The 140,721-nt window shown below is 49.3% G+C and overlaps 3 protein-coding genes and 1 long non-coding RNA gene across 7 annotated transcripts; 1 reads left to right on the top strand and 3 right to left on the bottom strand.

The window, feature by feature from the left end:
• Positions 1 to 21,719: 21,719 nt before the first annotated feature.
• Positions 21,720 to 27,355, bottom strand: LOC148051635 (uncharacterized). Its single transcript, XM_087737881.1, has 6 exons — positions 27,174 to 27,355; positions 25,631 to 25,781; positions 24,632 to 25,163; positions 24,126 to 24,479; positions 23,267 to 23,556; positions 21,720 to 22,372 (listed from the first exon to the last, which is right to left on the bottom strand). Exons 1-5 carry the CDS (start codon positions 27,353 to 27,355, stop codon positions 23,324 to 23,326), a joined length of 1,452 nt encoding a protein of 483 aa, XP_087594007.1. The 3' UTR covers positions 21,720 to 22,372; positions 23,267 to 23,323.
• An 899-nt stretch (positions 27,356 to 28,254) lies between these two features.
• On the bottom strand, positions 28,255 to 59,484 carry G3BP2 (G3BP stress granule assembly factor 2). Of its 2 annotated transcripts, XM_087736694.1 has the most exons (12): positions 59,274 to 59,483; positions 50,076 to 50,194; positions 45,060 to 45,141; positions 43,865 to 44,038; positions 42,889 to 42,979; positions 41,823 to 41,925; positions 40,131 to 40,311; positions 39,049 to 39,147; positions 34,469 to 34,571; positions 32,288 to 32,416; positions 31,980 to 32,098; positions 28,255 to 31,214 (listed from the first exon to the last, which is right to left on the bottom strand). In XM_087736694.1, exons 2-12 carry the CDS (start codon positions 50,168 to 50,170, stop codon positions 30,942 to 30,944), a joined length of 1,449 nt encoding a protein of 482 aa, XP_087592820.1. In that variant the 5' UTR covers positions 50,171 to 50,194; positions 59,274 to 59,483; the 3' UTR covers positions 28,255 to 30,941. The 2 variants fall into 2 exon arrangements, with proteins under 2 accessions (XP_087592820.1, XP_087592822.1); XM_087736696.1 differs by lacking the exon at positions 39,049 to 39,147 and having other exon boundaries at positions 59,274 to 59,484.
• A 3,194-nt stretch (positions 59,485 to 62,678) lies between these two features.
• Positions 62,679 to 98,662, top strand: USO1 (USO1 vesicle transport factor). 3 transcript variants are annotated; one of them, XM_087736666.1, is made up of 25 exons: positions 62,679 to 62,833; positions 63,220 to 63,306; positions 63,407 to 63,471; positions 69,716 to 69,795; positions 75,655 to 75,755; positions 76,397 to 76,499; positions 76,660 to 76,715; positions 77,382 to 77,502; positions 79,268 to 79,446; positions 80,232 to 80,372; positions 81,211 to 81,299; positions 82,015 to 82,169; positions 82,428 to 82,633; positions 83,476 to 83,496; positions 87,590 to 87,700; positions 88,252 to 88,370; positions 88,763 to 88,944; positions 89,928 to 90,049; positions 91,057 to 91,195; positions 92,490 to 92,653; positions 93,164 to 93,253; positions 94,025 to 94,111; positions 95,674 to 95,772; positions 96,248 to 96,463; positions 97,661 to 98,662. In XM_087736666.1, exons 1-25 carry the CDS (start codon positions 62,768 to 62,770, stop codon positions 97,736 to 97,738), a joined length of 2,877 nt encoding a protein of 958 aa, XP_087592792.1. In that variant the 5' UTR covers positions 62,679 to 62,767; the 3' UTR covers positions 97,739 to 98,662. The 3 variants fall into 3 exon arrangements, with proteins under 3 accessions (XP_087592792.1, XP_087592791.1, XP_087592793.1); XM_087736665.1 differs by having other exon boundaries at positions 82,422 to 82,633; XM_087736667.1 differs by lacking the exon at positions 83,476 to 83,496 and having other exon boundaries at positions 82,422 to 82,633.
• A 2,018-nt stretch (positions 98,663 to 100,680) lies between these two features.
• LOC148051634 (uncharacterized) lies at positions 100,681 to 113,334 on the bottom strand. Its single transcript, XR_015699587.1, has 4 exons — positions 113,230 to 113,334; positions 101,775 to 101,857; positions 100,877 to 100,907; positions 100,681 to 100,750 (listed from the first exon to the last, which is right to left on the bottom strand). It is a non-coding gene; the product is annotated as an uncharacterized LOC148051634 (long non-coding RNA).
• Between the last annotated feature and the right edge of the window lie 27,387 nt (positions 113,335 to 140,721).

The raw sequence follows: 140,721 nt of genomic DNA, 5'->3' as shown, positions 1-140,721 counted from the left end.
ACACCCTCTGAATATCTAAAGCAAGAAGATAAAAGAGAAGCTCCATAAACGGCTTTGCTCTGTTTTTGTGACGGAGTCTGCGCGCCAGAAGAGGAGGTTCGTGAACGAGATCTGACTTTTATGGAAACGCATTACGCTGGCGGACTTTAAACAGAAATCCATGGTCGCTGCGCTCTGACACTCGTAGCTTTTGCTAGTCTTTACGTAGTCCTTTTTTCATACTCACACAAGGTTGTGCTTCCTCTCCCACCCCAGGGGACTGCCTGTGAGTTTTGAATAGAGTCACTTCACAAACTGAGAAAGCCTTACCATTTTTATAGCCGAGAGTTGCCTATGCATGAACAAAGCTTTAAAGACACAATTTCCAAGGTGGCTGGAGATTTGACTACTCAATTAAACCAAGCGAAATTGAATGTCCCAGTCCTCTGCGGTGCTGTGGAAAAATCTCTCGCTAAATGTAGCAGCTTAATGAAGATCTAAAGATACATAAAGACATTTACATCTTTTTTTCTGATAAATCGAGGGTTACTTCCACACAGCGGAAACTTGACAGGCAGTAAAGAATTTCCCTAATTCCCACAGAGGCGAATCTTACTCCATTCTTCTGGACTACAATCCAGTTAGTAGCCCTGTTGCTTCTTCCCTGAGGTGTGGCTAAATTATACTGCTAGGGCAGCATATCTGCTGCGTTTTGGGGCTGCCTTTCTGCAGGCAACACAGAGAATGGCACATCAGCAGTCTGCAACATACTGTTTGGATCACGGTGACTGCGGGTACAGGGGCTATTCACACAGGTCGGGCGGCTTGGTTCAAGCTCACACCTCCGTATTTCCATTCCTATACACAAGTATAAGACGAATTTGCACCAGACAGCTGACATGAAAGCTATCAGAGCGCTGTGGCCACCAGCTGGCCCTAGTTGCCCTGACCAACTACACCTGCTGCTTCCACCACACATCCTCCGCCCATTGGCCCAGCAGCCTTATTTAAGCTCAGGCTCAGGCAGTTGTTTCTTTTTTGGTGCTATGCTGTTTCTTTTTTTTTTTTTTTAGTCTATGTCTTTTTGTCCTGCTGCTTTGAATGTATTTGAGGGCTGTCTTATTGCTGCGGGGTGGTCTCTTAAAGTTTGGGTTGTGGCTTCTTGTGGGTGCCTTCGTTAGACCTGTTGTGCCTGCTTTGTTTCGGTCGTGTGGGACTGTGCCCCGTGTTGCTGAGGGCACAGCCCTGCCTGCTGACAGTTAGCCACAGATCCTGGCTTGCCTTCTTCCAAGTAGCCTGCTTTTGCTGCTCCTTCGTATAGGCATGCAAAGCTTCAAGCTATCACGCATCGCTACCAGTGGGTAACAACAAAAGGGCCTCAATAAAACATCTGAGAACCAGATTCCTGCTTGCTACAAAGTGTAAGGTACCACTGTACTTCTACAGATACTCGAAGCTTAAGTGTGGCTGTAAGTGAGGATTTGATTGCTCTGTAAATTGTCATCACATTTTGTTGGCTGGTATATCCAACAGGAGTCTGTAATCACTTTTGAGAGCTTTGCTATCCCATTACTGTTTATATACTGAAAGCTTTTTAATTTACAGTTTTGTTTGGTGCAATAAATTTTTTTCAGTCAGTCTCTTGGTTTATTTCATTTTAGAGCTGTATATGTGAGCTTGGTGAGTCATATGGTTGAGAAACATGGTGAGAATCAGTGAAATGAGAGATGTGCTGGTGGGTTGTTCTGTTTATTGATAGGCTATGTTCTCCTTAGCAGAAGGTAAAAACCACAGATGACTCACTGAAAAAGAATTTGTGAAAGAGGGCTGATATTATCTATGTAAAGGTTGTCTATGATATTCAGAAAAAATGACTTGGACAAATTCTGGAGCTCAAGCGATAGCTGAGAATTGCACACACATCAGCCTGGTAACTCCTTGGTGTTTTTCTAGGCAGAACCTGTGAAGGGCTTTGGCTGAAGTGATAACTCAATCCAGGTGTTGGCCTACAAAGAGCAAAAGTATTCCCTAGGCACAATAATTCCCTGGTTTTCTTGGTGACAAATTCACCAGACCCCCATCTTGTGAGAAAGGAACGCACTGCTCCAAACAGCAGCAACTTTGCAGGAAGCTCTACATCTTCTCAAATGGCTCGCTTAGACAAGTTGCTGACACCCACCCAATGATGACATCAAGCTTCGTTTTTTGCCAAGTATTCATGGTGTGGGAAAGGGGGAATTGGGACTCATTTTACCTTCTAGACTAAGGTTTCCTACCATCTGGTGTGTTAGGTAAGCAGGATGCAGGTTAGGGTGATTTACTAGGAAAGGTCACGCAGCCTGTCAGTGGTTAAGTGCTTAAGGGTAGGGGAGCAGCTTTGGGATTTGTTTACTTGGAGAGTATCAAATCTAATTGTTAAGGAAAACTCCTTTTCCCCAGAGGTTTGCTGGCTAGCATGATTTTGTACTTGTAAGCTCCCTGCAGAAATTGGCTTTTGTTCTAGGTCATTCCCTGGGTGCACTCTGGTGATGTTTGCACAGTCGTCAAATGCTATAACACTAAGTCAAATCAGGAATGAAACTGGGAGCTCTGTGCTGTTGCCCTGATAACTCAGGCAACCGCTTCCTTGACATTGCTTTGCAAGTGGTTGAAAGTGGAGTTTGCTGTAGAAAACATGCGAGTATAGCTACCTGTGTTGTTGGAGCAACACTTCTAAACTTGTTCGTGACCATGTGGGGGGATATGAGGTAAAGTAGCAGGAGTGGAAGATTTTTCAAGTGGTCTGAAACTTCTATAGAGTCTTGAAGTGACCTCTTGTTTTCTGTGCAGCTTAGTGCAAAGCTCCCCTTCCCAGCTCTTTGCTGAGCTTAATTATCTTGTCTTCTGTTCTGCAAGTTGGCGTTAATTGACAGTACTGATAGCCAAAGCTATTGCCCCCACAGGGAGTGCACCCAGAGAGAAATACAAATCATGCTCAACTCAAGTCATAGGGAGGCTATTACTGTCGAAATGTAACCTTAAGTTGCAGCAGGAAAATGCAGGCAGAGCCTTAACCCATCTTCCCCACCTGCTGTCTAGAGACTTCAGCCCATTTCTAGTCAGTTGTTTCTTTTCATCTGTTCCCTGCAGGGAAGGATTTTAGTCAAGGTGGAAGCCAGACCCGTGACGAGAAACCTGTCGGTGATTTTTCAAATGGTTCATTTTGTTTGATTAAATCTTGTGCTGAGTTAAATACAGCAGCCCTTGCTACAAGGGAAGTTAATTGTTTTACAAAGCTGGTCTATAGGGAACTTAGTGGAGATGGCTTTTATTAAAAAGCACCTGCAACCATTCCATGATGGAACTGAAAGGCCACCGCACTGCGCAAGGCTCACGCTAAACCAGGAGGGCGTGGATTAAGCCCTGCACTTCAAGCATGGCCAGGAACACGTCTTCTCTCTAATGCAATTTTCTGGCACCAAAGCAGTGAAGTATTTCATAATGGGTACCTGCACTAGCAAGTCTCGCCGTGCTCCTGCTGAGAATATGGTCTTGAATGCTGTGAGGGGCTTCCAGGCAGCATGCCTGCAGGCAGGCCTGCCCCGGTGAGCGTTGCCTGCTGCCCCGATGTGTCCAAAACCAGACGAGACATACGGCTGGGCAGTGCCTTGCTGTACTCTCCTGCCATGTTCAAGAGGTGCTCGCAGGAGCTGACAGCAGTACCCTGTGGACATGTCAGGGGTGTGCTTTGCAGCAGGCTGCGTGCAATGCCGCACTGAGTAACCCGGCTCTGCTGCCAAACGGTGGGAACCGGGGCAAACTCTGCTGCTGAAGTGGAGCTGTGGAGATGCCTGGCTGCCCTCAGGGGACCAGGCAGGCTTCCCGAGGGCTCTGCCGCTGGTGGAGCTACTGAGCGGGCGTACAGAAAAGCCCAGAGTGCCTTACTGCATCCTGGCAACTCAGCGGCAGAGCTGGTGCTAGCAAAGCAAGTTACTAGGTACAAACTTGCGCAGAGCAAGGCGATGCCTTCTGCAGGTCGCCGTGGACTAGCTGGGGAGGTAGCAAATCACTCCCTGGCTTCCTGACAAAGTTTCTTGGGGCAACAAGCTATCCTTCCACATAAGGGTTAAGGAATTAGCAAAGGGAGAGGTGAGCCGGACTGCTGTGGATTTGATTCTGTTACAGAAATAAGTTTAATAGTTGAACTAGTTCTCATTTTGAAATTAAGTGTTACTGGAGATGACAGAAGTTCCTTAAGCAGTCTTTTGTTGAGATCGTGGCAAGATAAGCTGCTCCTGCCCTGGTTTCTAAGTAATTGCTTCGGTTTTAGGGCGGTTTAGGAGTCACAACAGTGCTGATCCCTGTGCTTCCCTGAAGAGTGACAGGCATGAGCTCTGTAACTGGCTTGCTATGATCAAGGAAGGGCACATGTTCTTGGGAGCAGCTCTCTTCGGAGAGAAACTGGAGCCTGGATCTAGGAGTATTGTGGAGGTTGCCAGACGGCTGTTTCTCCCCATTGGATGCGTTGCCTTATGTTGCGTTTCCAGCGTGTTTCTTCTAGTGAGGTGATACCACCTGCTGCCGGCCTGCAAAGCTGCCGCTGTCTCTCCCTGGCCGCTGCAGCCGCCTGCCAAGAGTCCGTGCTGACAGGGGGCTGAAGCTCAGGCGGGGAAATTCAGACAAGGACTTAGTTTTCTCTTAAATGTATTCCCGCATCTTGGTGGCAGGGTTGCATACAGGGTGTAGATTTAAATAGATGTGCTGAATGCCTTCATGAAATCCTGACTGGATTTGGCAATGGGAAGATGAAAAAGCAAGCACTCATCTTGTCTGCTCCTGCTCTAGTATTTTGTAGAAGGTCATAAGATTACCAGTAAATAGGAGATACGTCTCTGTCTCCGAAGCCTCCTGCAGAGATACAAAATAATGCCAACCCAGGGAGAAACTGTGAAGCTGTGGAAGCCCTCGTGACTTTTTATTACAGCTGTGATAGTCAAAAAAAAAAAAAAAAAAAAAAGGAACAGCATGACTTTTCTGACCACATTAACAGGTATTTCCCTTCTGTGATAGCCTGTTAGATTTAGGGGGTTTCTAAAACAGATGACTGAAAACAGCTCCTTTACAGCCTACCTCCTCAACTGCCCAAGATAATGATCAGATTAGCAGCAACCAAAATAACAGAGCGGCATAAGATCAGAAACAGACGCTCATGCAATAAAAACAGACAACAAAGAAGCTCCCAGAAAGGATTATTATTTTAGGAGAATTTCTCTGGGCAGAAGTACCCAAGCTGAAGTGGAAGTGGCCATGCAAAAACTGTAGTCACGAGAAGGCTGGTCTTGCAACTTGGCCCGTGTGCGAGAAACAAAAAACCACCTGCGCCATCAGCTAACTGCTGAGAAGCTGCTCTGGGTTGCAGGGGCAGAATTGCAGTCCGGTTTTACTCAATCTCCATATTCTTTGATTTGTGCTGGCCAGAGTAATACATTGCCATGTGCTTGCCAGTTTGTTGTCGCTTCTACCTTCGGTTTCAAAATTGCAGCCCAAATGTCTTTGTAAGGATCGCCATCTCTTTTTGCTGTCATCAGAGACATGGGGACAATCCTGAAACTTGTCTTTACACCTTCTAACTGCTTCCTTCGGGACTGGTGAAATCTGTGACTGGCACTTAGCAGCGTGAAGGCGGTATCAAACGCAGAACGTCCTACTCACGTTTTAGTGGATTTATTGGAAAAGACTCCAGGGTTTAGGGGGTTGGCTGACAAAACATAGCTAGAAAATTGGGACTGGAGGAAGTTTCGCTGTTTCCACTGCTCCAAAGTTACATCACGCTTTCTTAATGCTGTACAGCTGCTGAAGGGCTGTTGGTACTTTCAAACATGCCTTTACCTTGCAGGCAGCCACACTCTTTGTTTTTGGCAGAAGCGGCCTCCGATCATTTTTAAGCACAGTTTACCCAGACCGCAGCATGTGGCAAGATAACTATCAGCAAGTGCCTGAAGAAATGTGTTAAAATAAGCATCTGTTTATTCTGATGCTTAATGAGAAAGCAGTTAATGTGCCGTAATTTTACACTTACTCAAACGTTTTAAGAGCTTTGCGAAGTAAATGACAGTAAACAGGAGAAATGTAATAGTATTGTGTTCATTTAGAGTTTGTCTTCAGTTACCTCCTCTACAGACTGTCAGCAGTAGGGCCGTGTAGACCTCAGAAATGTGACGCTGCCCGACAGAAAAAACAAGCTGAACCACAAGATAGCAACACTTGTGGGGAATTTCTGTCTGGAAGTGGAAAAACAGCTGTTTTTCTAAAAATCAGTCTCTGCCATTGTTAGCCTGTGTTCACCTGCTTCTTGGATTTTTGTCCTAAATGCTGAGGTATGGAGGTATAGATATTTGATTTGCCTTTAAAAATCAACCGCTACGTTCTTGGCTGGGGGGGGCAGGGGTTGGGAAGAAAAGGATTGCAATTATTTCGATGGCATTCACAACTGAACAATGAAAAACGGTGCTCTAAAGAAATAAAACTGGTCAGACTCACCTATTGGAAATTTTGTTCTTTCCTGATTTACTAAAGGACTACATTTTTTAGAAAGCTTACTAGAGTTAATTGCCTGTTAGAAATGGAAGGTTGGTGGCCTCTGTTACGATTCGACTGGCAGTGGTTTAAACAGATCCTATCAAAACAAAGCGGTACTTTAATTGTGGCTGGTGCTTTTATGTTTAAATGAAGGCTTTGTTTCCTAAGTTCATTAAGATCGCCAACTGCAATTTCTTTTCTAAGGAATTCAGGTCCAGGGATATTTTAGATTACCTTGAAAAGATTCTCAATTAAACTACAGAAATGAAAACAAGTATGTGCAGAAGGGTTTGCCCTAGGTCACCTGAATTTAGCGTCGTTATTTTAGCAGAGCCAACTTGCTTAAGAAAATGTGACGTTATGATGGAGAGTTGCATTGGAGAATATAGGTAAGTAACATAAAAGCTGTGTGTAGGTATAGACACAGATATATGTAGAATTTCCAAAAAAATCCTGGTGTGACGGTACAGCAGATGGATTAAATGCAATGATGGCAAACTGTTGAAGGGGGAAGGGGACTTGAAAGATCCCAAAGGGGACTTCATCGGTCTCTGAAGTGCTTCTGCAGCATCTGTGCATACTTGATGTTCCCCAAGAACTGAGTCTCTCTGTCACCGATTACACCAGTCGCTGAGCCAAGACTAGAAGCCTGCACCGTCCTGCACGGTTAACATCTAACGTGAACACGAAAAGGAGTGAGGCGTAGGACGCACCGAAGAATTGCCATGGGACGCCTGTCAAAAGTTGTTTTGGAGTGTCTGACCACGAGAGCTCCCCGATCTTGCTGTTTCTTGGACACTTCAGGTTAGCACCCCTTGTAAGAACGCAGGTAGTGAGTTATCTGTAACCGTGACAGGCAGCGACAGAAGCTGAGTCCTTCTGAAGGAAAGAGTTTTATCCAGTGAAGGCTTTGTGAGGACAGGCATCATTTGGACAGAGAGCACGCTTTCAGCTCGGTGCGTTCCGTGAGCCGTGGTGGTGCCCAGCACAAATGCAGTCATCTAGCCAGCGGTTTGCTCGGTATCTGGTCTGTATGCTGTTATATACGTTGATACGATTGCGTTAGAACTGTGTGATGATCCAGGCTGTCTTTGAGAGAACAGGGAAAACAACGTTTGCCGCAGGATTTAAGACCAGGCATCCTGTCTTTTCTCAGCGAAGGTGGAGAAGAGACTTATTCAGTTCTGTGGGGGCATATCAATTCTGAATTCAGGAGTACGTAGCTAGGGCAAGCCGTGCTCTGGAGCAATTGTTTCAGTTTGCGGTCCGATTAAAGGCTTCCTTAAATTGATGAGGTGTGGTCCATTTCACAAGTCATGTGAGGACCTAATGGTAACGGTTTTTGAAATCTTCAAAAGCTAACTGAGACAGCGATGACAGAACAGTGTTACTGCCTTTATCGGCTCATCTCTGAATTCAACGTGCCGCAAGGTGGTCTGCAGAAAAAATCATCTCAGCGAAAACCTCACAAACCAGTCTCGGTCAAATTGCGCACTTCATTTTGGTTGAGGTTTGCTCCTAAGGCACGGAACTGTGGTGAGCGTACTCTCATCTGTAACCCACTTCTCGTCAGCGCTGTAGAGAATCTTTCAAAGGGAAAAGAAGGCACAAGAACATTGTCACCACATCGTACCCTCTGTTCCCCCGCTCCAAAGCTAGAGCCGGGCTGCCGCAAAGCAGCCTCCCAATTCCCTCTCTTCTGAAGGCTAGCAGAAGAATCCCCTGTGCGAGGATTTCTATAGCTGTGCATTGTTACTGCTTCTATAGTAGCTGAATTTCAAGCTTTGCATTTTTTTTTTTTCATCCTGGTATGAGTCATTAAAAAGTGCAGAATTCATCTTCGTTTGGGGGTTCAATGAGACCTAAACTATTGTGAAGAACAAGATTAACAGATTTATATTGTTTTGTATCATGAGGAGAATTCTTCTCTTCCGTGACTATGAATGTAGTGTAAATATTGGTATTATAAAAGATAGTGTTACACGTGAGGCAAATATTTGAATTCATTCCAGTAGAACAAGTCGAAACTGTGGGTTTGGTGCTAATACATCACTTGTTTAGGAAAGGGAATGGCTACCAATGCCCCACCCCACCCATTTCTGTGGGAAAGCCTGCAGGGTCCCTCCTCCCTCTCCAGATACGGACTCCAGGAGAGTCCTCCTGCCGGGAGAGCTGAGGGAAGCGGATTGCCGCCCCTTGTAGGAACTGGCAATGCCATTGAAGAAGCGGCCTCGCAGTGAGATGTTGAGAAGGTCCCAAGGTGCGTCACGCTGATGATCCGTGTTAGCTCCAAGTCCCCAAATCCAAACTTGAATGTTCGTATGTGAATAGCATCACTGCATTGTTTTGCTAAGGGAAGGTGCAGTGTGACGACAGCTTTTCTCTCAGGCGTTTAAAAATGTTAATTTGAGCTTCTCAGTTTTTAGACTTGCAAAAGTATGTGAGTCTTAACAGGTAGTGGAACCCGTGCAGTAAAAGTACTGCCAGATTTATTTTGAGAAAGCAATAATGTGAGCTTACAGTTTCTTTTTTCTAGCATTTATTTGACTATCTTCCAGCAATAAGAAAAAAAAAAATCTCCTCTGGTTCTATACTCTTGCTATATTTTGAAGCTGCTCAAATGTAAAATTTTATCACGCGGCCTGTTTCCAAAGATAAGTCTTTGTGTCTCACAGCAAACATTCTGCTCAGGCGCCGTTTCGTTTACCTGTACTTGTGCATCTTCCTTTGTGAGGTGTTCGTACGCTCGTAGACTTTCACCTGTTCTGCCATGCAGGGTGGCTAACAGAAGTGCTTACAATGCCTAAAATAGCCACTAAAAAAAACAGGTGTTTTTTTTACAGGTACAAGCAGTCCCTTTAGCCAGCATCGCACACACAGGCACACACACACACACAAACACAAAGAAGATTAATCAGCATGGAAGGCTGGGTATGAGCATATAAGGCTGCACGTCCCCAGTTCCCCTGGCTTCCAATTTCTGCCTGGCTATAGGAAAGGCTTTTTTATTTTTGTCGAAACTGAGGCAAAAATGAATTACCAAAACAAGCTCAATTAACACAGCAGAGTTAATCATTTCCCAAACCGCTTTACCCACCCTTGGGCCTTTTTGATTGAAGTATGATGACATAGGGGTTCTTATAATGCGCTTTCGTAAGAAAATATTTGTATTATCACATGCATCAGCAGGGGTGGTAGCAAACTATCCCCCTTGGGGCCAGGAGGGATTGGGTTTTTACAGGCTTCGGAGTCTTTTTAAATCCTCATCCTGTTCTAAATATGGGAAAATGGCATTCACTGCTCTTTTTTAAAGTTTGTCTTGGAGTACTATTTTCTGGTTTAGACTGAAGGAAAACTATAACCAGCAGTGGTTAGTGAACACAGTTTGGGGCCATGTGCCTCTAACGCTGAATATCAAGGTGGTAAGAAACGAGTTTCTACACTGTTGAGTCAAGTTCAAACACTTCTTCTATAGAGAGGGAAGCAGAGTGAGTCACCTTGCTAGACAAAAATCATACGGGTTATTATCAGCGGAAAGATTTGTGGTAAAAAGGATGTGAGGCGATACGGGTAGCACCAGGATCAGCTACAGAAACAAGCGTGACATCTGCTTTTGGCTGTATCCGACTTTTGGGCAGCCTGCAGAGGTTGTCGCAGGCTGGATGTTTTAAAGTCCTACCGAGCAGCTATAGGTCCAGACAGCCCCAGTGGGAACCGCAGGTGCTCTCTGCTCTCCGAGCACCCGATCCTGGCAGTATCCATTTGTGCTCGACTGGGACCCCAGGGAGAAGGGCTGGCAGAGGGGTGGCACGAGCAGAAAGGTGCATCGGCGTGCCCTGCCCACGGCACGCGTGCCCCTGCAGCACCCCGGTCCCCGGCAGGGCCGTGGGGATGCTGGTGCCACAGGTCTGTTGGAGTGCAGGGCACCGAGCTGGTAGCTCTTTCCAGAAAGTCTGTCCTTCTGGCTGTTTTTCTGTATCATCAAATGCCGCTGTTACTGCTGGGTATAGGCGCAGATTTAAAGACAAGAGAAGTCAGCGTTAATTTGGAGTCAGAGACGAAGGTGCCCGAAAGCTAAAGCCGCAAGTTTCCGTGCCTGTATTTGGCACCTGACAAGCACGGCTTGGCAGAGTCCTGCCGTAGTATTACGGCACGAGCACTGCTTCCGCTCGCCCTCCCCAGCGTGTTGAACAGAAGCTAACACGCTCCTTTCAGGAGCGTGCTGATACGTGTAAGTTACTGCCTGAGGTCAAAAATACTGTCCACAGTAATTACCTCAACAAAAGGTATCGGTGAGAAATACATACTTAGAAATAACAATTGCGATGCCAAGATTTCATTATGCTAATATCCTCTGTCTTTCCCTCCCGAGTTCTCCTAGGTATGTCGGCCAACCAAGGCGCTGCAATGATGGTGTTTAATAGTAACATAAGGATAACTGGAAGTCACTGTTCCCTCCCACGCTATTCAGTATAGCAACATAGCGAAACTGAGCTTGTAACATATATATTTATATCGGATTAACAAGCTTTGGCACTAATGCTGGTTCTTCATTAGAAGAAACCTGACAAGTAGGCTGATTTAATATGCATTTAGCACTGAAAGGTTTCTAGCACAGGCAGTGAGACTTTTATTACTGTTTGACAGCTTTGGATGTCTGAATGCTCCGCTTAGTCACAGGGGAGGTGCAGACAGCAGCACGGCTCTTCCCTCCTTTGTCTAAACTGCGGTCCTGATGCAGAGAGCATTTCTGTGTGTAAAGGCGCAGACATTTAACCTTCACGCCGGTTTTATGTGAGGTCTCTCTCCGCAGACATTGCAGAGGAGCGGGGTGGACGGGAGCACAGAAATGGGACAACGGGTATTTGCTGGGTTGTAAAACCGAGCAACTCGGTCAACGTTCCTGACGGACATCGCAAAGGTTGCGAGGAATTTGGGGGGGGCGTGGGGGTGTTGTTGCTATCCAGTAAGTGACAACCCGACCTTAATCAACAACACTTAGCATCGCGAAGATGAAAACTTGTTTTAATAACAGGAAAACCCAACCAGGCAAGGGCGAATTTGCACAGTTGGGGCGGGGAAGAGACAGGAGCGCCCCGAAACTATTCCTTGTGGCGCAGAGGGCCTCTTTTCCCGGTCCGGGCTTTCAGCCGAGGCCGAGCCTTGAACACAGGAGCAGGGCGGTTTTCCCGGCGCGGTGCTTGCTTGTGGGATTCCCGTAGGATTTCAGGAAGGAGCGGTCTCCGGTGCGGCTCGGAAGTGGAAGGCAGTTCGGGCGGGTGGACGCTAGAGGGGGTACCGAGCCTGTCTGTCTGTCTGTCTGTCGGTCTGGGAGCTGCAGCCCGATCAAACAAGCGGTCCCTCTGTCTCTCCGGCCCGGGGCCGCCCGTTTCTTCTGTTCCCGCAACAGCCCCTTGCCCGCACAGCCCAGGCGTTTGCACAGCCCACCCGAGAGTAACCCGGCGTGTGCAGGCAGAAGGAAGGCAGCGAGAGACAAGCGCTGGCAAGGTGACGGACCTGTGGCCTTCCGCAGCAAAGCGCGGCCTGTGGAAACGGCACCGCGCTCTTGTCCACGCGCTCGCCCGTTCGGCTGGGGAGATGGGGGTGCTTGGGAGGGGGACTCCCTAGCTGCGGTGCGCGCAGTGCTTCGCACGACTGAGGCACGCTGCCAGCCGGCAGCTACGTCCCGCTGTACTACACATAATGAAGTAAAGACCTGGAACCTGTCAGTCAAGTAGCTCTCAGTTACAGGCACCGTATTTTCAAAGCTTGGAGGAGCTGACGCAGATCTGGCTGACAAGTTACATCGTGCCCCGACAGACGATGCTTTTCAGCTCTTCAGCACGCCGGGAGGGGGGAAGACACCGTTAGGGATTAATGAGCGAGAATGAGGATAGCGAACACAATTTTGATGCTCATAAAAATAGCAGATATTTACCTGACGAGTCTGTCCAATGAACCTGTGACAAGAAGGAGGAGGTGGGTGTGGTACCAGAGTTACTTTGCATTCACTCGCGATTAATCATCGGCCTGCAAGAACGAAGGGGTTTCCTTCCTCCTCCTCTCACCCATCTCTCTGTCCCATACACTGGGAAGGGACTGCAGTTCTCCTCACCAGGGCTTTGCTGTAAAGCAATGTTGGTGAGCTATCGGGAGGAAAACCAGACACTTACTGACATCTACACTTGGGGGAAAAAAGAGAGGGAAATCCGTATGTATCATCTTAACTCCTTTTCTCCTGCTAGCATTCAGACGATTGAAACAGAAAACCAGAGAGATGCCCAGGGGTGGGGAAGCAAATCCCAGACAGGGCATGAGCTCGGTCTGTCAGGAGTGTTGACTGAGTTGCTCAGTTTAACAGCTCAGCAAATATGCCTTCTCCCATTTCTGCGCTCCTGTCCACTCTGCTCCTCTGCATGGGTTTGATTCGGGGGAACTGGAAGAAGCAATGGAAGACATTCCTGGAAAGCACATTCCCAGGACTTTTTCTCACTGCCACTACCCGGCTGGGGCACCATACAGCCATCGGCAGAGCACCTGCCTGTTTCCAGCTTTGGTGCACAGCCACTTCATTCAAACACCCCGTGGCTGCTCCCGCAGAAGTGCAGCAGGGGCACGTAGAAAGCAGAGCAAACAGCGAGAACTTGAACTTGGCGCAAGCATAACTTTGGCCCCAAGGGGACCTTGGCCTGTGGGCGAAATAAGATCAGCATTGCTTCTTTTTCCTGCCCCCTCTGCTCTGCAGGGCAACGACATGTGTGATGCAGAAGTACTTGAGGTCATTCCTGCTTCAGCTCCAAATGGTTCCCAGGGCTGTGAAGCTGAGATAGCAAGTTTTCAGAAGTACTCGAATGGCAAAGAGCAGTCTCAAGGAGATCAAAGCACATCTACCACAAATCCAATTAGCCCGGGTCCACTAGTGCTAAACATGCAGCGTTTGAGTTCCCTGAGCCAGCCAGGCACACCTTCCCCAGCCCTCTGTTCCTCATCTTGCCCCAGCACCGGCGTTGGTGCAGCCGTGTGGTGACGCCCCTGGGGAAACAGCTTCTGCACAGGGCTAGATTGGCAAAGGGGAGCGAGACGGGTCCTTCGTAAGACAAGTCAGCTCCCTGATGCCGTTCTCTGAGAGGACACAGGAATGCTTTTGTTGCTTGTGCTGGGGAGGAAGGAGCGAGCAGGCAGGGAGAAAGAGAAAGCAGGCTTGGCTGTCTCGGCGAGTGCTGGCTCACGGCCTTTGCTGCACAGCAGCTGAAGTTTTCTCGCTCGCGCACCGGTACCAGTGCGTTCCCAACCTCACGGTGGAGATAGAGACGCTCAGTGAGGCTGTGGGGAAAAGGCAGGGAGGGAAAGGCAGCCCAGCTTGTGGTGCGGTGCCCTCCCTTTCTTCAGCTGCTTTCCGGCTTGAAAGCTTGGCCACGGGTACCTCAGAGACACCCACAGCTGATCAGCTGCACCATTTACAGAAGTACTTGGCAGCGAGGGGGTGAGGGGGCAGCTCGTCAAGTCCAGGAGCCCAATAAGTGAGCTGCCCTGGCATCCGTACCGGCCCCAGCTGCCGGGTGTCTTTGGGCTGCTCGCGAGTTACACAACAGCGAGTTTCTGCTCCCGCCAGCCAAGCTCTTGCACCAGGCTGCACGTAAGGGGAAAGTGTTATATCAGGACAGCCAGTCACTGGAACGGGTTGCCTGGGGAGGTTGTGGCATCCCCATCCTTGGAGGTTTTCAAAACCCGACGGGATACATTCCTGAGCAGCCCAGTCCGATCCCATAGCTGACCCTGGTCTGAGCAGGAGAATTATCTTACAATCCTGTGGCAATTCCGGCTTCTTACAGCACCGGAGACCTGTTTGTTACATGGTCTGCAGAAAATCTCCTTTGGACAGCAGGCGGCCCCTGAATGACCATGCGAAGGCATCAGAGACACCCAAAGCTGCCATGTGCCCCCAATGTCCCTGATCCCCAGTGCTGGCCTTGGCACTGAACCACTGCCAGGGCCTGTCCGTGCTCTGCGGCTCCACGGGGCTGCGAGAGACGGCTGTCAGACTCCGTGCAGAGCCACCGGGCCCTGGCAGCTCCCTCCCAGCCTGTGGTTTCTGATGCTCAGGGTGCTTTCCTCAGCTTCTGAGACCGTGCCAACTTTCTGCTAGCATTTTTGGCTTTCCCTGGTGGCTTCCTACAGACCCTTGTTTTGTGAACTTCCCGCAGTGGAAGCTCATCCACTGAGATCCATGAGAGAGAGGGGAAATTGAGCAAACAGTTTAGAGCTGTTTCTCTGCTTTGGGCCATCACACAACATCGCAGATGAGTTAGATGGTGGCTTCTGGTAAATGGGTGACAAGGAAAGGTTCAAGCTTGGCAGTAGCAGGGTCAGAGATTTTAGGGACCTCCTGTCTCAAAGGATGGTCAGAGAAACAGAGGTTTCCTGTGACTGGGTGCAACACATCACCTCGGCAAGACAATAAAATCACCCTGGTTTCAGGTCACCGTGTCCAATTTCATATCCATGTTTTTTCACATCAACAGCAGCTTCTTGTCAGCAAGCTCATAATAGCCCTAAGCACCACATCCGTCAGCCCAAGCTTCTCCACAGCTGCAGCTGTCAGCAAAAGGGCAGATTTCAGCGTCGTATTGCCGAGTGGCGAGGAGGCTGATGCGTCAGCCCGCGCCAAGGCGCAGCGCTCGCTGCCCTGACTGGGCCTGTGGCTGGGATGTGGCAGGTCCTCGCTACCATGGCCCTGCTTCCAGCTGGGGTCTGAGGCCGAGCGGGGACACACATCCAGATCTCCCAGCTACACAGAATACCGAAAGCCCTATGTGCACTGCTGGACATGACAGCAGTTGCACCCTCCAGGACTAACTGGCTGCCCCACTAATCGCACGCCTGAGTTTCCTCTCTTTTTTGAAGAGCCAGAGCCAGAACTGTGATATAGTCTCTCCTGTTTCTGATTTCTCTCCAGACTGCGGAGATGCAAATACCTCTCCCCAGTACAGGCCAGGCTGACTTCACTGCCGGTGAGCTAGCTGGGATGCTGTCCATCAGACCCATGTGTGCCTAGGCAGCCGGTGAGAGGCTGCTGACCTTCCTGAAGACGTGCAGGGGGGACAATTATTCACAGAGGTCAAATAGACACTTCTTCCCTTTGGCTCTGAGCTTCCCATCTCAGCTGTTGCAGTGCTCCGCGGGCAGTTGGCGTGGGCTAAAGAAGCGCACGTGGTGTGGACAGCCAAGGGCTTTGTCTGATCCGCACGCAGGCAGCCGCATCCTGGACTTCTCCTCAGTCTGATGACACTAAAGCTCCCAGGCTAAACCCAGCCCGGTCCCATGACCGAGGCCGTTACAGCTGAGGCGCCCAAACTTCCCAGCTGCTCCCCATGTCCCGGGTGGGTGCTCAGCCCTCCCTGCCCCTGGGCCCTAAGGGCGACAGCCCCATCTTCTGCAACGAGAAGGCGGGGCGGCTGCAGTGAGTTGTTGGCAGCCCGAGTCCTTCCCAAGGAGGAATACGATGTTGGCGCTGGGGGTTTCGTCCTCCTCACTCGTGGCACTGCTGAGATTTTTTAGACATTTTCTAACACAATCCCCTTATTTGTTTTTTCTGTGTTGGTCCCCAGTTCCACAAACTTCCCGAGTTTTACTCTGTATTTGGTGCATGTTACAACACTGTATACCTGCTCTTGTTTCTCCTTGTCTTCCCTGGGCCTGGCCGTTCCCAGGGATCCTGTGTCCCCTGGGCTGCATGGCCATCACCCACAGTGAAGAGAGAGACCAACCGGTGCCTGTGTCACTGTCTGGGGGCCAGCCCCATCAGGAGAAGCTGAGCGCTCCCATGGGACAGTGACCCCATCGTTTGGCTGTCCCGATCCCAGACACAGTTTCGAGCTTCGAAGGCTCAGGGGCAGGTCCTCTCCTGTGGGGAAGGGGGTGGGCATGGGGGAAGGAGGAGGCTGGAGGAAAGAAAGGTGTCCGCAGAGAGCTGGGATCGTCTGGAAGGGAGGGCACCTCGCACAGGGGATCAGACTGACGCAGCTGAGTCGGTGGGAAAGGCGGGCACGCTCTCTGTGTGCACAAGGGATTCACTGCAAACTGCTGGGGTGACATTTAGGGCTGCATCTTGAGAAACTGGCAGGAGTTTGTCCCCCTCCTCTGTAGGAGGACGGGGAAAGGACGAACAGAACAGCTCTTCGTGTCTTGTTCACTCAGGTGCCAGAAATCCTCAGGATTATTTACATCCAGATGCTGATATGCAGCACGACACCCTCTGACAATTCCTCGGCGAGACGGTGTCTGTGCTTGTCCTCTCTCACGCTGTGGCCATCACCAATAGCCTCCTGCAGACGCGGCTGCCCCTGGATAGGTACGTGTCCTGCCCCAGCCCCTGCGGGCAGGCGGGGACCGGCCACCCGATGGCTGAGGAGGAACTGCAAAGATGCTGGCCCTGCTCCTCTGGGGAGACAAAGTCTGAGCGTGGCTGGATCCAGCGCCAGAGCCCGGCCCCCGACACCCTCCTTGGGGCAGGGAGAGCGCTTGGCTGTGCCGAGAGCATCGCAGGTACCAGAGCCCACAGGCTGGCAGGTGAACTTCTGCTCCCTTGCAGTGCCATGGTGGAGCTGTGGAGGATCCGAGGGAGGAAACACTTCATCCTAAAGGTTTTAATGGAAAACTTAAAGAACTCAGGCAAGGACAGACCTGGGACCAACTCTGCTGATCTGGAGGCCACTCTGTAGCTGCTGGGTGCGTTTCTGGCATATACATTTCTGCAGCTCCTTGTCTGCCTTTCTGACCACCTCTTCATCCTGAGGGAGTCCTGGGCACGTTGCAAATGCCCGTGAAGCCCCCGGGGTGCTGTGTCAGCCCTGCGCAGTGCTGGCAGTGGGGAAGCCGAGGCAGTTTGCGGCTCCCAGCCTGCGGGGCTGCCGCAGAAGGCCGAAGAGCAGACGGCGAAAGCCCCGCGGGCAGGTGTGGGCTGGTGGGAAAAGGGCTTGGTTTCACTGACCGTTTCTATTGAATGTTTCTGCAGCTCTCCCATGCCACCTCGCAGGGGGTGTCCATGCCGCGGAGCCTGGAGGCTGTCACTCTTTGAGTGGCTCCCTGTCCTCCTGCAGCCCGGCAGCGCCACCCTGGGAAGGGGGATACCTTTTTCCCCACTCAGCCCCAGGGAAGGCTGTTCCTCGGGGACACGCCAGTGACGGGCATCCCTGCAGGTGGAGCAAACAGGACCGGCACCTGGACGAGGCTTCACTGCCCAGGACCAGGTCATGTTTGCACATGGCACTGAGGCACCGCTTCAGCCTCCTCATCTCCTGGAGGGACAGACTGCTCCAGTTCGTCTTACTTCCATTTTTTTTCTTGGAGCTGTGATCCTCTGGGAGGAAGGTGCTGCCCAGCTCATAACTGTTCCCTGCGGGGGCCTGGCCTCCCATGTCGCCTCGCTGCCCAGTGCCCTGCCTTGCCCTCCCTCCGGGTACCCGCTGCAGAAGGCCCCTTGCAGGTGGCCCTGCCACGCTGCCCTCAACACAGAGGCAGCTGGGGGCTGCCGTGAGGCTGGGCAACTGGTGCAGCCCGGGGCACTGGGAAGGGGGCACTTCCGTGGGGCCAAAAACTGACTTGTGTGTTTGGTCTGTGCCTGCCCGGGGAGATTTGTTTTTTCCTCTAGCCTTTGTTTATTTTGGTTTCGGTTTGGCTGTTTGGTTGTATTTCTTGTTTTGTTAGCATTAGTTTGATGATTGCTTTGGTTTCTGTTGCAGTTTCTGCAGCGCAGGTCTCCAGGAGATCCCCATTTCAGGACGTGAGGGGCTGAGGACCATCCCCATGTCTCCAGACGCGCTGTGGACAAACTCTCTCACCCCGGGCTGCGATGCGGGGACTTGGCCCAGGTAATTCATGGCCTCACAAGGTGTGAGCGGGCCAGTGTGGGACACGTGCCGTGGTGGTCAGCTCAGGGGGACACCTCCTTGTGTGGCTTTCTCCAAGGCTTGTTCCCTGCTGATGCTCCATTCCCCAGGGAAAAGACCAATGAGCTGGGGCAGGGGCTGGAGCCCAAGGCCGCGGAGGAGCGGCTGGGGGAGCTGGGGGGGCTCAGCCTGGAGAAGAGGAGGCTGAGGGGAGCCCTCATCGCTCTCTGCAACTGCCTGAAAGGAGGCTGGAGCCGGGGGGGTCGGTCTCTTCTCCCCAGGAACAAGCGATGGGACGAGAGGGAACGGCCTCAAGCTGCGCCAGGGCAGGGTTAGGTTGGATATTGGGAAAAATGTCTTCCCCGAAAGGGCTGCCAGGCCCTGGCCCAGGCTGCCCAGGGCAGGGGCTGAGTCCCCATCCCTGGAGGGATTTAAAAGCCGGGGAGATGTGGTGCTGAGGGACACGGGTTAGTGGTGGGCTTGGCAGTGCTGGGTTAGCGGTTGGACTTGATGATGATAAAGGTCTTTTCCAACCTAAGTGATTCTGTGATTTTCTGATTCTGCGATTCTGTGCCTGTCACTGCTGGGAAGAGCCTGTAGCTCTGCAGCCTTTGAGCTTCTGGCGCTGAGGCTGGGTTCGCTGGTGTGGCCAGCGAGCATGGGGCTTGAAAGCGGGTGGGAAGGGCCATTTTCTCCTAGCTCTGCAGATGTCCAGGCTGGGATGTGTCATTTCAGAGGGACCTGGCTTCTCCCTGGGTGAAATTAAGCACGAATGAGCGAGCACCCCCCCAGCGGCTCAGCTTTCTCAGCTCTACGCAGATGCATCTTCCTCTGAATACTTAATTAAAGGCTTTTTGTGCTTTGGTTTTTATCCCCCCCCCCAGGGTTTCCACAGAGACGCTGGCAGTGGTGCTGTGCACATCCGTCGGTGCTGCTGAGGACGCAGGAGCGGGGGCTGCCCGCAAGGCTGGGTGTCCCCCGGCCAGGTAGGAGCCCGAGGCGGCGTCCCCTGCCCCGGGGGTGGCTGTGCCCCCGGGAGGGCGCGTGGGGCCCCCCTTTGGGCGGGGGCTGCCTTGGCGCAGGTGGATTGCTGGGGCTCGGGGCTCTCCGCTTCCCGCAGGGCCCGGGCAGCCGCCGGCGGGGACGGCCCGCCCGCATTTGGGGTCCCCGGGGAGGCGGGGGGCGGGAGCGCAGCCCCCTCGTGTGTCCCGGGGCAGTGCCCGGCGGCGGGCAGCGGCCTGCGGGGCCGGGAGCGGCTTCCCCGCACAGCCCCAGGCGGTGAAGCCGCGGGGCTCGCAGCGGGGCGGGGGGGGGGGGGGGGGGGGTGCCCGGGGCTGGGGCCGGGCCGGGGCCCGGAGCGGGGCGGGGCGGGAACGGGCTCCGGTACCGGAGAGGGGCGGGGCCAGAGCTGGGCGGGGCCGGGGTCCGGGGCCGGGGCGGGGCGGGAACCGGGTCCGGTAGCGGGGCCGGGGTCCGGGGCCGGGGCGGGGCGGGAACCGGGTCCGGTAGCGGGGCGGGGCGGGGCGGGGGCGCCTGCGCGGGGCCAGAAGAGCAGCGGCGGCGGCGGCGGCCGCACGTTTACGCTGTGCTCCGCTCTGCTCCGTTCCGCTCGGCGCTGGGCCGGGCCGGGCCGGGCCGGGAGGCACCGGCGGCGGGAGCCGCGCCGCAGCAGGTGAGGGGCCGCGGGGCCGGGCGCGCTGCCGGGCCGGAGCCCTGGGAGCCCTCCTCCGGGCCGAGCCTCCGCGCTGCCCGGGCCGAGCGCTGCCCCGGGGCAGGCGGGGAGTTCGGGGCCGGGGGGAGCAGGGGCAGCCCCGTCCCACCCCCGGCTGCTCGCCGCTGGGGCCGGGCAGCCTCTGCTGCTCCCGGCGCGGGTCGGGCAGCGGCGGCACCGGGGGGCTTCTGCGGTGCCGGCCGGGTCCCGGTGCCCGCACGCCCGGGGTGGGGGGGGGCGCGGCTGATGCCGTCGGGGTTTCCCCCGGGGGGGGGTTGGGGTGGGGGTTTCTCCGGGGAGTGGGGTTCCCCCTGGAGGAGGTTTTGGGGGGGTCTCCCTGGAGGCGGTGTGGGGGGATGTGCTCTTGGACGGGGTTTGTAGCCTGCCTTGCCCGGCCGGGCTGTGCTGCCGGGGTGCTCGGGCACGGCTCCCCGGGGGGGCCGGGGGTGCTGTGCCCCAGGGCGGGTTTGGGGTGCGGGGCCGGTGGTGCAGGTGGAATAAAGCTGAATAAAGTGATTCCCTACATGTGCTGGTGCTACCCCACAGAGACACGGGGCTGGACCCTCCCTGTGAGGAGGGTGCCTCCCCCCAGTTCCCAAGCACTCCCCAAAATTGCGTCTGGGGCCCTGGACTGTGGGTGGGCTACACCCCCCCATCACATCACATGTGGGGTCAGAAAACCGTTTCAGTGCTGGGTTTCAACCTCCACAGTGGAGAGCAAGTGTTGTGTTTTGGGGGCGTGGGAAGGTGCTGAGGGCGGTGGGTTTGGTGCTCAAACAGGGATTAAGTCCTCCATTTTCAGCAGATGAAAATGGGGACCAAGTCCTGTGGTTTTAGGACTAAAAATGTAGACTAAGTGTTGCATTTTTGGGACTCGAAAACAAGCTCTGAGGAGGGGGTTTGGGTGCCAGTAGTAGAGGCAAAGACCTATGTTTCTGAAGCTCAGAAAATGACTAAGTCCTGCATTTTCAGCACCTGAAAGTGTAGACCAAGTCCTGCGTTTTTCAGAAACACCCACACTAAGTCCTTCATTTTTCAATTTTGAAAATGGAGACTAAGTGCTGCGTTTTTGGGGCTCCAAAGGAGAGGGTGAGCACTGCTTTTCTGAAGCTCAGAAAAAGACTAAGTCATGCGTTTTCAGCCCTTGAAAATGCAGGTTAAGTCCTGTGTTTCTGGGACTCAGAAAAAAAACCCAAACACCCAAGTGCTGCGTTTTTGGGACTTGAAAACGGAGGCTCTGTCGGCCGTTTTCAGCCCCCAAAACAGAGGCTCAGGGGGAGAACTTTGGGTGGGTGGGAGACAGAGGGGGTGGGGGAAGGGTATGGGAGTCTGGGTGGGGAGGGGGGGGGCGGGCAGGGTGCGTGGGCCCCCACCGGAGGTGGGGGTCCGGTCGCGGTGCGTGGGCCCCTGCCGGAGGCAGGGGTCCGGTCGCGGTGGTCCCCACAGCGCGGGAGGCTGGCATGCACCAGGCCGAATTAAACGTCTGAGATAGTCTCTGGGGCGAAAAGCGCTTTTCACACCCCCTCTGCCCACGTCGAGGCGTGTACCGGCGCGGGGACTAACCAACAACCAGACACTGGGCGTACAGTTATGACATTTATTATTCATATGCAAGTGCTGACAGTGATTGATTTACGACCTGGCCAAAAGCCAAGATTGCTGTAATTAACTGAAGCTTTAATTAGCTTTTAACAAGAAGAAGCATTTATTAAGCCAGAGCTGGATGAACCAGGAGCATCTTGTAGCCAGGCTGAACCGAACTGAAGCATCCATCAGCAAGAGCATCTCATAGCCAAAGCTGGAGCTGGACCCGAAGTGACCTGGGGCTTCAAATACCCTGCGCAGTAAGGTGCTGGAGAGTCCGTCAGCAGGAACAACTCTTATCTGGAGCTGGAGTGTCCATTAGCTGAAGTTGCGACCTCCATCAGTCAGGGCTGCGCTCCCAGCACAGTTGGAGAGCAGAGCTTACCTCCAGCTGTAACAGGGAGGAGCAAGCATTAGCAGGAACATCTTGTGGCTGGAGTTGTAACAAGCCCGGGTGTCCATCAGCAGCAGCTGTACTCCGCAGGCAGGGCTGTCCCCAGCAGGGAGCCTGGCCTCTTCCATCGGGGATGAAATCTGTGCCTCTCTCTGTGTGGAGGGTCTCTCCCGGTCCTACTCCCAAGGGCTGAAGTGAGGTGGGGGTCTCCTGGAGCGGGTGGGCACGGGGAAGGCAGCAGCGGCATCTTCTCTGTACCTGCGAAAGTGGAACGAAACCGGTCGGTCAGAGCGTGGCCTCACATAACCCAGAGGAGATGCCTGTCCCCTTCGCTCCCGGCTGCTCAGGGCTGAGCCTGAAAAAACACATTCTGCCCCAGGCGAGCAGGTGAGAATGCACACCTTACCTTGCTGAAACCCCTCTGCTCAGCGAGAGCATTTCAGGCACAAAAAACCACCGAGCAATCCTGGGGCCGAGGATGGGCCGTTCCCATCCAGTGCCAGGCCTGGCACAGCACTCACCCCCTAAGGTGACCAGGACCGGGGGAGCCGCAAGCTGCGCTTTGCATCCTGCTAAACATCAACTAAAGGTGAACCAACCCAAGTGCTAATCATCAAATACAGCTGAGCCAAGCCCAATGCTAAACATCAACTAAAGCTGAACCAAGCCAAGGGGGTTTCAGGAGAGGCCCAGAAGCAGCAGGAACCCCACGGGGGAACAAGACAGGGCTGTCCCCAGCCCGGCCATGGCCCAAAGCCACACCAGCGCCAGCACTTGCTGGGGGCAGGCTGGGCGGTCGCTGATGGCACGCGGAGGAGCAGCTCTGGCACCAGGGCTTCCCTCAGCTCCCGCGCAGTGACCAGTCCCACAGCCATGGGGCACAGCCCCTAACTGCCCCGCGGCAGGACACACGCTACAACCACAAGCAAAAACATTTTCACACAACAGAGATGTGAGGCGCAGCCATGACCCTGGCCCCGCCACACCCCGGGAGCAGTGCCAGCTCCAAACCGCCCTGCAACAGCACCGGCACCAGAAGTGCAGCGCGTTTTCCCCCTCAACCACAGCCAAGCTTCCTCAGCCCGCGCGCGTTTAGGGTGTTCCCGCAGGCCTGACCCCGGCACGGCCGCCCGCCCGCCTCCGCGCGCTCACCGGTCATGTCCGCTGGGTCAGTGTCCCCCGGCGCTGCCCGTGTCGGGGCCGTGCTCCTCACCCCGGCTCATCCTCCGGTGCCGGCACCCCCGGCGCTGCCTGTATCGGGGCCGTGCTCATCCTCCGGTGCCGGCACCCCCGGCGCTGCCTGTATCGGGGCCGTGCTCCTCGCCCACGCTCATCCTCCATGTCAGCGTCGCCGGCACTGCCCGTGTCGGGGCCGTGCTCCTCGCCCGGGCCCAGGCTGAGCCTTCCTGCTGCTCGGCTGCTCCCCTGCGCTGTTGCCTGCACTGAAAAACCCCTTGTGAGGAAGCGGCCGCAGCGTTGCAGCCAGGAGAACGAAGCTGCCACTTGAGTAGCAGCTCCCAGCCCACGCCACAGCCAACGCAGAGGCGGCACGAGAAGCCTCCCGGTTTGCCCTGATGCCCGGGGCAGCCTGGTGCGAACGCCCCTTCGCCGAGGCGCCGGAGGAGCCGGAGTTCCCGGCCCGGCCCCGCTCCGCTGCCCCGGCCGCGCAGGGGCTGCTGCCGGCAGCCGGGGCTCCCGCGCTCCTCCTACGTCGGCTCCTGCGGGCAGCAAAACCCCTTAGCGAGCGCCAACCCCGCTTTCGAGAGGTTTGAGGACTGAAGCTGAACCCCGTCCGTCTCCACCCGCCACATGCTCCCCTCCTTTCCCCCGCACTCGCCACGGGGGCCAGGCCGGCCCCCCTCGGCGGCGGCAGCTTTCGGGGCACACGCGCAACCCCAGTGCCCCCGGGCGGCTCCTGCTGGGCCCCGGGCTGGAGGAAAGGCTTTGCCGCCGTGTCTTCCCCCTTCCCCGGCTGCTCCCCTCGGTCCCCGCCAGCCCCCCCGAGCCTGACCTGCAGTCCAGCTGCTCTCCCGGTTCTCCGGCAGCGGCTCCGTCTCCGTCTGCTGAGCGCGGGGCAGGCACCGAGCCGTGCCGAGCGGGGCTGCCCGCGCAGGGCCCCTGGCAGCGGGGCTCAGCCCTCCGCGGGGCTCGCCCGCAGACACCGGCGCGCAGGAAGCCTTTCCCCGGGGCTCCCCATGCCGCAGGTGCAGCGGGGGCCGCCGCGGGGGCAGCCCGCCCTCGCCGCCGCTCCGCCTGGCAGCCGCGGGGCCGCTCCTCCCGAGCCGCGTCCGAGCCAACAGCAACGGCTGGAGAAAGACACTGGCGGACCCCGGGCACGGCTGCGGGTGGGCGCCGGGTCCCCTCTCTGCCGGGCGAGACGCAGTCACCCCGGGAGAGGCACCGGCCTCGAGGGGCCGGCGGGGCTCCCGGGGGGCCGCCCGCTCCCGGCCCTGCTCAGAGCCCAGCCCGGGAGCCGCGGGCAGGGATGCAGCCCTGCAGCGGGGCGCTCGTACTCACCGCGGGGCTCCGCCTGCCGAAACGCCTCCTCCGTCCCCCGCAGCTGCCCGAAGGCCTCTCCGCACGCACGGGTTCGCCAGGCAGAGGAAAGAAGGGGCCGCTGGGCTCCGGGACGAGCGCGGCCGGCCGCCCGCCCCCGGCCCGGCGGCGGCGGCGGCTCCCCCGCCCGGGGCGCGCGGCTCGGCGCAGCCCGGCTCCGCGCTGCCCCCGCCCCGGCGGAAGCCGCCGCCGCGACGACAGCGCCCCCTGGCGGCCGCCGCTCATCACTGCGCCGCCGCGGCGCCCCCTGGCGGTTGAGCTCGGAGTCGGGAGCAGCGCGCGCCTGGCGCGGCGGCGCCCCCTGGCGGCCTGCGGCCGGTACTGCGGGCGGCGGCTCCGCCCCCTCCCCGTGACGGCGCCCCCTGGCGGCCAGAGCGAGGCACTGGTCGGGGCGGCGCGCCCGCGCCGCTGTGGCGCCCCCTGCTGGCGCGGGGCGGCGCTGCGGAGCTCCCTGCCGCTCCCCGGCGGCGGCGGTGCCGCGCCCACGGCCCCGCTACGGCCCCGCTACGGCCCCGCTACGGCCCCCGGGACCGAGCAGGAGCGGGGGGGCCGCGCTGCATTTCACGGGCGCCCGCCCTTGCTGTGCGGAACCCCCAGCCCGCGGCCCGGCGCTGCAGCCCCCCTTGGCGGAAGGCGCTCGCGTCTGCATCCCGTTCGTTACAGAGCAACGCCGGCCGCAGCCCGCACACGCTGCCCAGGCAGAGTTGTCATCTATTTCTTCCTTCACACGAGCAGCCTGCTGGATGCAGAGCCCTGCCGCAGCAGTGCGTGGCGGAGGCTGCCGCGCACCCCGCAGCCTTCCTCCCGCCCGCTTCCCGCCGAGCTCTTCTTCCTCCCACCAGACAGAAATCTCCCTTTTTCACTCCATCGCTCGGGCCACGCTCTGGAGCCTGGAGACCTTTGCATCAGGTGGGGGAACCCGCGGCTGCAGCCCTCCCCAGCACGGCGCCGCCAGCGCACAGGCCGCAGGGAGCCCATCAGCAGCGGCTGACGCGTCAGGGAAAAACCGATCGCTCCTCGGGGAGACGTCAGCAGCTCGCGCTGCCCGGCCGAGAGGGAAAAGCCGCCCGCGTCGGCCTGGTGCAGCGGCACCGCTCCCGCCCTCGCGATGCTGCGGGAGAGGCGGTGGCAGGGCTGGCTGCTGTGCCAGACAGCCGCTTCCTTCTTCCCTTCGCGGGGGAGGGGAGCCCAGCCAGGCAGGGGACCTGGTTCTGCTCGTCCAAACCGTCACCTCCTCCGTGTCCCACCTGGACACCCAAACTCCCCCCCCCCCCGCCCCAGTGCGCACCCCGGCAGGGCACAGCCGCTCCGTGCTGCTGCTGGCCGGCCACAGCGGCCCAGAGCTGAGGCAGCGGCTCCTGGAGTTTGTGTACTTGGTCCATCAGGACCAACGCGGGGACAACACGTTGCCCAGAGCCGCAGTTCAGTAGCCACGCTCCAGGACTCGCTCGCCGTCAACGCTGCAGGGCCCAACAGGGCTATTAACGGGGGCACGAAGCCCACCAGTACTGGACGCTTTCTTTCACCGATTCGGGGTTTAATTCCTGTACCTCACCTCTCAGGGGACGCGAGGATGCCAAGGTTACGGAAAGGTCTGCAATTAAAACTGCGCTGAAATAAGGCAGCCTAGAAGAGCACCGCGTCAGCACCTGCAAAAGCAGTTCTCAACTTTAATTCACACACATGCAGAAATACAGACAGACACACAGACACGCACGGTACTTCACATGTTCCCACTTGGCGGAGGGAACAGCAAGTGCTGCAGACAGCGTCAGAAGCAGCATCACGGAGATGTCGCATTTCAGCTCAAGCCCAGGCGACAGCGGTCAGGACACGAGCGAAAGGCACGCCGACGTCCCAGGCTCTTTGATTTCCCCTTGCAAGAAGCCAAACTTGAACCACGGACCCCCAGAGGAGCTTTTCCAAGGATTATCAGGCAGCCCGCTCTCTTCTGCCACCACGTCCGATAAATCCACTTTTCCAAGCTGTATTTCTCCACGAGACGCAAAACCCCAGCAATCGCCGTGACCGCAAAGGCCTTTCTAAAATCACGTCCACAGAAATTTATGATAATACCTTAGTGCGGGCTGTGTCTGCACCCGCTTACCGCCACGGGAACAGGCGAGGCCGCCGCAGCACGGAACGCGTTGTGTCCTTGCGTTCCGACATCCTTCAGCTGTCCCCGACGCTTCCTCACTTGTCTGTCTCCGCTAACAGCCCCCCAGCCGCCACTGCGATACGCGTATGGATTGCCCCTTACCCGGCTCCATTTCAACCACATAAAAAGAAAAAAAAAAACCGTACAGGCTGATCGTTACGCACAGCCATTCACAGAGCCTGACCATCAGCTCAGGTGCTGCTAAAAGGCGCTCTTGAACGATTTTCAATCCATAAGACTTCATGGCACAGGTAAAACTATGTCCTGGCCGCCCGTGTTCGGTCTCAGATAGCGTTACCTCTGCCATCCGCTCCCCAGCCCCAGGGAAAGACCTCCACAATTTACCCCATCAAGCAACACGAAGGTCTGAATGCTGCAGGCCCTCGGGAGTCGGCATCGAGGGGGGCACGGAGGGTTTCTTCGGGGATCTCTGGCGCCAGCAGATCTCGTAGCTCTTCAGGCTGCTCCTCAGAGGAGGTTTTGGTGACTTGGTCTTTGGGTTCTTCCACAGGATCGCATTTCTTCATTCCAGTATTCCAACGCGCACAACTGCGCAACTTTTCAGACGCTTCCCAACTGCCATTTAGCAGAAAATATTACAGCCAAGACACGCTCTCAGCAGAGGACTTCAAGACGCAGCAGACAGCAGCTAGCAAGAACTTCACCCAGAGCAGAGCAGCTCCGCTTAGGTTCCATGACTCTGACACAACTGACCTCCAGGCAGGGGAAGAGCCACCCTTTTACCAGCCTTTCTGGGTAAATGCTGGCACCGGCAACGCCTCCAAACACAAGAAGGGAAAAACCAGGGATTATCTTGCAGCGCGACCATCGGTTCCACGGCATCGAGAGTAAGCGACACCGAAGTTGAGAGCAAGCAACGCGATTTGTTTTTTGAAGACAACGCAGCTCACGCTCCTCCCAGCGCCGTCACAGCGCCCGTTCAGGCCGGATCCCTGATGCTGGAGGCCGCAGCCCCCGCAGCCCGGCGGGGCGCGGAGGAATCCCACCCGGGCCACGTCCGAGAGGAGCTCGCGTCCTCCCTGGAGCACGCGCACCCCGAGGTGAGAGGAGCCGCGAAATCCAGGGGGCCGACCCGCAGCGAGGGCAGCGCCTTGCCGGCCACCGGTGGTATGAACGAACCACGGCCGATTCCCTCGCCTTTCAGCTCGGGAGCCCTGGCGACCGAAGCGTCTTCTTGAGCCAGCGTCCCGGGAAAGGAGTTTACGCAGCCACGGCAAGCCAGCGCGCATCGACTCTACCCAAGTCAAACGCTCCGACCGCGGTACGCGACACCGCGCTGCTACGGCTTCCCGCCGCCACCTGACAACCAGCAAAAATGTTCTTTAAAAAGCATTTTCTGTATAGCAAGGGATGAGAGAGTGCTCTACAGCGACCTGCGTTCAAGAGAATTAGGGACATGGATAAATGCTGCAGACATCAGTAGTTTATTGGTATGTTTAGTCAAAACACATTCAGAATGGAAACTTAAAAGTAAAAATACTTTCCACCTGCAACAATTAAACTAGAATCTACTAGCATATAATGCTTGACACGTTACAGCAATAAAGATGGTAATCCACTGTCTCGTATACCTACTAAAGCCAAGATGGTCAGCCAAGTTTGTTGAAATAGAACCGTAATGACAAAATACTCCCACCATCCACAAATCAGCGCCTACAGTCACGGTCGGTGAATCCCTTCCTTTGCCCTACGCGGGACGTTAACTGTCCAGAGGGTCGAGAACACCTAAGAGTCCACAGTACAGCAGGTGAGCTACCACCATGTAAACTTCTCGGGATGACGGTCCAACGGTCGTTCGTGCCACTTAAACAAGCAGCAAGCCAGAAAGCAGAATGGCTCAGTAGCTCTGTTTAACACTCCGTGTTTGGTTGTTGAGATTATTCCCAGTGCCATCGGCCACACCACCGAATTAGGTGGCAGCGAAACACCACACCACTACAAAAGGGGGGGGGTACGTGGGAAAAGGCTACACCAAACACGCTGGTGGCAAACTGCTAACCGATGCCAGCAACTTGTCCCAGGGCTTCACACCCACGTAGTGGTTTTCTGTGGCGAGCAGTTCAAGTACTACAGATTGCCAGGTAACAGCTGAAAATGCGAGGCCTTCAACGAAAAACTGAAATATGAAAACGGAAACTGGAAGAAATGTGCCCCGGAAAAAAAAAGTGTATGAAAATAGTGCAAGACTTACCATCGAACAGAGAAGACCTCGAGCCTGGGAGGACACAGACCGATGCCGCTTCGCTTTGCCTAACGCATCAGAAAAATATGTGCAAAATCTTCTGACTTACTCAAAACCAGCACACGACTGCGTAATCCACAGACAGACTGCTAGGGTGCCCTATCTGCTTTTGCTTGATATCGCCATCGTTTTATTGGAGGTCTTCCACGCTTAGAGCAGCTTGAAGCGGCCACGCTTTCGCACAGACGCACACACACGCACCCCCCCCCGACTCCTGACGCCTCGGAGGCGGGCGCTGGCCGCACGCCCCGGCATCGAGCCGCACGGTACGGTCTGCTGCAGCCGCGGTTTACGGGAACGCGCTCCAGAACGTCATCCAGAAAGAGACCCCTCCACCGGGAAAACCCACCGGTCAGACCGAAGAAGAGGACGTCTCCTTTCTGTCCTTCAGTCCGGAGCCACGTAAGCGTCAACTTCAGCTGAGAGTTATGTGCAAAATGAGTAAGAGTTTTTTAAAAAGCGCAACTGGAAAATGCAAATACTTAACGAGCTGCTGTTTTGTTCTCTGAAAATTGCAGTATCCTCGTTCGGTAAGCTCGCCCTCGCAAAGGATGCTCACTTCTACCGATTATGAGCTGGCCAAAAGCGTTCCCCGTTCTTGACTGACTTCCGAAATTCACGCCCGAGAGAGATTTCAACTCCGTTTTCTCTAACTTGGACATCGATTAAAGAGAAGAGACAACCTGGAGACTACTCGGATGCCTGCTTCCTCCCTTCCCCCCCTCTGCAAACCAACAGGCGAACTTGATAATTCAAGAGCAAGGTGGATGATAATTTTAGCAACGTTTACTGATTGAAAGATACTGCAATTTTTTTTAATACAATTTTTCAATGATTTCCTTTAAATGCTTTGCAGCCGATTGGCTTTGCAGCACAGTAATTCATACACGATACTGTACAAAATCACCAGCGAGACTGGAATGATGTATTCATAGAAGGCACCATCATGCTTATTACATTACCAGAGAACTCAAATACAGTCAAGACAAATTCCACTGTACAATGCTTATCGAAGGGGAAAGGGGAAGGAGGAGTGTGTTGAGCAGCCATCCCTGTACTGAAGAGGGGCAGATAGAAAAATCTGACGTGAGCTATCAAACTTGTCGCGTACTCAGGGCTACGACTTTGAAACTCTGGGTTCTGTTTACTTTACAGCTAAATGGATTCCTTCTGGAATAACCTCGCAGTCTTATTAAGGGTTGTGTGTGTACATATGTTGGTCACAGCAAGCAGATCAGATGCCCGCATCGTTTCACAAGCTATTCTGTCTGAGTAAGAGGATGAAGGTTTTTTTTTTCCCTCCGATGCCTCCTGCAGATGTCAATATAAATGAGTTCAGAGTACCCATTAGTGCATTTTGATGAGCGCGTAAACACGAGTTTGTTTGGAGCCGAGTGTTCTAAGAAGGAAAAAAAAAAAAAGGCAAGCTTCTCCAATTGCACAAATTGCACTATTTGTGTTTTCAACAGTAATAGGCAGAAACAGTAACACGTACACAAAATGTGCAGCAGAGGGTTTTTGACTGCAAGGACCTGAATTCTATTGGGCATGTCCTTTAGTTCACTTGTGTTGCAGATAGTTAACCGGTCTTTTTTTTCTTTTTTTTTTTTTTTTTTTTTTTCAGTCCTCAATTCTCCAAGTCTACATTTATAAATTAACAGTGTGACTCCTGTTGTGAAACTGGGGAAAGAACGTCCACCTCAATTTAAACTGGAAACCAAAGGATGCTTTCACATCAAAGAAATGATCAGAAGGGCTGTGTCACATTCCAAAGCCAAAAAAAATTAACAAGAATGCAAACACGATGGATAATGTACCACTGCCAAGACTGTCTGCCCACAGTGGAGATTTCAGCGACGCTGTCCAGTGAAACGGCCTTCCATTTGCCCGGTTCCTCGTCCAGAGCCCAGTTTTTGTGCCAAGCCGCCTCTCGGAGGGGGTCCTCTTCCGTCACGGTCTCGCATCATGCCACTACCCACTATTCCACGGGGACCCCCAGGGCCTCTATCATTGCGACGAATATCCCTACGATCATCTCCTCCGCCTCGGGTCTCTCTTTCACGAGCGGCTCTTGTTTTTTTCTCTTCTACGTTCAAGCGCACCTCACCCCGGAACATAATAGGCTTATAGGGAAAAGCGTTCAAGGCACACGTTAGTCACCGTTTCACAAAGTCCGCTGATACAAGGCACGTGAAAACACTGCGCTCGCTGCGTGCCGCAGCCTACCTTCAACCGCACGCCAAAGACAAAAATGAACTGTTAACGGTTCCCTGCAGCGCACGGCCTTAGCCCTAGAGGTCTGCGGTAAATGGAACAGCATTTTTAAATTCATTTGGCATGCAAGGAATTAAAATGTCTTTCTCAACTAAAAGCAGGGCTGTCTTTAGCCTCTTTGCTGCTGGCTTTAGCCTTTTCACTTCAGGGCTAAAGTTCCTGAAGAATTGCTCTACCACGTATCGCTCCCACATACTAGGAACGAAAACTGCTGCTTTCTACCCTTAAATTCCTCCGGTCGCACCCGCAAATAACCTTGCCCGTTTTCCTCAGCCCCAGAACTCAGAGATCCGTGCGATGCCCTTCGAAAGGTTACATACTCGACTTTCAGCTTAAAAGGATCTCAAAGTAAGCACTGAGCTCCACGTGGTGTCTACGTACAGAGGTAAAAAACCTGCATCTGGTATGACGCGGTTTGAGGAACGCTGGCACAGCTTTGGTAAGCTACAGAACGCTCCTGGCAGAACGAGCGTGCCAAAACCATGTCTTTCTTGCAGCTGTTGTTTATGAACGAATGCTACAAACAACAGCAACGCGAAGTGGGATGGCCCACACCGCTTGGGGTTTAAGGCACTCAGTCCACCCTCTGAAGGCTACTCGATGCCAATACTTACTTTTGCAACCAAAATTCGCTGGACCGGCTCAGAATCGTCAAATACCACGAAACCAAAATTAGGCAGTTTTCCTCCCACTCCTTTAGTATTTATGCGAAGTTCTACCACGTTTCCAAAGCCTGGGAAAACACAAGGGAAAAGCCACATTATCAACAATCACAGTGCCGGCTCTACCACCCCTCCGCTTGTTGCAGACACCACCTCTAGCGTCACATCACGTAAAAGTTCCCCTGCGTTGTCCCAAGTGGACATTACTGACTTTTCAACAGTTTTTCTTCTTAGTCTCCGCGGCTGAAATTGCTACTTACTCATGAAGAACTCTTTCAGTTCGCTCTCATCGATATCATGCGGCAAGTTCCCAACAAAGAGCTGGTGGCTGTCCGGATAGCGAATTATTCGACGGTTATCCGACTCGTTCTGTTCCATGTCTCCTCTCCCTGTCATCAACAGAAAGAAGAAGGTAGAGCCACTGAGGTTAGAAGGTGTGTGCGGATTCGGATAAACACGTCTACGAACAGCACCAAGCGCGTTCACTCAAACAATTCTGTACCTTCAGCTCGAGCGGGTGACCCAGCGGGGCGGATACTATCTTCCTCTTTACATAGTCCTGACCATTTTGTGATAATACCCCAAAGTATTTTTTTTTCTTTTTGTCCGGTTTCCCTGGTTAGGTTAAATAAATCCATGCTAACTAAAACATCTGACATACCGGGCAAGTTTGTTTAAGAGGTTCTTCTTGTATCTTAAGTCATTATACGGAGGAGGAGCTCACTACCTATTAAAATGGGGCTTTTTAAAAGATTTGGATTTAAGTCACCTCTTCATCAATTCCTTAACACAACAACCGTATACTTACTTTGGCACTCATATTAAAAACAATGTTTGCCAGTCACCTCTTCTGGCTTTCATCTTCCACCATTTTGTCCCAAAACCAAGCGAGAGTTCCTCATGTTCTCTCCAGCTCAACCCAAGTATGAGTGTGCTCAGCAGCATGCACGAGAAAATCTTAGCCGGCATCCCCCCCCTAAACCACGACCTGCCTGGCAGTGTGACAGCAGCACACTCTTAGCCCTTTGCACCCCAAGTATTACAGCGTAGGTGTACGTACCCCTTTCTCCCCTACAAGCCCCTTTACAGCAAGCTTGCTGACTCGCTTGAAAGCTTTCCTTAAGCAGATAAAACGGCTCGCTGACTTCCTTTGAAAATAAGACCGTCGGGCTGAAGCTCTACCGTTTGGTCAACTGAGATTTCAGTTTTTTCTCCCCTGCCTCTGCTACCCCCCAGCGTAAGATCAGAATTAAGAGACTCGGCTCTGTTACACGTTTTCTGCGTGACTTGTATTACATCCAAGAGTAGAAGAAACGCAGATTTGCAACTTGATTTAGCCCCAAGTTGCAGCTTTTGCTCCCTGCTGCAGATGACATGTTAAAAACCCAAGAAATGTTAACCTATAACAGATGTCACGGTTCTTTCTCGGCGCTTTAAATCCTTTCGGTTTCAGTGTTGTCCCCGAGCGAAGATAAACCGGCCTTGATCAAACCCAAAAGCGCTTCTAAGCCCAATCCGTACCCCAGTTTGGTACGCACTTACGGAAAACCTTCACTAGAACCAATTTCAGCTAGCGTCGGAGGAGACGCTTACGGTCGCTGAGACTTAACCGCGTCGGCAGGCAGCGCTCTGCCAGCTCTACGCTACCACTTCAGAATCACGGCGAACACCCCCCCCCCTTAGACCTCCTGACTTTGGGAAGAGGAGGAACCGATCCACGTCCTGTAACTCCGGGCCTGTGACTCGGTAGCGTTTGCTCAGCGCCGCGCAGAGGTCTGCCAAGCAGCCAGGCTGGACTGACGAAGGCAACTCAGGCGGCTTTCGCCTCTCAACACCGTTTCGGATGACTGTCACGTAACGTGCTTGTTTTCCAGCCAGACCATCCTACAGATTTGGATACTCTGGAGGAGTAAGAAAACGCAGAGAGCTGGCTGCTCATAAACTAAGACAAACGTGAGGCAGCCAAACTGAGAACGGTATTTTAGACAATTACACAAGATGGAAAAATAGGCATAAAATTATGAACCGACCGAGGCTGACATGGGGGGAAGGTTTTCCTCCAAAACAAAGAGCAACAACAGGTATTTAAGAGCTCTCGCTTCCAAGGTTCAGCAAAATTAGAGGACGTGGAAAAAACCATCAGATTTCCATACCAGCTTTTTTGCATCAAGCCACCTAAAAAGTATTCGAGCATAGAAGCGAGTGGCCTGACTATTAAAAAACATTTCAACAAAACAGAAGCTTGGAAATAAGGCCCGATCTTTGCAACAGCTCATCACACCAGCTTGGACTCCACATCATATTCCCCCATTTCTACTCGAAGGCAGTAGGAACGGAGAGTTCCTTCTCAGGCAAACACAATACAGGTACAGAGAAGGCCCGTCAAGGAGACGCCTCTCGTTAACTAGGCCAAAGCAGACACACAAGCTGATCCACGTTACCTGGTCGAGGTCCTCGGGGTGGGAAACCCGGTCTTTCCCTGGGACGCTGTTCACGTACACGAGGAGGCTGAGACTGAGCTTCGGGTTTAGTTTCAACTCTCGGCTAAAACAGGAGGAGAACATGCGCTATTAAACACCGCCCCAGTAAAAAAAAAAACCCAAACCCCAAAACTCACCAAAACAAAAAAAACCCACAACACAAGACGTAGATAAGTGGCATGCACAAAACGAACTCCAGAAGATATACGTCCATGTCAATGTGTTTGGGAATACGTTTTTTCACCTCTATAAATTCCTCTGTACCAATCCAGGACTGCAGTGTTCAGTTATCTCTGCTAAAAGGTGCAAAGCAAGCATCTCTCAATCAGAGCGTCTCCCCAAAACACGGCTAAGGTGAATTTTCATGTCTGACCAGGCATCGAGACCCCAACGCTCCGTTACTCAACAATCCCTCAACCTGACTAAAAACCCCGCGTAGATCAAATAAAGCTTCCTCATGCCAAGCTCAGACTTTGCGGATTGGGAGGGAGTCCGAGATGAACACGAAGAGATGGGCAAATCACGTTTTCTGTCTGAGTCCCTGCGGGATTCTTTTCCTCGAGTGCTGAACAACTGTAAGGAAACTACCAAAAAGAAAGAGGAGAACAAAACAAAAGCCCTCAGAAGCGTTATAAGTATTTCTGATACAACAAAGCTAGCTGAAATGACAATTTCTACAGACTACCTGCTGAAGATATTCTTCAACTTCCCTGATGTCAAAACCAGGATGCTCAAAGTAAACCCTTCATGTTCTCGGGAACTAGAACACCTATTCCACTTTTTGCAAGCAAAAAATGCTTTTAAAGATAATTTGAGAAGAAGAGACAGAAAAATAAAGAATATTTCTATGCAGCCCGCTGGCTACTGAAGCAATTTCCAACATTTTTTAAATTCCATTTTCGGTACAACAGTCCAGCAGCTGCTGCTGTGCTGGGTTCTTATCTTGGAAAAACAAAATTATCCTTAGGAGCCTAAAGAAGAACGCTAGCTTCCGAGGAAGACTAAACACAAGGACAATGGCTATAGGCCCAGACTGCTGCGGAGAAGTCATTTATGTTAAACACCTCCCTTATTTTCCTTTGAGGACTCAAGACAACCGATGGTTCCACCCAGAGCATAGCCCACAGGGGTAAAAAGACCGTATTTTACACGAAGCACGCAGGTATTACGCACCCAATAAACGTTTCAGCCCTCCTATCACTCGCGCTCTACCTAGCTAGGCATTCGCTTCTCCTTCCGACGTTCCTAGGATCATTTTTTTCAATTCCAATAATAAGCTAGAAAAATCAGCCTTCCTGTTAAACCTCTTTTCATTATACCTCCTCATGGGTCACCGGAGCTCCCCTGCCATCTTCTACTCCCACATCTTTACTGCAATATAAATTATACCTCAAAAGCAAAAAATACATTCAGACTCCCCATTTTTTCGATACTTGCGGCTATCAGGCTTAAACACTCAGTCCTTCCATCAGCCATAGCAAAGACTTGCTCGGTCACCGATGTCTTCCTATTAAATCCCGAGTAAGAGTTAACTTTCACCCCTGTGCATTGCATTTCACTGAGCGTCTCCGCTATCACACAAATACTCTCTGTCTACCCAAACAACAAACAGCTAATCTCATTAGTTGCTTTTTAATCGGTACCATCCCTTTTTACAGAGGAAGACCGCCTCAGTGCTCTCTGGCGCTGCCTGAAGAGGAAAGCACTTGCACAAAACTCTGCTCCCCCAAAACACCGCCGTCATTAGCAGCATCACAAGATGCCTATTAAGGGCTGCCATTTGCAGCCCAAGCAGCAGCTAATTGCAGCTCTCATTTCACAGAGAGCACACACAAAGTGGACTGAAAGGCACAGAATAAGGATTTTGACAGACAACGACTAAAGGAGCGCTCAGCCCCGGAGCCAAATATGCCACAAACCTCAGCCTAAGGGAGCTTTGAGAACAATTCAGGAAAAGGTGCCATTGTCTCTTCTCTTCGGGAGCTCACGTAGGGAGGGAAAGGGACCTCTTTCTGCTGCGGCAATGCTGCTGGCAATGACAGCAAAACCAGCCGCGGGTCAGCCTTTGCTCGCCAACTTTGGAACTGAATATCCCCCCGAGACAGAGGAGGATGGGGCAGAAGGAGCACGGGAAGAGGTGGCTCCAAAGGCTGGTACGATTCTCTTTTCGAAGTCTTACAAAGCTTAAAAGTTCCTCTGGAGCGAGATGCCTGCCTCAATCAAAATGCACGCACGCAAAGAACCAACTAGCCAAGCAAACAAACAAGAAACACCACACTTCACCCGAAACGAAAGAAAAAACCCCACATCATCTCACCTGAATTCCAGTAGCTAGGTTAGACGCACACCTCAGATAGCCACCGCACTGCCTCTGAGGTAAAGGTGGACCACACAACTTACTAAGGGCACGCATCAATCACCTCCGGAAAGGCGCTATAGATTATGGAAGAGTCTGTCTAGAGTCCGAGCAGATTCAAGGCGCTGAGAGAATGCAGCGTCTATAAACAGATCTTTCCCTGAACCCACCGCTTCCGAGCCAGAAGACAAGAGTCAGGGAGCACCCTGCCTGCCTCCGCCCCTCCAGCACCCCTCCGACAGCTGGTGCGTTAATGCAAACGGGAGGCCAGAATATCAGAAAACGCGATAAAGAGAAGGCCTGATTTATCGGTGTAGGCAGGTTGATTTCTAATCGCCCACAAGAAGAAAAAGAGCAAGAAATGCTGACCTGCTTAACTCCACAGCTGTAAATAAAGAGGAACTGAACTGGTTTATATCCAAAAAAGTACATGTGCAGTCCTTCGAGGGGTCCTGAGTAAATACTACAGAGGCTCTATTTTTAGGTTGATAAAAGATGGGGGAAAAAACTGGAGCGATGCAGAGGAAGGAATGAGAAGGACAGGTAACAGCTGCTTTGTAACATCACGGATGCTGGCTAGAACAGCACCCCAAAGGAGCCACCCACCCACGAGTGCGCTCTACTGTCCTCATTTACACGGGCGGTATCCGGCATTAATGGATCCAAGAGAACAGGAAAACGCTGCTGCTGATCTGTAACCCCTCGTAGAAATCGTTCAGGTGCCTCTTCTACCAGCTTTCTGTATACCAAGTCTGAAAAGCGTGCAAGAAAAGGAGCTAAGAACTGACTAATTCTGTCTCCAGAAGAGCTAAGAGTTGAAATTCTTCCCACTTCAGTATCGTTCAGAAACTTCCACTCAGAATTACTTAACCGTCAAGTCACAGCAAAAGTAATCTAAAAGGCAGAAAGGATGACAAGCTGCAGAGGCAACACAAGGGAGTTGAAGGGGACATCTATAAGCTATATTCTGCTCTCTTGTGCAGATAATTTCAAATTATTTTTGCAGTCATATTACAAAAATCCACCCGCTCTACTGCAAATAAATCAAAACCAATTTTGCTTTTGCATAAGGAAAATCTATTCTGCACTAAAAAACCCACAGTTTTTACGGCTCAAATACCAGCTAAACGCTTAAAGCCCCGTTGAAGCTGATAAAGACAGACAGGCTTCCCGACTCATTACATAGCCCCTCTCTGATTTCCACGACAGCCCTGTCAGACCAGAAGCCACACCATACAAGGTGGTGGGCTTTTGTTGGTTTTTTTTCCTGTTTTCTTTTTTAACATGCATTTGGCTGAAGGGCAATCCTAGAGAGGTTCCTCTCCGTCACTAAAAAACGGAGAAGAAACCGGTGCAAAAACAATAGCTGCAATAACCCAGCTGCTCTCCTGAAAATCGCAGACTTTTGAAAAGGTTGGACGTGAGCTACCACGACCTACGGTGCTTTGGTACGCAGCATCAGTAGAAGAGGTTAAAGCACGCCTTTTCTATTTTGAGGATTTTTATAGACATGGAGGCAGCCGGACTGAGTCTCGGACCGTCTCACACCCGCTTGCCACGTGCAGGACACGAGCTATCACCCGGTCAAACTTTCTTTCCTCTTTCCCCTCCTCACCCGGTCAGCCTAGGAATGGGAAGACAGCATTGTCCTGGCAAGGAAATGTGAATCCTTCCATTCCTCACACAGTCATAAGTTGGTACAGGGTTCTGCGACAAGTTAATTATAAACGGATAATGAAATCCAGCGTACTTCTGTAGACGTTAGCCTTACAAGGCAATCTTGCACCTTCTCAGAAACGGTGCTATCCCTTTCTACCGCTGGGGCACTTCTGCCAATGAAATACCCCTTTCAAACACGCTTTAGAACACCACCGTTTTGTGGGGAGTTGTTTTTTTGTTTTGTTTTTTTCCCTTGTAAACCAAACCATATCCCATTAAGACAGGTCAAAAAAATTTCAGTAGTGATTTCCTGTTTCCACACGAACAGATTTTAACATCACCGTCACCCAAAGTTACACCTGTTACGCGTACGTGCCTTTGCTTGCGACAAGAACGTGAGCGCATTAACATTTAAGACACAATTAATTTGTGCAATTTAAGTCAAACAAATCGATCTGTTAATTTAAAAAACTGAAGCAGTTTGCAGAAGTAATGAGACAATCCAAGGTGTTCACAGATGGGTTACCTGTGAGACTGGTGCTTTAACATGGGGTGGAATTCCAGAGGAAGAAACAGTACCACTAGGAGGCAGGTTTTTACTGGTCACTGAAGCCCAAGAGAAAGCCTGCAGGAAATGCAACAAACCTAGGCTACTAATCATGGCAAACCACTGACATTCCTACAGGGAAACTCGTCTGCTGAAAATACACTTTCGGTTCATAGCTGGCTATTAAATAATTGTTGTGCAAGCATTACAACGAAGATGCAGAAGGATTTGCAGTTCTAGCTGCCCGTGGACTCCCACGGTGTGGAGCAAGGCTGTACCGTGCCCACTGTCTCCACTTGAGTGAGCCCGGTTCCCTCAGCATCCCCAGATCACTGCTTTCCGTGATGTAACCAAACCTAGGACTCAAAACCCTGTAGTGTTAAGTGTCTTCTGCACAAAGAAAGAAAGCGGATGCCAGAAGTCAGAAGTAAAAATGGAAAAGAAAAAAGGGATTGGAAAAAAAAAATATACGGGAGACAGGCTGGAGCTAGAAAATGACCTCTCTCCAGCTTTCACCAGGTCCTCCCATCTTTTTCAAACTACCTGAGTGTAACCATACCGGATGACGCACGGCGTGCACGGTGGTTTTTAAGATCAGGCATCCTGCCTCTAAGGGAGACAGTCAATGCCCCCATGTTGATTTTGAACCTATACTGCCAGCCATGTTGCAAGTGTTAATGCGTTACGGTTTTTTTTTTTCAAGGAAGAGCAGTGGTTCCCACTGTATGAGATATTTGTTGGTGGTGGCTTGAGGCGTTTTCTTAACATTATCTTAACTCCACATTTAAAAAGGTCTACACATGCATGAAACCGCACGCACGCACTTTACAAGCAGAGTGTTAAATTTACGATAGGTGACTTGAGCAGCGCTTTAAAATAACATTCTTTCCTTTTTTAGTGAAACTTTGCACGTTTACAAGTTCAAGGTTCAAGTCTAGCTGTTCATACAGCATGACACTGAAAAGAGGTACCAGTTCGGCCACTCAAAAAGGCTAAGTCCGAAACCAAATCTTCTGCTTTACCATGTGCACCTAGAAGCACAGATATGACTTTTAACTAACCTTTGGTGGTTCTTGTGGTAGTGAGACAGGTTCTACAGGAGGCGGAGATGGAGACTTCTCTTCTAGCTCCTCAAGAGTCTTTTCTTCTACTTCAGCTTTCAGCTCCTCGGCTTTCGTTTCAGATTCCAGTTCCGGCTCAGGTTCATGAGACGATTCTTCTAGCGCCTCCTCTATCCCATTGCTACAACAACCAAATGCATTTTATGCAGCTTATCGATTGCTTTGTATTTTATGACTGTTTATAAGCTACGCTACGGTAACGGCGGGTATTAAAAGGATCATTGCGTTCCCAGTTGCTACCATACGGTACCTGCGTGTACAATACTGTGAGAAGTTAAGCTGTACCCCTGTAGTTGTGTACAAAGCCAGATTTCACTCCGGCCGAAGCAAAGACATGCTTTACAATTCTCTGCGGAGAATCTGAAAATCACAGACACGTAAACCCTTTAAGGAATAGGTGGTAAACTCAAGAACTGCTGCTCCTAAAAGAATAGAAGCACAGTGAGAGACCAGTGGAAGATGACGCTATACACATAAATGAAGCCAATTTTGGAATGAAACCTGCAGCTTATTTACAAAAATGCCATACAAGTTCCTTACCGAAGGAGTCCCGAGTCTTGTTTACCAAAAATCACACGCAAGTTGTTCTCTACTCTGTGTGCTCAAAATGTAAGGGATGTGAAGTTCTTCCCTTCTCTCTTCAGCCACCTCAAAAGCTTACCAAATTCCAAATACTTCTGCCTATGAAGCGACCACAGGTTTGCATACGCCTAAAGTGACTATCTGATGAATGTTGCCTTTACCGCTTCTTTCCAATTGGCACAGTAACCCAAAACCAAGACCTGACTTAACGCTTTTAGGCATCAAAAACTTCCTGCATTATCTTGAGCAAGTCAGTGCCAGAATTCCAGCAGACTCCCCTCTTCCGTGAGATTTCTCATGAAAAGCATTATGGGACCAGCACTTAGCGTTATCACTGATGCACTCAACAGCCATCATCTAGCGATGTCGTAGAAGTCTTTTTTTTACCACGGAAACCAGGAAGTCAGGTCTGGCCCCTTCAAAGGCATTCCTATGTTTCAAAAAAAGCAAGGGCTTTGGTGGTGTTTGCTTTTTTGTGTTTGTGGGGGTTCTTGATTGTTTGTTGGTTGGTTTTAATAAAACGTATTTTTCCTATAAAAACATAAATAAACTTTTTTCTTTCATCTTCTTAGGATTTTAAGACGCTCGGGACAGAGACCTATTCTTCCAATGCAGCTGTACAGCAGCTTCTCAAAAAGCTGACCTTCCTCTCGCTTTCAAGCGCTACCCAAATCCGAGGAGTAACATAGCATTAACCACCCCTTTGTCAACCCACCTGTTCACATAAATTACATGATATCAACTCACTGTTGTAAGTTTACATAACAAAGGCTCCATTAACTGTGTACATAAACACGGTTGTTACCTTTTCACCTCCCATTTGAAACCAGAAGTGAAAATAACTAACAAACCTAACAACATCCCCTACTTCCTCTCTCCATTCAAGAAGCAATGTTTCAAAATAATATTACCTTAACCTAACACAGATATGTATCAAGTTAAGTGTAGTTTCCTAAACTACCCGCTAAATCACATCCCGAATCCAAAGCCAAAGCAATTCTCTCTTTTTTATTAAAAAAGCAATTTCATATAATAAAACGGACTTCTTACGTTACAGGATGGCTTTCGTAGTAAGTACTGCTTGCGTTCTCTTGCACAGGTTCAGGTGATGGTTGTCTTTCCTCCTGCTCCTCTTCCACCTCTTCCTCAGACTCTGACACAAAAAAGAAAAACTTCCTTAAACATCTCTGCGAGCGTACCCAAGCCGCACTTAAAATAAAAGCGTATTAAACTAGCGGTAATCAAAATAAAGCTGCATCAACAAAATAAGGCAAAATTAGCTGCAAGAAAAGATAGGACACCCTTCCACTCGTTCAAGAAGCTTGGTTTCTTACTATTTTCACAAAAAGGAGAAACCAGAGACATATTGCTGCTAGGAAGCTCTGGCAGGGGGGGTCGAGGGTCTTTTAAAGCAGCAGATGCTTTTCATATGGTGGCAGTAAAAGAGGAAGGTTGCGCTATTAGCTCATAAATCTAAAACTAAGAAGATTAACCTCACATACAAGGATGATTGCCTAAGATGCTTTGTTCCACAGAACCGAGATAAAAAAATTCCAGACGTTATCCAGTGACCCCATGTACATACATTCTGGCGGTACTGTGATTTGCTTTGCCTCAGTGAACAGAGGGGGGAAAAAAACCCGGCCAGGCCAAGTTCGGCCCCTGAACAGAAATGGATTACTGAATGTGACGATGGTATGTAAGTGTACTACATGTCATATTTGAAAAGCCAATTAGATTTCTTCTTCTAATCACTTTACCTAAAAATTCACCCGATCAGAGAAATCAAGTCTACCCGATGAAACGAGTGGCAGCAAAAGGACTATTGCGCACTATTTCCATCCTCTGCCAAGCCTCACCCACCCTGAGCCAGTTCAGCCCTTCAAGGAACAAGGTGCTACTATATGACCCTCATTTTACAGAATGCTGTGGACCAGCAGAGCGTTCCAACAACATAACCTATTCTCCCCGCCTCAGCCCCCTCCCAAATCACTATGCTCCACGAGAATGCAATACGGTTTGCATCTTTCCGTCTCCTCTAGACACTTCTGAAAGCTCTGCATCCACGCTAGAGGAACCAGAACAAGACAAACTCTACATGTACAATTCTTCTCACCTTCATCGAGTTCTCCTTCTGAATCCCCAAATACTTCATCTTCATATCTGAAGATATCGTTATGGACATAGAACTTGTTTGGAACAGAACCCTGTAAAAGAGCAACACGCACTTTTTTGCATGAACAGTATATTAGCAGTCAACAGCAAGGATGGATTAGAGATATAAGCTTTGGGGCACACACCGACATTTTGGAATAGGACCGTTTCACTAACGCCACTTCCCAAGTGGTATCTCTTCTCTAAGCAAACGATTGAACGCTAACTTCCGCCCAACTGAAAAAGGAAGTTTCAAGCAGGAAAAAACCCAATTGAGCTAACTCACGACAATCACAGGTTCTAAGTAAACATAAAGTCCCTCACTTTCGTCAAGGAAGTAGAATTTTCCCTATTGCAAAAGCTTTACAATAAAAAACCAAAACAAAGTTTCACAGGGTGACCGCACGCTTATAGCATTGCGTAGGGAAACAACGAAGAAATTCAACAAGACTCTGAAACGTGGATCACCAACCACACAACACTTTGTGACGAAGAAAGAACACAAGACACCCTTCACCCCTACACAGCTCTGCTCTCGCTAAGAGCTAAACTTGAGCGGTAACTTGCGCAGCATCAACCCATACTCGTATTTGCCAGCAGACTTGAAGAAAGTAGAGAACTACGCTAGAGACTTGATCTGCAGAGCCGAAAGTTATTTTTTTTTATTTCTTTCTGCCAATGGCAGCTCCCAAACGCAAGCTCCAATTTACTTTGAATCACTGCTCCAATACTTCAAGTCCAAGGAAATAAAACCGCTCGGGACGAGTCCAGTACACTCGTTTCTCTGCACTCACATACCGTGACGCATTTAACGTCAGCCTCCGGGCCAAGCTCTAAAAGCCAGATCATATTTTTTTCCCCAATACGACAAATTGTAGCTACAGGTCAGCTTTCCATCATCCTTATTTGAGGTTAAACACAATCTTACACATACTTACTTCTGGAGCAAGCACAAAAGTCTGCATGAACTTCCTCATCGGCTGCCCGTTGTTCGACAGCTCTCCCATTACTTGCACAACCACCCCATCACTCAGAGTAGCGTGAGCATCCACGTGACGAATCTTGGTGTGGCATTCGCTGAACTGTAATGACATCACTTTCTTGTGTATCTCCTAGAAATAGAGAGTTACATTTTAGCTACACTGAGTTTTGCACAGAGCTTTACGCCTTTTAAATACCCGAGTCTGAACTAACACAAAAAAGCACCCCACCGAAGCTCAAAGGGTAAATACAGGAACCAAGAAGTGTCTTTCACTGAGAATAGTGTACCCGAGCTCATCTAACTTCTAAACTGAACTTTTCCACCAGGATTCAAGCACTACTTCTCAGAGCAGTCAAAAAGCGTACAACTTGCTATCCGATTTTTCCAGGTGTATTACAACATATGACCTATTTTAAGGCTTTCGTTTTTAAAAGGCCTGTGAGAGGGACAGGCTTTACCTTGTGTTTAAAAAAAAAACCCAAACAAAACCACCCCCCAAACAAAAAACCCCAACCCTCTACTCATCCACAAAGTACCCAAATGTCACTTTTTCGTGCTGCCTAATCAGGTTCTGCCGGTGAAAGAAGACAGCAAACCTGCCCTGGGCTAAAAGCCACAATGCTCAAAGACGTGGCTACCACCGAACAGACGCCCCTAGGTGACAGACATTATTCCGATAAAGAGCTACAACCAAAGCAAAAACTCGTATCTTCTGGACTTATTTCACTTCTTCAAAAGTTATCTTCCTCTTTTAGAAAACTCCACTCACAGAAGAATGTGCTAACATCCAGAATTCCACGTAACGTGCAAAGATCAAAGTGCCCTTCCCAAAGAACCGTTTCTAACTGAAATAAGATACATCAATAGCACAAGTCTAACAGGTCCTCTTGATCTTGTTTCCCATCCTAAATATATTTTCTGCACTCCAGATGCAAAGGTGATGAATCAAACACAGGCCACAGTAAAAGCAGCAACAGTCAAACAAAAAAACTGAAGCCAACAAATTCCTATCTGCCTCTGAACAGGAGGCGGTATCACAATACGTTATTGAGCACATAAGAAAGTCGAAGTAGTTGGTAAAGGAACAGATTGACTTATACAAGTAAGTTCTGAACGTTAATGAGGACTACCGGACTGATTTCGATACGCACAGCTTGACCGTACACTGCTTCTTGCGGTTTCCCACTGGCATCCAGTCCTCCATGGACGTAAGAAGAATTCCTGCCATAAAACCTGCAAGCGAAGAGATGTAAAGGTCACAGCAGTGAAAAAATAGAACCAACTCCAACAAGTATTTTAGCCGCAAGTTGCAGAGCTCAACGCATCGGGAATTTCACCAGAAACAGCAATTCAAGATGCATTTTCCACTTCCGAGGCTCCAAGAAAACAGGAACAAACAAACCTAATATTCAGTATTCCAGTTTGCCCAATATACGTAGCAAGCTCCTACATCAACCTCAACCTTTCACTTGCTTCCTTTAAGCAAGGTGAGCATTTTGGCTCGAAGGTTCCCCAACGTCAAAATCGTCTGCCGGTGTTAAAGCCGCGCTAGCCAGCCAAGGCATTAGCCTGGGGAGGAACAACCCGCCTGCCTCTCCTCTGAGCCCCCGTTCTCCTCAAAGCTTCGGGCAGCAGTGAGGGATTCTGCCCTGGATTCAGACCGTACAGACAACGTGGCTGACCAGCCAACCCGCCTCCCCATCTATCCTGTCTCTCTGCTATCTGTGGCTGTTACTTCACGCTTCAGCTTTCTCAGAAGCGATGGCCAAAGAGCTCATTACAAACCTCCAAAGTATTAGAAAAGACCAGACTTCTCTAGGCACCGCAGCTGAACACGAAGCCCCCAGAAGAAATGCTGTCTGAAATCAAGTGTACAAAACCAGCAAATGAAAGAAGGCCCAACGAAAGTGCATCTTACTGCTGCCACACCACGGGATGAATTCAGTACTAGACGCAGCCCAAAAGCCGTGTTCTCTCTCTGCTTCCTTACACTCAGGCAGTGAACAGTATTTCATTTGCATTAGTTGCATCATGGGGTACAATAACTGAATCACCACTTATAGCAGCCTCCACTGTATAACTTTTGACACAAAACTTACATTCCACAAGTAGCAGTTGTTGTTGTGGTCTCGTAAATAGCACAAACCTCTGGACCACTCCAAGAAAAACAAACCCAGCTTCTGGATTGGACTGCAAAAGCTCGTATTTTTTATATGTAATATACACGCACTTGCTGAAGAAAATATTTTTCTTACGTTTCAGCGATATTTGTGCACTTTCATCCGACTTCCAAATTTTGAGCCTGGAACAGTCTAAGTTTTGGACTTTTACTGCCAGCTTATAAAGCATGTGACAAATGCTAAACATTTTCTGTACATTTAAATGAACAGATCAGACAAAACCATCGTATCGCACCTTTTTTTATTTAGAAGCATGCTCTGCCTCGGGAGTGATTGCCACGAGGTCTGAATGCTAACGCTTGCTCTACTTCTACAAGATACCATTATTATCCACCCTCGTACTGTATATATGAAATAAAATTTTCATTAACTACTTCTATAATTCCATTGTCACACAGATTCGCAAGGATACGGAACACTTCTCTCTAGTGAAACAAGCCAATGCAGAGGGTCAGTGTTAAGATACAGAATTAAACACTAAAACTTCCACATTTCCCATTTCTTGGTTAATCCTACTAAACCCAGAAACTCTTTCCAGTTCTACTTTCCTGAAAACACCAACCCAAGATTTTACCTCCCGTGACTATGCCCAGAAAGAAGTCCGGGAAATATGAGATTGTTTTCTTTGGTTCCGACTGCACAATCGTGTTTCTGAGCATGGTCCAGCAGTTCCTAGCAGCGAGGAAGAAGAGAAGTTCAGCTGCAGCAGTGCGCCAGCAGAAAGGAAAGCATCTTTTCACTCTCTGAATTCCAAAGTGAGCCCTCTGACCGTCAGCGTATCTTACTAGGTGCTTTCACAGGGGGACCAAGAGTTTTACCTTGCTTTTAAGGAACTGTTCAAACTCTTTGGTAGGCAGAGAAGCTAACAAGTGGGAACCGCCGATCAGGAAAGGAGAAAATGTTATGTCCCCAGTTACATGGAACTATAGATGTTCAGCTAAGGGGCCAGTAAAGCCATATAAATTCACCCAAAGTGCAACAGGCATGCAAACTACACTGAGTAACACCCAGTTAGAGGGCAAACTGATCTCTGCTTACCCGTAACCCCTGGATAAGCTTTGGATAACGACTAGCGACAGGGTACTCGGTGCTCTTCTCAAGCCGTTAGCAGGATAAACCAGTAACTTGAACACCTGCTGTCCAAACTCCCTTACCGCTGCAAGAAGGAGCGCATCAAGCATCAGGAAGCGGTAAAAACCAAAACCTTTATGTGGCAGTGAGCCAGCTGTTGTTCAGACTAACAGCAAGAGAAAGAGGGAAGATAAGATGCCCGCTCAGAAGAGCATCGCTCATAAACAAGGCGGGGCCAAAGAACAGGAAGGCAAATGTCCTCCATAGTTGAGCCCGACTAGAAAAAGGTAGCCACCTCCGCAGCCCAAAAAAAGGGACAGCACTGGCAGAGACTAAAACTGGCTAGAAGGTATTTCACACAAGCAGCTCCAGAGTCAGCTGTGATGCAACCAAACCAGATCAAAACCTCCAGGACACTTTTGTGCAGAGGTATTTAAGAGAAATTTCACAGATGCTACTGTCAGAGTCGCTTGTGCCACCTTTCACGTGGACAAAGAATATTTGCGAGCACAGAGTATCACCCGCACCAGGGCAGCTTGCCTCGTGAGCGTCTACCCAGCTCCCCCAACCTCAGCAGGGCTATTCCAGGGGGCAGTTAAGTGACCCGTCATCAAGAGCCCCTCCACTTCATAAAAGAAGAAAAATTCTGTAACGTTTTTGGACTAGAGCCCTTGATGAAAGCACAATTCCTGCAAGAAGGTAAACTCTACGGACAATTCCCTGTTCCCACTCAATGTACCATGCATACAGCATAATTTGGAAAGCTGCATTTCAGAGTCGTTCGAGTAAAGCTTGAGATTTAGAGGGCTGGGAGTAATATCCCGTACCTCTTATAAAGCACCAAAGTTGCCTTCAACAGGCTAGATGTCTCCTCAGACGCCACTGTCCCTCACACGTACACTTGTGCCGATTTCCTATCACCCCGATCTGGAAACATCACTCTACATCCCACATGCACCAGGAGCACCAGCTCCATAACGCTCCCGTAGCCCGTGTTAATGTTGATGCAACGGAAGTAATGTTGCTGTACCAAGGGAAAGCAGGAGGGAAGGCAAACCTGGAACAGCTGGCTGCTCTTCTCTGGCTGAAGCAGTTAGGGAGGAAAAGCATACTGACAGTATTTTGCTGCTTAAATCAAAACAGCCCCCAAATCTTGCCAAGGTTACAGTCACTATCATTACAGGTAAATGCTCTAACAAGCAAAATCAAAGACTATTTTCAACACCAAGTTTGAGGCGTGGGCGATTTACCCCAGCACACAGTCCAAGTGCCATTGAAAAGAAATGTTACAAAAGGAAAGGGCAATCTCCCCGTAGAACCGATATAATTCTCCTTCTGCCTTTGGTATTAAGCTGTGAAGCATGCCCTAATCATCCCTTACAAACTCTTTTCTGTCTCTTTGTTTATGCAAACGATTTCTGGGTTTCAGAGCAAAACGACAGCAACACTTCACAAGAAACTTGTCTTACTGACCCGGGCTTTTCTATCATTCAGAAAGGACCCTGCGGTTCCGGTATCACGATTTCCATTGCATCATTTGCTCACAACGTAATTGTTGCCTTGAAAAACTGATACAGTCACACCCTTTCTAAGTCTCTTAAAAGAATTTCAACTGCCTGACCTTTACAGGCAATGGACGGTTACGGATATGGACAAGGTGCTAACTGCTGACAGACCTGCCTACGAGGTGCCTCCGAAGCTGACTCCAAGGCAAGAGGTCCTTTCCGGGCCACCTGGGGAAAACACCCAGGCATGATACATACCTCAAGAACACAGTTCTTGGGTCAGAGAGAGCTCTCAGTTTGTATATCAGGTATCGATGTGCTACATGGACGTACTTGTCCAGCTGTTGATTTGATCTGACTCGTTAGAGTTCAAGGTTTGAGGGCGAGGAAAATTTCTGCAATTGCTAAAAATCCTGCTTTTAACTTCAGTTAGATTACTAAACATAGATCAGGAAAGCCTGGGATACACTGCTCAGACACCTTAAAAATAGATTTAAACACACTAAACAACATGGTTCCACAGCGGTTCAGTGACTTAAGTAAAAATGATAGCATGCATTTTCCCTACCTCAAAGCTATACATGAAAAGAGGCATTATTCAAAAGACTGAATTCTCAAGTAAGCCATACGAGAGCTCTACCTTGTGCTCGATCTAACAGTCCAATTTTTCACCATCAAGCTTACGTCAAGTTCTGAGACAAAACCGACTCAAGCAGCGACTGTTTTTTTCCTTTGTTATAGACTGGCAAAGCTACTTTCACCTTTATTTGTTACGAGTCCATGCTGCTCCAAGTCCAAATGTGGAAATGCAAAATCTTAAGTGACAAGCTGTATGTAGCCAAACAAAATCAGAAAAAGAAGGAAGAAAAAAAGGAAAAAAAAAAAAAGAAGGAAGGAACACATTCAGAGCACTGCTTAAATAGTGGAGACAGGTTAAAAAACCCTACTGTATTTTCCACCTACCTTGTCCAGGCCATGACATTTATACTTTAATCTCCAATCATAATCAGGACAAAAACTTCTCAGAGGCAATGCAAAATATGGTATCCTGAAATAATTAGCATGCTTGTCTTAGGTACTAAATGCAAGTGCTTCCTCTGCCATTTTCTTTCCTTTTCTGTCTTTTTAGAAAAGTATTTCTGGAATACGTCCACAGTACCATGTTATCAGCTGAGAAGCAGCTCGCTTTTCCACACGGGAGATACCTTTATAACATGCCATGCATCCAGACGACCAGACTTGGTTCTAGAGCCTAAGGAGTTTTCAGTAAGACGAAACAGTTTTCCAAGAGCCCAGAAGTTAGCCACGTCCATTTCCTCCCATACTCAGAAAGTAATGTTTACACAATTTATAATGAACGCTGCACACTTTCGTTCGAAAACAGCAGTCACTTTGCGCGTGAAAGCGTTACCTGTGCAAGAAGTCAGGAGCTTTATTTAGCAGAGTGTAGTACTGTCTCACGAACTCCCGCCCTACGAGCAGGGGACTTGGCTTCTCCATCACCATTTCTTTGGTACACAGTGTCAAATCCTGTAATTAAAAATAGTCACGTTAGTTTGAAGACAGCCCTATGTATCACAACATCCCCATAAAAGGATGAGCATAGTGATATTAGAATTGAAACAATTATGTTAACGGGAACTTAATTCACACAGAACTACTCCAGCAATTCAAGACACCCTCCCCCACCTCCTTTGAGTAAGTAGAAAGATTTCAGTCAATTCATGTGTTACTTGGACAAAGAGGGAACAGTGGAAACAAAGTCCCTTACAGAACAGGTGCTTTAAATAAAAAAAACCAAACAAAAAACCCAAACAAACAAACAAAAACCCTGTTAACAAAGTGTAGCACCATTTATTTAACCCTTTGGTAATAAACTGATGAACAATTAAAAATCCAAGTTCAACAGCACTGCAAAACAAACAGGAATACACTTTCTGAAGTCATCCGGTAACACTCCTTTATCTCAAAGCACATCTGCTTCAAAAGGCTACCCTCACACCTCTAACACGAAGACGGTAGCACCAATATTCTGAAGTCATTATGTGGGCTGGATTTGCCTTCCCTGAAGACTGCGAAGGGAAACCTTTACAACTCAGAGACGACCAAAGCCTTAGGTACTACTTGTCCAAGCTAACTGCATATCACATTTGTCACGGAATAAGTCAGGTTGGAAAGCACTTCTTGGGTTCACCTGGTTGCACCCCAGGCACAAACCACGACCGGTTTTGAACAGGTGCTCATTAAAAGAAGTTCTGAATATGGTTATTTGCTAACGTGTAGACAGAACTTCGACTTGCAATTTGTGCCTGTCAGCTGCCATTGTAACAGGGCGCACCTTGGAGAAGTATGGATCCACACCCTCGCACCGGGTAGTTGAAGGCAGCAGTAAGGTATCATCCCCCCGCTCCGGTTCTCTGTTCTTCAGGCTGAACAAGCCTAGCCCTCTCACAGTCTCCTCTCTCCGGGTGCTCCAATCCTCTAACAATCCTGGTGATCCTACACCAGACCCATTCCAGCATGTTGGTTTCTTTCCTGTACCAAGGAGTTAAAACTGGGAGCAATACTCTGGGTCTGGGCATCACGGGAGCCCAAATGGAAAGGAAGAACCATTTCTGCTCACTACGCTCCCGCAGCCCAGAATGCAACCGTCCTTCATCACTGCAAAGGTACGCTGCCGACTGGGGTTCAACTTTTCTGCCAGGACACCAAGGCCCGTTCGCGCAAAGCTGCTTCGTATCCAATCGTTTCCCAGCCTTTACTTCTGCATGCAGTTCTTCCATGTGCACACAGAGCTTGGTAATTTGCCTTTGTCAAACTTGGTGATGTTCCTGTCAGCCCATTTCTCCAGCCTATCCCTCCGGAAACTTGCGGCGGATCGCTTTTGCCCATCGTCCCGGTCACAAGAAAGGTGTTAAACAGCGCTAAAGAGCACCAGCCCCAGTTTTGCCCCCAGAGAAACTTTGCAAGCAGCCAGCTACCAGTTGGATTTTGTATCGCTCACCACAACCTTCCGATGCCGGTTGTCCAGCCAGTTTCCCACCCACCTCATAGGCTCTCTCTCCCATTTGGCTCCAAGGATAGTACAGAAAACCAAGGCCTGAATGAAGTCAAGGTAAACCACATCTATTGCACTTCCCTCATCCACTGAGCCATTCGTGTCATCGCAGAAGGCAAGCTAGTTGGCCAGTTATAACTCGCCCTCGGTAAACCCACACCGGCTGTCCCAAACACCTTCTTGTCCTTCATGGATCTGAACGCAACTCCCAGGAGGACTTGCTTTACGAGCCTTCCCAGGGATCAAGGAGAAGCCGGCCAACCTGTAACTCTCCCTGCCTTGAACAGTTCTTAAGTTTCACTTGCTGTGCTCCTACCCATCCATATTGCCTTGCAGATTGTCCATGTCATAAAATGATCTTCAGCACTCTGGAAGTCTTTTTGATGGCTTGCCGGCACCCGACACGTTGCTTTCTGCAGCTCATGTCAGGAAGGCTGAACTCACTCATGAATACCAGCGTCTGCAATCATGAGATTCCCTCCATTTCTCTAAAGAAAGCTTAATCTGTTTTCTCTCAAAAAAACCCCAAATGTGTAGGCAAGGCAGCAGGCAAAGACGACCGAGTCCAAACTCCAAGTTTCCAACTTGGGAGATAGATAATCCTAGAATAAAATTTTTGTTTTCTTACCAAAATAACCTCGACCCGTCAATCCAACCCAAGGGCCAATCCAAAGGACTGTTCGCAATTACAGCTGGACAGGACGTGAAGCACATGGGGTGAAATTGAGAGATTAACCTCAGCTCAAGAAGGGCTGGTAATAAAGGTAAAACGTACACAGGAACGGTGCCACAAACATGTCAGATCCTGCATCAAAAAAGAACTCGGAAGAAAAAAGCCCAAGTACTTAGCTCAAATAGTTTACGCTTAACAAACTGTCCAAATAATCGCAACCCAGCGATCCAAGGCACAAGACTATACCAAGAACTGTTCCCGACTGCAGTTAGCTAGGAATCACACTTCAAACCATGGTCTCAAAAACTTGTAGGCAAGGCAGCAGGCAAAGCCCAAAATGCAAGTTTTGAACGTGGAGATAAGAAACCAGAAAACTTATTTTAGGATTATCCAAAATTTTTATTATAACCTTCTGAGACTCTGAAACATAGTATTACTTGTGACTCATGGGAAGCCGCAGGAGAAGTCATTTTGATAATCAGACCCCAAACCAAATGTCAAGAATACTAAGGGACATCAAAGGCTTGAGCCCTGCGCGTGTTCAAAGCGAGAGCCTCCAAAGAAACAAAATCTGAGCTATTTGGGGATCGTCCTCACATGACTCGTACTACAGCAATGCCACGCACGTGGGAATTTTACTTAGAAACCAACCTTAAAAGACCAAGGACCTCAGTTTCTACAGGTGAGACTATTCTTTTTTTTGCTCCCCTGCCCCAGAAGCTGACGATGAACACAAAATCGTGGTGATACGATCTTCACCGCAAGCACTTGTGGGAATACACAAGGACGGAGCTTCATTGCAATTTTTTTTTTAAGAACCTATTAAAAAGCAGATCATAGCCAGCGCACATTCTTATGAATATAGCAATAAGCGAAGTACGTATGTTAACAAATTGCTGGCATACCACAAGGGACACTGAAAATGCCTCTGGGTACAAAACATAATAATCTGTGACAAGTCATTACGCTACATCAGATCGGTATCACACTAGATCTTTTCTTCATTGGAAGCTGTGCTATTTCAGGAAAGGCCGCCGAAACCTTTCAGAAAATCTGAGAAAGGCAAGTACGCAATGATCACACACTGCCAGTTCTTCCCTAACGACTGGAAACGGAAGTTGGTTTACACGCTCAAAGAGGTGAGCACCGTCCACCTCTGTCCGTATTTCAAGTGACAGCGCTATTGATTTACATCAGAGAATCACAGTATTTTACAGGATGTATCAGCACAATTCTTCACCTGTCTCGGTATTATTTCCTTTCATTATCTTTTCAGAGATCTCAATAAGGGCAGCAGAGGCTTAGCGAACTGTTCAGGGCTCCAAGTCATTAAAAGGCAGTAAAATAAAAACGCAGGTACTCCTTGCTATCAACGTGGGTGCCATGAAACCAGGTTTTAAAAAGATTAAAATCTCCCCGTGTCCCAGTTAGTATAGCGCCTCCTTAAAGTCAAGGACCCGAGACCTAGCAGGCCTGAGGGGTTTGGGGGTAAAGGCACCAGTGAAATTTAAGCCAAAACCCAAGGCACTGGCATCAAGAATTTGAACAGTCCAAACTTACAAAGAACGGTATCTCTGTGTTTTACCAGGCGCTAATGGAAGCCCCATAGATACACATACTCTATAAAAGCTATTTTTCCAGTTTTCATCGGTACATACTCAAGAGTCAAGGAATAACAGCTGAGAAAGAAGGATCTGACCGCTCTTCTCACTTGCATAAAATAGGCCACATCAGCCTAAGCGGCCGTTGGGAAAGCGTCTTAATGAGAATTTATTGCTCGAGGCACTCATGTACAGACTAGCCAGAAACAAAATACTGAAACTGAGAAGGCAAACACCAGAAATCAAATAAATTTATCTGCTAGCTTCTTTACGGTGCAACCGTATTGTTAACGAACGCCCCTCCATCACGCACTCTGGCAAAAGGCATCAGCTGCACAGACAGGGTAACACGAACACCCATGCAACTGCTGCTCATCCACAGGTAATCCTGCCTCCATTAAGCTGACGTAACGATTAATCGACAAGATTTCATTTCCACCCTATTCAGCACTTCTGACTCCTGTGGTACCAGGAAGGCACCCCGGATTTGCAGTGCATTCTGGAACCCAGGAGAACCGGCAGCCACGCGATCTATTTCGTAATGGACTCGGAGGACTAAAGGTACCATGGAATCTCCTTCTTCTCCAGACAAGGCTCAGAGGTAAGGGACCCAGCGGCACCCACCCGAGGGACCGGACTCCGGAACCGAAGGAACGTGCACACGCACCAGTGCAATACTTCTTGCAACTTCGATTGGCATGACTCAAGTTCAGAACAACTTAGCAACAACTGAAGCCTACAGGCAGGACTGGATAAGCTTGCCACCATTACCTCAAACCACCAAGTTCCTATCTCGAGTTATTTCCATGGTCACTTCTTTCAAGAAAACAAAAACAATGGGAGAGTTAGCACAGAAAGGAATTATTTGTTATTTGCATGCAAAGATAAGCAAATGCACAGAAGCAGAAAGGCTATTTTCCTCCAAAGAGCAACACCAAGTGCGACTGCAGGGTAGTGCTGAAATAAACAGTAACGTTCGTTTAACTTTGCGACAACATCCCAGCTACATTCTGTTAGATTCTGGTACGAGATCATTACAGCCTTTTCTCAGCTCTGCAAAAAACATCTTTCGATGGCCCGGGATAACAAATGCCAGCCGTGATAAACACAGCAAGAAGTTAGCCTTTGCAACGAGATGAAACTGGTAAGGGCTAAAAGGATGAGATATAGCTCACGTCAGGACAATTGTGCTGAAGTGCTCGGGAACTAATGCCAATAATTTCTCAAGTCCACGCTGAATTAATAGCGTGCAAATTCATTCAGCCTGTAATCATCTTGATACATAAAACTTTATTTATTAAACTGTTTGTCGCTTCTTCAACTAAATAAATTAAAAAAAAGCCCCAAGCTATCACCCATCAGCTTGCACAGGAGGGCAGCTGCAATTTGTTTCTGAAGTACTGAAGGCAACTATGTGTTGAGCGGTCACAACGTTCGCTGGCATGCGTATTCCTCGATAAGCAGCTCTCGCATTAGAGAAGCCTTTTTCTCCTAACATATTTGTAAGCTTCCTCATTATTATTTCCCTTACCCTGTAGAAAAAAGAGGCGTGACTAGTCATCTGCGGCAAGGCGTTTAGTTACCTGAGGCGACGGCTGAGCCGCATGCTCAAATTGAGGTACCCGGAGAATAAACGTGGGCACAAAGTCTTTGGCTGTGCCAAAAGAGGCAGTTCAAAGCCACCTCCGTCCTGTGTCAAGACAGACCAACAACAGTGACGCCGCCTGGATGCTTCACCAATTCTACTTAAAAAAAAAAAAGCTGAACCAAGTTCTGACAGGAGCTCAGGAAAGTGTCATTTGAACCTGAAGGTAACCTCCATCAAGACAAACCTTTAAGCTTTGGGAGGGAGATGCAGGCCTCACCATTTGTTTTACTAGCAAACTATGAGCAAGTAAAGTATTTTGTTTTATTGACAAGCAAATTTCATCCTCTGAACAACTCTTCCATAGAACAATTCATCCACAACTAAATGCACACACACATCAAGGTCTAGTTTTACATAAATCTCCAACAGCGTGGCTTGTTCTTAAATCCTCAAGTCTTCGACTCGTGTCCAAGTCGCTGATCAGATTTGAATATACCACTTAAACGGAAAATAAAACTGGACAAAATGCTCTTGCACATCAGAAAGATGCTCCCCAGACAGCAAGCACGCAAAGCAAAGCCACGAGGGACACGGTGCCACTTCCCACACCACAGGAGCCGAGGGGAAACAGAAGGGAAGGGGCGCGCAGCTTTCACCACCTCGGACAGCTTTCTCCTAAATCCAAATTATCACTTTTAAACTGCGTTTCTTACTGTAGACAAGCAAATAATGCCTTAAAGAGCGTGCCTGCTGCCGCGATCCATAAGCGTGGCTCTGAGATCCCACTACCGCAACACGTTGCGTGAGCAGCCGCCCCTTGAAAAGAGCTAAAGAACCGAGCGGCAGCTAACAGTCCAGCCGGCACAAGCCAGGGCAGCCCTAACACAGCCCTGCAAAGGCTGGCGGGTACTCCGTGGTGAACTAAAATAAGCATCGACTGAAATGAGAAAACACTGAAAGAGCAATCGGAAGTCCCAAACGAGCCAGTTCAGTACTGAAACCACCTTCTCTCTTTCGTGCTCTGGGCGGTGAGCGCTCAGATCCTCCTCGATCTGCAGTAAGGGCCAGCAAACCTCTGTAATCTACCAGAATCCCTTTACTTCATGATCTCCTTTACCTAATCCCCTACAACCTGACGTGGCCGAGCCCCAAGGCACAGCATGCAGGTCTTTCCAATCAAGCTGTCCTGCAGGGTTAGGTGGTTTGGGTTTGTTTTTTTTTTTTTGAGAGGAGCTTAATAGCACGCTGGGGACCATGTTCTGGGCAGTTAAGCTGCACCATCCAAAAGAGCTAGCACCCACCCGAAGAGCAATAACAATAGCGACTGTACCCAACAGCACCACCCTTTCTGGGGAAGCCACTGCAGCTCTTTCTTTCTCTCCCTCCCTCTGTCACCATCCGATGCCAGGTTCGGTGCCTTTCTTCTGGTATCTCATCAGATATACCTATTAGTCTGACATATTGGTCTTTTCACATGTTCCTTGAGTTGCAACGTAGTTCTTTATTTGTCAAATGCTCTCAAAAGAAATGACATCCAGTGTCACAACCGCTACAGTAAGAAGGAAGACTCGAATTCAACGCTGCGCGTTAAGATACTGTGTTTCCTCAGCGTATTTTCAGCACCGTAAAATATTCTTCAAGTGTGATAGCAGACGTATTATTTGAAACCTCAGTTCCATAAAGAAAAAACATTTTATTCATAAGGACACCAGCGGATAAGTAGACTGGATGGTCAGCTCATTCCGTTTTGTCTTCAGTTTAAGCTAGCCATCACAGAAAAGATTTCATTCTGCTAATGAAAAATACCATATGATAGAGATCACAATTCCGCGCGGCGAGCCCACATCTGCCGATGAGAACACGACAAGAACATTTCACGTGGTAAACCAAGACCACGTCTCTTACACCCAAGCTACCAGAGTCCCCAGCAAGAAGGGATCCTTAAGAAGGAAGAGGCTTTCCTAGGGCAGGTATGGCCCTGCAGGCATGCTTACAATCACAACGCACACAGAATGCCTCGTTACTGATAAATTAACTCCAGAAGCCAAAGGAATACCCGTTTGTCAGGAACAACACCTTCTCAGAATGCAAGCTGACAAACCCTATACCCACTCCCCGTGCTATTGTAATGCACCTACAGCACCTTCGGGAACTCGGGTATGCATAGCGGTGGGTGCTCCCTATTAAGTCACGTGAAGTCTGCCACACAGCACTGAGTAGGACGGCACGGCCTACGCTGCAGAGCGACCATTTCTTCTAAGTTGGTCACCGATCTTTGTTCTGCTACTGCTCCTTAATCAAAAGTGTCCGTAGGAGAAATGAAAAAAAAAACCCTGAGACAGCAGAGAGTGCTTTATACAAAAAATAAATGCTTACTAAGAGAGGATATCTTTCCCCTCATATTCCTGCATCCCATTACAGACCAAAGAATACGGTGCTGGTTTTAAACATAGAGATTGCGGATAAGTAGTCTACCTGCACAAGAACCGAGCAAGGAACAAAATAACTTATCCTATTTCTCAACGGTTCCAAAATACCTTGGGTATCTTAACCGTTCTTTCTGCAGCAAAGCACAACACTTGCCCACCGAACTTGAAACGCCTAGAACATATAGATGGTTTGGGAATTGCCAAACCCACACGGAAGGCCACAAGAACAAAACCTGCGCGACTGACCAAGTCCTTCTGGTTGAAATCAAACAAGAATCTCCGATTCTGTCATTCTGCACTGCGTTAGCTCTTTCGTGCAGCGGTGCTTGGCAGGAAGCTCAAGATCCAGGGTCGCCCAGCTACCCAAGGGATTGAAAAGCTTTGTTGTGGGGCTGCTGCTGTGCGCCCGCGCTGGCACTGCAATGACCTCTACTTCAGCCCTCCGAGGTGAAGGGGAGCAGAGCCTGAGAACGCACCGAGCTCAGCTCAGAAGACGAACGGGAGAAGCTCAGAGAAGACCTACTCAAGGCATCCAGATCTGCAGAATAAAAGGCGCTCGCAACAACTTCAGCCATATTACGTGTGAAAACAGAGCAGCTCAGGTTGTGATGGGGAAAGGGGAAGCGCAGGAACGCGAGCTCCGCAGAGCGGGGAGAGCTCTTCCAGCCAGCGATGCCATCGCAGCACCGATGCGTAAGGGAAAAGGAGGGCTCGCCGGGCCGGGAAGCCGGGGTTGCTTCTGCAGCACAGCCGGGGCTGGGGAAGCGGCATCCTGCACATGCCCGAGCCCAGGCACCTCTAGGGGCCCCCGGCAGGCAGTGCGGGAGGCAAGGCGGGGAAAGGCGGGCGCAGGGCCGAACGCCGCAGCGAGCGCCCAGCAGCGCAGGGCCCGGGGCGGTACGCCGGCCAGCGCCGGCCGAGGGGGCGCTTCTCCCCCGGCCCCCCCCGCGCCGCCCGGGGCGAGGCGGAAGAGCGACCGCCGGCAGGCGACACGCCGCCAAGGTGACGGCGAACAAAAGCCGCGGCCCGGCGCCGCCGCCCCCGCGCCGCACCGGGCCGGGAGCCGGGCCGGGAGCCAGCAGCCGGGCCCGGCCGCGCCGAGGCGGGGCGGGCGGCGAAGGGCAAAGCCGGGCCCCGCGGCGCTGCCGCCCGGCGCGCGCCGCTCCCCTCAGCCCCGCGCGCGCCGCGACCGTTAAACGGCCATCACCCCCCCCCGCCCCTCAGCGCGGCGGGGCCTACCGCCGCTCCCCCGCCGCTCACCCAGGGAAAACGGCTCGGTGCGCGGGGCCGGGGCACGTCCCCCCCAGGACCTGCTCGGTGTCGGGCGCGGCGAGCGTGTCCCTCGGCGGGTCCCGCGGCGGGGGCAGGGCGGGGCGGCCGGCGAGACCGGGGCGCGGCGGCGGCGACGGCGGCGGCAGCGATGTCACGGCCGGGCGGGGGAGGGGCGGCCGGGGCGCCCGCGCGCGCGTGCCTGTGCGTGCCTGCGTGCGCGCCTGCGCGGCGGGAGGGGACGGGAGGGGCGGGGTGGGGGCGGGCGCGCCTGCGCCTGCGCCGCCCGTGCTGTCTGCGCGCTGCCCGCGCCGGGCGGGGCGGGGCGGGGCGGGGCTCCCCACCGGGCGCTCTCCGCCAATCGCCGCCGCCCCTCCGCCGTGACGTCTGCCGGAGCGCCCGCCTCCCGCCGGGCGGGGCCAGCGGCTTTTAACGGGCGCGCGGCAGGGCCTTACGGCCGCCGGGCGGGCGGCGGTTTCCGTCTCAGGGCTCCGGGACCCGCGGGGGTGGCCGGCCGGGATGGATGTCCCACACCGGGGGGGGAGCGGTGGCGGCTGCCGCCGGGGAGCCCCGCGTTCCCGGTTTAGCCTAGTCCCGTTCAGGCCCCCGCACCGCCGGAGGTGGGTGCGTAGGGCCGGGTGTCACCGCGCCGGCGCGGGGGTCGGTGGGGGCGGCGTGGCCGGGGCGCTGGGCGCGGGTCGGCCCGCGTTTCCCGGGGTTTCTCTCCTGGCAGCTCTGCAGCGCGGCTGCTTCTCGACGAGCCCCGCCTCGCCTCCGGGGGAGCGCCCCCATCAGCCTGGCGGGCAGCGGCTGTCTCCGGGCAGGGCTCCCCCCTTCCTGACTCAGTCAACACAGCTCCTCACTGGAACGGGGATTTTAATTATGCTGAGATACAAAATAATCCATGGCTGTGGGTAAATACCCAACAGTTCCTTCCCGGCGTGACAAAAGCTGGACCACGGAGCGTGGTATGTTTCCCTGTTCCGCGTGTGGGAGGGCGCTGGCTTGTCCTGGGACACCTGCAGAACTGGGGCTGTTGGGGTGTGGATGCTTTTAGCTGCTGGGCCACATCAAACATAATTCGTCAGAAACCAACCACTTTATTTCCCTGAGGCTGTGTATGTAAGGATGGAGACTTTGAAATAAAGAACTGTGTTTTGCTGGAGAGTCTGGTTCTGGTTGGTTTTATTTTTGGCGAGGGCCAGTATCTCTACATGCCCGGCTTCAGCATTTCTGAGGAGTCCTGGCGTGTGCCTGCCGCTGGCCCAGGAAGGTAAGTACCTTGCCCCATCCCTGTGGGGAAGGGGGGATCCTTTCTGCATCTTTATGGTATTCAACCCCCTTCTAGTTAGGAGAAGGATTTATTTAAAAAAAAAGGCACCACACCTGTTTCTCTGTTACTGGGCAATGAAGTGTAATTGCATCCCAGGAGTTCACAGGCTGGGGCAGTGGCTCAGCTCTGTTGAGCCGGCTCGGTGCTGGGAAGGGGAAGTGGGCGCCCAGTGTCAGGGGTGCAGAGCCCCCCAGGTCAGCCTCGCCCCCGGGTACACCCCGCTGCGCTGCCTTGCGGGGAGGACGGAGCAAAGCCGGCGTTCGGTGTGTGCTGTGAGTGCACGCTGGCTTTGTCCTGCTGTGGCTCATGAAAGCTGCTGATGGCTGTGTTTGCTGCAAGGCACCAGGTTATTTGGAAAGTGAACCTTGCTGTGGGTTTCCTTGTTGCTCAGCAAGACAGAAATCTGCTGTTCCGCAAGCCGGGTGGTGTTGATGCAGGGATAAAACAGGGTCAGTGGAAAAAGGAGAAGCATGGCCAGCCACGGGGTTCGGGTAGGTTCCCAGCAGAGTTGCGGAGCAAGTCTGGGATTTCTTGCCCATTATGGCAGATCAGGCTGGGGAAAAGGCAGCTGCTTAGGAAAGGTGTTTCCCTCAGAGAGGGAGAGTGCAGGGCAGGTGAGAGATCAGTTGCAGGGGGCTGTGTGTGAAGTGTTGCAGGAGTGAGATGTGATTGCTCTGCCTCTTCTCTTTGTGAGGTTGAGGGGTTTGCTGCACCTAAAAACCTGTGTAGCTTCTTAAGGACTGGAGGTGCTCAGGGCTTTTTTTTTTTTGATGTTACAAGAGATGCAGTTAGAAATGAACAAAACTGCCTGTTTTGTAATGACTGCTGCGATATCTTTTCAGACAAAAGCTTTGATTTTTGATGTCTGTGTTTAGATGGGGGAGGAAGCTATTAGATAATAGAAAGAGTAAATGTTTAGTTTCAATTACGTGTGGTAATGAAAAATGTCGATTTCATTCTTTAGTTGATGGGGCAAATAAAATGCCTAAAGCTCTTAATTGAAGTTGTGGTGTCAGAAGGGTTATTCTCCCCGGAATGAAACTAACCAGTTCAAGTCCCAAGTACAATGATCAGTTCCTTTCTCTGTAAATTTGCTATCGTTGCTATAAAATTGGCAGTAATTTGATAAGCAGAGAAAACAAACGACTACCAAACCAAAAATCCTGTTGGTAACCATCCTGAGGGCTGCATCAGGCTGGGAGCTGACGTGCAGGTGCGGTGCCTGAAGGGTCTGGAGTGCTGGTTCTTTCTTGGCTGCTGTTCCTCAGCAGGAAGGCAGAAAGTGCTGCAGCAGCATCCACGGAGGGGACATTCAGCATCTGAAAGAAATAGGACTATTGAGTGCTCTTCCCTGAGACTGAACCATCACTGGTATCTGGTAAGCTTCTCTCTCTCACTGAGCTGATCCCATTCCAAAAAATGCATCACAGTAATTCTCGTCTAGTTAGGAGTTGGTATCGTGTTTTCCTTTTCCATTATAAGCAAACACAATTTCTGAATTCCAGGCCTTAAGGTTTGTCTTGGGGTTGCCCTGGACACACAGACCCCTCAGATGCCGGGGGGCACTGGGTGAGCGGTGTGCGCAGGGTTCTGTTTTTAGGCAGGTTAATGCCCCTGGCCCCTGTGGGTCGGTGTATTCTGAGCAAATACGTGACGAACCCTTCTGTTACGGACGTGGTGTTCAGAGCTGTTTCTTACTTGATTTTTTATTTTCTAGTGAAAACAAGAGGCAGAATGCGGGTAGCAGGCGGTAACGGCGAAAAGCATTATCAGCTGGGGTGGATCTGGAAGCGAAGGCTGAGCTTCCTCCGAGTGTCCTGCCGTGATTCAAGAGCCGAACGCGGCGGGTTACGGCGGGCGGGAGCGCTTCGTGCCGCTTTCACCGCCGGCGGGGATGCGACGCGGCGGTGGGGAGCGGGGCAGGCGGGGCCGAGCCCGCAGAGCCGGCGGCTCCCGGGAGCGGGGGCCGGGCCCCCGGGAGGGCCGGGCCCGGGGCAGCGGCGCCGCCCGCCCGCCGGTGGCCACGTCGGCGCCACGTCTCGGCGCAGGCGCGGCGGCCGCTTCCGTGGCGGGGGCGGCGGCGGCGGCGGGTGCGGGCGCGGCGGTGCGGGGGCGCGGGGCGAGCGGGGTGGCCGCGCCGAGCCCGGCCGCCATGAACTTCTTGCGGGGCGTCATGGGCGGCCCCAGCGCCGGGCCGCAGCCCTCCGGCGCCGAGACGGTGAGCGGGGCGGGCCGCGGCGCGGCGGGGCCTAGCCGCTGCCGGGCGGCCGCGGGGCTGCGCCGGGAGCCGGGCCCCTGCCGGCGGCTTCCCTTCGGCGGGCCGGGGCAGGCAGCGCCCGTCCCCCCGGGTGCTGGGTCGGAGCGGCGGCCGGCGGGGGCCGGGAAGGGAAGGGAAGGCTCCGTACGTTCCTTGCGGCGGGGCTGCCCTGACAGCGCCGGGGGCGGGCGGTCCTGCTCCGCTGCGGTGCGCCGCGCCTGCCCGGAGCGCTGGGGCGGCCGGTGCCGCTGCCGCTGCCGGTGCCGGGCTGTGCGCTGCGGGGCGCGTTGGACTCCGGCGCCGCCCGGGCACGCGGTCTCCTATCGCCTGTGTCCGTCCCTTTCCAGATCCAGAAGCTGTGTGACCGAGTAGCTTCTTCCACCTTACTGGATGACCGGAGGGATGCCGTACGTGCTCTGAAATCGTTGTCCAAGGTAAGTACCGAACGTCCTGAAGGGTTTTAACAGTTTTGCTTAAAAAGCTTTGTTTGAGCTTTGCACTAGAGCATTAACTCTTCGTTTTTCCTCGGCGCAGAAATACCGGTTGGAGGTAGGCATACACGCCATGGAGCACCTCATCCACGTCCTTCAGACAGACCGGTAAGCACCCACTTCTGGCGGCCACCCCCAGCTGAGGACCCGACCCTTCTCCGCCGCTGAAACCCACGAGTACAGGCTTGGTTCTCTGTACTGGTACAGCTAGGCGGGGAGCCGGGTTTCCAGCAACTCTTCTGGCACGGTGGCTTTTTACGAACACGGACTTAAACAGAGCGTGTTCAGAGGTGGAGAGGATTTTAGGAACTTGGGTGAGAGGGATGGAAAGACCGACTGTAGAGTGAAGGTGGTACCCAAGTGTATCTGAATGCTTCTCAGCGGTCACTTTCCGCTGCTGTGGAAAGCTAAATCCAAAGTTACGATGTTAGTTAAATACCGTGTTTGAAATAAATCAACCTGTTAGTGGGCAAAAGGGGAACTAGGCAGAATGAAGAGGAAACGAATGAAGTCAGCACATGTGTGTTTGCTCAGATGTCTGTCAAATGAACTGGTAGAATAATTCTGTCACGGGGAGTAACGCGGGCATTTATATTGAAGGGTTCATGTAAATAGGAGAGCCGGACTCCACGACTGCTGCTAAGACAGATGCCGCTAGTGTAAATGCTTCACGTGGACTAGAATGCAGTATTTATGCGATCCAGCATTTAAAATTTCTTCGCTATCCATCTCTTTCTGCGACAGATTGCATGGCTGTACTTGATAGTACCCACGTGGTGTAACTTGGAACCTGTTTGCAGTGCTCTGGTTTGAGCCTCAAATACCGCGCGTTCCTGCCGCTTAGGCTGGCGAGAGTGTTGTGACAGTCTTTCGGTCTGGATTTGAACGTAAAGCTGGTAAACATATAGCAAAAATCCCCCGTCGTAAGGGCATATGTGGAAGACTTAGATGTGCATGCGTGGGAAGCAGGAGCGTGTCTTCTAACGTCAAGACAAAGGAGAATGAGGAAAGCAGCAGTTGAGTGTCTAGAAGGAGGCATCTTGCTCTGCTTACGTATGTAGGACAAGAAACCCTTCGGTACTCAAGCGAAGGCTGCTGGTGGCCTTCCTTGCCTGGCCAGTTACGCCGGCTGGGAAGAAGGTGTGGGGCTGGTGTCGAGCTGAGTCCATGTTATTGCCATTCCGTTGGCTGGCTAGTTCAAAATGAATGTCTGGCTTGCACGCAACTTGTATGATGCAAACAGTAAAGGGGAAGCTTATAGGAGTATCTGTCCCTGGCACGAAGGAGAAGCCCTTCGAAAAATTGGGTCAAGGAGCCTGCTTTCATCCACTTACCTGCTCTGGAGGCCAGATTTGAACTTAGAAGGGAGGCAGGGCTCTACTGATCTCCTCTCCTTTGAGATGCTAACCCCAGCCCTTCAGGGCAGGAACTTGAGAGCTGTTCTGTGCATTTTGGGCTCCGGTTGTCCCTTTTGGGGCTCTGTGTAGATGTCTTCTGTGACTCAGGCTGCAGTTCAAAAAACAGTAAATGCACCCTTCTGGTTTTTGGCTTTTCAGCTGAAGAAAATGCTGTCTTCCACAAAACGCTGACAGACTGATTTCCTATTGCGTGTTTTATGGTGGACCAGCACATCAGCTGGCCTAAATGTTGTATGCTGTCGTTCTTGTGAGAGAGGTCTAATTGTAGCCCCTGTGTCTGATCAGTTCAGGCATGTGTTCCAGGGGGTGCGAGTCCACCTTTTGGTGTCAGCGATTGCAGAGGTGGGGCTTTGGGGACTCTTTCAGGTGCAGGAATACAAATTACAGCCAGCTCACCTGAATAACTGGTTGATAAATGAGTCGCAGGCTCAGCTGTCCCCGAGCACACTGAACTGAGAGGACGGTGGTCTGACAGAGGACAGCGCTGTTGTGCTGTCACCGCTGTTGCCGTGTGTGCCCGTAGGTTTGATCTTTGGACCTTTCCAGCGTCCGCCTGAGGCGCCCTGAAGCTTTCTGCTCGTTGCCTCCCGCGGTCCCCCTCTGTTTCTGCCTTGCAGCTGCTTAAGGTTATTTTTGAGAAGCAGCAGTGCAACTTCAGAGCAGACAGAAGTGAATGGTTGACTCGGGTTGTCTTCTCACATGTGAGTGACTCGTGTGCGTTGGTCCTGAGCACTGACTGTGTGGATGTCCAGTTTAAGATTACAGAAGGTCTAATTTGATGAGAAATACGGAAGGACCAGGAAAACAGTATGCTGAAGCCAAAATAGTGACTTGTGTTTTCCGCTGCTTTAGGGAAGTATGCTTTTTCAGTGATTATTAGCTTGGCCTGAAGATGGGTGACTGAGCTCCTGAGGTGAAGCTTTTTGGCCACGAAGCTGCTGATGGTTGTTATCTTACTGACTGGAGATGTTACACGCCTGTCTGCCTGTTGTCTCGTTGTATGCTTGTAGTTGCTGTGTTTTGTGTGCATCAGAACGGGAACTTAATCCTTGGGATTCCCCTCTTAGTTCCCAGTTGAGTAGAAGCAGGGCTTGGGCGGTATCGGGTGAGGCTTAACCTGCTCTCCAGCCTTTTTTTTCAGGGATGGGGTGTTTGGTGGAAGGAATTAGGGGGGAGGAGCCAGCAGCAGGCCTGGGGCTCTGAACTCACCGTGCCCGAGTGGAATGGATAGCTGGTGTACCAGTGCTGTAACGTGAGAGCAGCGGCAAGTGCAAACACGTGCTCCTATGACGTGCTTACCGAAAATTCACGCAAGAGTTCAGGATGCACGACTGTTTGATCTTCAGCAGCACTTGTCTTGCTGGAATATGTAATAGCAATATGAGAAACTGAAACAAGTTTGCTGCTTAGAGATGCTTATTTCCTAATGCAAATAAGCTCATTGTGAGGTAAGTATCTAATCAAAAAGCCATGTGGCTTTAAGACCTTCTCAGCCACTATGATAGCACAGCTCTTTTCTGAGAATTACGTTAACTATTATTGATGCTGCCCTTGAGTGAAAAAGTAGCTGTCTTTCGTCTCCGGTGTGCCTCCTGATTTTGGTGAATCAGTTGTTCCTTCTCTTGGAATTTGAAGTGATAAGCACAAGTATGCCGTCAGCTCTGTAGCAGTAGTCCTTTCATTCCTTCCGTTTGCAGCCTCGTTGCTGAGCTCATCATTTACTTCCCTTTGTAGCGAATCGCACTTTGCTTTAGCTCTTTGCATTACAAGGCATGCTGATAGCTTTTTAATTCTGAAGTTGTTCGTAGGAGGTGAGGAGCACTTCTAGCTTCATCTCATAACTTCAGTAAGGAAAAGGGCCTGGTTTGCACGGCTGCGCTGACATGGTGAGCGCTTCTTGTGTCCTCGTCTCATTTTTGTCCTCGGATCTTACGCTGTTGGTTAGAATTATTTACAGCCTTTATCCTGGAAGAGAAATACACTGCTTCTGTCTCTTAACTGAACTCTTCATTCCCCTTGTTGTATGGGTTGCTTGTAGATTGCCTTAAGCTCTGCTTAAAACTCCTAAACACGTGAGTGTTCTGATGCCATGTGTTTATTTTGTAATGTGAAGTAGGAACTGTGATCTACGAGAGGACTTTTCCTGACTTGCTGTCTAGATGTTGCCACATCCCGGCAGGGATTATTTTGAAAGAAATTTGGCATGGACTGTAGGTCGGGCCGGTACCACGTAACTGTTGGTGTGGGAGAAGGCACCAGAGGGAAAAGTCAACTTGATCTTTAACTGCTTTGGTGCTGCTTATATAACAAGGTTTCTAACTTTCAGCGTGACAGTTGTAATATTTCGAAACCTGATACGCACCTAAGAGAGAGAATTCTTCTTTTTTTTTTTTTTCTTAAGGCACAAACCTCAGTTATTTATGTGCTACTAGTTCCAAATTTTCGACTTGTAATATGCTTCTCATTAAAACCTCTCTAAGAGGTAATATAAATGGCATTACCCTTTTGATAGTTTTTGCACGACTTGAGTTTTTAGGGGTAACAAAATGCCCTCCTTTCTAGGCCTGCTGTGACTGATGACATGATAGAAAGGCTCTGCTTTTCCATGCTTTTCTTGACAGTATAGATGGTGCTTGTCTCTGTTCTGACAGTGAAATGCCATAGTTCTAGAAGAAGAAGTAGAAGCCTTTTTGAGGCACCCTTCCCGGACAGGACAATACATGGGTGCCGTCACTTCCGTACGATTCTTCTCTGCTATTGTTTGGGAATTCACTGCACTGACGTCTTGGTCGAGTGCCACAGAAAAGCAGAACTAGCAGAGGGAAGGTGCCTGAGGTGGCTTATGCTGGATTGTTGCAATGCGTAAGGGACGCATCTTTTAGGGATGCGTGAGAGATGGGACGTCTGTTTCTTGACTGATTTTCACTACAGAGCAAAAGCTACACAGCTTCAGGCTGACCAGAATAATCAACAAAAGGTTGTATGTGGTGAGCAGCAGATGGTAGCGAGGCAGTGAACAGCACAGACAGGATGCTGCTGTCCTCATTTTGTGATGTGTTTCGACAAGAGAAACAAGGCCTGCTTTTACCACATCTGCATAAAATTTGCTGCTTCTTTTGTAGCTGCTGTGATTTCCCGAATAAGGGAAAGGAAAAGCAAGGCTGCAGCTAGGGTTGTGGTTGGTTTTTTATTATTTTTTTTTTTTTAAGTCTCCAGGAAATAATTTCTATGTGTTTCTCAGGTGGGGAATTGTTTCAGTCACATGAAAAGGAAACCATAGGCTTTGTAGTGTTGTGTTGAAGAACTAAAATTACAATAAAGGGAAAACATAAGCAGGCTGGAAATCTGAGCGTACCTGCTGGATGAGACTGTTTACATGGACTAAAACATTGCTTTACTTGCTTTGACTAACACTTTGGCAGAGGAGGAGATACGTTCCCTCCCCCCTTTTGTTTCCATTACGGCCCAGCTTAAAAGCAGGTGGTGTAAGTTGAGTGACGCACCGAGGAAACATGCATGTGTCCTGGGAGGACATCAGCAGGAGAAGGATTTAAATCGAAACCCGATGTGAAAGAACAAAGTACACTGACACCTGATTATTTCTAGCTTTTGATTTAGTGTGAGAGTTCAGAAAGGGAGGTGAGGTGTCACTTTGACAGCACGCTAAAGCCCTTGCTGTAGCGATACAAGAAATGTAGGTACGGATTGCTCCATTTGGTCTTCTCAGAGCTGGTGGATCACCGTGAGGCATCTCTAGTTTCCTCGGTTGCAACAACTGCTATAGGTCTGTCATCTTTAATTAGTGGTTTAGCAGAGGTAGCTGGCCTCAATTAAGGCTTGGCTTGTAAGATGGCTGCTTAGGGTGTTTTTTAGGCCTCTGCTCTGAACCGGCCTAGTAGCTTCTTAAAATGCAAATCGATCTTTGGTGTGGAGGCCTTACTTTGTATGCCTTAGAGATCAGTGAAAACAAATACTTCAAAGTTTGAATGAGAGGTCTTGTTTTGACAGCGTGCTCTTCTGATGCTTGGGCAAGATGTGAAAATAGCTGTGAGGTGTGTCCTTCTGCACTCTGAGGTGCCTTCCTTTGTGATGTTAGGTTTTGGTTTCCTTTTTTTTTTTCACCAGCTGTGCTTTCATACTTTTCTGGTTTATGAGCAGCAAAGCGAGCAGCAAAAACGGTTACATTCCCCCCCCCCCCAAAATCTTGCACTTGTATCTTTGTTGTAGCGTAGGGTTTACCGATTGTTCGGTCTTTGTAACGCAGAAGAAACAGGTCTCTCTTAAAGCAGGGCTTATTAAGAGAAGAAGAGTCTTGGTGTAAGCAGATGAACTAATGCTTTGGGGTTAGACTGGCTGCCCAGCAGCTCCCTGGGGGTGCTCAGAGTTCAAAGACCCTTAATAACCGGGTGTAGTCCGAGCTGGTGACACAGAGGCTGGCCCGTTTGGGAGAATCCGCGGCCACTGTCATTGCGTTCGTGTGGAGCGCAAGCTTTTGGCCACGCGTTCTTGCTGACGGTGTAGCGGGGAGGGTCTGTCCTGGGATGGTGCTGAAGCTTGGCTGCGGCTTCCTTGGGTACCTTTTTGGGAAGGGGTCTGAGTCCCTCGCAGAGATGTCTCCTGGTGTACTTGAGGAGCAGGTTGGAAGGAGTGACTCGGGAAAGGGAAGACGTGCTTACAGCGAAGCTTCCTGTGGTCCCCTCGTGTCACCAGACTTTCTGGATGTGGTCACCTGAGGGAGTGGAACTGGGAAAAGGAGTTTGACTCCTTTCAGGGACCGGACAGCTCACGGTCATATGGTATTACAAAATGTCTGTCAACATCAGTCCTTCTCACTTAAATCTAATGCTGCAAAGGCAACTGCCTGTGCAGAAAAACAATGTTGTAAGAGTAGTTGGAAATAAGTCATTAAAGAAAAGTGGTTCTTTCATTTGCAGTTCAGATTCTGAAATAATTGGCTATGCCTTGGACACTCTCTACAATGTAATATCGAATGACCTAGAAGAGGAGGAGCAAGGTAAGCGCTTAGTAGTAATAGCTGTATGAACTGTGGGGGTGCTTTCCTTGGTGGTTTTGTTCAAATTATGAACTGTAATGCTCTGTGATTTACTACTGTTGATAACTGCTTTATTATTGTGTAGCTGTTGCAGCAATGCTAAAAATCTTGTTCTACGCATTTTGCATTGAAGTAATACTGGATCTCTTGCTTATTGATTTTAAAACCGATGTTCTGTGAACAGCAGCCAGGTGGGAAAGGGATAATTCATTGGTTTTTTTAGTTTGTAAATGAAGAACTGAGTCATTCTTAGCTATTGGGAAAGGAAGGTTCTGGCTGTTACTGTCAAATGGGACACTACTATCTGATGGTTTAACGAAGATATTGAGAGATAAAATCTCAGGTCCCTATGATATGGTGGCTGTATGTAAGTGTGAAAACCTTCTTTTCCAGCCCTGCTGTGGCATTTTAGAAAGAGACTCTGCCTGTCCTTCCCAAGATAGGTAGATGTAGGAGTAGACGCTATACAGCTAGGCTGTGAAAGTCCCTGGCCCTCCTGCCTTTCTTTTATTTTCAAAGGACTTTATTGATAGGCCATCAAAACTGGTCTCAGAGACCAATGAAATGGTTGCAGCTCTTAAAAATAACCCCGTATTTTACAGAAATATGAGCATGCTGAAGAAAATGACAGCAGTAACCCAAATTAGGCTTGGGCAAGAAGAATGTTCTTAACACTAAATACATGAATAGGAGCCGTGAGTGCCCAGACTGAAGAAGAGCCAGATGCTTCTGACAAGTGAAACAGCTGTGGATTATAACACTTGAGGCTCTTGAAGGGTGAAAGGTGCGGAGGGCAGGACACTCCAAGTCTCCCTGTTTCTAGCATCAAGGACATGTCTAGAGAAAGGGGATGGGATCTGGCTGAGGGCCGTGCAAGTGGTGGCTTGGGAGGAGGCCTCAGTCAGAGAGCGATGTCGGTCGGATGCCGAGCCTGCGTGCACTTGCTCTCATGGCCATCCGTGGGGAGGAAGGGGACCAGGCACTAGTTGCCGTCATACAGGCAACTGCCAAGTAGGTGATGCTGCCCGGAAGGTTGCTAGCTGTTAAACTGAAGCAGGTTGTGCGATAGAGGCAGCTGTGGGATTCGGTTGGCCTTTCTGACCTTTCACTGGTGCCTTGTTGCAGGTGTTATTTGGAAAACCGCTTCTGTTACTATTTGCAAATTGGGTCTTGGCTTGATGACTGTTAAAACTAGTAATGTCAGCCAAATGGCCGTAGACTTGCCTTCCGTGGTTTTAAGAAGAAAATATCAGTAACAAATAAAAAGACTTGTAGGATATCCATTTTGCTTTTGGGTGAATGAACATGAAAATCGATCGTACCAGCTGGTCCAAAAAAAAACAAAAAAAACAACAAAACCCAGACTTCTTGGGCAAGCATAAATACAGTGTAAGCAGAAGGCTGCATTTAAGATGACTGAATATCTGTGGGTTCCTAACATCCTGCATTTGCCATGGAACTCAAGAGTCTTTCTAGTCCTTGCTAGTGCTTGTATCTCATTTTTCAGTTTACATTACGTGTATGCACAGAAGCGAATGCTCCTGTGAATGGGCAAAGCGTGAGGCCATAGTGCTGTTTGAGTTGAAGTCTCTTGTCTGCAGTATTGACCCCAGGATATTTATCACTTAAGGAGCCTTTGAAGAAATAACCTTATGGAAAGTAGGTGAGGGTTCTCCTATGTGAATAAACTTCTGCCACTACGTTGGCATTACGTTGTGCAATATGTCCTTTCATGGTGCTTTCTACAATGAACTGTCTCCTCTTACGTAGCTACAAGAGATTAGCAAGCTGAAATCCTTCTGTGTTGTTATGTTTAACCATCTCTCGAATTGTTGCTTTGCTTACTTGCCCTTCTTTTCCTTGTTCATCCAGTTGCCTGATGTTGATGAAAGAGGTTTTGAACAAGATCAGAGTTTTACAGTGCTGGTGAATCCATGTTCATGGTAGTGGCCTTGATTATGGGCTTGACAATAATGTTATTAGCAGTCTCTTATGAAGAGCAAAGAATTGACAAACCTGAGTCACGTACGTGCGATCGCCAGTGCTGTAAGAGTACGGGGTTGTTTAGTTTGGCCGCTTCCACAAGAACTACCTGAAGGAGTAATTGCTGCCGTGGAAAGCTGGGATGGCTGCTTTGAAAATCTGAGCTTATGCTGCTGTTGGTTGTGCTGTTTGGAAAGCTATTCAACTTGTAAACCTTTCTCTTGTTTCTTTTTCTTTTATCTGCATTGACAGATGATTCTGAAGGTAAAACAACCTTTACTTATATCAATATGGCACTTTGGTTTAGGCCTAGTTGCTATTTGCACCCGTAACACTCGCTCCCATTTAAAAAGGACACTGTAAAGACTTGCGCTGGAGCTTAGTGAAAGCTTTTTGCGTTCTGCTCTATATGTTTTGTTTTGGAGCACAAGTGTCTTCCCAATTTCGTTTCTCGTGTGATCTGGGCATGGTGAATGCCAGCAGATCTCCAGAGATTGTAATAATGATAAATTCTTGTTTAGGATGTCATGGAAGTGTGCAGCTTCAGAACTGGTAGGGTTTTAATGGGCAAAACGTTGTGAACAGAGTTTCTATTTTCAAGAAGCCCTGAAGTTCGACACAAATGCATGTGCTTCACGTCGGCATCCTTCACAGTGTCTCTTTTAAGCAATGCATGTTAAAATACAGTGTTCCCTTTTACCGTAAGTTACCACTAACGCTTTGCATGTTCTCCTTTTTTAAACTGGTTTTATCAAAATGCACTTCATCTGTTGATTTGAAGATTAAATTCTAGTTTGCAGTGCTGCTCGTTAGTGAATCACCAAGAGCTAATCTTAATAGATGGAAGTTGTTCTCTTTATTTGAACGCTGCGAATGCGTAGATTTAAAGAGCGATTATGAGTAGAAGTCGGGTTGCAAGATCTATGGTGTGTCCACATAAGTAGAAGACGCGGTTTCACTTCGCCTGTTGCTTTCTGTCTGGCTCCTCTCTCCCCCTCTCTTTTTTAAAATTTACTAGAAGAAATACTGATAGGGAAAAGCAAGAGTTGAGAGAGAAAACAAAAGAGAATTTAATGTGGCCCTTTTATAGAAGAGCCCTAAACATCTTAAACTAGAGTCAAGCTTCTGGAACAAAAAAAAGCTATGGCAAACTCGTAAGGGGCTGTGTAAGTTGTGTAGACTGCTCAGGTTTTGCCTTAGCACCCAGAACTTGTGCAAGGACAAGAGTTGGGATTAGGAGGAATCCATAGTTCAAACACTTGCTATTAGTACCTGAGTTCGGGTAAAGGACAAGATGTTTGGTCGCAGCTCATAAAATATTTCACTTTGAATTTTCCGACTTAAGTGTCTATTTAAAAGAAGAAAAGGTCTGTGGGCTTTCCTTGGTTTGCACCGAGCTAGAGCGCGTGCAATCCGTGGATGATTCTCAGCTGAGTTGCCTCTGATTCTACAGTAGCAAGTGCGGCAACTGAACGTCTGTGGAGTTGGCTTACCTGTTTTGTTTTTCTTTTTTGTTTATTGATGTAAACCAGGAGTGACCCGGGCTTGATAAGCCCCTCGGCTTCAGAGAGTTCACGATCGGACTTGTATTCTGCTAGATGCTCCATGCCTGGGCTGGAGTTATTTTTGCACACAGCCTGTACTCCCTTTTGTCATCTTTTGTTAGTATTTCATAGTTTCTGCAGCTAAAAATTAACAGCAGACTGATGCTGCTTCTCTCTCCCTCTTGCGAGCTACCTACTGATAAGCCTGCTTCAAGGGAGAAATATAGCTATAGTACATGAGAGAAATGATCAGCTGCTACTCTGATATCTGAAAGGCCAAACAAAAACCTCTTGCCTGCATTGGAAATCCCTAAAAATTAGATCTTACGACTGATACCTTGCAGCGAATCACCATCACCGACAGTCTGAATTGGGTTGGTTGAATTAGAATTGTTTTCTTGGCACCAAATTTTTATGGTAGAGTCCTTTGATTGCTCTGTTTCGCCATACCCCTAACAAGGTAAGGAGCTTGAAGGTTATGTGCGATCTTTGACCCTTTTTATAGCCGCTCAGTTGTTAATGGTTTGTTAGTGACTCCTTGATAAGGCTGTAAATCCTGCATTTTGAGGAGGCGGAAAAATCCTTGTTTTGCCTTCGCTTACCCAAGTCAGACCTTTGGATTTGGTCAGAAATTCAGTGGCTTTACCACGTATTTTCTGTGCTTTATGCTCCAAGCTGTCCTGTGCCTGTGGTTTCATCTGCTAGCATGGGACGGTGGGGCAGTACTGAATGTACACCTGGGTGATTTGTAGGGCAACCTGATTTAGAAGATGAGCAGCAGTGCCTTTGCTGCGGCTCTTCAATGAAGCGCTGGGCTGTCCGAACTGCCTCAAACACGGAATAGAGCCTGGGCGGGTGGCAGCATGCTCGGTGGGAGAGGAAGGGCTTGGAGGTTATGGAGAGAGAAGGCAGCAAAGCAGCAAGTTGTTGAGGGGATGTGTGGGGAGAGGAAGCCTTGTAGGGAGAAGGGGGCTTGGCTGGAGGTGGATACGAGTGGATGCGGCCTGTGTATTGCTCCCCTAGCACTTACTTTGTGTTCACTGGCTTTCTGTGCTGTTGCGAGGAGCTGTGAGTAAATGCAACCAAGCCAAGAACCGAGCTATTTTTTAAACTCAATGAGAGACTCGTTTCACGTGGGGTGGCCACTGGTGTCATGTACAACTGAATTCCCACCCCTACGGAGTGGGACTGGATTTGAACTACTGCTAAGCAGTTGAAAAGCTGAGGTCTCGGAAACTGTACTGGACTTGAATGAAATGTCTTCTCTTCCTGTCCAAAATGCAAGTATAATTAAAAACTCCCTTTTGAGTTAGAATTGCTCTTCCTCAGTTTTTCATCTGAAATTCCTGAGCTGGGCCAACCAGTAGTACCCAGATAGGATTGTTTTGTGAAACTGTCACTCAGCCTAGAAAAGCAGCAGCGGTGCCGTTTGCATGTGTTCTGTTGTTTTGTGGGATACTTTTGCATTTGGTTTTTGTTTGTGCAACAGTGATGCATGAAATATTTGTCTAAGATGAAATTCATGTGCTACCCCAAATCTAAACAACGGAAGAGGAAATAACAGAATTAATTTCCCGTGTGAAATTCATTGATTCATTCATTCATTTAGACTCCCAAGACAGAGAGGTTTCGATGCTCATCTGCTTCAAACTTACTCTCCTTTCCTGATGTTTAGGTCTTTTCTATTGCTGGACCAAAATAACTAAATGAGGTGTTTGAGCCATTTAGCTTTCAATGGTTTATATTCCCCACCGCTCGCTTGAAGTCTCTTGGTATGAAATGTACTTGGCTTTTGATCATTAGTGAATGGTCCTTACGAGGAGCAGTTGAGCTGCATGCGAATGTAGCCGCCTTGAGGTTTCTGCTCCTCCTCTGCTGGGAGGGTTCTCTTTTTTTTTTCTCTCTGAATTCTCTGCTCACTTAAGAGTGTGCTTGATTATATCTGTAACAGGCAACTGTGGGGGTGAGAACTGTGAATCTGGTTGGGTATGATTAATGGAAATAATATGTTTTCCTTTGAATGCTGAAATGTGTTTGTTTAGTAGATACTTAGTTCCCTCCTGTTTTTAAAACAAAATACCTCTCAATAAAAGTTATGTTTAGAATAACGTAGGTTTCCTCTTTCGTGCAAAGCTTCTGTCAGTGTTTGTTTTGAAAATAATTCAAATAACACGATAGCAGTGACTCTAAACCTTTTTGTCACCCATGGCGTTATTTTAGTAAGAATAAAAATCACAGCTACCTGAAGTTCTTCCAATCGTGTGTTGTAAGACATTGTTTTTCACTGTTACAGAAGAAAATTTACCAAAACAAGTTGATGATTTGGGAAGTCAGTTCACAGAGATTTTCATTAAACAGCAAGAAAATGTCACACTCTTGTTGACTCTTGTGGAGGTGAGTAACGGTATCGTGCTTGGAATCCGGAGAGACACGTAGCGCTGTACAGGGAGGTTATCGTAAAGGACGAAGCTATGTTCTTGTCTTTCTACCGAAGCCTGTGTCAAATGTGAGGTATTCTTAGACATAGCGAATGTGGGGTTGGAGGTGAGTGAAGGCCGTGACCTGGATGAGCGCCATTAGTGCAGCTTTTGAACTCCTCGTTCTTGAGCTTTCTTTTGCTGACCGTACCCAATTTTAGCAGAGAGGCTGCTGTTACTGTTTGAGAATAGGAGGAAGATACTAAAGGGCTCCTTTTTCTTTCCCTGTTGAATTTCTGGGTAATAGGGGCTGATCCCTGGAGGACTGGAGTGACTGATTTTTAGAAAGAAGAAATAGCTAGGAAAGCTACCCCAGAGGAGAGGGAGGAAAGGAAACTGCTGGGAGTTCACCTTGCTGATAACAGAATAGGAAGAACCAGGGAATAGGATAGGGTTTTGACTTGCTGGCCATGTGCCGTCACAGGATGGATGAAAAAAAGAAATTGAGAGGAGATGAGATGCCTTATCTGTTGGGTGTCTGTTCCTAACCCGTGGCTAGCAGAGGAAGTTGAAGACCGAGGAATTTATTACTCGATGTACCTTTCTCCATCTTTGCAGGAATTTGATTTCCATGTTCGTTGGCCTGGAGTGAAACTACTTACATCTCTTTTGAAGCAGCAAGGACCTCAAGTGCAGCAGATAATTCTTGTCAGCCCCATGGGTAAGCCGTTGAGTTTATTGCTGATAACCTTGAAGCTGGAAGCGCAGCAAACATCATGGCAGAGGGCTAGAGGAGTCTCGAGCGAGGTGTGTTAAAGACCTCCGGAGTGAAAAAGCTGCACCTTTTCTTACGCAGTTTTTGTTAAATGTGTTTCTTGCAGGTGTTTCCAGACTCATGGATTTACTAGCAGACTCTAGGGAGGTTATACGAAATGATGTAAGTACGGAACAAAGGCGGTTTATCCTCTTAATAAACAGTAACTGTCAATTGCTTGTCAACTGACAATTGCGAGTACTGCTTAGTACTAGTGCAGAATTTGGATTAAGTTAAACGAATGCACGTGAAGAAATCATTGTGATTGCTAATTGGGAATATTTCATTCCTCCGTTGAGTTGGGTGGCTTTTGGATGCGTGGCCGCAATTGACGTCACAAAGGCAAACTGCTGCGTTGCATTTCATGCAAACATTGACCCTTGCGCAGGGTTCTCCTAGTACGTTAGCCGATATTGCTCTTGGCCTTCTGTCAGGTTCACTTCAATTCTTTCTCTTCACTCAGCAGATGCCGGAATGCTCTAATGACTTATGACAGAAGAGATGAGGTGCTTTACAAGTTCCCTCTTTCTTCTGTATAGCCACTTAGCATCCTTTTCAACAGTGCTGTGCTTCTATTTTGAAGTGCAGTGAGGCTTGAGGGAACTACTGCATGGTGTCCATAGTGGGTGGTGTTAGATGTGCCGAGTTGCGGGGCGTGCAGTTCTGTCCTGTGGTTCTGTCCAAGGATTATGCTGCTGATTTAGCATCCTTCTAAGAGCTGTGATTTGTGAAAAGCAATGTAGTTCTAGTAAAACTAAGTTTAATTTCTTCTCTCCCCCACCTGTCAAGGGAGTCTTGTTGTTACAGCAATTGACAAAAAGTAACGCAGCCATACAGAAGATTGTTGCCTTCGAAAATGCCTTTGAGAGACTTCTGGATATCATAACAGAAGAAGGAAACAGCGATGGAGGTACCCAAAAGTCTAAGACCTATTCAGAGTCTTGTGCTTCTGCACCAACTTATTAGGTGACAGTGTTTACAGCCTGATATTAGTATGTAATTGGAGCTAGGTCAGTGGGTAGAAGGATCAAAACATATAGCCTGGTCATAACAAAACAAGCAGAAACAAATTGAGCAAGTAGGCAGGGTTTCAGCACCTTTTGAAAACTAGTCTGAGATACTTAGTTAAAACTTCAGTTAATTCCTCTGAGCACGTGTACGTGAGTTTGTGTGTTCCTGTTTGGCTTAGGTCTGTGAACGTACGTACTTTGAATAGCAGTGTCAGATATGTGTATGCTGCGTTTGTCACTTACAGAGCTAAGCATCTGCATTCCTCCTGCAAGATCCTTGGATGCTTGGAGCGGCTGGAAGTAACAGCTTGCTGAGTTTCTTCAGCCTCACTAGTAACTTCACTTTTCTGGTCAGCTCCTTGCCAAATCATTTACCTGTTGCGGAGGGAAGAAAAGGATAAAAAAATGAGCAAAAATGGTACAGCACTTACGTGCTCTTTTTTTTTTTTAATAGCAACACATTATGAGTTTAGCACCAGTTGTAGTTTGCTACAGGATCTCTTTCAGTTACAAGACAGGTTGCTGTTCCATGACCTTTCTGTGGGCTGCAGGAGCAGTTAATGCTTCTCTCCCGGCCGAATTATTCCAGGTATGTTGGCATGGGAGGATTAAGCAAACCTTTGATTCAAAGCGGCTATTTTTAGGCAGTTAATAATTTTAGGAGGCTTGGTATGTGAATTCCTAAGTGCTAAGAGTTCTCTGGTTGCCCCCTCCGATGTGTCCGTTCCTCCCGGCTGCAGCCCCGCCAGACGACCAGCTCTGCAGCAGGAGTGGGAAGGGGGGAATGTGGCAGCTGGTCTCTCCTTGTTCTCCCACCCCCAAGTCTGGCACTGCCTGTGTGTTTTCAGAAGTGCAGGGGGTCAATCTTTATCCTTTCTGTCGAGTCCGGATTTGGAGGCGTCCCAGCAGTACCAGAAGCAGGCTGCCTTTGTTCGTGTTGTCTTCTGGACAGAGCTGTCTGAGGATGTCTCATCACAGAGTACACGGTTGCTTAGCGTCTATAGTGCTTTTTCAGTACAGATAAAACCTGCGGGTAAAACCAGACAGCTGTTGCAACGCCAAGGAGTTGAGTTTGAATGGGCTGATTGTAAGGGCTATTTCTAAGAATTCCTTCTCCACCAAAATAAGCCAAAAAGGAGCTTTGAAATGAGTTGAAGATGTAGCCAGTGATCAGAGAGAATGAACGGGTAATCCAGGCAGAATTGCTGCATTTGAATCGTGATGCAGTGCAAGAGGAATTTCATTTTAGTGCTTACGATACAAAGAGACAGTAGTGCAGCCTGACTCTGAAGTAGGTATACTTCTAGACACAAAGTGGCTGTGAGGCTCTGTTTGAAGTTATTCCCATTCCTATCCAATTAACTCATAAAAAGTGTATGTTCTTTGGAAATAACATTTTTGCTTCCGACTTGTGGAAGAAACACAACTACGGTTTCCTTGGAAATGCGCTGGATCGGCATTGATGTGTTTCATTTAGAGTGACCTTTGATTATTTGCTCGTGCATGAGGTTCCCAGTGCTTGATCCAAATCTAGCGTTGGTTAAGAATGAAGAGTTCAGAAGCGTGTGCTCTGTTCCACCTAGAGCATACGTAGTGCATGGAGGAGCTAGCTAAGTTTTCCGTGTGTCATCTTTTGATTAATCGTTTGGTTTTTTCTCTCACCAGGAATAGTAGTGGAAGACTGTCTCCTCCTGTTACAAAACCTGTTGAAGAATAATAATTCCAATCAGAATTTCTTCAAAGAAGGTTCCTACATTCAGCGTATGAAGCCTTGGTTTGAAGTTGGAGATGACAACTGTGGGTGGTCCGCACAGAAAGTAACTAATCTTCACCTAATGCTGCAGGTAAAACGCTTCATCTAACTCCTAAGTACTGATGTCAACGCTTTTTCAGCTCTCTTGCAATGAAGAATAAGTGTGATGTAACAGTGTTAATCCACGTGTTGCCCTCAGCTCAGAATTAGCTCCCGACATTGGTGAGATGTACTGCTTTCAGCACTAATACTGTTGCCAAATTGTGGATTTGTAATGGCTGGCATATCGCATAACGTCATTTTATGTAACTCGAGATGTACGAGTCATTTGACTTAAATATATAATTCGGGGTGTTCTATATAGAGAATCCTCCTGTTTGAATTTGTGTACGGCCGTGGTGTGTTAACTGAGTTCCAGTAGCTGCCTTCACGAAGGCTTCATAATTATTGGTTGTTGGGCATCTTCACTTCTGCTCACCCCTCCAAAAAAATGAAAGGAGGTTTTCTGTTCTGTGGCCCTTTGTGTGGAAGCTGAACCTTAAGGACGAAGGTAGTTTCTCGCTTGGTGAAATGTAGTTCTGACAAACGGCGAGCCAAATAATAGAATAGTTGCAGCTTGGTTTCTCATCGCTTAGTTGCAACGTTTGTAACGGAGTCAGATATTTGAAGATTTTGGACGTTTTCACTGAGCACAAAATCAAACGGCAATAGGTAGTAACGAGATGAACTTGCCGTTTAATTATTGTCTTTTATCTCCGTATTTAGGAGCAATTCTATTTCATGGCGAAATGTCAAATGGGTAAATTTTTGTTCTGCATTTCAGAAGGTCTTGGGCTCTCTTCACGTAGAAACTTTTTTTTTTTTTTTCTGTTCTAGCTTGTGCGGGTGCTCGTGTCTCCCACAAATCCTCCTGGTGCTACCAGCAGTTGTCAGAAGGCCATGTTTCACTGTGGGTTGTTACAGCAGCTCTGCACGATCCTGATGGCAACAGGAGTTCCTGCTGATATCCTGACAGAAGTAAGGGGGAGCAAACAGATGTAGGGATGGGGGCAGCTACGTGGGTGAAAGCAGGAGGCCGCAGGGATAAACGGTTGCTGCCGAGACAAACCAAAGTTACAGTATTTGCTAAGAAAGTATTTGGGATGCCAGACATGTCAGCTTCCTGTGTGGGCAACGTAAATGTAAGACAGTCTTTTAAATTATATTCTGCAACCAGAAAGTGTTGGGGTTTGCTTATTTTTTTCTGTTGTAATTCAGCATATCCCAGAGTGGCTGAATTGATCCATGTTTTTCCCTGTTTTGCAGGTGGTTTTTCTTCATTGTTGTTCCTCTCTTTTGAGAGGGTCTAGAAATGTTCTGACTCAGCACATTTCCAATGATGAGGGATTTCTAGCTTCTAGAAAGCCCCGTCAGCAGTGAAGCATGAGGTGTTTTTCTCCCTGATAAAATGATGTGCTTAGATTGAGCGTAGACTGGTTCCTTTGGTGCGGCCTCTGTTCCAGTTCTTTTATCTCTTAAAAGGTTTCACCTTTTGACTTCTTCCAAGAGTCCAGTTTAACTGGCTGTCATAGCAAAACTGATCTGCCATAGAAACCAAAGTTGGAGGTAACTGGGTACGATAGAGCCGTCCAAGCTTTCTGTCCCTTAACCCCTGCTCAGCACGCTTCACAGCTGTTAGTTGTTTGGATTTCATTTGAAACGGTCTTACTGAATAAATCCCTATGCTGAGACTTGGTATGTGTTTTCTCGCTACCGAGCTGTCAGGGTGATCTTGAATAATCGCGAGTGATCTAGGAAGTAGATTATGGCTCACATGTAACTATCCATGTCACTTTTTTCTCTGCCCTTTCTGTAGACCATTAATACTGTATCAGAGGTCATTCGAGGATGCCAGATGAATCAAGACTACTTTGCCTCTGTAAATGCACCTTCTAATCCACCAAGGTAGAGGAAGAAAAGTGTTTAACTGTGTTAGGTAATGATGTATTGGTATGGGCAATGGCAGTCTAATCCGAAGGATTGTTTAATGTCAGAGGTGGGAATTATGATCCAGAGCAACAGGTTCAAGTTCACGTTGGGTGTATTAGATAGCGCGTGAAGGTGTCAGGTGTGTTTCCACAGAGGTGAGGCCTAGAGCTGATTTTATTTGTTACGTGGACGCGCTGCCGCTGTCAGCCAGAGGACAGTCCCTAAAAGGATTGAGAGGCTAGGAAAATAGGCAGGTAATTGATATTTACTCAGACTGGGCAACAGCAAGCATTAGCTTAATGAGATCTTAAATCTCAACATTTGAATATGAGGGTGAGGGTAGAAAAAGAGCTTTCTGCGTTACAAGTTGCTAGTGGCCTTAGGAGGCATCTTGTGCAGTATTATTGAAGCTAACAGGGAGCAGCAGGGGACTCGGCGGGAGATGAAAACATTGCGGAGGAACACTAGCTCGTTGCAGTCACGTATAACAAATCTACTGTTTTGTGTTTTAACTAACTGAAAAACTTGGAGTAAAACCTTTTGGTTTTAATTCCAAGTCTTTGAAATGGTAGTAGATGGAGCAGGCAGAAGTCTCTTTCCTCACCTGGAGAATGCCCTCCAAATTGCGTATCTGTGGTTGTCTTAACGGACAATTGTGTCCTAACGGTTTTTCTCTTTCCTTTCCACACAGGCCTGCCATTGTAGTACTGCTGATGTCTATGGTAAACGAAAGGCAGCCTTTTGTGCTGCGTTGCGCCGTTCTCTATTGTTTCCAGTGCTTTTTATACAAAAACCAAAAAGGACAAGGAGAAATTGTTTCAACGCTTCTGCCGTCTACTATTGACGGTACGCAAAGCTAACGTCTCTGCAGTGAGTTGTGAAATAGCAGGAATGTTTAACGCATCGACCGGTGTCTTTTGCAAAATTATTTACCTGCCATTAAGTGTCTGATCCAAGCAAGATGATTTGGCTTATGATTTCTCTAAAACTTCACTAGTTTCATTTTCCTGGTTTCTAACTGTATGCTGATGTCTTAAATATTTTTCTGGTTTTGTGGCTTGTGTTAATCTCACTTGTACCTCTTGGCCGTTCTGGTAGCTACAGGTAACTCCGTCTCAGCTGGCCAGCTGCTCTGTGGGGGCCTCTTCTCCACGGACTCTCTCTCCAACTGGTGTGCCGCTGTGGCCCTGGCCCACGCGCTACAGGAAAATGCCACTCTGAAAGAACAGCTCCTGAGAGTTCAGCTAGCGACGAGCATCGGCAACCCGCCGGTGTCGCTGCTGCAGCAGTGCACCAACATCCTCTCGCAGGTACGGCACCGACTGCCTCCCGCTTTGGGTTAAAACTCCGGGTATCCGGCAAGAAAGCTGCTCTTGTGCAGGGGCAGCGCAGGAAGGCGTGAGTGCTGGCTTAACGAGGAGGATTCTCTCTCCTTTGCAGACAGTTTTTAAGCTTTGCTTAAAGCACTCTACGCTTCAGGGGGAGGAGAAAAGCAGCAAATCTTGGTTTTTCATCAGCGATGGCTGCTTGATGTTGTCTGCTCTTAGTAGGCAGCGGGTCCGAAAGCATTTAGACTTTAAACTTGGTTTAAGAGAAGGCAGGCTGGCAGGGTCCCCAGTCATGTTTTGTTGCTGAAGAAGTGCCTGGTTAGCATTTACCTGTAACTGCTAACTTGAAACATTGCAGGCTCTCCCCTAGTGATTGTTGTTGGCTTGCCTGTTCAAAGCTAAAAGCTTTTTTTTTAAACTTGTTCAACACGTTAACACCTGGCTTAGCAAATGACAAATAAGTGAATGTCACCTCCTAGCCCACCCTTCCTTCTGGCATTCGCTTCTGTTCTGCCTGCTTCTTCCCCGAACGGTTGTAATAACGAGGAGCTAGTTACCTGGCAGCGATTAGACTTCCCTGCAATTGACAATGACAGCAGAAAGCTGGAATTTGTTCATGTGACTCTCTTAATGTGCTTTACCTGAAAACAGGCAATACTCCTTTTTATCCTTTTCCTGGCATTTTTGTCTAAGGTAAATTTGAGTCAGTAAAACTGCCTGTGCCTCTTGAGCCTTAAATGATACAAGGGACTCAGACTTTGGGGGGATGTTTCTGAAATGTGTTCCGCTTCGAGGTTCTCAAGTAATATGTGTGTAACTTGCAGGGTGATAAGATCGACAGACGGGTATGTATTTTTTGGCACAGCTTTGGCATTTTCTTGCCAAAAGCAGGCCTTTTCCTCTTGTCTTGGGTTTTGCTGGGGAGGTTTTCTTTAACTGCTTTTTGACGTGTTTCCACTTACAGCTTTGTGTTGCGGTCGGGTTTGGGTTTTTTCCTAGCATAACAAGCTCTTTCTGTGTCTCCAGGGGATTCTCTGGGGGTGCTCCACAAAACTATGGGATAAAGATCTTGGGTAGCACGGGTGCTTTCTTTCCAGTGGGGCGGACTCATTCACCGTCTGTTCACCTAACAGATGCGCTTTCTTGTAAGCAAAATTAAAACTGTTAGAAATGCTGTTTTCTCAGACTGGCCTGTAGCAAACAGCTGGTACAATCTGAAGTGGGAACATGCTGCTGATTTCCTGACTGCTAAAAGAAAAAAAAAAACCCGTGTTTAACCTGCCTTCCGGCCACTTTGTACGTTCTACTTAACAGCAGAACTTCTAACCTCGGAGCTACTAGTTGGGAATAGCGGGGATCTCATTACTAGCAAATGACTCCTGAAGTGAGTTGTCTGACTTCCAGGCTGCGTTACTTAAAGAACCGCTGAGTTGGTTATCAGCGACAGAAAAAACAGTTCTGAAATATCGCTGCTGTGGAATTGTCTGCTTTATTGACCACGTTGATCACGGCTGTCCTGAGGGGTGGGGTGGTTCTGTTACCAGCCCCAAATTGTAGAACAGCAGCCGTGGAGAGCTGTCATCTATCACAGTAGGCATTACTGTGGTATGGCTAGCAAATAGCTGTGTGTTTTGTTATTTTTTTAGAGAGGGTGGTTTGGACTGTGTGGAAATCCTTAGGCAGAACATGTTAATTTGACCTCAGAATAGCACGCAGCGCTTAAGAGTAACTGTGTTTTGCGACTGCTTCCAGCAGACCACATGTACTGCAAGCGCTAGGTCGCACAGGCGCAAGTAACTTTGCGTTTCTGACGAGATAAGCGACGCTTCTACCAGTGTTCTCTTAGGAAGCACGAGGTGGGCCAGCGTGCTGCGGGGAAAGACCGCCAGTTACAGTGCTTACTCCCAGCGTGTCTGAACTGGCTAATAGTGCTGGGACAATAAGGGTCAGTATTTATAAATGTAAGTGAGGGGAAAAGGGTTGGTTCTGTTTGAAGCAAGCTTTTTATTTTGTTGTTCAGTTAGTGGAGAGTTAACTCGATCTTTTGACAAATAGTTAAGTTGGTGTGACTGATGTCTTGGTGCGGATAATAGGTGTCATAGCCGTTTTGCCAGTAATTGTTCAGTCTGAACTTCTAACTTCCCCAGACTGATTCCGGTCGCTCCAAGTAACTTCTGTCTATCCCAGAAGGGTGAAAGCAGTGTTGCATGGGTGGCTACTGGGGGATTAACTGCAGACTGTCAGCTATTAAACTGGTGAAGTGTAGCAAAGTCTGGCAAATTTCTACTTGTAGAAATAGGAGCTTGGTGGAGTTGGTCAGGTCAAGTGGTCTGCTCTCAGGTTTGCTAGAGACTTTAAGGGTGAGCACAAGGACTGGGGAGAAGGTATTCCCGGCAGTTTGGAAGCAGTCTGAGGTGTGAGGAGCAACGGGTGGGGAAAAAAGGGCGGTTTCCTTGTCCGCTGCATAATGGTACTTGCAGGTGGGGGCATGCTGCCAGCGCGGGGGGTGGACGCTCCAGCCATCCGGGGCACGCAAGGGCGCTCCATCCTTCAGCGCTGCCGCGTTACGGTCGTGTCTCCCCAAAGGGGTTTCTGGGGCAGGTTAAGTTACACGGTTGGCAGTGTTGTGAGGCTGTTATTTTATCTAATCTGTAAATAATTTAGGCAGAATTGGTGCTTTTACAGCTAAAGCAGCGTACAGCCTATGTGACTTCCAGGATCCCTTTCAAGCTAAGTGACCCTGTAGTTCTGTGAGATGGCAGCGAGGAAGCGAATCGCCTGTCTAGAGGCTTCAGTGTAGCAAGAAGGGCCTGTGTGGTCAGCAGATCCTTCAGCTAGGCTGCTGGACAAGACAATACTATTGTAGTTCATTACACCAATGTCGTGTGGCAGACGATCTTCTGTCTGAGCTTGTAAGACACGAGGGGACAAATCACAGGTCTTAATTCATGCTTTACCTGGAGACTGGATTGCAAACACAGTTCTTAGCCTTATCTAGTGGGTAATAAGAAGTGTTGAGACAGCTCTTTGGGCATCTTGCCTTGCCTTTGTGGGTAAACCAGCTATCTACTACTGAGTATCTCTTAGACATGTCTTGTCGTTAGACTGTCTTGGGAATAAATGTCACCTCGCAAGCAGAGACCTGAAAGCTTTGTGCTGCACGCGAGTCACAAATTACCAAGTGCCGGGTGGGTAGGGGAAATGCACAACGGTGATGGGGAAAGCTCAGTGAGCAGTCCAGAGGAAAGGGGAGGTCAAGAGGAGAATAGAGTTTGGTGGGGACTAGGCACCTCGCAGTGAGGTCTAGGTCAGTGGAAACCGGTTGTGGCGTTCAGCTGGAAGGGTAGCAGCAAGGAAGATAATCTGCGTGCTAATTCAACGGCGCAACAGGGTCACAACAAAGCGGCAGACAAACCCATAGCGAAGACTAAACAGTGATTGCTAGTATGGCATATAGTACTCACCGGGAAGCTCAACAGGCAAGTGGTGTGCAGTTGGTGGTGATGGCTGTTCCGACGTTGTTCACCTGGGTCTCTGGAAGTAATGGCGATGATAATGATGAAAAAGGGCCAGACGCTCCCTCTTGTATGTATGCAGCATTAGGGATGGCTGCCACAGTCTTGATATCTGTAGTCTGTGTTCTCCTGCTTCAAGGAGATCGTTTCATCTTAGCAATGGTGATATACTGCAGCGGATCACAGCAGCTCAGAAGGAAGTCCTCGAAGGCAGTCTCTGCGGAGCTTGGTATTTTCTTCCAGAGTTGCTAGACTCAATTCCTGCCTGTCTCGTGGTCTGCGGTGGCAGTTGGGTAGCTGGGAGCCTGCTACAGAAGAGCTTCTTGCCAGATTGCTGCTCACTGGCTGTTTCGATGAGCAGACTGGCTTATTCACAGACCTTGGGTTTTGGTTTTGTTTGTGTTTTTTTAAATGGTTAGCTGGAGTTAAAAACAACACTGCCTTCAGCTCTAAAGCATACGGGTTTTCAGAGGCAAGGATGGAAATTCAGTGTCTCAAGCCCAGACCCTTTCTTTGCTGTTGATGAACACTTGTGGTTTTTGCCACGGTCTTGATCCCTGTGACCACTCATTCCAGTGTATTTTCTTGCCCCCTTTGGAAGATATCCCAGCAGTTCCGTATGCCTCATCTTGCCTTTGAGACTCGACTTCAGCTTCCAGTTACTTCAGCCAATTTATTAGGCGCTTCTGTGAAGTTTAGTTTTCTAAGCAGGGAACATTGTTCTTGGTTGCCTTCTGGATGTCGACTGTTGGAAGAGTTGTACGCCGGTCTTAACACTGCTGTGCCCACGACATCTGCAGCAAAGACAAGGGGGACGGAATTGAGAAGACAGTCGATTTGCAGAGGAAAACTAATTTTCCCTAGTTAACGAAAGAGATGCTGCAGTTAGCGTTCCTCTGGCTGGCTTAACGTGCGTATTGTTTGAACCAAAAGCCACTCCAGCGTTATCTATCTTTACGTAGGAAAGAATATTAGGAACAAGTGGCAATTTTTAGTCAGCAGGGGAAATCTTAGTGATGCATCTCTACTTACAGTGAATCCTTGCCCAACTTAATTTACACCTTGTTCCTGCTTTACGGGGGTTTTGTGTGTGTTCCTTCATGTTACCCTAGTATTAATTATAAATGCAGAACTAATTTGTTATGATTCTATACTGGTGTTCATTTGCATTGAGTCATATTTCACATCTGTGTTGCTTGTTGTTTTGCTCTGAAAACAGTTAAATACGAGTGGTTCGGTACTTAACGCTCAAAGCACTAAAGCTGTGTTCAGTATAACTAACGAACGCGTACTTGAAAAATGTAACTTGTCGTTTTTAAAATGGTGAGGTGAAAGTGGGCGAGTTCTGAATCAGAACAGCTTTTTTTTGGTATTTTAGTCCTCCACGGTGAAAAGATAACGATGGGGGGTTTATTCTTTTCAGGGCAGCAAAGTGCAGACCAGGGTTGGACTACTGATGTTGCTTTGCACTTGGCTAAGCAACTGCTCGATTGCCGTCACCCACTTCCTTCACAACCCAGCCAATGTACCTTTTGTATCCTTGACCTGCTTGCCGAGCAGAACCGCTTGCCTAGAAATTACTTGCATTATTCGTGTCCAGGTTAAATGTTTATCTACATTAGTTTGCGGGGATACTGCACGACATAAAAGAAACCGCCGGTGAAGTTTATTTTTTATTGTGACAAGTCCGTTGATATTTTTTGTGTGACTTACGCTGATACCCAGGAGGTAGGAAGAATGCTTCCTACTTCTCTTGAAGCTTATTGCTATGCTTGCTTTTCGGGAAGCAATCTGACTGAAGTACGTAAGGCTAAACTGTCGCCCTATCTAAACTGAAAGTCTGTTTTGGAACAACTCAATCTCTTTGGTTAAGCAGACAGTTACGGAGAACAGAAATGTCAGGGAAACCACTGATTACCCAAGTCCTTGAAAACAGGAGGGGGTTCATCAGCTGTTTTGCCTGCTTCCTAATCAAGCTTGGTTTTCCATGTGAAAATAATTTTAAATGGGAATATATACAGGGAGAAGCATGTTACGTGTATTCTGTTTATGAAATATCTCCAATATCCTTAACAAGAGCTCTAGCTCACAGGGCAGATAGCTGAAAACCTTGGGGAAGAGGAGCAGCTCGTCCAAGGCCTGTGTGCACTTCTGCTTGGCATTTCCATCTACTACAATGACAATTCCCTTGAAAATTATAGGAAGTAAGTATGATGTAGAGATAAGAGGACTGTGGGGAAAGGTTCTGTGAACGGCAGGTGGTGGTTTAAGAGGCTTTTAACTGAAGCCGTGCAGTCGAGAGCATTTGGTTCAGTGTTTTCTATGCGTGTTCCTGAGGGGATGCAATGCAACCGACCCGCCTGTAGCTAGGCAGAGCAGACAGTGGTTTTGCCTAGGTCCTGCTAACTTGTGTGTTCCCGGGCTGAGAACAGATGTCAGGGGCAACTGAAAAACCGCATCTCGAATGCCAAGCGTCTAGTTCGGTTAAGACTTGAGACAGATAATCAGAGTTGTAACTGCAAAAACCACCTTGAGGGAAGGATGGGTTATTTCTTTTCAAGTGTTGCACTGCGATTGATTTGTCTCTTCCTTTTAGAGAGAAGCTGAAACAGCTGATTGAGAAGAGGATTGGCAGGGAGAACTTCATTGAGAAGCTCGGCTTCATTAGCAAACATGAACTTTATTCCAGAGCTGCTCAGAAACCGCAGCCTAGTTTTTCTAGCCCAGACCACATGATGTTTGATCATGAATTTACCAAGCTTGTGAAGGAATTGGAAGGTGAGATGTCATGCTCATTTCTGTAGTTTTTGTGACGAACTGACGACTGAACTACCAAATGTGCTGACTGTAACCCTCTTAGAAGTAGCGTGATGATACTAAAATGGAGTATTCTGAAAAACATGTTACAGTAATAGCTCTAAGGAATCATATACCTGAGCTCGCAGTTGAAGTATTTAGTAAAAATACTCCCGGTACAAGCCCATAATCGGGCCTTGTACTAACTGGATAACTTGACATTCTTAGGTGAAATGATTCTTAATACGTGCTGTGAGTTACCACGCTGTGGCCGAGAAGTGTATTTACCTCTGCTCACAAAGAGACCAAAGTATTGAGCGCATATGATGGTCACAGAAGCTTGATTCGTGCAAGTACGCAATCTAGATATTTGCTGTTTCTAACTGATTCATTAAGAAAAATTATGAATGCTGAACTTCCTGGCTTGTCAGAAAACGATAGGGACTTGGTTTGGTGTGTTCCGTCTTTGACGGAAGAGACAGGTTGTCATCAGCCTTAACATCTAACTAGTGTCCTGTTTATTAACACTGCCCAACTTCAATAGGTCTAGAGAAGGAAGGAAAGCCTCAAAGCAGCAACAGCAAAGGCGGTTTTGCCCAATCACGTTTCATCTGCATGTTGCCCTTGTAGTCCTAAGTCTTTCACTTATTTGCCCGACCGCTTGGGCAACAGCTGTAGCGGAGCCTTAATGCAAGTAAAACACGCCTTTTCTGATAGGAAGCACTCAAAACACCCGTTTGCTTTTCTGAAACTGTGTAAAGCAGTAAGTGTGCAAACCTTGCTATAAAAAAATTGCCGTTTCCTATTTTCTTAAACCTGCTTGTGACAATTGTTTGTTTTTTAAAGTGCAGGTTGGGTTTCTAATGCCATGACCTCAGTTAAACTGGGTGAGGCTGTGAGACCGTTTTGAGGACAAAAAAAGATATGCGCGCTGGGCTTTACTTGACAGAAACTGTTTTTGACAGGTGTCATAAGTAAAGCTATTTACAAGTCCAGCGAGGAAGATAAGAAGGAGGAGGAGGTCAAGAAGACATTGGAACAGCATGACAACATTGTGACGCACTACAAAAAAGTCATTAGAGAGCAGGTAAGAGGGAGTTACGCTGTACACGTGCCTCCAGAAGTTGTTTGTTCTGGCTTTTGGAGGCACCGCAGTGCAGTTGGGTACCCAGTGTTCCAAAACAAGGAATCTAACAATGCAGGAACGCTTCTAAAAATACTTAAGCCAAGTTCTGGTTCAACTGAAATGTCAGCGTTTAGAATACTGGTCAAGTTTAATTCTTTTCCTGGGGTACATCTGCTCTTTCCTGCGTTGAAGTGTTCCTTTTCAGATGAGTGACTGGAGAACTTGCAAGCCCTTGCAAAGAGATGTAATTCTTAGTTCTGTGCTCTCACCTTTGAAAACCTGACAGACGAAATGTGGCTGAATGAAGAAACCAAGTTTGTTAGTAAAGATGAGTATACCTGCTGTGGCTGGACTCTCAAAAAATTTCTTTTTTTCCAGTGGTAGTTCACTCGTTTTGTTGCCACAGCTTAGATGAGCTCCTTAACTTGAATGGCTAATGGAGAACTGAAGCAGGTGTGTTTAGTTCAGGGATCTGGAACGGACACAGAATATAGGGGTACATGTGGAATTAAGGGGCACTTATGAACCGCCAGTGAGGCTTTATTGAACATGTGATGATGGCAATTACCATGACTACGTTAAAGACTCCTGAAGCGGACCTAATGCGTGCAAGGCTTCCGTGTGATGGAGAAAAACGACAGCCATCAGATTTCCTAGATTTCCTTTTTCTTCCTCCTGTTGTCCCTGGTGTGGGGATGCTGGCGGTCTCCTCCAAAGGATTTGGAAGGCATTGGTCTGGTGTGACAGGCTGCTTCTGTCTTTCCCAGGCTCTTTCCTGGGAATAGCTGTCTATTTGCATATGTTTGCATGAGGTTTTTCTGCTCATCTGTCACAGGTAGCACTGACAGCGTCACTAACTAGTAGCGGGTAACGGTGGAGTTAAGGCTTTTCTGTCTTTGTTTGCCTTCCGGACAGTGTTGTAGTCAAAAGCGTTATTACTCCAAGTGCCTTTTTTTCCCCTTTCACAGGACCAGGAGCTTGAAGAGCTAAAACAACGAATTAACACTTTAACATCTCAGAATGAGCAGCTCCAAGCAACAGTTACACAGCAAGTGTCGCAGATCCAGCAGCATAAGGACCAATATAATCTCCTTAAAGTACAGCTAGGTAGGCTTCAGAAAGAATAATAAAAAATGATCTTGCTAGCGCAAAGGTCTTGTGATTTAGGGCAAGCTGCACAACAGCTCCAGCAGACAACCTTCTATCACTTCAGGCGTGCTGTTGTATGTTCTGCAGCATATGAAAACTTCCCATAGAGATAAAATACACTTTTTTAAAGTTGATGTTGAGTATTGCAAACAATTTTGTTTAAGGGTCAGATTTGCTTCGTTATCTAAAAGTACGAGGTTTTGCTTTAAGTGCCTTTAAACTTACGGAATAAAGCACCGTGAGAACTGAGAGGACAGCTTGAAAATGTGAATGAGGTATGATTTGCTCTTGCTTTGTGCTTAAGTCTCAGGTCTCTTGAAATCATAGTACCGTTCTCTGCGAGATCTGTTTGAGCACTGGAGCTAAGGCCTATCTGCCACGTAGGCCTGCTCATGGGGAAAACAAGCGCCTGAACAAGAGCGCTGTAGACCAGACAGTTCATTTAAATGGACACATGGAAATACTGGGATTAGCCATAGCTTCTGACCCGATCCTGGTATCGCTTTGGTTGCCCACGATGAAAAGCGAAGCCCTTGCTTGCCACCCTGGCTACTGTCCTGCGGGTGTGCCTGGTAAGGGTAAGAGCTGAGGCTTGCTGCAGGAACCGTTGGCTACCAGGGAGCTGCTGGCCGTGGCTTTCCACACCTTTGTTTCTTAAGTCAGCCCAAAACAGCCGTTGCCTGTTCAGACGTAGAACAGGAACAGACGGGCCACGGTGTGTGCTGAAGTCTGGGTCTGTGAGCGAAAGCATGAACCAGGGAAGAACTGTGGGATGGCAGACGTGCAAAATGAGGCCTGTTGCTGTCAGCAGAGAGACGGCTAACTGGATGCTTAAATCAGGACAGTATATTCCAGTTACTCCAAGGTCAAGATGCCTGATAACATGGATATGAAATGATATCAAAAAGTAATTCTGCCTTCAGGATTATTTACGATGAAAAATATGTAAGGAAACAATTGTCCTTCCTCTACAGAACGATTTGTCTATGAACTTACTTTGGATGAACTGCATGACTGAAGCAGCATGCAGGTGCAGCCACAAATACTGGAAGAAATGGTGAATTAGAGCTCTTCATTCAGCTTTTGATAGAGAATTCTGACATACTCTGCTTTGGTTCTTCAGTTAGAAGGGCTTGTATTGCCCTGCGGGGCGGGGGGAGGACAGGCAATAAATACTTTAACTGGTGTGTTTGAAGCTAACTTCAAAATGATGTTGGGGTTAGTGACCTTTGTTATAAACTCTGTCTTTTAGGAAAGGACACTCAGCATCATAATTCCCACGGTGATACGTTTCAGATGAATGGCATTCAGATGGAAGAAGTGAGCAAATTGAAAGAGGAGCTGGAAGAATGGAAAAACAAGCATGACCTGCTGCAAGGGCAGTTAAGGGAAAAGGATTCTGTGACTGAAAAACTGGTAAGCGGTAACTGTCTCAGCAGAACTTGATGCGGCTTCCAGTTCCTGTCTTCAAATGGAATTTGCCTTAAGCTGTCTAAGTCCTCATTAAGATGGCAGTCAAGCAATGGTAACTGATTGCATGCTGATAATAGGAAATAGGGTGGGAGATGGCTTGAGCAGAGACTTCTCTGCTTCACACTGTTCCCAAGAGCAATTGGGGCGGCTGACCGGTTCTACTGTAGAATCGCTGTTTTTTAACATGTTTTGGGTCGGCGCACGCTTCTTTGATTTTGTGCATGTCTTCTGCATTTGAACTGGTGAAAGATGCTTTTGCATCCACCTTAGAGGAGACCATCCACCTGCTCTTGAGTAACTGGAGAGCTTGACAACGTGCCTTTCTCAGCCTGCTTGCCCCTTCTCCGCTGGGAACTTTGATCGTACAAGCACACAGTTTTGCTTTGTGTTCTGACAACATGACTATATTTAGCCTGCCTACTTCTATGGCTGACTTCCCTGTTGCTATTACAGAAGTCTTCACAGTTGGAAATGGGAACAACAGAGCAGTCTTCACAGACCAGCACATTTGGCGGCTTGGAGCACAATAATGAACTACAGAAGGTGAACTGGTGGCATTTCGGCAAAGCTGCAGTGCACGGTGTTAGCTTGGGATGGGAAGGGAGCTGTGTCAAAGTCTGGGGAGGAGCATCGATTCCTGAGCATCTTGATGTTTTTAATGGTGTCCCTTTATGTGATGATGGTGCTTATCTTGGAGCATAGAGATTATGCATCCAAAAATGAATCGGTTGTTTCTGCTAAGCAGGTTTGAGCCAGCAAAAGACGGTTCAACTGACTCTTCGGACTTGCAAAATCTATCTGTTTATCCATTACAAAACATGTCTTTAAATGTTGGTATCAAAGCTTCCAGGTATTAGACGTACAGCATAGAGTAAGTGTACGAATATCTGCAGATTCAATAGTTTAATGCAGCTGTTGCTCCAAAAATACCTCGCAGAGTTTCTCTGATTAGAGAAGTACTGATGCCTGGACTGGTAAGTCATAATGGGTTTCTGCACCAAGAATGGCAGTGCGTAGAGGATGATAATGAGAGTGCCAGTGGTGTGGAACAGCTTTATAAACACGGCTGAGGGCTCGGACGGGTGCCTCGGTAGGGCGTTCCCCAGAAAATGGTGCGCATTGCTGACCAGCTTTGTCTTCTGGGGAAACTGTTGCTGTGCTCTCATGGAGAGAGAGAGATGCAGCTTTCCTCTCATGTATGCTAGTAGGAAGCAGTTAGTCTGGTAGCATTTAACTTAAGAAAAATTTAATGAGAATAACTACCGTGCTTTATCGAATTAACTTAAAAGTATGTTTTGTCTTTGTTTCCCAAAGGAATTAGAAATGCTCAGGAGTCAGATACAACTACAGTCTGCAGAAATCTCTAAGCTTCAGATTGAGAATCAAAAGCTACAAGTAATGGTACCAGTGAAAGAGTTCCTTGTTTTCTCTTTGGGGACTAAATCTTGAAAACTTTGCTTTCCTACTTACGCTGTCGGTAGCTACTGTCCTAAACTAAGCTTGTTTCCAGAATACACATCAGCAAGTGATTCCAACAGTGTTTTAAATCAAGTAATGTGTTCCCTGGACAAATCTCTCATGAAGAAAGAGGGGACTTCCAGTCAAGTTAGTGCTCTGCAAGGCCACTGGTCCTTGGTATTTTTAAACAAAGGAATACCAACTGTTCAGTGTGTTTAAGCTTATACCCTGATCAAAGGAAATAGTCTCTTGTGAGACACAAGTGCACGATATCACATACATCAGAGGGATGGTTATTCTTACAAACAGTTGAGGATACTAATTTGAAAGCTGACATACAGTTGAAAGGCAAATGGTACGTGCATCTGTCTGCGCAGACCTCCAAATGCTTCAGAGCTTTTTTTAGCTGTGTATTGAAAAGATAAGCCAATAAAGCCTTATAGAGTAGCTAAATAAATGCGATGGTGTCCTCAAAACTAGCTAATGGCATTAGAAAGTGCATGTGGAGCTAGGGAACTTAAACAACGAGTTGGATGAAAATGTTACAGATGTTTCCACAGCAGAGCTAACGGATCGAGCTGCAGGAGCACGGGCCGCAGGAACAGCTGAAACGATGACAATATGTGATGTTGGGTGCTCAGGCAGAAGGAGGTGGCTCCGGTGTGTGCCCTGCCTGACAGCTCTGCTATAATAAAACAGGGTAGCTGGTCTGGGGTAGCTGCACTTGATTAAACTCTTGCTTCTGGCTGGTGTGTTCTGACTTGTGCACCAAATGCTAATTTCGGTATTGCAAGAAAGAGGGCTTACGTGCCCTCAATATCAAGTGTATAACTTAATGTACAGAGGGGAAGGCTTTTGAGACTGCACTGTCAAAAGTCTCAGCTGCTCTGATGCAGGATGCCACTGCACGTGTGTTGGCCACGCGTGCCCACGAGGCAGAGGCAGAGTCAAGTGCTCCATGCTGCCGACAGTTGTCAGACCGCCTCGTTGCCATCCTACAGACTGCCTGCCTTTCCTAGAGCTTTGGCGTAAACGTGGTATACCTGCAGAAGCAATTATCTTGCATTCACGCCATGTTGCAGTTTTAGCTGAAAGGCGGCTACCACGTTTTGGCAATAGGAACTTTGGGTAGGGCTGGCTGAGACTAAATTACTGCTTTTTTTTTTTAGTAGTCACATACAAAGATTTGGATGTTTAGCCAAATTAAAATGGAAAAAAAAATAATTTTTTGGTACTTTAGTATCTGGGCGAAGGGAAGTGGCCTGTAATAGACAGGGTCTGCCTAGAAAAAAAAACGGAACAGTCTCTTAAGAGCTCAACTTCTGTGAAGCCCAGATCTGTTTCCTGATGCCTTGCAGCGCAGCGTGTGTTTAACTACCACATCGTGGCTATGCTGTAAGAAGAAAGTATGCTTTTAAAATTTACAACTGACTGTATAATGTCTGAGCTTGCTGTCTTTGTACATGAGGCATTCAGTGCTCTGATATTGAATTTCTTGTCCACAGAATACAACTGCGGATCCTGTGTTAGGAGACAGCGGTGCAACAGCAGCAAACAACTCTGAATTGGAGAGACGACTTGAGCAAGAAATAAAAGAATTGAAGGTTGGTAGTGGGTGAACACCAAACCAAGTCGCTTAATACTCGGCCTTCAGTTAAGGGGACTTCTACAATAGGAAAGGCTTTGGGTGGAGGTGGTTTGTTTCTTCAGCATCTTAAGTGTTTCGGACTACGCAGGGGAAGCTGGACGCGTCTCCTCCTTCATTTTTCACTTGGGAAATTCAGGCCTTGTTTGCCTTGGAAGAGTTGGTAAGGGCAGTCTGGGAAAGAGCTTTACTCTGACATGGACAATCTAGCTTGGCTGGGAGGAAGGTAGCCACTATTAAGACTTCTACCTACCTTACTCCTGGTTGGTAATAAGGGGAGTCTGGGTAAGGAAGTGTGTGGCAGCAAGGCCACAGGGCACTTGGTGGTGTTGGAGCTGTTAGAGGTTGCGTATGGAATGTGTTTCTGGGAAACAAGGCTTCAGCTGTTCGTGTGCTGAGGGTGTAACTCGGTGGGGGATTTTTCTTGTTGCCAGAGTGAAATCAAAGCCCTTTCTGAGGAAAAAGAATCTCTAAAACAGCAACTGGATTCATCCAGTAGTACGGTTGCTATCTTGCAAGATGAGAAAAGTAAACTTCAGCAAGAAGTCGCAGAATCCAAGAAAGAACAGGACGATCTTCTGGTGCTTTTGGCTGACCAGGATCAGAAGCTATCTGCACTGAAGATCAAATTGAAGGACCTTGGTGTACCGGTAAGCAAAACAAGGGATCAAGTGATTTTTGGGGTCTGAGGGAGGTCTGAGCAGTCTGGGTATGGCCATACTTGATCCAGTAAGTCTGGTGAGGCATCTTGCTATAAATAGAGGGCTGTTCAATCTACCAGAGTTGCTTTCTGAACTTATATTGGCAGTCACCAATAAAAGATTACAGCTGCCTCTTGAAAGAAGTGTTCAGCTTAGGGACGTTGTGAGGTACCTGCCAAACTCCTGTGACTACTTGTCATGTACGCGTCTGGAACGATACCTGACCACGCGCCTGGTCTTGCTGCCAGCTAGAAAGCAGATGATGGCTGTGTTATAATCCTAAGGGATTGTTCCACAGATAACACAAGTGATGACTAGAAAGCTTTAGTCTGCTGCTTAAGCAGCGCTGCAAAGTGTCAGGGCAGTTTCGGGGAGCCTCGTCTTCTGGGCAGTTTTTTTTCAAGAATCCTTGTGACTGGCAGCTGGACGTGTGACTGTAAGGCGGACATAACTAGCTGCTGTGCTGCAGTTATTGTGGCTGAGGACCAGGCTAGCGCCTGGGTTTCCTACCGGGAGACAGCCATTCTGTCGTTCATGCAGTCCTTCTTAAAGGAAGGATTACATTTTGGTGGTTAACAGTCCTCTGGTTTAGCGTCAGCTGCAGGAATAGGGTTTTAAAGAGTCTGCGGTGGGCGGGGGTAGGATTTGTATTGAAAAGTATTTGTAGCAAGTGTAGATCCTCTAAGTGTAGCCAAGGAGTCTTTGAGTCTGACTTTTACGTGACTTAAATAGAGAGCAAGCGCCCTAGAGGACACTAGCAGCTTCACTCGTGGCATTGCCAAGCACTGGACAGACACCTCCTCCTCCTCAGCCTACTTGGTGAAGAAAGCGGGTTTTAGTTCGCGCAACGGGATGGGAAAGCGAAGCGCATTTGAAGTTGCTTACTCAAATGTACAGGGCAGAGCTGACGGCGCTGAACGCAGGCGGCTGTTCCCAGCAGTCAGCCATCCTCAGCAGAGAAGTTAAAAACTGTGTGATGTTTGTTACAAGATGACAGTTGCCTTTACTAAGCGCTAATTGATACAGCATGATAATCTTAGGTTAGCTTTAGGCTTATGTTCACTCCCTCAGCATTTGTCTTGCCTTCAGAAGGTCAGATCAGAGTAAGGGATGTTACTGCTCACAACAGATCTGTCTTAATTTCAGGTTGAAGACGAAGATGATATTGAATCTGGAGATCAAGGAGATGAAGATGAGGATGGGGATGAAGAGGAGCAAGACTAGAATGCTTTTGTGTGTTACCATGCAAACTAGATCGCATTGTTACTGGGAAAACAATCTATTAGTGGTAAACAAAGCAAAACATCTGCTTATGAGAAGCAGACGGGAAAATGGCAACCATGGGACTAGTTATAAGTTACTGAAGTGTTTGGCAACCCTTCGTACTAGGTAAAGCAAACCAAAATCACTGTTTAAGTTCTACATGAGTATCCCAAATTGTACTTGTTTAGAAGTTGCTTTAGACACTGTTTAAAGCATGGGGATGACAATGTTGCTGCCTCGGTTCATTGTCATTGACAGAAGTTCTGTGCGTTTGTCTACAGTTTTAACCTTCTGGAACTCTTAACATAATTAAATACAGAAGTATTTGGTTTAACATCTGTCAAATGCAATCATTGCCCCTGCCTTCAGCATGGAGCTTCAGCCTAAGTCGTGGCTTCCTTAAAAGAGCAGTGGCGAGGCGGAAGGGTTGGGGTGGCTGCGGCGTGCAGTGGCCGCTCTGCCGGCCTCGCGGGCTGGTTCTCTAGGTGCGAACGGACCTGCACAGCGTCGAGTGCCTTGACACCTGATACGGCTGCATTCGGAACCCCCCGGGGGAACCGCAACGCTATGCTAAGAACGTGGAAGGGGTTACACCAAAACCTGCACAAGAAAGGTAGCGTTTTTAAGAAGAATCTCTGTGGAAAAACAAAGACCAATACATTCTTTCTAAAGATCTACTGTGCTACCGAGTCAGCATAAAAAAAAAAGTAAAAATCTTGTTGACTACTTGAGTAAGGAAATGACAACTACTATGATTTATATAACTTATTGGCTCTTGACGAGTGAATAAAAGACAAAATTTTAAAAGAAAAAATGGAATACAATATATGCATCAATTTCATTTTTTGGTAATAAACATAGGTATGTCCACTCAGTACTCATTCATTTAATTCTCTTGTCCTGTTTTAAAAAAATACCTTTAAATGCACATGCAAAATTGTCTAAAACCAGTCTAGGAATGGTGAAAGTAATAATCTCCCATGTATTGAGGCTCTCGTCACAGCAGTAGATCGGGATGCTGGCTCAGTTTTTTCATTTTTTAACAACACACCCTTCAGTAGCTGCTTAACTTCCTTAGAGCTTTTTTCAAAAATAAAATCAGTCCTTAACTGAAGGATAATTTGAGGAAGACCAGGAAAGATAGACTTTTTCCAAGTCAGCTCATACACTCGGCCTGTGTTTAATATGAAACTGTTGGAAGGAGTAATGGAAATAAGCTCCGCTCTTGCAGCCCATCTTTTGGCAGATCGTTTTGGGAGCGGGGGGAAAAAAGAGCAAGGATGGGAAGCAGGGCTGGAACAGGAGCAGCAATACTGTGTGGCCGGGGGGCGGGGGCTTACTTCCACACCACAGGGCCTCGTTCTCATCTTCAGTGTGACTTGCTTTCTGCTGAACATTGCACAAGAACAAGGAGCTGTGAGCAAGGTATCCATCTTCTTCTTCAATGCAAAATCCAAGAGTGAGGGCAGAAGCATGCAGGCCCCAGAAAGCTCTTCTCGATGGCTTTGCCGTGTTTACGTACGCAGCAAGAATTGCAGAGAGATTTACTGATGAGTACTTTGATTCTGAGGCAGTACTTTCTTTTTTTTTTTTTTTTCCTTTATTTAAAGGCAGGATACGCACAAACTACACCAAGTAAAAAAAGCCAGTGCAGAAGGCCTGCAGTGCTCTTGCTGCACTTATGCAGTGATGGGAACAAGTTCTAAAAGAACTGACAGCTTTGCTGCTTATAAACTCATCACAAACACACTGAATGAATTCAGCCCAATGCAGTGACTTAGGTCTCTCTTCCCACCATGACTATACTCTCTTAATTCTTGGCACGAAACAGAAGGAGGACAGTACCGTGTGGCTACTGTTTAAGTGGAAGGTGGTGCAACAGCACCATTGACAGCTAACAGGTCTTGATTTTTTTTTTTTCCCTCAAAAAAAGTGAAGAATATTTGCTTTGCCAAGAGTATTTGCTTTGCCAAGGGTATTCTGGAGCTCTTGTATCAAACTGGCTTGAGTGATACATGGCCTTTAAAGTTAGCAGGGGCAATAATAATAAGAAGTAGTGGCACTTAATGCCCAAGCTTTCTCTGTGGAGACTTAGTACAAAGTAGGTGAAATCGTATGCTACCATCCTTACTCACGGACACTGCAGTTACAAGATGGGCTTATTACCAATAGCTGAAGAATTGAAGTATCCAGCTCCCACTCTGTGCATGGATGAAAATAAATAAAATCAATAAATTTAAATCTGGACTTTATGGTATGGGTTTTATATAATGATCTAGATCTGTAACCAGGGCTACAGTTGGGCATGCTAGGCAAGCAACTGTAGCCATGTCCAATTATGAATGGCACTTTAATAGAAGAGTGCAAAGGAAGGGCATGCTCGCTTTCTAAGGAGTTCACATTTGCACTGAGTGGTTCAGTCACCAGTTTTCTGACCTGAAGCAATGGGAGCTCCTTTCTGCATGTCTTGGGAAGTCAGTTTTAAAAATGCCTTTTTTTATGAACCCTGGTAGAGGTGGCAGCTTCAGTACCCAGGTGTCCTGTGAGTGTTGGCATTGCTGTTTGCTGCTGTCAGTGGTACCGCCCCCAGGGAGCTGGTGGCAGTTTGTCCTACACTACTTAGACAAGACGGACCTACTTATTTATATCTGCTAGAACCTCTTCCCTCATCACTGTCAGTTCTCCTGTGAAGCGGTGCTTTTATTTGGAAGTGTTGGATCCTTCAGTAGGAGCGAAGGTGGCAAGGGAGTGGTGTCAGAAAGCCTCGTGGCTTTGTCACGTACGGAGAGCCTGGAAAGCCGATGTGGCCTGTAGAGCTGGACCAGCAGGGAAGTCTGCTCTTCCCTCCCCACGTCCCGCTAGGTGATCTGTGACCTTGCAGGCTCTTTATCTATTCTACGCACCTTTTACATTGCCCCAGATGTTTTCACTTTATTGTCTTCCGGGTGCCTTCCTGCGAGGTCTCTAAAAATGCTGTGGGCAGAAATAAACGGATATTTATGTAAGTCGTTCTGTGATCATGCGCTAGGAGGCAAGCGTGCCTCTCTAGAGTAGAGGGAAGGGGAGTAGAGAAAGGAAAATAGTGGAAAATAAACAGACCTTTTCTTTACACCGATGAGACGGAGTCAACCTGAAAAATAAGCACAAACAGAGACTCAGTATGTGAAAGCGCAAGGCACGTGATTGCTGGTCTGGCCTGATCTTGATCAGGAGCTGTAAATCTGGCAACCTTACCTGGACATCAGTGCCACTCCCGACAGACGGTATGCTGCAGTGTTTTTTTGTTGCCAGTCTCTGCGGAGTTATGCTTGGGAAGTTCTTCCTTTTGGATGCAACTTCAAAATGTTTGAAATTGCAAAAAATGAAGGAAGAGATAACTAGGTGGGGTAGGAAGTTCAGGAGACAGACAAACTGGTTACAAACAGGTTTTAAAGAAGCCTGTTCAAAGCGCTTTTCCCAATTAGAAAACCTGTTTTGTTGATTATTTTATTGCACCATCCTAGTGGTGTATCTTCCTGCTGGTAGTAGATGTGTCTAGATTATAACTGTGTTATTGTCAAATGGGTGGCCTTTGCCCAGAAGGTATTCACTTGACTCTGCATTCTTGGCTGCGTCATGGAAATTATATTTAATTCTCTGGAATCTTTTCTTGTCCCATCGTGATGGGGAGATCATGAAAGCGGGGTGTTTTTCCTCACTTCTTTCCACATAGCCGCTTTGTAAAAGCAAGCAACTGATGACAGCGAGGAGGTAAATACATCATAGATTTCTAGCTTGCTTGTTGCACATACTGACGTTGACACAGATACACAGGCCAAGAGGTGCTGAGCTGCACCTTCATATACACCCTTTCAGTGCAAGGGTTTCCAGGACAGCTCCGGTGCTGCCCGGTCTGAACACTGGAAGTCTTTGTAATTTCTTTAAGACGGCTGCTACGCCATTTTCTGGATCAGTTGTTTGCAAAGTACGGACTTCAGGGCAGCAGAAGCAGTCTTACCTGTGTTATGCAGCCTCTGCCTGCCGCTGGTCTTCTGCAAGCTCAAAAATTGCCAAACCCTCTTCATTTGTGTGAAGTTCTTCCTAGAAAATAAAATCAAAAGAAAGCGTTCAGCAGCGCATACAGGCTTAAGAGATTTCTTTTTTTGGTAAATACTTTACTAGAAAGAACGTGTCCCTTTCTTTGAACTACAGGAATAAGGGAAAGTTTGAACGGGGAGAGACTGGAGACTGATTTGAGGGGGGAAACTGTTTGCCGAGCGATCAAATTTGGCACGTTTCTAAATCGCACCTCCTACCTGCATGGCGCCGTTGCGCGCGCACACGTGCGGTCTGCATGAAACGGCCTCGTGGGTGACCCTTTGCAGAAATGGGTGTCGGGAAATGACATCTACAGCTCGAGTCCCACCAAGCGAGATGTTGTAGCTCACCTAGCATGCCGATCCAACTAAACTGACTTTTGAAAAACCACAGGCCCTCTCTCTGAAGGCAAGTGGCCAATCTATGGTGCTAGATAGGGAGTTGCGGCACTTACAAACTGCTCTCTGCTAATTTTATAGCCCTGTTGTGAAGGCTGCAGGTTTTTCCGTACGTATCCGACTCCTCTGCTCCATGAAGCAGGCGCAAGAAATGACATTTATTTGAAATGACATTTCAGAAACAATAAATGGGTCTGGACAAGCCTGTGATCACTTCTTACCGCTTATATAAGAAACCAATAACCTTATGACACTGTTCTTGATAAAGGACATCCTACTGGGAGCAAACTGTGATGCAACGGGCTCGGATCCTGAGGCTAATGTGAAGGTCAGGCCAAGGCTGAAAAGACCATTGGTGCATAGCGTTGCGCCTTGAAGCTGAAAACTTCACTGCTGGGCAAAGAGGGGACAGTCAGCGGTCATTAACGGTTGCTCGCAGGCAGCACGTGTTTCACGAGAAGCAGTACAATAAATCACAGGGCAGACAGCCTGCTTGATCGGAGGGAGATACCGGTGCCAGTCAAGAAGAGCCGTTGCTCTGCAGGCTGGCGCGCTCACGCACGGGGAGATCCTGGCGAAAGCATGTGCTCTGGGGTTAGTGTTACAGAGGGGCCTCAGACCGACCCCCGTGAGAGCAAGCAACAGTGAGCTCAGCACCAAGAAAAAGGAATTAGCCCCGATTGTTGGTCAGACCCGAGGCGCAGGACAGCTGGGCCTCCCCCCAGCCATGTCAGCAGATGCAGCCGTTGCAGCCAGATTGGTATCTATCTCCTTACTGACCCGGGGTGTCGAGGCTACGTGACAGACTGGGCGAGAGAGGTGCTTCCCAGCTCACAGGGCTGACACCGAGCACACGGGTCGCAAGATCAGGCCCACACTACAGGAATGAACCATTTCTGACTCTTCTGTTGCTGCGTCTCCATTTAGGCAAGGGAAGAACAGCCTAACTGTTCTGCAAGTCCCTGGCTGTGCCTGCAAGGGTCACCAAGCAAATCAGTGAGCACTACGGAGACGTGCCTGGCTCTGCAGTCTCTTCCCTCCTCTAAGACAGTCAGCACGGCAGGACTATGCCCCACGTCCAGAGAGCGAGAAGGCTCTCGTCGAAGTTTCACCGGCAATGAGGGGTTCCCAGAGCTCCCCTGATGGCTGCCGAGTTGGCTGGTGCAGCCAGGGCTCTTGGCAGGGCAGGGCCTTCTAAACACCCTCTCTTACACCAAGGAGCCGTGCGGTGAGCCTGAGGAAGGCAGGTTCTGCATCCGCACTAGCAAACCAGCTTGCTCTTTGGCTTCTGGGCTCTCCATTCGGGCCACGCTGAGGGCAAAGACAGAGCTGGTGCTTACGCACTTCTCAATTGTGCTGGCCCCAGATTTCCAAGAGAGCAGGAGCCAACTTGCGGACGCACACAAGTCTAAGGAGAAGTTTGCCAGCACCTGCATGACTCTCAATTTGCTTCTTGAACTCCCAACCACCTGCTCCTCCCCTGTGGACAGAGTTTTTACCTGTATCTTAACATGTTTCCAGGGATGTTACCTGAAAGACCTTTCTGATTCATTCTGTATCTACCTGACTGACCCCAGGTTTTGCCCTGTCCTGCCCATTCATACCTCCTCTGTCAGAACAAAAAGCGCAGAGTGGAACAACGGGTCTGCAGAGCTGCTATTGGCAGCTTCAGACACGAAACAGGTGCAAAATGGTCCTCAGTGGAGGAAGCGCCAGGTTGTGCATGCTCACACCTCTAACTCTACGGGCTCCCTCTGCGGTGTGTACTTACACCAGTAAATCCACCACGGACTTGGACGTTTCATGGGGTAAAGAGGTTAGGTCCCGGATACACATACGGTCCAAAGGCAAAGGAGAAATGGGGCTTCCCCACTAATTAGGGGATTTCTGAGACATGTACTGGTTTAAGCTATCAGTACAAGTCTTCCTGCACCTCATTCTCACAGATTCTCACTGCTGAACCCTCACAATGAGATTCAGTCTAAACTGAAGCCAAAGTCCAGCCAAATGTTGTCTTCATGTCGTCTCCCACGACACAAACAAGTTGGGTAATGACAGCACAAAGTCGCAAGCTGTGTCACCACCTGCCCTCCTGGGGGACCCCAGACTCTCACCTGCATGCTTTCAGCCCCCCAAATGACGATGCAAGGGACAGTGGGTTTGCCGCAGGCTGCGTTCTTCTCCCGGTGCCTCGGGAGGGCGTGCGTGTGGCTGGGAGGGAGAAAGCTGCCCAGGTAATTAGTTAGACCTTGTTTATCCTTAGGCATGTCTCTGTAGCCATCTGGGCCTACCACAGCGATCCTGGGGAACGCTTTGCTACCAGATGCCCCGACGCTCGCCGAGCTCCAGCGTGGCCACCAGAGGTCATGGTGTGCACACGCATGGCACGGAAACCCAGCCAGAGCAGCCCTGAGCTACAGGCTGCAAACCCAAGCGTGCCGCTGCAGAGCTTTCACGAGTGGAAGGGTTGCCAAGCTCGCTAGACGGCTGCATTTGGTTTTAAACAGAGCTGTAAGGCAAACAGCAAAAATGTAACTTACTCTTCTGCTACCTAAGTCTAGCAATTCTCAACCTAAAACAGGTTTAGCAGAGCCGGCATGGTTGGAGGACATAAGTTTATCTGAAACAAGAGCTCGTGATGGAACTTGGGTTTGGACTTCAGCTGCAGAGAGCGCGTTGCCCTCCCGAGGCAGAGCAGCCGGTGGGGCCGTCCTGCGCCGCACGCACAGCAGCGCGGGCTGGGCTTCCCGCAGCCAGGGCCGGGCTCTGCGCAAGAGCTGTGCCGGCTCCGGGGATGCGCACGGTGAGCCTGCACCCGCAGGAGGGCACGGCCAGCGCGGGCTCCGTGCTCCAGTGCATCCTCTTTGGGTGCCCGCGCTGGTTCCCCGTTAGCGTGCTCCTGCCCAGTAGCCTCTGAAATGCTGGGGTTTCTGTTGTGTACTTGCTAAGCAGCAAACAAGGCTCTTCTGCTGAATCCCCCAGTGAAGATGGACGTGTCTGGCAGTTGCAAGGTGGTCGGTCCCCTCGGCCCTGCTCCTTAGGTGGAACAGAAAGAAACCTGTTTATGCTCCAGTTGACAGGCTGACGCCAGCGCTGTGTCGAGTCGGGTTCAAAGCTTCCAAACTGCCATTCAGCGTTGCGGTGACACAGGTAGAGACCTGAAGGCCTGTCTTTCCCCTCTTCGATGGAGAACCAACAGAGCCTAAGAGGGAGCGTGCTGGACCCAGTTAAAAGACGTGTTTTGCCAATGATCCACTGGGTGACCTCTGCAGGTGAGTGGCTTGATTTGCCTCAGCCTCCACACGACTTTCTCTCCGGGGCTTTTGCAAACTTCAGTGCGGTATGTTGTGCTGTATGTGGACAGGCAGCCAACATCTCTGGCTGCGGGGCTCCTGGGAAATGCAGGCGAGAAGGCAGGCGCAGCTAGCTCCCAGTCTGAGGACAAGCTCGGGCGTTGTGCTGCCCTCCCATCCTCTCTCCTCCCCTCTCACTGGCTCTTTCTTGTTAAATTGCTGCTCCTGAGTTCACTGCAAGGTGACTGGAGGGCTGCTTGTTTGCTTAGGTCTCAGTAAATCACGGACTTGTTAGTAAAAAATCACCCAGGTTGAATGAAAAGCTTTATCTGACCGGAAATATCAGCATGCTTGAGATCACCAGGGTGTGAGTGGCAGGTAAAAGTGTTTGAGATATCTTGTTACAGGCTTCTAAGCTGTTTTAAAGCACAGAAGGGAAAAAAATCCGGAAATAAAACCAACGCTAACTCTTCCACATTTCTCGGTGCAAACTGTGTCAATGTCTTGCTCCGCTCACACAAACACCAGGAACCGGAATGGACCCCCTGAAAGGTTTAAATGCAGAAAGCTGTTTATCTGTTGGGAGGATTGTTTTTTGGTTTCTTTTCCGAGGAGCTGTTTTCCCAAACATCTGTTGGTGGGAAAAACATTTTCCCAGGTGGGTAGAGGAGAGCGCATCTGTTAGGATGCCTGGTGAATAAGCAAAGGGCTTCTCCGGCCTGTCACGGCCACGAGTGAGCACAGGTGTACGGGAGGCTGCCGAGGGCCTGATGGACTGGAGCTGCCTGTGGTGGGAAGCAGCCGCTTTCGGCCTGGAGCAGCAAGCAAAGACAGCAGGTATGGCAGGCCAAGGCGACGGCAGCAAGGCGCTCTCCACGCAGGCTCCCTCCAGCGGAGCCGCCCCACAGGGTGCACAGCGAACGCGCGCAAGGGCTGGGGCTGGGGCAGCAGAGGCGAGGACAGAGCAGGCTCTAACAGAGTACTTGTAAGGGTAACTGCTCCGTTCTCCGCAGAAACGGACGAGGCTGTGTCAGCCCGCCCAGACGTACAGGCAGATGCCAAAGGCAGAGCAGAAACATGCCAGGCTCACTCATCACGGCAGGAAATCCGCCTGGATAAGAACAAACTTTCTCTATTATGTTTTTTAAATCTCTCAGACACCTACACTCAACTTTTTGTCATAAGGTGTCTGGAGCTGATTTTATCTTGCACGCTATGCCCTTCAAGGGGAAGGAAGGGGGTGATGGTTGGGCAACTGATACAAGGCTGCCACTCTGCGCAACCTCAGCTGCAGGTAGCCGATTACTCACGCCTCTTCCTGGCAGGGCCCAGTTTACCTGCTTTTCCAAGTATTTCTAAACCCATGTGTAGCTGCAGGCCGCAGGACCGGCTGCCGTGCCAGAACGAATGGGGCTCGGACCGGGGTCCGAGGGGCTTGAATTGCTGGGAGTTTTGCCACCTTCTGGGCAGCTGGAGCAGGTCTGCCTTCCTCCTGCAACCGCTACGGACCGAGAGCAACTGCTGCTTCTGTCCCCATTTTCTGCCCTGTTGTATGAGAAGGATAACAAGTACCTTTCATCTAGAGGCTAGAAGCTTTCAGCAAGGAGATGATACCTTCGTCCCCAACGACATTTTCAACACTTTATTCTTAATCCAAGACCAGACCTAGAGGCATCCTTTCTCTGGGATTTCCAGCCCCTGTGGCTGCCTATTTCCCACGTGTGTGAGTGCATGTCCAAAGGGGAATGGGGTAAACGAGGCCCCTCGGGACTGTCGTTCCCAGCTCTGGGCAGATCGTGCTTTGCCTTGGGCACCTGTGTGTTGGGTTGGTGGCGTTTCCACCACAGCCCCTGTAGCTGGATACAGTATCGGCATCCGTTTGTTTGGCTTGCTTTTAAAATCAAGCTGGGATGCCGAGGACTGACATATCACCGATGCTGTCATGTGCCACCCCTGAGCCTGACCCTCCCGTGCTGCGTGCTGCTGACGGCAGCGTATGTCAGCTATGGCCACGTGCCACCGCTGCGCTGTCGCGGCGGTGAGGTCCCATTTCCGCGGGTTGTCCTGCCTGCGCTGGCCGACCAAGTGGCCTCAAAGACGTGGCCTTGCTTCACGTCTCCATGCAGCCTCAAGGGCTCTGCATTACTGGTCCCTGAATGACGGATGCTACCCAGCAGTCCTGCCAGCAGTGCTGCATTTTTCTGGCTATGGCCGAGTTGGTGGCCTTGAAGGGCTATCCCAATGACAAGAAGTGTCACAACTTGCACTTGCTTATTGCGTGCTTCGCAAGTCCACAGAAGCGGCTGGACTTACGGCAGCTATGTCAGACACCTGACAACCTCGAAAAGATGCCCTTTTTCCAGAGCTATGCTCTAGATGTGCACTCTTAGACTGGTTGCATCATCCTTACAAATCACTGACTTGGCCATCTAAAGACGAGTGCTCCTCCTATGCACACGGAGAGCGTGCGAGTGTCTGAGCTGGGCCCAGCGCTGTGGGTGAAGTGCTCTGATGTGATTACTGTGGGACTTGAGACAATTTCCTGGTGAAGTTTCATACACGCTTGAGTCATGTCTGCCCTTTTTTCTGGAAACCTCCTGCTTTGACCTCAGCAGGCAGCAGAAAAAAACAAGTGAGGAATTCCCCCCCCCCACTTCTGCTTTTACCCTTGAAATGTAGCTTTTACAATGGGCCTGGCTATACAGTCATTTTCTTCAGCCTTCAACTCCTGTTTGAATGTTCCTGGTGACGCTCCCAGCTCCTCATCAGAGGTTTGTGCCGACTTCTGATTGAGCAGATAACATGCCTGTTATTCTTTCTTCCCTGTTGCTTCATGGTATGTAACAGGACATTAGTCAAAACAGTTGCTTCCAGGTACCTGCTGTTTCAGGAATGACCTATCTACAAATATCTACTACTTGCAGATTTGCTGCTGCATTTCCCTGAAGAATCTCCCAAATGAAGTGTCAGGGCAACAGGATTGATGATGCAGCACATCTTTCCACCTCCGAGAAGATGACAGGACTGACAGCAGCTATAAGTCAACGGGAGACCAGGAACCGCACAGAGGATCCCTGCTTTCTGCCAAAGCCACTCCTCACATCCCGTCCTCTCTGCCAGCAGGGGAAAGCAGCACCCCTTTCCTTGGAGGATGCTGGCGAAGATGTGCTCCTAAGCGCCTGTTGCGCCCGGCATTCAGCAACGTGCACGAGCTGACTGAAGCTCTGGGGGCCTGCCTCAACTGTCTGCTCACATACGGTGCCCGTGACCCATATCTGCCAGAGGCAGTGGTGCTGCCTGGAAGGAAGGAGCAAGCTCAGAGGGAAGAGCGCTCTTGCAGCGCGAAGCCCATGCTCAGTTTCTCCTTGCATCTCTGTCTTGCGGTTTTCCAGGAGTGTGAGCATGTCTTGCATCCGTCTGGGCCCCAAAGGAACACCCGAGGCCTGGACTCCTCAGGAAAGAACCAGAAGGAGGGAAATTCCCATTTCAGATGGCCTCTCCCTTAAAAGGTCTCAAACCACGCATGTGCCACACGTATGCTTTCCACAGCAGCCCCTTATGTCCCGTTCCCTCGGACAAAGGTGAGCGCAGAGTAAAACACTTTCAACCCTTCGTCTCTCTCTTCTTTGTCCAAAGAACAAGAGACAGCAAGAGACAGGGGATTGCTGGTGTGATGGAAAAGCCACCCTAATGGGAGAGAAACGAGGACCGCCTTGCAGTCGTGGTGTAAAGACAATGTCATTCACGTGGCTTGTGCATGGCCCCTTGCTGCCCAGCCCCTCCAATGGCTCAGCCGGGCAAGAGGAGAACAGGCGAGGTCCTGCCTGCTCCCTGTTTTTTGGATCAAAGCAGAAGGCAAATTAGGGAGGAAGGAGCTGGCCCCATGCAAGCTGGGTTCTCGTAACACCTCAGGAGACAGTCAGCATGTCGGAGCGACGGGCGGCAGCCAGTGCCTGAGTGTGCCTGGCAGAAGACCAAGCGGGCAAAGACAAGCTCTGTCTACTGAGTAAACGGCGCGCAATCTCCTGTGAGATCTTGGCAGGGGAGGTATTCTGTAAAATCACAGCTTCCGTTGTGGTGTTTGTTTTGTGCGGAGCTGGGTTTTGTCCCATCGCCATCGGCAGGGGGGAGCTGCTCGGTTTGTGTGAACAAAGGCACTTGGGAACCCCGGGCTGCTCGGACAGATCCCAGCCCTCCCGCTGCCTTTTCGTGAGCCAAGCGCGTACAGCCACCCAGACATCCTTCACACGCCAGGCAGACCTCAGCGCCGGCCTTTGACTCAACTGTGCTCCCATTGCCCCAGCCCTGAAGGGTGGAGGACTTCTTCAGAAACTTCCAGCCACTGCAGAATAAAGACTTACGGTAATACGGCTTCATACTAACATCCTGTACACCCCGTGCCGACACAAGAGTATGGAGTAAGAGTACAAGAAGCAGTTTTGCCTTCCTATATCATGGCTTTTGTTTCCCTCAAAGCACTAAGACCCCTGGGAGCTGCAGACCTGATAGCTCTCAAGACCATGACAGCATACAGGGCAACTGCAGCTCCGGTGTGCTTCTGGCCTACGGGGATTTCTGGCTTCGTGCTAAGAAGCTTTGCTGTATCTGGGCTGTGCTCGGCTGTGGGGAGGGCTGGTAACACCAAAATGCCAGAACTTTAGAGTCATGCCTGGTATCGGTGAGGAAACTTGAATGAGCATATAATTTCCCAAACCTGACTTCACAGTTTTCCAAAAACCAACAAAAACAATTACATATATATTATATTATTTTTTATATGTGTGTGTGTGTGTGTGTCTGTATAGACGCTTGCTTATCCTGCTGAAAAGCCGCAGGTTAGCCAAAGTGAGCCTGCTCTGGATTTAGCAAAAGCAAATCAGATGTGGCAGCTTTGACTTACGTACCTAGGATGCTGTCAGCTAATGCTTTCCAGTTCCTCTCTGTGCTATTAGAAAATTCATTGCAAGGGGGGCCTCGTAGCAGCAGTTTGTTATCATTATTATCACACGAAGTTTTGAATGGGGCTCAAGAAAAGGTGGTGCTTAAAAAGCACCTCGTTTGAAATCCTGCCAACTGCGTATTTATGATACAGGACTGAAAAGTGTCCTGGAGACGGATTTATGGCATGTGATGGAAACACTGCACCTCAGAGATGGATTTTGCCTGACTATGGATATATGCATCCACGACTGTACCTTTAAACTGCCTAGGACTCTAATTAAAATTTATTGCCACGGCTGCAGGTCAAATGAAATACCTCCCAGTGCCTCAAAGATACTTCCACGCTAAGATCTTAGCTAGCGTCAGCGGGGTGGGGGGCACCTCCCTGTTATTTCAGAAACTCTCTAGGGATGGGGGGCTGCTCTTCAGCATCTATCTGGAAAGCCAGGCACTGCAGCGCTGGGGTTAACTGCACCCAGGACATCCCCAGGGGACCGGGCCAGTACGCCCGGGCCACGGCAAAACCCACGGCTGCTGATGAAAGGTCCCCGTTGACCTGAGAAGCCTGTGGCTTAATATTTGTCAAAACCATAAAGATCTTTACTGTGGTGTGAAACTTCAAAAGAAACTGTGGCAAGAATATATTTAAATACTACCACTGGATGCATTAATATTATTTTAATCTGGTGGACTGTTTATACGCTCAAGGAAATACACTTTCAGGAAACAGGGATTATAGCTTGGATTTGGCAAATACATTTGGCTGAGTCAAGGACTAGGAGGGAGTGACATTTTCCATTTTCGTTTATTTTGTTTTCATATAATTTCATTTCTTTTTAAGGAAACCCTTTGGATTTTTTCCTTTTTAAATGTGTTCGTGGTGAACATAGCTAGGATTAGATACTGAAAAAAGGAAATGTTTTGGTCAACACCAAAGTGTTTATGAGTCTTCCTTTCACTCTGTTGAAAGCATGCTGTCAGGTTCGTGCAAAAGACAGTATTTTCTCTGATTTTTTTTTGGTTCCTCCTTAACGAAAATGCCCCTCTCAACCTAGCTTTTTAAATGCATCTACTCACAGCAGATATATTTTAAATATATCTATTCACAGCCTGTGAGGTTGTGAAGCAGAAACTGCAAAATAAAAGCAGCACCGCCAAGTTGATGCAGCTCCACCAGACTACAGGTGCAAACGCTGCTCGGCCGAAAGCGGACCGAGAAGAAGTGCCCGTTCTGCTCGGCGAGGCAGAGGGTGGCATCGGAGAGCCAGCGAGTTTCTGTGGCGTGCTTGCTCCAAAGAGAAGGCTGCTGTAGCTGATCCTGTTGGTCTTGTATGATTTGGAGTCGGATAAAAAGAGGGTTAAGCTGGCTCCCTATTAATTCAGAATACACACTGACTACGTGTACTCATAAATAGTGGCAGCTCACAGGTGTTGAGGAAAATGGAAGATTTTGGTTCCTTCACTGTGCTCAGGAGAAGCTTTCCCAGTGCGCCACTGATCCAGCCTCATTTGAGGCAGCTTCATGAGTCACCGAGTGGGAAGATTTCATGAGTTTTACCTTCTATTTGGGAGGGTGGAGGGTGCTTTTTAGAGTCCGCAGAAAGAATGCAAGGCTTTGCATCGCCCGCTGGCAAATGAACAAAGATAACTTGGAAGCTATGCTCCTGCGTTGCTCCCTTTCTTTCTCTCTACTCATTTTCCGTTTCTATACTATCGAGGTAATTTTCGGCGAAACGAAACTGAGCAAACCCTCTGGCTCACAGCAGACAGAAGGAGGCGGCACAGACTCAGCTGCCAGGATGAATTCTGCCAGCTGCAGAAGTCGGGATTCACCCCCCCAGTCGTAAAATTAAAAATGAATTAAACATCCAGCAGGTGTTAATAGAAGGCGCGAACCACCCGGCAAACCGCAAGCCTTGGAAGAGGTACAAACTAAACGCAGACAGGAAATCCCCCACCCAGCCCAGACCTGGAAGTTGCCTGCACCTGAAGGAGAAGTAACTGGGAATGGTTTACTTTAGGTCGATTATTTGCAAATGACTGAATGTGAGTGACGTTCATTCCCTCAGTTCTACAGTAACGTTATCACACGAGTGAAAAATCAGCCCTTGCTATCTCCCTTGACCAGTTTCCTCTAACTGGTAGGTTCTTCCTTTTCTGAAGACCTGATCCTGATCTCCTTGGGTCAATGGCACTTCATCATGACGCGGGCGTCAGAGGAGCACTTCTGCCAGCCAGTACCTCTCTAGACAGCTGGGTCACAATCTCAGGGCATTCAGGACTGGCTGAGCCATGAGGAAGGGGAATTATGTCCCTGAGCTGCAAGGAAGGCTACATTTCTTGGTAGAACTGGGCTGCGATGTTTCAAGGGTTGCTGCTTACATAAAATGTCTTTGCTCCCATCTTTACTATTCCTTCACTGACAAGGATTACAGGGCAACAGACAGAGGTGTGTATTCTACAGATAAGGCAAAACAGTCGTAAACGCGGCCAATACTGACAAGGAGGAAGCTGGCTGGGACAACAGTCCCATACTTTTCTCTCTGGCATGCCGTTTCACCTGGCCTGAATCTTCACTAGAGTAACACATCTCTTCTGAAATCCATCCACTCTTACTAGCGGTCAAGTTTTCATTTCCCTGTTCACGCACCTCCCCTGCCCCAGCATGCCCTAGTTAGCTCAGACTGGCTCCGGCTAACTCTGTGTGTATTTACCTTGCAGAAACAATCAATAAATCACTTACGTTTTCTGGTTTATGGACGTTCTCCCATCTGGCACCTGGCTCCGTTACCGTTTGTTGTATTACGTGACCTCCCTGTCCTCCTGCCGACTCTGCCAGGGCTCCCAGCTCCGTGCATCAGCGCCAACAGCCACGGGTTAGGGCCTGCAACAGAAGGGGGAAGGACCGTGTCTCTACAATGGCCAGCTACTCCCTTCACTTTCCAGGTATGCTTTTGTTGGGAAATGGGAACTCATTTTAACTGTCTGCTGACAAAGATGGACCAGGCCAGGTGAATTGCAGGTGAATTGGCTAGTGCTACAGATCAGGCAAAAAACTGATCAGAGAGACACCACGTGTCATTTTCACACGTCATTTTTTCGGCACAGAAACCACTCACTGTGAATAAAGGGGAAAGAATAACTCGAGGCCTCTGGAGTCAGAGGCTGCGGTGGTGACGAGCTATGTTCCTATGAGAGGTATGAGCTCGGCCTTCTTATCTAACTCTCGGCGTACCAAGGGAGCACATTTACATTGCAAAGTGTTCCTCGCGTATCAATGGGTCTATGCAAGGCAATTAGTAAGTATTTTTAAAGCTTTCCAAATAAACTTCAAAGCAGGAGCGCTTCCTGTTGGTAGGGAAGGGCTGGCTGCGAGTGGGAGCTCCGGATGCCACCTGCGAATCCCTTCCTTCCTGCCAGCAGGGTCAGGGCTCTCCCCACCGGTGGGCTTCTCCTGCCCTTGTTTCCTAGCAGAATAGCCTCACGAATCACGAGAAAGGTCTAGGAAAAAAAACCAAACCCAAATATTGCAAAAAGAGGCTGGAGCAGCAGGCCTCAAAGCAGAGGCTGGAAGAGTTACACAACTCCCAAGAGCGGTGCCATGAGTAAACACAGTTTCATGGAGTGGGCTGCTGTTTATCACCTCTCTCCCAGTTAGCCGTACTCGTTTCAGAAGCAGGACGACTCACGTCCGATGAGGCCAGCGCATCAGGTGCACGTCTGGCCGGATACGGGCTACACAGGCAGGGCAGAAACAAGCGGGAAAGGACTCTTCCTCTGCCACCCCGCTGGCTTTCTGGCCCCCGGGAGCGGAGCGTACTGCCAGCCCCCCACTGCTCTCCGGACACTAGCTCGGTGGCTCAGGACCTCCTCACTGCTCAGATGCTGACGCTGGAGGGAGACGCCACACTTCACGCATCCTTTTCCGCGCACAAGACGGAAAACGTGACCTGTGGCGTCCTATGTGGCAGCTGTTTTCTGTGAGCGCTGGCAGGGTGAGCCAGGAAAACGTTCGGTGCGAATCTTAGGCCAAGCTTTCTTTTCCATCACGTGCCTTTATTTTCCCAAACTATTTCAAATCCAGTGAATTAAAATATAAAGGAATTGCACGCCTTTAGGTGAGATGCCTTGTGTCAGTTATAAGATCCAATTTGCCTTCCTTCTGGGACAACGAATATTTAAATTGCTCCCTTCTTCTCCCAGTGACGTTCACTCCTGGCTCAGGACACCGCTGTGTTTCTCCGCTGCTTCCTGTCACCTTGGGTCCCTAACGGGCTTTGGGAAATGATCAAGGCACGGAGCAGAGGCAGAAAGCTTGGCTCTTTGGTAGCCCGAGAAAGCTGTGGTGCTTCTCAAGGCAGACCAGCAATTAGATGAAAGGAAAGGCAGTCATTGCGTGAGGATGCTCGTGGGCTGCCTGGCCTGCCTTACCCATACCCACGGTATTTCCCATAGTCAAGTGTCAGATTGCAGGACACATCTTAGTTTAACTGTAGACCCAGTATAATTACAGAAACATCTACCTTTTGGAAACATAATTGACCCTTTGGAACTGACGCACCATGAAGGTGAAATTAAGAAAAGCAACAATGCATTGCAAATATTTGGGCAATTTCCTCTTGGCACATAACTGCTTGTTTTGTGACCTAAAAACCAGTATTCCTTACAGTCCTTCACAAGGTTACTTAAACTATTTATAGATGCTTTGATCTGTTCTGCAATCGAGGCGGTGATACGTGGATCAACCAAATGTGACATGATTCTTGATGCTGCCACCTTGAGCTATGCCTCATGTGACCTACCAACTCCTTGTAGTTGCTGTGGGCACACTTTATCAGCTCCATCTATTGCAGACTTCGAAGAGGTCCCTCCCTAGTGCAGAGGATGCTTGAGAAACGGAGGATACCAGGCACGCTATGTTGTGTCATCGGCCCTTGATGAGCGGGTGAGGGAAGTCCGTCTTGGCAGTACTTTTCCACTTGCTTTCCTACCAGGGAGCTGGTAAGCGGGCTGTTACGACACGCACGAGCTTTAGCGAGGCTGACCCTTGCAGAGCCAGAGGTCAGATTTGGCTTGGAATACCTCAGCGGTTTGGTGATGCTAATGCAAAGCGAGTTACTTTCAGGTAGGAGAAATCTCAGATGTTCCCTCCTTCCAGAAAGCGCCTGCAGCTGAACTGGAATGGACCTAGACAATACATACTCCATGATTTGTGCTAACAGTCACTGGAGATATGTCCGAAAAACACGAGGGTTAACGTCTGCGGAGCCTCTTTTCATTCAGCAGTCACTTTCTAGCGTTTCCCATGGTCAGACAGGAGCAAAACTTCAGAGCTGGCAATTTCCCACAGAACGGGAATCCTAAAGAACACGAGCTTTCTGTTTTGACAATGCAATTGCTTTGTTGCCATAACACTAGCGTGTTTCATTTTGACAATGATGAAAATATTTGCCTGTCAAAGGGTAGTAATGATATATTGCATCTAAGATCTGAGACGGTATTAAACATAAATGTGAAAAGCGAATTGTAACACGAGGAAATTAATGAAAATCGCAGTCTTTGGAGGCAGGATGAGGGAAGGGGAGCAGTCCCTATGAAAAGGAAACCCAAAGAGAAGAAAGAGGAAGGGTACCCGTACAGGAGAGTGGCGGGGAAGCCCAGAGGCTGGCTGACGAGCAGATGCACCCGTCCCGGTCACCACTGGTGCACGCACGCGCCATGACGTGAAAGCTGAGCACGCTCCTGGGCTGAGTCTCCATCCCGGGCTGCAGCCTACATCTCAACTTCCTGCCCCAAGGAAACATTTTGCCTTGAGGAAGCGTTTGTGTGTCTCCAGGGGTAAAGACTAGAATAGAAAATGCAATTTTTGTCTTTTCTATCCGAAGACAAGCTAGAGCTGGCTTCCCGGGAGCAGGGGCTTGGCTCCTGCACGTGGCACAGAGACAAGGGAGTGGTGGGACTGGAGAACTGCTCTGCTGGAAGGGCTGTCTCCAGAGGGAGCAGGCAGGGCCTGAGAGATCCCTCTTGTCTTGTTACAACGGGAGCGGGAAAACAGGCAGCAGGGGACTGAGGATGCCCTAAGAAAGACCTACAGAAGGAAGCGGGAGAGGAGCAGGAAGCAGTGAAGGGCCAGGGCTATGTCAAGTCCTTCCCTCGGAACCTCACTCCTGAGATTTGCTACAGGAATAGTTCTGATTTCTGGTGGGCAGAGCTGCCTTGGGTGGTGTGGGAGCGAAGTGGGACTCCGGTTTCAAGCAGCCGGAACAGTGTATGGCACTGCTCAGCTGATATCCCTGTGGATTTGCTTGTGATGACTGCCGACAGCTACCCTTAGTTCCCCTGGCCTCCTCAGTGGGGCGGATGGACTGCAACACCGGAACGATTTAGGGAGCCCTCACCCTCAAGCCGTGGGTGGAAGGGGAGGAACTCGCATCCAGCTCCAGATCACAGACACACCAGGCTTCGTTGCTCAGGTTCGAGGACGTCAAAGATGAACCGAGGCCTGGGACAAGCTGCGGGCTTTCTGGACCGCGACTTACTGGAACGAGCTAGTCAGATTTTGATCCAAGGCAAAAGAAACCGGGAAAAGGCTCTTCTTCGTAGAGATTGCATTGCCACTGCAACAGCAAGGATTAACCTGGAACTTTCAGCATGGATCTGCTTGTGAAATCCCGGCCTTTCGAAGTCTGTATTCCCATTTGAGCCTCTTCTGTAGTTTTATTATAAAGAACTTACAGTTACATATACAGGGGAATTCCCCCTTCTCCTGCCTAAGAAGTTATGATGTGACATATAAGCAAAAGAGCCTCCAAACAAAGCATCTGAAATAAACTTCACTAAGTGGCCTGTTTCTCCAAAATTACACTTCCCGTAAATATTTTCTCCTCTCATTTCCTGTGTGCTACTTGTTACGTTATTTGTTTCAGTCAAATCACCCTGTGGCAACTGCTAACATACATAACCTGAGCGTAACTGCCCTAGGAGCAAGCGAAACTGCATGGAGGAGGAGGACAAGTAAGTGGAAATGGAAACCACTGGTATGGCAAAGTGCAAACTGATAAAACCAATAAAAAGCCCTCTCCTTTCCTGATTGGCAATGGACTACATTGGTAAGCTGGCCTTTACCATGGGTGACAGAGACCTGCTTTAGGAAGTTTTTTTTTAAAAGACCAGAGGGCACAGCATTTGGGCTAACGTGGCAGAGTCTAAGGCACATCTGCTCATGACTCAGTGCCTCTGATGTCATTCCTGCTCTTGGCACGAAAAGAGAGAAAGAGCAGCGAGTTCAGATAGGACCAAGGCAATTTCTAACTTAGAACGGGTGGAATGTCGCACACCAAAGTCTAGGAGGGCAGCGGCGTCCCGTCTCCCCGACCACCTCCTCATTAAAACTCCTCCTCCCTCCCCACAGAAAACAACCGGAGCCAAATCCCCTTTTCCACCCTGGGTACAAGCAGCCGCCGTGCTCTGCACGGTCTCTCTGCGAGGCTTCATCGCGCTTAGTAGAAGGTTTCGAAAGACCTTTCCACCGAGACGGGAGGTATCCAGCCCGAGACGGAGAGGAGTATTTTGCTGGAAGTATTTTAACATTCAAGCGGTTACTAAAGGAAGGCCCTGTGTGCGAGCGGTGTGTCCGCAGGCCTTCGTCTCTTCCCTGCTCCACCCGGAGACGTGTTTGCATCTCGGTCTGGTCCCGTCTCTGCAATGAGCAACGCTATCTTTATTTCAGGCGGCCTTTAGGGACACGTGGGCCTGTGTCTCAGCACCAGCCCTGTAGACTCCCCACAGATGCGAACCTGCCCCTCAGCAGTCCAGGCCGCTGTGCTTGTGCAGATGATTTCTCCTAATGCTGGCTGTTTCCCAGGGCCGTGTCGGTACCCATTTTGTACCAGCCATATCTCAAGACGAAAACTGACAGTGCTGGCTCCTCTATGAAGATGCTCTGGAGTCCGCAACTGTTTTTAATTAAGACTAAACTCCAGCCCCCGGAGTAATGGTTGCATGCCATTTCAAGGGAGACAGCATTTCTAAAGTACCTCCTTTCTCCCTTGTCCCCAGGAGGTCTGAGGCTTCTTCTGCTGTCATCCTTACTCCCAACCATTTCCCTTCTCCCTTTTGCATGAAGCAGCAATTTCTTCCCCGCATCGGCATATCCTCTGCAGCCTGCAGGCAGCATCAAACGACGGCAAGCTGTGGCCTGTCCCGTGGGAATGCCATCCGCAGGCAGAGGGAGCAGCGGGAGGCGCGCGGGACTGACCTCGCTGGCGGAGGCAGGCTGCGAGGTAGGGAGCTGCAGAAGATAAAATGCACCTGTTTTATTGAAGGCGTGTTTACATCGAGGATCAGATCCTGTCTTACTCTGCTAAAACCGTAAAGTGGAGTGGCTTTTCTGGAACAGCTCCTGAACGGGCTTGTCCAAACAGCAGCAGAGGAACATCAAAAGGCGCAGCGATCATCCACAGATAAGCACCCGAACTGTCTGATCCTGAGCTACCCCCAGGCACGGCTTAGTCGTTTGTCTGCTCGTGCTGAGCGCTCTCCATAGCTCTCCCTTATACCAGAGCCTCTTTCCGTGGCGACTGCTTCATACACGTGGCAAAGGGCTAACTGACTGCCGGTCAAGAAGGTTTGATATCCAAAGAAGAGTTACTTGTCGGATAACCCTCAGCGTGAAGCCCTCTGAACAGAGAAAGGAATGGGAATGCAGGCTTGGGTCAGTGCTAGAGCAAGCAAGTCCCCGCTGCAGTGACCCAGCCACGGTGGGAAGTGTGTTTGCATCAACCATCTTTCAGTAATTATAGCAACAGATGACTCAAGATCAAAGTGTGTTTGTGAATGATGTGGCGAAGTAAATCTATGTAAATCTGAGCTTTTTTATCTCTGGATCTGTCTTTAATGCTGACTTCTGTCCGGCTTTAACCTGCCCTGGGAAAACATCTCAGCTTCCACTGCTGCAGCGCTGGTCCGGACAGACCCCCGAGAGCCGCCTGGCTTCCTCCACGCTCACCCCTCGCCTCGTGCACCGTATGGCTGCTGCCGGCTCGCGCGGCAGCCGCGGGGACAGCAGCCGCTTGCCTTTGGGGCCTGATCCCCAGCTTTCTTCTCAATGCAGAAGGGCACGTTTGCTGTCACAGTGAGTCAACAGAGCCAGGTGCCCGGGTGCTTTGTGCCGACACGCCGAGGTGCTGCGGGTGGTTGCTACTTCCAGGGTCTGCCCCTCCCATTATCAGCACCCCAGCGGGCAGCTGCTCCTCCGCTGGCCTTAGCCCAAGGGCTCCAGAGACGGTTTCTGATCCAACTTCTCCCGGCCTTGCCCAGCCATAAGGCTAGACTCCAAAGGGGGTTGGACAGGAAGGCCCCTTGATCCAGGGTGACACAGGTGACAGCCGGCGGCTGACCAGCGCGTGGAGAGGGTACCATTTGGCAGCCCTCTGAATATATCCCATGATCGCCCTTCATCTAGGCTGAATCTGTTTCATCTTCTTTCTGTCACGTACCCTCCTATCAGCTTCTATCATGTGTTTATCCTGTATTTTCTCATTAGTTAATGACTTTGCCCATGATGCTAAGCTCCAGTCGTTACCCACACCAGGTGTTCCCTTTGCGCCATCGATCTGTAAGCGCTCCGTTGGGACGTCTCCTCTCTGCACAACCTACTCCAGACAGCACCACGCACGTCTGGGGAGATCTTTCCACGCACTTGAATGCACTGCAACTCTCCTGCTCGTTCGTCTAGTTCCCAACAGTTTCACAACTTTGCTCTCAGTTCCCTTTCATTTGCAGTATTACAATGAAATACTTCTTTTTTTTTCTTCTTCGCCTTTATAACACGGCTTTTGCCTACAACCCTCTGCACACAAGGAGCAGGAGAATTCCTGGTGTTAGCTTAAAACACAATACAGGATAAAACCCTGCTAGAGGAGTAACTTGCTGGGTGAGAGCGCTAACCAGAACCTTAGCTGTCCTTGCCTGTGTCCCCTCAGAGACCGACCACCAGGGGCTTGGTCCCAAATGTCACTTGTCTGAGCCGCCCTGCAGGGAACGGGAGTAAATGCCTTCTAGGGCCACGGTGAGAAGGGACTGTGATGGTCAGTGGGTCGATTTGCTTTGTCGCTCGTGTCACAGGTATTCACCGGCCACACCTCATGCTGCAGCACCTGGTGGATGGCTGGCTCTGCAACAGAGGTTAGAGGAAATGAGGCAGGGAGAGGTTTTCTAGATGCGAGAAACAAAGAGAGAGAAGTTATTCCACGCACTCGTCTCTCGTGTGGTTGCACGCTGGCTCCAGACATCTCTCCTGCACAGTTCCTGGTGTTTGAGTCACAAGCGGCAGAGTGCGGAGAGAAGGCCGGGGTGGCTAGGGGTTAGGCGGAGAGAATGAATCCTGACTTAGAAAGCATTGCCCAGATGTCCCTGAGACAGTCTTCATCTCTCCTGTAGATCTCTGTTGCTTTCCTTTGCTGTTTTAATTCCAAAGGCGTCTCCGTAGCTGGTGCCTTCTGCACAGTTACCATGTGGCAAGGACGGCCACGTTGGGTGAAGTTTAGAGTTGCCACCTGGGACTAGGGACCGATGCCATCTGTACACAGGATTTCCCAAATCACATCAATCATCTAGATTTTTCATTGCTTATGCTGACATGCTGCGTTGCTCCTACATGCTTATTTCTCAATAGAGTAGAGAGGCTTAATTACTGGGTTGCAAATCTCCCAAGGGTCTTATGAAAATTGAACTGGAAGAGCAAAGTATCATGACGTACTGGGACTCCTTAAACCGTGACAGGTTGCTATCCGGCGACTTGCTGTAATCCAGGGGAAGTCTGTCCCCAGAACCAGCTGCCCAACACGCGTGTGCTTTGGTCGCTATCATCAAAGTCTACAAGATGAACAGGCAATTCATTATCATTTAGGGTAGCGTTTTGAATGTTATCATTTGAGCTTCTTAAAAGCTTAATCTTTCTGTCCCTGGGATCACATCTTCCTGATGAGGAACAATTAGAGTATCCTGTGGTGAAGCACTGGATTATTATTAATGAAACTTGCGCTGCCCTGGAGTTTTAATTGACTCAAGCGTTTAAACACACGCCTGACTTCAAAAACGTGGGCACTCTCATTCCTGCCACAGGAGCTGCCAATGCTTTTCACGCAATGCCAAGAAATGTTAGCTATTAAAAACATGTTTGATTATTTATTAACCTCAGTTCCTCACATGTCCTACTCGAAATCCCCCATCAGAAAGTGCCGAGCACTTAACGTGCCCTTGAAACTAAGCAGGGCTTTAACTGCATCTTTCTCGTCCTGAAGTCTTACAGGAGGAAGTGTCTGGATTTTGTCAGTGCAGTAGCTATCCATAGATTTTTGTTCGCCTCTGAGCCACATTCGGCTGCGGTCTGTAATACCTGCAACCATTTTTGTCAAGATTTTCAAGACAGGAGCCAAGCTTTGACATTTGCACGCAGAACTTAAATAGCAGGACGCTCTGCCGGTGGCCCTTGGTGGTAACAGGCTTTTGTCAAGCTGTATATAAGCTTACAGCCGAGACGAAATGCCCGAACGGCTTACGGGCTAGGGGCAAAGGGGGTACCCTGGGCCATGACTGCCACCTGGCTCAGATTATAAAGACAACATAGCTGAGGTCTTTTCCCCTATGCAGAAGGCAAAGGGAGGCTTACTACTTATTTAAAGGAAGCCGGGGCTTGACATCGATGTGTCTGTTCTCTCATCCCACCCTCCCAATTCTCCTTTCCCCTTGCAAGCTATCGGATGGAGACAGTGAGGTTCGGGAACATGCCCTGCCTTTGCTACCTGTGTGTACGACCGGGATACAGCTGCATCTCAGCTCCCGCACGGAGACTTCCCACCACTCCCGCAGTACTGCCTGAATTTCCTGGGCTGTGTGCTGGAGCAGATGCAAGGTGCTTGCACAAAAAGGAGCGGAGATGGCTGGATTTGGTGCTCTGGGCCTTCCTCTCGCTGTACCTCATCTTCATGGGAGAAGGGCCAAGGGGAGCAAAGGCACTGGTCGCGGCCAATGGCTATCAACGAGGAGCTCTTCGTGTAAGTCACATCTGTTGCCCTGCTAAATGTCATGATCCAGGAATGCAGCTACTGCTCAGGCAGCTGCCAGCTGGCCGAAGCAACTGCAGGTGTGTATCTTTTTATTTGTTTATATATGTAAATTGAGTCCAAAGTCTCAAACGATTAAGTCATGCGATGCAAGGCATGTGACAGCGTGGTTAAGAAATAGCGAAGGGCAGACAAGGGTAACAAGGAGGAAGGCATTTCAAAGTGGCAGCTGTGAGCTAAATCATGTTGGAATTGGGTAACCTGGATTTAGGCGAGAGGTTGGAAAGGAAGGGCGTAGCACTGGGAGAGGAGCTCGCTCTTTTTTTTCTCTGGCAAGGGCCTTGATCCTCAGGCTCGGGCCCTGATTTTTTGTTTTACGTCTGCTGCTGCAGGGCTGATGCGTACCCACCGATCTCGTCAGAGAGGGGCCTGACTGACACCCAGAGAAGCCGCAAATTACTGGGGTGGGCTGCGGGTTTTGGGACGTGCTCCTGGCACAAGCAGCGGCCTCCCCCTCTTCCCCTCTCCTCTCCTCTCTTGTCTCGGGGCACAGGCAATGGTGGCCTGTGGCAAACTCGAGCCCTTGGCAGCTAAGGTCAGCTCCCCGAGCGATGTGCCAGCTCACAGCCGGGGTGACAGTACGCTGCTCGGTCCTCCCGGTCTCCCTTTTCTACTTCGAATGGAGAGTGGTGGCATGCAGGTCTCTGCCTTGCTGCTCGCTGTACTAGCAACTGGATGAATCGCCCTTCGAGGCGCACATCCTTTTTCCCACAGGGGCAGCGTTAATGGCTTTTGGCCATAAGTACCATAGGTACTTTTGGCCATAAGTACTGTTGTTCACAGGTGCCAGAGAAGTTATTCCGCTGTTTGGTAGGCACGCATTGCCCCAGTAACTTACTCCTGGCTTCTCCGTGGTGTATGAGAAAAGGCAGAGAGGTGAATGAAATGGGCTTGTGGACGGCACTCTGTCTGCTGGACTCACGCTGGATCACACGGGAAGTCTTCAGCTGAGTGGAAAATGCCCACTTCAATGGCAACTGGATTTGAACCCATCGCTACCACAACCATCACATGTCTGGTTTGCAGTTGCGTGCACAAACAAATGACTTGCCCATGCACTAACTGTGCTTCATATTAAATGCTCCTGGGTCCCGGTCTTTTAAAAAAAACCACAAAAAACTCTCTTTAGCAATACCGGTCTGATCCTCACGGAGATGAGTAGGAATTTCTGTATTGACTTCAGGAGAGCTAGACTGTACCCTTACACACAAACCAGTCCAGTGGCAGACATCAAATGATGTTGCTCCCTAGCAGTCTACTGATGTTATCACCGTTTCTTTGAGTAGTTAGAAAGAACAAGATCCTACAATGACAAACCACAACGTTTGTTGTGGTACATAAAGACAAGTGAAAAAAAGAAAAAGAAACCTCCCCAAATAAGTAAAAAAAAAAAAAAAGTGCCTTTCATGTCCCTTCTGTTTTTCATGGGCCAAGCACCTTACAGACAATTTGCTCACGATCTGCTAAACGAAGGGGACTGGGGTCCATCGTGGAAGACAGACATAAAATGGCTAGAAAATCAAGCCTAGAGAGGAGAACTGCACCAGTAGAAATGAATCATTACCTTATACATAAAACTCTGAATCAGTACCACACATACTAAGCTTTGAGGCATACAATTCCAGGGAACAATGACGAGCTTAATTTAAATTAATTGATATTGTTACTTCTGAGTTTCTTGTTGGTGGCTGCTTTCATCCAGAGACTAAATGCTGTCTGATAGCACGGCCACACGGAAAGCACTGACACAGCCAGTAATTGTTTCACCTCCACTGACTGCCGGCTTTGTAGAAATGAAGTATTTGCATTTTTGCCATGAGTATTTTTCTTTTAGGTATAAGGCTAATACAAAACCAGCACAAAGAGCTAGGTTTGAGTCTCCGATAAGCACGAGTGTCAAATTTCAGAGGCTGTTGTGGCCTGTTTTTTTTAAAAAGGGATTTCCAAACTCTTAAGCTCAGATTCATCAAATCCTGTGAGTTTCTGAGTCCATAATAAATCAGCAAGGGGGATGCGGAACGCGCGTTAAAGACCAAACTTGTGCCCAAAACCCGTCGAACTGAGAGTAAGAAGCGTGCAGACGCTCAGCAGGGATGCACGCCGACGTTCTGCTGCGGCCCTTCAGTAAGGGAAGCTGGGGCAGGAAAACTAAGTGGGTTTAAACCGGAGCGTGATAAGTGAATGAACAGGATTATAGAATGTGTTTGTTTGATGCACTAGGAATTACTTTTCAGTCCTATAGTCCTACACAAAGCCTAAAATACATATTAAGTAATCTGAAGAAAAGTGCTCCCTGACCTCACTGGATGTTGCACAGATGTGGCACAGGGGAAAAAAAAAAAAAATCAGACTGTCTGTATTTAAAGTTTACTCGTTATATACTTACACTAACGCCACAATTTACACACATAGCATCGATGTATGTAAATGCTGACCTAAACTTTGAGGTTTGATTGAAGGTATTAGCTCCAACAAGCCCTATCAGCCTGGCCATTTCCTTGCTAGCTACCCTTGGCAGTTCTCCCCTCGAAGAGTAGCCACTCCAGATACAGAAAGACTCCAAGAGGGTTGAGCAACATGCCCTATAGACTTCTATGCCCTGTCATCACAAGGCCGTATGATTTCATTCAATTACCAAGTCCTAATATGCGTGTGGCACTTCGGACCGATTGTCTGTTGGCTTTTGCCGAGTTGTTAGACAGAGGGGGAAAGTATTTTTTCCATCCGTGCTGTTTGTTTGTTATTCCGCTGTCAACTCCCCCAACTCCTTAGTGTCAAAACAGCTGGCAGCGCTGTCGTGTCGGTACTGCTTGTTCGTCCTGTTATCCCGAGTGCCGTGGCAGGTGGGAATTTGGCTGGCCCTGGGAAGCGAGCCACATCAAACACCGGCGCTCGGAGTCGCATGGGGATTGTGCTGCCTGTTTACTCCCCGCTGGGATTCAGGTAGGCCGGGCGTTTGGGCTCAGCTTGCTGGGGGAAGATGATCCTCTAAGAAGATGTTGCCGTGCTGATGAGAACGATGGGGAGGATCTCCAGTAACGATATGGGGTTAATGCGGGGAGCACAGTGATGCTGGACTAACACCAGCGGTATAGGTGACACCCCAGCCCCACTGGTACTGGCCACACACGAGTTTGTAGAAGTCAGCTTTAAGCTTGAGGCAAGAAACATCCCGTAACCATAGAGAAGTGAGGCCCTACATCCACATTTGCATCACCAGGTCTGGTTGCCCTCTTTTCATGGTTATCAGAAGGCCCACAAACTCAACCACATCAGCTGCAGCCCCTGCCTACTCTACGGCCTCACGCAGAGCAACTTTACCAGCACCTGCAAATCCAGTTCAGTCCCTGGAAAAACGTGAGCGGAGCAGTGGTACAGACCATACTACAAGGTGGAGACACTTCTCCCCAGACCAGCTGCAATTGTTTGTTGTGTAATGGTGCCAATGAAGTTTTGTAACTCCCTCACACGCTGGGAGGATTCGCTTGATCGCAAGAGTAATTTCACTTTCTGGCATCTATCACCCATCGGAAATTCCAGGCCAGAGCTTTAAAAAGCAACTAGTGACTTAGGATCTCATGACTGCTGAACATTTAGATTGAGGTATCTCGGCAGGCACGCACAGGCCTCCTCCCCAAACCTCCTCCTCGTAACGCATCAAAACTGTGGGTCGCTCCAAAAGCCCTAGACCGTGATGTGGAGCTAACACTTGTCCAAGACAAGTCACAAAAGCTCCTTCTGATCCAAAATGTCAGCTCCAAGCCCCCCAGTGAAGATCCCCGCCCAGGATTTCAGGGAGCACACGCATCCTTCCCTCAGCTACGGGACCGCATACGCGTGTTAGGCGCAGCAGCGCCACAGGCCCGAGGGGCACAGCTTAGGAACACCCAAGGCCACCTGCCAGCCATCGGCAGAGGCCGCAAGCCCTGGCAGTGCCGACAGGCTTATGGCACCACCAAAACACGACCACTCTCAGCCTCGCGTCAGGCTCTGAAGCTCACGCAACCAGCTGGCCAACATGTAAGGGGGGGCATGGACACAGGGCGGGGGGGGAACGCAGAGGGTCTGATGAAAGTTGTACAAGCCCATGCTCCTCTTGCAGCTTCCTCCAGACTTAGCTCACAGCGGGGTGCCAGGGTCGCCTCAAAAAGCTCTCCTCAAAGCAGTGCTGCCCCACGCCGCGCTTCGTCGAAAACAGCACGGCGAGGGGACGCCCAGAAGGCGCCTGCCGCGCTACGCTGGCACCGGCCTGCCTGCCGAGTCGGGTTTGTGGTCCCAGGGGTCTGCTTTGACGAGCGTGGCTCCTTACCCCCGAGCAGTGAGTCCAGCCGTGGTGTTACCTATCAGCTTATCTCCCCTCTTGCGTCAGGCGGCTGTTCTGTACGCTGTGGGTGACTGGCAAGCATTAGCTGAACTGCTGCTGCCTGTTGGGTAAGGAGGGAAGGATCGGGAGGCCTCTGTGTTTACATTTGTTTCAGGAGACTACCAGTAGGGCTGAGGGGACTACGTAGGACCCGCAGGAAACCACCAAGGAGAAGCCCGGTGCATGTGTGCCAGCTGGCAATCGGGAATGCAAGCGCAATCGGGGTCACAAGCAAACTGGAGAGCCTGCCACGGCGTGGGGGCACAACGGTCACCTCCCCAGCTTGGAGTTGTGCAGAGGGGACTGCAGCCACACTGTATGGCCGCCCGCCATCTCCAGCCTACAGCCTCAGCGGCCCCAGGGTGGGCTTGCTGCTCAGCCGAAGGCGATCTGAGCACAGGAACACGCAGGGCTTGCGCAGGACTGTTTGGTGGTTCACTACTTCTGCACGACTTGCATCAAATCGGCCTGCTGATACTCAGAGCTGGTTCCTGTTTTGAACGGGCTTCGGGCAAGACTGGGCTTTCTTTGTGAGACCCTGCAGATATAGCTCCTGCAGGGCAAACCTAGCTAAGCAGCTCCGAGACCTTGCCATCCAGCAAGACTGACCCTAGGTGGGTGATGCTGCTAGTGAAGTGAATCCAGGGAAGCTTGGCAACGGTATCGTACCGTTGAAGGTCTTTAGTTAAGCTACAAAAAAAGCATCCTACCTTCCCTGAACCCCTCTTGAACTCTGCCCTACACCAATCCCTAGCAAAATGGTACCAGCATCTGTTCCACCCAGGCATACAATCAAACGGTGACTCATTGTCACATATTCTTATTCATGCATTTATTGCCCAGATAACTCTCCATTAAGCTAATGAGTCATTCTTCTACACCCACCAAATGCATAGCTAGGATGCTGTTGTTTTCTGCTATTCATAAATTAGGAGAACAGACAGAGCCTTGATCCAGAAAATGTATCTCCTCTAGAGAAGCTCTTCAAAGGATGCACAGTTGGATCTGTGACCTCTCCACAGAGTCCCATTTAGCACATTTAGTGGAAGTAAGGGTATGCTTTTCCTACACCTATTATTTTGAATCTTGTCTGCTATTTAAAGGCAACTGGACCCTGGGTGGAGGAGGGAGACTGCTGGTGAGATATGTAAGGCTGCCAGGTCGAATAGGATTGACTAAAATTTATTTGTTAAACAATCGTCCAGGACTCTTGCAGCTGACACTGTCCCTGCCCTTCGCTTACGCATCGAGTGAACGAGATCCCCGGCCACGCGGGCCACTCACCCGGAGTTCAGCTTACGCCAGGGTACTGCTGGCTCCGTGCATTGCTTGCACTATCCTGAACCCAGCGCAGCATGTAAATCTCCAGCAGGATCCAGCAACAAAGAGAAAGGTAGTGCTCACACAGCTCTACTGTTCCCAAGGCGTCAGAGCACGAGGATCAGAGCCCAAAAGGCATCCCCTCCTGATGTGTGGGAATGAGTAGTTCAAAGCCGAGCTCCCTGTGGGTTGTCTGATATTTCTAGTGGGGAGCTCCGTTTTCCAAATTCAAGGAATCGGGTTTTCCCTTTGTGTCACAGGGAACAAAGAAGGCCCCAGTGACTCCTGCAGACAAGCACTGAAAAGCTAATGTTGGTTGGTGAAGTGCCTCCTACCAGTCTACTTCTAGAGCCGGAGGATTTTGGTGAGGGCTTCGCAGGCCTGGGACGCCCAGGACTCGCTGGCCATGTTTGCAGCTGCTTCTCGGAGAGGAGCAGACAACTTTATTCCAGGCATCAGTAAATTTCAAGCAGGCCAGGAGACAAAATGCTGGCACAGCCTAACTATACATATGCATAATCCATGCAAACTTCTCTGATGTGTTAGACTGAGCATTACCAGGTCTTGCTAGTCTGGCAATATTTTGAGTGCTCCTTAAGACCCCAGAAGACGAGGGTTTCTGAATGAGGCATGAATCTCTGTTTTTCTCCCTTAAAACAGGTTTCGTTCCCTCAGGGCTCGGGACAAAAAAATTGAAAACGTGATTTCAGCGCATCCAACGAGCTGAGAAATCAGTTGGCAAATAAGAAAGTGTCTGGAATACGTATTTTTGTGAGAATAATACAGTTTCTATGCAGTCTCAAGGCCCAGTCATTTATTTTTTACATGCTTGATGTGCTCTGTAACATATAGCTGCAGTTGAACGCTCTTTTGACCACTTTCAACTGTGCTTTGCAGCTGAGCAGATGAGCTGCCTGAGCCTTGTAAATAAAACAGTGGCTCGGTGTCAGAGAGAAAGGTGACGGGAAAAGTTCTACTGACCTTCTGGTTTGTGTTGCCAACGCAGGTCAGGAGCGTTAAACCAGACCATAGTTTCACACGGACCTTTCATCCTGCCGGACCAGTGGGTGCCCTCAGCCAGTGAGCCGACAACTGCCTCAGTCAACAGCCAACCGGTTCAACTTCTTCAGGCTTATCAAATTATTTGCATAAACACTGTGATCAGAGCAAGAATGAAGGAAGGATGGGCTTGAGATTTAGAAAGGCTTTTTCCTACGGTTTTCTTATCTTCACACCTCTGTCTGTCCCTGCGCTGCCTGTTTAAAGGACTTGCTCCCCAGGGACTGATGATCCCACGTTTTCTCTGGATTGGTGTCTGGAGCTGGAGCCTGCGGGCTCTTTGAGGTGAGCTTGCACTGCCACTTTCTACTTCGTGGAGGCACTGGGGAGATTTTGTTCTTTCTCCAGTGAGCTGTACCCACGACACGGACACGAACCTCATATCCTTGAGACCCCTGACGTGCGTCTGAATTCGGCCTGTTGTTAGAAGAGGACTAAGAGAGACACGCGTTGCACAATAGCTAAGACTCATTTCTTTAGGAAAATAAGCTAAAGATACCGCACTGCGATGCAGCGTCGCGGCAGGCCTGCTGTGGCTTCACTGAGTAACAGGAGGATTGTGTACCGCAGAGCACTCTGGCACTTTCTCTCTGAAGGGGGGACGAAGGTGCGTAAGGGTGGTCTTCATGATCAGGTCCCCTGCCAGCAGTGGCCAGAGCGCAGGGCAGCGTAGGTCAGGACAGAGCTGTGCCTCCGGCAGGCTGTCCATCCCTTGCGCCCTTGACAGCCGCTTTCTCCTCGCGCTGTGACTCACTGCACAATAATCTGTGCAGAGAAACAAAGGGCTTTTCCAGCCCTCGGTTCCCTCTCCGGTCAGTCCGGGTTTGAGTCTGGGGAGGCTGCTCTTGCAGGGAGAGGAGAGTGCAAACCAGTCCATATGCGCACGTAGCGAAGCAGCTCCCATGGGTCCTCTCTGTCTCTGAAAGTCCGGACTCCTCACTGGACTGCCGCAGCTTTTGCAAATATTCTTTGTTTCTTTTTCTAAACAACTAGGCACATTTTAAAAATGCTGAGCTCCATTTGCTAGAAACTTTCGCTAGTTCCCAGAATTTGCAAGGGGATTCCAGGCCTATCATCTCTGCTAAGAAAAAAAGTTCTTCTCCCATCTGTTCAAAAGGGGAAGGATGTAATATTGACCAATATTGAGTAAGAAATGTACTCTCCTCATTTCAGAGGCAGTTATTGGAATGAGCTTGGTATTCAGATGATAACTTACGTCTGCATCTGCAGCAACTTGCCGAGTGATGTCTTGAATCACGATGTGATAAAGTGGTGTGTTTGAAGTTTCCGAGGGCAGTACCTTGCTATCATTCCCTTTTCAGTGCTGTCACTCAGAGCTCTTCAGCCTTGCCTCTGTCAGCAGGTAGTCAAACTACAGTCCCACTCAACTAAACCTAAAGCCCATCTGGCCTTGATGATCAATTAAAAACAGGCGTTGGGAAAACCAAGGAAAACAATCTTTTCCTGAACAAGTTCACTTAATACAAACAGCGCCGGTATGTTTTCCCCCACTGAACGTAAGCTGAACAGCAAGACCCTTCCAGCCACCCATAGAGCCTAGCTTTGTGCAGGCCACATCATGTGATTTTTGGGGTGTTGGCTTCTCTTGTTTCGAGGCTATATCTCCTACATAAATGGGGTTTAATTGCTCCTTCCATCAAGCCTGACAGAAGAGTGCTAACACACCCACTGGCTGTAAGCAGGCCTGTGACTGCAGATCAAAGTCGATCCCACCTCACGGCAGCAGCCATGAGCACATTCCAGGGTAACGAGAGCCCTGCGAAAGGTACGGAGAACCCTGTAGCCTCACAGTGCTCCCCACCCACCGCTGACTTCCATTAATTAATTAACCCTGCAGCTTTGTTCCCTTATCATAATCCTCCCAGCAACAGCACAATAAATTGTACTTGCAACAGATGCTTAAACGAGATGATCCCAGGTCTCTGCAACTTGAAACAAGGGTGGGAAACTCATAGCTTTGTGGTGATCTCCAATTCGTTCATTATACAATCGGATCTTAATTGCGTTAAGAATATGATTCTAGTAAATCTGGCCTCTAGTACCACTCATGCTAAAGACTTCGGGTGCTAAATCTCCGCTGCTATACACAGTCAGACTATCCCTTGCGGTCTTTTTTACTTCAGTGGGCTCTAAAGTATTGAATTATCTGTAGAAACTAATGCTGCGTTCACCCACCCCACAGATGCCCACTGAGTGGACAGGTACCAAAGTTAAGTTAGCTGTTTTGAGGTAGTGAAGGGGAAGGCATTTCTATAGGGAAATTAATTTAAAACGAGGTACCTAAAATAATCCAGACGAAGCATCCACTGGAGATGTTTCTTTCTACTGGCTATAAAGGAGGACAGGCCCCGAGATGCCTAACTTGTAGACGACTGAAGTTGACTACAATAAAGCCCTGCTTTTGTGAGCAGAGACCCGAGCATGAGAATAAACAGAAGGCTGCTTCAGCGTCAGATCTGATGGGAGAAGTGCAGGGGGACTGACCCTGGGGGGAAAGTCTCCATGTGGGGAGATCAGTATCATTTGCCTGAGTGGTATAAAGTTCTGTGACTATGCATGGGACAGAAATGGAAATCTGCGGATTTCAGCAGCCATGCCATTAATGATCTGCATGACCAGACCAGGCAGCGTGCAGCTCTGAGGAGGCACTTTCCAAGCAGAAACAATTGTTCACAGAGTTAAAAACTTATTTGGGAGAGCTGGAGACACAGGAATTACTCTATGCCTGTGTATGCGTGTGTACTGACAGGGATCAACAAGAGTTCCTGGGGGCCAAACGCTTTTAATCTCAAGATTTCGAAATGGGGGGGAAAAGCTCTTGTTCTCTGATCCTCTCAAATTGTCAGGCATGGCTTTAGTCAGAACATCAGCATTTAAGGCTCAGGAGTGTTTCCCCGATTTACTCTGCGGTTGGCTTCCCCAGCATTTCATCTGGGGCGTAGCTCTCAGCAGCAGTTTTCAATAGCTCCTGCGGGAGCCCCGTGTTACGAACAGGTAACATAGAGTAACATCCTATGGTTTTGAAGGTGATTCTTCCTTAAAAAGCAAGACTGCGTCGAGCAAACTCATACCCAAGTCCTTCTATCCAAAGAAAATGTGTCTAAATATAAACACAGTGCAAAAGATTGATGCTGCTTACGAAAAATTCAGATCCAAGGGTCCCGCTGAATCCTGCACTGACCGAGATCCTTCCCTACAGCACCGTGCCGTGGTGTCGCCCGCCTGCTTGGAAACCTCAAAGGCAGGCTCGGGCGTCACGAGAGGCAGCTCTGGTGACTCAGTAGGTGGCAGCCTTCACCTTGACTTTGCAAGGAGCTGTCACCCTGTGGAAGGAGTTGGGGGATCCCCGAGCACGGGGGACAGAGGCACCCCCCTCCTGGCACAAAGCGCGGAGCTTGGGCAAAGCCAGCTGTGAGACTTCACCCTGGGGTGTGAAGAGGCCCGTGACAAAGTGCCAGAAGAACTGACCTCCTGGACAGCAGTGGCCTCGTGGGTTGCCTGAGATTTACAGTCCAGGGGGTACCGCCAGCATCTCTGACTCCAGCACACTCCCAGGGATCTTACGTACAACCGATGCAATTAAAAAGACAAGCTGAAGGGGTTTGGCACTGTGAAAGAGGTCCGGATCAGCAGAATCACTGCTCATTCATATGGTAAGGAGGAAGAGGGAGCAGTATAGTTTTTCCCTAGTTTTTTGGGGGGGAAATTTGCTACAGGGAAGAAAATGGAGCTCATGAGAACTGTGTTTTGGGAAAGGGACAGTTTGGGGAGTAAATAGAACCCGGCAGAGCTTTATGCGGGATGTAACTCGCATGCCCATGAAGAGGGGAACGCTGTCACCATGCAAGTCAACAGGCATTCCTCAAGGAAGGCGGAATGAGAAAGGGGGGGGGGGTCTGGCCACAGAGGAGGCAAGACAGGCTCGTGCCAGTGAATGGAATTGCTGCCTTCAGCCTGCCTCCTCCTGGAGCCAAGATCAGGGACCAGCCCCGAGGGGTCACTGTGGTGGGGGGCAATAACAGTGCGGAGCGATAGGGGCAGAAGCCTCTTTACGTGGTTCAGCTGCAGCTAGGCTGGCCTAGCTAACCCCAGCCTCCACCTTCGCATCCTTTCAAACCCAAGGTGTTCCTAAGCATCGTAGTTTTGATTTGAACTATGATACTGGACCCCTTTCTCAGAGCTCTTAAAGTTTCACTGTCGAGCTGAATGTTTTTGCACTGTTCACCTGAAAACGAGAGGAGGAACCATTACTAATACGAGAAACCATCCTGGTTTCCCCAGTGGATACTGGCAACGCCTACCTTACTACTCAGCATTATGCCTGCCTACCCTTCTCTCTACCCCTGAACAAGCTTGAACGAAATCACAAGCATATTTTCTCCTCTTACTGAGAGGCAGATTTATGCTCACGCTCCTGTCGTTCTCTCACAATACCTTAGGTAAATCACCATTGTTTTTGGAGGGACGCCAAAACAGTCTGAAGGAATGCGTACAGGGCCTACCAGAACAGGGTTTCCCCACGTTTCTGACTCTATAATCCCCTTATTCAGAGCTAAACCAATAGGCTCGCACCTCCTGCAAAGAAAATCTTTTCCAACTCCATTCACTGCCTTTAAAAACAAACAAGGAAACCCACAAACTCATGCCCAGTTATTACCATGAAAGAGAAAACAAGAGACACAAAGCAAAAGAATTTGCTGCATGCAGATCTATAAATGCTAAGTCCACGAGTGAGGAGACATTTGTTTTTGTTCCGCGTAGTCAAACATGTCCTAATCTTTAAAACACCTTCACTCTAAAATTGCAGCTGATTGCTTAGTCACAGGGGATTTGCTACTTATGCAAGGGCCTTTGCTGAGGCCCCGAAGTGCTGATACTGCTCGACTGTAAATTTCGGCATGGATATAATGTTTGGGAAAAAGACTTCTGTGAAAAGCTGCCTGAAGCAAGGGGGTTGGCAGGACTTTCTTGGGACCACTGTATTGCCGCCATAGATTGCAAAATTCAAAGTTGCCGCTCAGAATAGGCTCTGCAGGGTGAGCGTTAGGTATGGAAACCATTGGGTGTTCACTAAATGCATTGGTGACTAGCTTTGTAAGCAGTCCATTGACCGTGAGGAAAAACGCACTGCCCAGAAAAGACCCGAAGTTGAGACTTTTACTCGACCCACTTTGTCTGCAAAGAGGATAAGTGGCCTGCCCAGTTCCGCAGAAGAGGACTAATGACAGGGGTGATGTCAGATATAACAGTTCCCAAGCTTTCTCAATCAGCTCCTACCAGCTCTATTTGCTGGCCCTTGCACTTTCCGGCAGACTCTCCTGCTCCTTCGTTATCAGACTCCCATCTGAAACAACCACAAAGACAGCCTGCTTCAAGCTGACATCCACTGGGTCTGGCAACCGCTGCTCGGAGTCCCACTGCCATTGTCCCCTCCCTCTTCAAGGGGGGGGGGGTCTCGTTAGTGCAGTTATTCCAAAGGGAGCCAGCTGTAGTGTGAGGATTGCTAGGGGGAATTTGGTAAAAGTGGGGACTTGCCTTCACTGTCGTCTTTCATCTTCCACGGCCTGCTCCATCCACAATGACACTGTCTTCATCTCTATGTCAGTTGTTTGCCCTGGGAGGAGAAGGTACAGTTAAAACGCGCACATCAGAGCTAATCCCTCTAGCTTGTTTCCTTCTTCAGCGATTGCTGGAGACTCCACAGACCTGCTCTTGCACACTTTCTCACAGCCCAGGTATTTCCTTGAGCACCCACTACCTGAGGAGACACACACCTTACAGCCCCAACATGTTCGTCTGGGTGCAGCCATGTACAATTCAGATTGGCTCTGTCAATGCTAGCACCAAGCGAGGCGTGACAGGAGCAGATCTGGGTTGAAGTGGTTCATACAGAAGGCCCTTGCATGCCCTTTATATGCAGTTGGATCCCTGGGCCAAAAGCCCTACCACCTCTGTACCTCAAGGCTTTCTGAAGAGAAGCTGACTGAGAAAAGAGAACCTTTGCTTTTTCAGTGCCAGGCCCCACCCGGAAGCACCATGCCACCCTTCTGCCTGCCTCGCGGACAACACTAAGACATCGGTGCACACACCACCCACAAAAGGCCTCACACACAAAGGTCTTATTTCTGCCTTTCCTCACGCTGCTTCTCTGTGACACGAGCACGCCTGCCATCCAACTCCCGTCCGCACCAGTTTGGACAAAATGCGTAGCCAGGCACCACGGGGAGGGCTAGCTTAATCCTGCAACATGGCCAACAAAATGGACTTTCCCCTATGGGGACTGAGCTAGGCACTAGTACAGAGCAGGGACTAAGCGGCAGGTTTTGAGGCGGCTGGTTTATCTGGAAAGATTTCTCCTGAATTGCTTTCAGAGGCCGGTCAGCTCCATGAGGTATATTGGCTCTCTGCACCTCTGAGCCCTGACTGCATCCACCCTACAGGGCCTGGCTGCTGAACTGTGTGAAGAAATCCTGCATGAGGTAGGAGCTGTTAAAAACTGTACCCAAGCAAGGTGGATGCAAAGTCCCACAGAGGCCTGTGACAGAGGAACAGAGGACTACTCCCTCTGTTGCAGGTAACAGCGTTCACCCCAAGCACAGCACACATACAAATTAACCGGCTTTACAACACCCTGTCAGGTATTTGACAGGCTAAGAGAAACACCTCCTTTAAATTGCCCTGTTTTCCAAGGGCATGTGGGAATGAAAATTCCATTGTTAATTACTGGTAAGGTCGCTGGTGTCTGGAGCTGTGCAAGGATTTCATATGGCATGCAAACATGGCGGTCGGATGGCCGAGCAGCTGCTGCATTTAAAGCTTGGCCATGGCCTTCCTCAGACGAGATAATGTAGCTTTGCATCCTTCCTGCGCAGGCATAGGGGGGTTTGTTATCCATACCGATAACCGTGCTCATGTTGGGCGTGTCCCATGCTGGTCGGGGCAGCTGACCCGGTCACATAGCAAGGGTTGCTTGTTCGGTGTGCCAAGGTCAGGAAATGTTATTTTTTTGAGAAATTTTGCCTGAGAAAAGGCCCCTGACTGTCACCGGTGCACTGACAGCGTAGCAGAGCAGAGGAATTATCAACCAGATTATCAGCCAGATTATTAGCCTGCTGCACAGCGTGGCCCCTTCTCTGAATCCCTTGGAGCTGTAGGCTGAATTGCCCTGTAGCCAGCTCCTGCAGCGAACCACATGTCATTTGGAGCATCTTACCTGGCAGAGCGAGTCGCTTTTATATCCTAGGAGCTCCACAAAGAACACAGAGGCGTGCAGGCGAACGCTGTCTTTCTGGACTGGAACATGGCAGTACAGCAGACGCATGTTTGTTGTGTACCTGTTTTGCATATGCAGGCTCTCGCCTCCTCCACAAAGCTGCAGTGGGCCTAATTAGAGAGTAGAGCATCAGTAGCCAATCTGCAGAAGGGACGAGAGAAAAGTATGCCAGTGGCTTATCGCCAGAGGTGGGCAGAAGCCAAGAGAGGTTTACTTTCTGCTAAAGCCCTCTCTTTCCTCTGTAAGTTTGGGGGTGGTTTTGTTTTGAGATTGTTTGGCAACCAGTCACAGGAAGCACTTTTTAAGCTTCATCTGTGCCTCCAAGAAGAAAAAAAAATTAATAATACCTCCCCAAGTTATTTTTAGGCTGCATCCAAGACACTAAAACTGGCATAGAAAAGAGTACAGAGCATCAGGCTCTAATTGGGCACGAAGGACGCAACTCTATGACTTAGAAAAGAGACATTCCCATGGCCTTACCTGCTCTTTCTGGGCTGGTCTTGGTCCCACTACAAAAATCACATTCCAGTCTGCACAGGGAAACCATGCCCTTCTTGGCAGGCGGGAGCTGGAATACATAGACAGTGCATGTATGTAATTTTGCAAGGTTAGACTTCTTTTTAAATAAATAGCTCACTGTGGTAAACTCTTCTGGAACCTAAAATCTCTCTGAATACGAGGGATACCTGGGGATGTAATAGGGCAGGAGGACAGTAAGTAACCACGCTGCTTCCTCTCAGACTGCCTGACAGACGTACAGACTGCCTGCTGCTCCCCTCCCCATCACCTGCATCTGCTTGTGCCTGTAGCCTTGGGCTGGGAGGTCATTCGAGCAGGGATGCCCCTGGTTGGAAGCTGCCGCAAGCATCCCTGCCGATATACCCTTTCTGACACAGCAGAGAGAGAAGTAAGTTGCTCGAGTCTATCTTTCTCAGGTGCCCGATGGGGCATTTTCAGTAGACATGTATTTCAAGAGGCAGGCAGCAGTCTGGGTTTGGCACAGGTCTTTCCAAACAGCCCTGTGTCCTGTTTGGTCAGTTGTCCCTGGAGACACCAGGAACAGAGGCTGCGAAGGAGCAGGATCAGGTTGTTTTATTGTGAAGAGATTGGCATCTTCGTTTGTGCTCGACTCAGTTGGGCCAGAGACACCTAAATCACACAGATATCTAAATGACAAAGGACCTGGGCACCATTTCTGCGTCCTTGCCATGAAAGACGACTTTCCTGCTACTCATTGGGCAATCATCCGCTAAATTCTTCTGATGCCTCCACTAGCGTGAACAACAGGGCTGGATCACAGACGTGCAAACCCATGCGCCTGACTTGTCATAAAAGCGGCTTGAAAACAAGATGGCAATAGACAAACGTATTGACCGTCCTGCATCTAGGCTTCAAACCGCATCCTGCTGGCCCGAAAGCATAAAATGGTACTGCCCGAGACGAGCGAAACCCCGCCAGTTACAGTCAACGCTGGGCATCGCCGGACTCGGCACAGCGCACAACCTTTTTATCCGTGTATCCTCTGGGCAATACGCATCCTGTTCCATGATTTTATGGATGTGTGGCAGCACGGTAGCAACCGTGACAATCCCCCTGTGTCGACTATTCTCGACGTTTTTGGTCACAGGGTTGCAAAGGCACCCTCCGTGGAGACAGGCCCTTCCCTCCGTGGTATCAGAACCGGTGGGGCTGCAAGCTTCGACAGATGGGGACCCGGGACGGCGGGTGAAGACCACGTGAGGTAGCACCTTCTAGAATGTAGTTTGTCCACAGCCCAAGGAGAGACCTAGGGCCATGCTTTAGCTTTTTAAATTTTTGTGTGGAACGCGTTGCTTTCAGTAAGGTTTGAGTTCAGTTTATGTTTTAGGTGCCTGGTTTTGCACCTAGCATTTTACAAAAATATCCTGCACTTATGCGCTGCATAGCTTTAAGAAGTTTGGAGGTTGCCACCAATAAGCCATTATTTAGTAGCACTTCCCTAATGCATAGATCGTATTCCCCTAAAATTTAAGAGCAGGAAAGAGCGAAGGTTTTCCCAGTCCTTTGAACAGTAACCATATGGGCGTATGAAACCATCTGAACACGGAGTTTTTTCTGTGGGACCTACAAGTCAAACCCTCCTTTGACAGGTTTTTGTGGAGAGGTAGCTTACTTCAGAGCAAAGACATGTGCCTCAGAGCACGTCTATCCCAAGACAACGTTGAGCCTATGTTCTTTTTGCTGACAACGGGAGCTGGGCACACACACGTTTAATTCTGTATACGCTGACTATGCATAAGTATACAGATCTGGGAATATTTCCCACAGCCATACCCAGCACGGAGGGCTGCAGCGATTCAAAATGGGAGCTGAAGGTAGAGGCCCAGCCCTACAGAAGACTTTCCTCCATTTTTAGCGTCGTCTCTCATTTTTTCCCTTGCAATATTCAAATACAAGAGTATTTCCAAACTATAAACGCTTGTGAACAATGAGTACCTTGTAAAACGGTGTATGCTGCACATCTCAGGAAAACAGTACTTGCGGAAACCCTAGGAAAGCACAGGGGCTAGGTGGAAAGACGCCGATGAAGGGCAGGGTTCCCTCCGTGCTCGCAGCGGTTCAGCTCTGACCCCCCTAAAGCGGAGCCGTCAGTGACACCGATGGTGGCAGAATTCGGCTAACACCAGAGCACCCTGTCTACATGTTTATCGTAACAGCTAAATGTCTGCCTGGAAAAGGTTAAAATCCCTGTGGGGCCTAAAGGAGGCAATTAGAGAAAGGCAGGCCTGGGGGGCCGTGCTTAAGGCATGGCTGTTTGAAGACGTTTCCGCTAACCCAAAGGGAATAGGCAAGAAGCGGTGGATATACTCAGGGAGTCTCCTCTAAGCATCACCTACTACAGCACGGATGGGGCAGACAGCCCTTCGTTAAGCCCCGAGTGCCTAACCTGCTCTGGCGCTTCAGAAAGTCCCCCAGCTGTCTCTTAGCCCTTACATCTCTATAAACATCCCAAAGTAGCACAGGGGCCTTGGGTGCCGCAGACCAAGTTACGTGTAGGCAGCTAAATGCGCTTCTGCAGTCTGGCTACGGAAAACAGGATCGCTCAGGCTTGCAAAACAGCGTGAGCATGTGTGAATGAAGTCTGCAGACTTCTTCCTTGTTCCCAATTTACTCTGGAATAACTGTTTACTTTAGCCAAGCTCTTCCTGATCTATATCCATAGATCAGCATTAGGCTCAGCACTGCAGCCTGTCATGCAGTATCTCCAACATGAAAGCACACGACGGAGATACGATGGAGCAATTTTCTCCTCAACACCACTCTGCGACAGCTTTGAGGATGTCGTGGCTTTTAGGCACGAGGCAGCGAATCGGAGGCTGGTACTGGGTTTGAGTCACTGCCTTTCAAGCCGGAGCATCTGGCCAGCTGTTTGGCCCCGAAAGCGCGGTGCCATTTTCCAGAGCAAGCGTGGCTGTTTTGTGGTTTCCATTGTTTACGTGCTCAAGAACCCCAGTGCTTATTCTCTGGTTACCTGCCCGCCTCCCACCAGTCTTTCAGGTCTCGTGTTTGGCCGAGAGCATCCTGGGAATCTCCAGTCGCATCTTGCTGGTCCCAGCCACGTGCTTGGTCTGGGCTCCTGCCCGCGCTCGTTTGATGTGTGACCCATGCACAGGCTGCCCCTTACCCGAGAGGCTTTCACGCCAACAAAGGAGTGACCCGTCTCTCGGGGTGCGATACAGGGGAAGGCTGCGCTCAGACACCCTGTCCTGATGAGAGGCTCTGATGCTAATCACCCGCCTTTGATCCGTTTGCCTTTCAACTAAAACTACCGTCTTCTCCCTCGTCTCCCTCCAGGCTCTTCTCCAGATGAAGACCTGCGCAGCTGCCAGGGCACATGATAGGAAGTGCCACATCCAAGCAGATCAGAAATCTCAAGCCTTGGCGAGGATTTTCTACAGGTAATTGAGGGTGTTTGCATTTTGCACAAGCAAAATCAGTACCGGTTTGTGCAGCTAAGTACACAGCTGCACCACTGCCTAGTCTGGACATGCAAATAGTCCTCGGTGAGAGCAAGTGCAGCCTTTGGAGAGACAA

The sequence above is a fragment of the Nipponia nippon genome, unplaced genomic scaffold (genome assembly GCF_047370975.1).
Source record: "Nipponia nippon isolate SJK-2023a ecotype South Korea unplaced genomic scaffold, ASM4737097v1 scaffold_6, whole genome shotgun sequence".
Lineage (NCBI taxonomy): Eukaryota > Metazoa > Chordata > Aves > Pelecaniformes > Threskiornithidae > Nipponia > Nipponia nippon.
The sequence above is the reverse complement of the archived record's forward strand: the minus strand, read 5'-3'. Positions and strand labels throughout refer to the sequence as shown.

Bases quoted from the DNA above. Each gene is read 5' to 3' on its own strand.
- G3BP2 (XM_087736694.1), bottom strand. From the start codon at position 50,170: ATGGTGATGGAGAAGCCAAGTCCCCTGCTCGTAGGGCGGGAGTTCGTG. The intron at 41,926-42,888 runs GTGAGAAGAATT...TTTTTGTGTCAG, and splicing joins AGAAGGAGAACTCGATGAAG to AGTCTGAGGAAGAGGTGGAA. The intron at 34,572-39,048 runs GTAACCCATCTG...CTCCTGTTTTAG, and splicing joins TTAAAGCACCAGTCTCACAG to CCGAGAGTTGAAACTAAACC.
- LOC148051635 (XM_087737881.1), bottom strand. From the start codon at position 27,355: ATGAAGAAATGCGATCCTGTGGAAGAACCCAAAGACCAAGTCACCAAA. The intron at 24,480-24,631 runs GTGAGTACGAGC...CTCGCCCGGCAG, and splicing joins TCGGCAGGCGGAGCCCCGCG to AGAGGGGACCCGGCGCCCAC. The intron at 23,557-24,125 runs GTCAGGCTCGGG...GGGGTTTTTCAG, and splicing joins GGAGAGCAGCTGGACTGCAG to TGCAGGCAACAGCGCAGGGG.
- USO1 (XM_087736665.1), top strand. From the start codon at position 62,768: ATGAACTTCTTGCGGGGCGTCATGGGCGGCCCCAGCGCCGGGCCGCAG. The intron at 76,500-76,659 runs GTAAGCCGTTGA...TGTTTCTTGCAG, and splicing joins AATTCTTGTCAGCCCCATGG to GTGTTTCCAGACTCATGGAT. The intron at 82,634-83,475 runs GTACGGCACCGA...TGTAACTTGCAG, and splicing joins GCACCAACATCCTCTCGCAG to GGTGATAAGATCGACAGACG.